The sequence below is a fragment of the Mustelus asterias genome, chromosome 31 (genome assembly GCF_964213995.1).
Source record: "Mustelus asterias chromosome 31, sMusAst1.hap1.1, whole genome shotgun sequence".
Lineage (NCBI taxonomy): Eukaryota > Metazoa > Chordata > Chondrichthyes > Carcharhiniformes > Triakidae > Mustelus > Mustelus asterias.
This window is the reverse complement of record NC_135831.1, coordinates 4,474,192-4,608,071: the sequence shown is the minus strand read 5'-3', so window position 1 is coordinate 4,608,071 and position 133,880 is coordinate 4,474,192. Positions and strand designations below refer to the sequence as shown.

At 50.7% G+C, this 133,880-nt stretch overlaps 4 protein-coding genes across 6 annotated transcripts in view; 3 read left to right on the top strand and 1 right to left on the bottom strand.

Annotated features, from left to right (window-relative positions):
- Positions 1-14,931: 14,931 nt before the first annotated feature.
- Positions 14,932-63,113, bottom strand: taf6 (TAF6 RNA polymerase II, TATA box binding protein (TBP)-associated factor). 2 transcript variants are annotated; one of them, XM_078200907.1, is made up of 16 exons: positions 62,939-63,113; positions 58,454-58,630; positions 56,999-57,085; positions 55,644-55,797; positions 51,747-51,803; positions 49,381-49,500; positions 33,138-33,280; positions 32,957-33,034; positions 31,675-31,776; positions 28,773-28,955; positions 26,635-26,709; positions 25,814-25,939; positions 24,220-24,393; positions 21,500-21,694; positions 17,123-17,323; positions 14,932-15,694 (listed from the first exon to the last, which is right to left on the bottom strand). In XM_078200907.1, exons 2-16 carry the CDS (start codon positions 58,607-58,609, stop codon positions 15,467-15,469), a joined length of 2,079 nt encoding a protein of 692 aa, XP_078057033.1. In that variant the 5' UTR covers positions 58,610-58,630; positions 62,939-63,113; the 3' UTR covers positions 14,932-15,466. The 2 variants fall into 2 exon arrangements, with proteins under 2 accessions (XP_078057033.1, XP_078057034.1); XM_078200908.1 differs by having other exon boundaries at positions 58,454-58,868; positions 62,939-63,059.
- A 9,251-nt stretch (positions 63,114-72,364) lies between these two features.
- On the top strand, positions 72,365-89,065 carry cnpy4 (canopy FGF signaling regulator 4). 2 transcript variants are annotated; one of them, XR_013495759.1, is made up of 7 exons: positions 72,365-72,508; positions 75,880-76,006; positions 78,529-78,625; positions 80,549-80,671; positions 82,143-82,260; positions 84,198-86,050; positions 86,148-89,065. XR_013495759.1 is itself a non-coding variant. In XM_078200859.1 (6 exons), exons 1-6 carry the CDS (start codon positions 72,409-72,411, stop codon positions 84,371-84,373), a joined length of 741 nt encoding a protein of 246 aa, XP_078056985.1. In that variant the 5' UTR covers positions 72,365-72,408; the 3' UTR covers positions 84,374-89,065. The 2 variants fall into 2 exon arrangements, 1 of the variants encoding a protein (XP_078056985.1); XM_078200859.1 differs by having other exon boundaries at positions 84,198-89,065.
- Positions 89,066-93,517: 4,452 nt separating this feature from the next.
- mblac1 (metallo-beta-lactamase domain containing 1) lies at positions 93,518-97,483 on the top strand. The gene is made up of 2 exons (XM_078200860.1): positions 93,518-93,607; positions 96,084-97,483. The coding sequence occupies exon 2, from the start codon at positions 96,138-96,140 to the stop codon at positions 96,792-96,794; it is 657 nt and encodes a 218-aa protein (XP_078056986.1). The 5' UTR covers positions 93,518-93,607; positions 96,084-96,137; the 3' UTR covers positions 96,795-97,483.
- A 21,833-nt stretch (positions 97,484-119,316) lies between these two features.
- Positions 119,317-133,880, top strand: part of tm4sf21b (transmembrane 4 L six family member 21b) — a 24,846-nt gene continuing 10,282 nt past the window's right edge. Inside the window, exon 1 of the mRNA XM_078200861.1 lies at positions 119,317-119,579. Coding sequence (XP_078056987.1) covers positions 119,400-119,579 — 180 coding nt within the window. The 5' untranslated portion in view covers positions 119,317-119,399. The remainder of the gene's footprint in view (positions 119,580-133,880) is intronic.

The window sequence follows — 133,880 nt, the reverse complement described above, 5'->3', positions numbered from 1 at the left end:
TACAGGGGGGTCCCCGGGGAGAGTGAGTCAGTATTTACAGGGGGGTCCCCGGGGGGAGAGTGTGTCAGTATTTACAGGGGGTCCCCGGGGAGTGTGTCAGTATTTACAGAGGGGTCCCCGGGGAGTGTGTCAGTATTTACACTCCCCAGTGTGTGTCAGGCTGTGTCTCCAGTGACAGGCTGTTTGTATTAGTGGAGTTATTTAACAGGCTCCAGCCTGTCATCCAGACACCAGTTGCTCTGCCTTTTGTTCAAAATAATCCCATGCCTGGTCCACATTCTCCTCAAGGAGAGGGAGCGAGAGAGAGAGAGAGTGTGATAGAGAGATGGAGGGTGCTGTGTGAGGGAGCGAGAGAAAGAGAGAGAGAGAGTGTGATAGAGAGATGGAGGGTGCTGTGTGAGGGAGCGAGAGAAAGAGAGAGAGAGAGTGTGATAGAGAGATGGAGGGGGCTGTGTGAGGGAGTGAGAGAGAGAGAGAGAGTGATAGAGAGATGGAGGGTGCTGTGTGAGGGAGCGAGAGGGAGAGAGAGAGTGAATGTGTGATAGAGTGAAGGAGGGGGCTGTGTGAGGGAGTGAGAGAGAGAGAGAGAGTGATAGAGAGAAGGAGGGGGCTGTGTGAGGGAGTGAGAGAGAGAGTGATAGAGAGAAGGAGGGGGCTGTGTGAGGGAGTGTGAGAGAGAGAGAGAGAGAGTGTGATAGAGAGAAGGAGGGAGCTGTGTGAGGGAGTGAGAGAGAGAGAGAGAGAGAGAGTGATAGAGAGAAGGAGGGAGCTGTGTGAGGGAGCGAGAGAGAGAGTGATAGAGAGAAGGAGGGGGCTGTGTGAGGGAGAGAGAGAGAGAGTGTGTGTGAGAGAGAGAAGGAGGGAGCTGGGTGAGGGATCGAAAGAGAGAGAGTGATAGAGAGAAGGAGGGGGCTGTGTGAGGGAGAGAGAGAGAGAGTGTGTGTGAGAGAGAGAAGGAGGGAGCTGGGTGAGGGATCGAAAGAGAGAGAGTGATAGAGAGAAGGAGGGGGCTGTGTGAGGGAGAGAGAGAGTGTGTGATGGAGAGAAGGAGGGGGCTGTGTGAGAGAGCGAGAGAGAGAGAGAGAGTGTGTGATAGAGAGAAGGAGGGGGCTGTGTGAGGGAGCGAGAGAGAGTGTGATAGAGAGAAGGAGGGGGCTGTGTGAGGGAGAGAGAGAGAGAGAGTGTGATAGAGAGAAGGAGGGGGCTGTGTGAGCGAGAGAGAGAGAGAGTGATAGAGAGAAGGAGGGGGCTGTGTGAGCGAGAGAGAGAGAGAGAGAGTGTGATAGAGAGAAGGAGGGGGCTGTGTGAGGGAGAGAGAGAGAGTGTGATAGAGAGAAGGAGGGGGCTGTGTGAGGGAGAGAGAGAGAGAGAGTGTGATAGAGAGAAGGAGGGGGCTGTGTGAGCGAGAGAGAGAGAGAGAGAGTGTGATAGAGAGAAGGAGGGGGCTGTGTGAGGGAGAGAGAGAGTGTGATAGAGAGAATGAGGGGGCTGTGTGAGGGAGAGAGAGAGTGTGATAGAGAGAAGGAGGGGGCTGTGTGAGAGAGAGAGAGTGTGTGATAGAGGGAAGGAGGGGGCTGTGTGAGGGAGAGAGATGTGGGGATGCTGGCGTTGGACTGGGGTAAACACAGTAAGAAGTCTCACAAACACCAGGTTAAAGTCCAACAGGTTTATTTGTAGCAAAGGCCACCAGCTTTCGGAACAGGCTGTTTCTTCGTCAGGTGAGTGGGAGTTCTGATCACAAACAGGGCACAAAGACACAAACTCAATTTACAGAATAATGGTTGGAATGCGAGTCTTTACAGCTAATCAAGTCTTAAAGATACAGACAATGTGAGTGGAGGGAGCATTAGGCACAGGTTGAAGAGATGTGTATTGTTTCCTACGGACAAGCCCTCCGTAAACACAGGATCTGCTCGGATGAGGAGGATCACAACAGACACCTCCAGACGCTGAAAGATGTCCTCATAAGAACAGGATATGGCGCTCGACTCATCGATCAACAGTTCCAACGCGGCACAGCGAAAAACCGCACCGACCTCCTCAGAAGACAAACACGGGACACAGTGGACAGAGTACCCTTCGTCGTCCAGTACTTCCCCGGAGCGGAGAAGCTACGGCATCTCCTCCGGAGCCTTCAACATGTCATCGATGATGACGAACATCTCGCCAAGGCCATCCCCACACCCCCACTTCTTGCCTTCAAACAACCGCACAACCTCAAACAGACCATTGTCCGCAGCAAACTACCCAGCCTTCAGGAGAACAGTGACCATGACACCACACAACCCTGCCACAGCAACCTCTGCAAGACGTGCCGGATCATCGACACGGATGCCATCATCTCACGTGAGAACACCATCCACCAGGTACACGGTACATACTCTTGCAACTCGGCCAACGTTGTCTACCTGATACGCTGCAGGAAAGGATGTCCCGAGGCATGGTACATTGGGGAAACCATGCAGACGCTACGACAACGGATGAATGAACACCGCTCGACAATCACCAGGCAAGACTGTTCTCTTCCTGTTGGAGAGCACTACAGCGGTCACGGGTATTTGGCCTCTGATCTTCGGGTAAGCGTTCTCCAAGGCGGCCTTCACGACACACGACAGCGCAGAGTCGCTGAGCAGAAACTGATAGCCAAGTTCCGCACACATGAGGACGGCCTAAACCGGGATCTTGGGTTCATGTCACACTATCTGTAACCCCCACGACTTGCCTGGACTTGCAAAATCTCACTAACTGTCCTGTCTGGAGACAATACACATCTCTTTAACCTGTGCTTAACCCTCTCTCCACTCACATTGTCTGTACCTTTAAGACTTGATTAGCTGTAAAGACTCACATTCCAATCATTATGCACGTAAATTGAGTTTGTGTCTTTGTGCCCTGTTTGTGATCAGAACTCCCACTCACCTGACCAAGGGACAGCCTGTTCCGAGAGCTAATGGTGTTTGCTACAAATAAACCTGTTGGACTTTAACCTGGTGTTTGTGAGACTTCTTACTGAGGGAGCGAGAGACAGAGAGAGAGAGAGAGAAGGAGAGAGTGTGATAGAGAGAAAGAGAGGGCTGTGTGAGGGAGTGAGAGAGAGAGTGTGTGATAGAGAGAAGGAGGGGGCTGTGTGAGGGAGTGAGAGAGAGAGCGAGAGAGAGAGAGTGTGTGATAGAGAGAAGGAGGGGGCTGTGTGAGGGAGCGAGACAGACAGAGAGAGAGAGAGAGAGAGAGTGTGTGATAGAGAGAAGGAGGGGGCTGTGTGAGGGAGCGAGAGAGAGAGAGAGAGAGAGTGTGATTGAGATTGAGAGAAGGAGGGGGCTGTGTGAGGGAGCGAGAGAGAGAGTGATAGAGATTAGGAGGGGGCTGTGTGAGGGAGTGAGGCAGTAAGAGTTTCAACAACACCAGGTTAAAGTCCAACAGGTTTATTTGGTAGCAAATACCATTAGCTTTCAGAGCGCTGCTCCTTCGTCAGATGGAGTGGAAATGTGCTCTCAAACATCAGCATCTGCACATCATGAGGGAGTGAGAGACAGAGAGAGAGAGTGTGTGATAGAGAGAAGGAGGGGGCTGTGTGAGGGAGTGAGAGAGTGTGTGATAGAGAGAAGGAGGGGGCTGTGTGAGGGAACGAGAGAGAGAGTGATAGAGAGAAGGAGGTGCTGTGTGAGGGAACGAGAGAGAGAGTGTGTGATAGAGAGAAGGAGGGGGCTGTGTGAGGGAGTGAGAGAGAGAGTGATAGAGAGAAGGAGGTGCTGTGTGAGGGAACGAGAGAGAGAGTGTGTGATAGAGAGAAGGAGGGGGCTGTGTGTGAGAGAGAGTGTGTGATAGAGAGAAGGAGGGGGCTGTGTGTGAGAGAGAGAGAGTGTGTGATAGAGAGAAGGAGGTGCTGTGTGAGGGAGTGTCTGGCTGAGAGAGGGAGAGAAAGTCAGTGTGAGCAAGAACGTGTGTGTAAGAGAGAGTGTGAGAGAGGGAGAATGGAGTTTGTGTGGCAGAGCAAGGGGCTGTGCGATAGAATGTGTGTCTGTGTGTGTGTGTGAGAGTGTGTCAGTGTGTGTATCAGTGTGTGTGTCAGTGTGAGTATGTGTGTGTGTATGAGTGTGTGTCAGCGTGTGTTGGTGTCAGTGTCTGTGTGTATGTCTGTGTGTCTATGTGTCAGCATGTGAATGTGTCAGTGTGTGTGTGTCTGTCAGTGTGCGTGTGAGTGTGTATCTGCGTGTGTGTGTATCTGCGTGTGTGTGTATCTGCGCGTGTGTGTATCTGCGTGTGAGTGTGTATCTGTGTGTGCGTGTGTGTCAGCGTGTGTGTCTGTGAGCATGTATGTCTGTGTCAGTGTGTGTGTGAGTGTGTCTGTGTCAGTGTGTGTGTGTGTCTGTGTCAATGTGTGTGTCAGTGTGTGTCAGCGTGTATCTGTGTGAATGTGTGTGTGTCAGTGTGTGTCAGCGTGTATCTGTGTGTGTCAGTGTGTGTCAGTGTGTGTCAGTGTGTATCTGTGTGAATGTGTGTCAGTGTGTGTCAGCGTGTATCTGTGTGTGTCAGTGTGTGTCAGCGTGTATCTGTGTGAATGTGTGTGTGTCAGTGTGTATCTGTGTGAGTGTGTGTCAGTGTGTGTCAGCGTGTATCTGTGTGAATGTGTGTGTGTCAGTGTGTGTCAGCGTGTATCTGTGTGTGTCAGTGTGTGTCAGCGTGTATCTGTGTGTGTCAGTGTGTGTCAGCGTGTATCTGTGTGAATGTGTGTGTGTCAGTGTGTGTCAGCGTGTATCTGTGTGTGTCAGTGTGTGTCAGCGTGTATCTGTGTGAATGTGTGTGTGTCAGTGTGTGTCAGCGTGTATCTGTGTGAGTGTGTGTCAGCGTGTATCTGTGTGAGTGTGTGTCAGTGTGTGTCAGTGTGTATGTGTGAATGTGTGTGTGTCAGTGTGTGTCAGTGTGTATCTGTGTGAGTGTGTGTCAGTGTGTGTCAGCGTGTATCTGTGTGAATGTGTGTGTGTCAGTGTGTATCTGTGTGAGTGTGTGTCAGTGTGTGTCAGCGTGTATCTGTGTGAATGTGTGTGTGTCAGTGTGTGTCAGTGTGTATCTGTGTGTGTCAGTGTGTGTGTGTCAGTGTGTATCTGTGTGAGTGTGTGTCAGTGTGTGTCAGTGTGTGTGTGTCAGTGTGTGTGTGTCAGTGTGTGTGTGTGAGTGTGTGTCTGTGTGAGTGTGTGTCTGTGTGAGTGTGTGTCTGTGTGAGTGTGTGTCAGTGTGTATCTGTGTGAGTGTGTGTCAGTGTGTGTCAGTGTGTGTCTGTGTGAGTGTGTGTCTGTGTGAGTGTGTGTCTGTGTGAGTGTGTCAGTGTGTATCTGTGTGAGTGTGTGTCAGTGTGTGTCTGTGTGAGTGTGTGTCTGTGTGAGTGTGTCTGTGTGAGTGTGTCTGTGTGAGTGTGTGTCTGTGTGTGTGTGTCAGTGTGTGTGTGTCAGTGTGTATCTGTGTGAGTGTGTGTCTGTGTGAGTGTGTGTCTGTGTGAGTGTGTGTGTGTCAGTGTGTGTGTGTCAGTGTGTATCTGTGTGAGTGTGTGTCAGTGTGTGTCTGTGTGAGTGTGTGTCTGTGTGAGTGTGTGTGTGTCAGTGTGTGTGTGTCAGTGTGTGTCAGTGTGTGTGTGTCAGTGTGTGTCAGTGTGTGTGTGTCAGTGTGTGTCTGTGTGAGTGTGAGCTTTTATTCATTCTTTTTCAGGACAAGGGCGTCGCTGGCGAGGCCCAGCGATCATTGCCCGTCCCTAGTTGCCCCTTGAGCAGGTGGTGGGTGAGCCGCCATCTTCAACCCGACGCTGTCCCGTGTGGTGTAGGTACACCCACAGTGCTGTTAGGGAGGGATTTTGACCCAGCGACAGTGAAGGAGCGGCCGGTATATTTCCAAGTCAGGATGGTGAGTGGCTCGGAGGGGAACCTCCAGGTGGGGGTGTTTCCATGTGTCTGCTGCCCCTTGTCCCTCTAGATGGTAGAGGTGGTGGGTTTGGAAGGTGCTGTCTAAGGAGCCTTGGTGAGTCGCTGCGGTGCATCTTGTAGACGGTACACAGGCTGCCACTGTGCGTGGGTGGTGGAGGGAGTGAGTGTTTGTGGATGGGGGGCCAATCAAGCGGGGCTGCTTTGTCCCAGATGGTTTAAAGTTTATTTTATTAGTGTTACAAGTAGGCTTACATTAACACTGCAATGAAGGGGTATAGAGGAATCGGGGGAAACTCAGGGGGCGCAGGGGGAAACTCAGGGGGCGCAGGGGGAAACTCAGGGGGCACAGGGGGAAACTCAGGGGGCGCAGGGAGAAACATGGGGGGAATCGCAGGGAGGCGGAGAGTTCGAGGAAGGGGGAGGGATACGGAGGGATTGAGGGAGGGATACGAAGGGATTGAGGGAGGGATACGGAGGGATTGAGGGAGGGATACGGAGGGATTGAGGGGGGATTGAGGGAGGGATTGAGGGGGGATTGAGGGAGGGATTGAGGGAGGGATACGGAGGGATTGAGGGAGGGATACGGAGGGATTGAGGGAGGGATACGGAGGGATTGAGGGAGGGATACGGAGGGATTGAGGGAGGGATACGGAGGGATTGAGGGAGGGATACGGAGGGATTGAGGGAGGGATACGGAGGGATTGAGGGAGGGATACGGAGGGATTGAGGGAGGGATACGGAGGGATTGAGGGAGGGATACGAAGGGATTGAGGGAGGGATACAGAGGGATTGAGGGAGGGATACGGAGGGATTGAGGGGGGATTGAGGGATTGAGGGGGGATTGAGGGGGGATTGAGGGAGGGATTGAGGGAGGGACACAGAGGGACTGAGGCATCACCTTGTTGGATCGAATGGCCCTTTTCTGAAAGCAATCACATTGGGTTGGGCTTGAAGCAATCCCGCAGTGTGAAGAATTTGGTCTGCAAAGGCTGTGCCTGCATTCCAGGAACACCCACTGCTCCCCAAACCGGCTTCAGCCCTCTTCCACCAAACCGGCTTCAAACCTTTCACAAAGCTCGGGTGGTGACATTTCCCTTCCACATTCTTGTGACATTTTTTTTTTAAGTGACAAAACAAATTGCGTAGTCGGTGTGGTAACACGGAAAACGCACCAGACAATACACTACACAGCAAGATCCCACCAACAGTGACGAGATAAAGATCAGGCGAATCTGTGTTTGTGATGTTGACGGAGGGATAAACCTTGGCCAGGACACTGGGGAACTCCCTTACTTTGAAACTGCACTTGGCGATTTCTTCTTCCAACTCAGAGGGGCCGAATCGTCAAAAACACCGTGTCGACAACAGTGCAGCACTCCTCCCTCAGTGCGGCACTGGGTGTGACGCCAGGTTTTGTGCTCAAGTCGCTGGAGTGGGATTTGAACCATAGAATCCCTACAGAGCAGAAGGAGGCCATTCAGCCCATCGAGTCTGCACCGACCACAATCCCACCCAGCCCCTGTCCCCATAACCCCATGCATTTACCCTGCTAATGCCCCTGACACTAAGGGGCAATTTAGCATGGCCAATCCCAATTAACCTGCACATCTTTGGACACTAAGGGGCAATTTAGCATGGCCAATCCACCTAACCTGCACATCTTTGGACACTAAGGGACAATTTAGCATGGCCAACCCACCTAACCAGCACATCCTTTGACACTAAGGGGCAATTTAGCATGGCCAATCCACCGAACCTGCACATCTTTGGACACTAAGGGGCAATTTAGCATGGCCAATCCACCTAACCTGCACAACCTTGGACACTAAGGGGCAATTTAGCCTGGCCAATCCACCTAACCTGCACAACCTTGGACACTAAGGGGCAATTTAGCATGGCCAATCCACCTAACCCGCACATCTTTGGACTGTGGGAGGAAACCGGAGCACCCGGAGGAAACCCACGCAGACACGGGGTGGGAGAACATGCAGACTCCGCACAGAGTGATGGGAGTCGGGAATCGAACCCGGGTCCCTGGCGCTGTGAGGCAGCAGTGCTATCCACTGTGCCATCGTGCCGCCCAGATCTTACGATCTCTTGTAGAGGGATGTTCTTTCTCTCTCTCTCTCTCTCTCCGAATGCTTCAATCGATCGCACTGTCCGTCCCGACAGGGGTGAAACCTTAGCAACGAGCAACCTGTCTGTCGGAGTAGCTGCGTTGCTGCAAGCTAGAATATAATTATATCAGAATCTCCTCACCTCCTCTTTGCTGTCCTTGTGGCCGAATGCTCACTCCCTCTGCCACCTTTCTGACACTCCCTTTGAAAACTTTTTTAAAAACTTTTGTAAAACTTTTGAAAAGACAGTATAATAGTGGGGAGAGGAGGGGTGTGGGGGGAGAGGAGGGGGGTGGGGGGATAGGGGGTGGAGAAGACATCAATTCATTGCAAAAATGACTACCTCAATAATAATAGATAAATAGTTTGGTAAAGTTTAACTAACTTTAATTTTAACTACCTGTCACTCCTGCAAACGTGATTCCCTCGCTGGATGTTTCTTCGATATCGAATTTGCTGAATATAAACCCAGGCTGGGCGATTACAGACTGAGCTGGCAGGGACACCCCCCACACCCACCCTCCCTCTCGGATCAGGGGGACGGTGACCTGCTGTGTGTAGCCCCCGGCCGCGCTGAGGGAGCTGCGCTTGTGAAACGGAGAGTCGGTGCAGAATGAATCGCTGCCAAGCTGGCCTTTGAACCAATTGGCTCAGACTTCCTGGGTTATCGCAAACAGCTGAGGTTGAATTCTAGCCAAAACACACACACACACACACTCGAAAAACGTTTAACCCTTTATCATCGCAGCTCAAGATGCCGGTGCCCAAGAGGAACCGTATTGCGAATGGGCAACGATGGCACAGTGGTTAGCACTGCTGCCTCACAGCGCCAGGGACCCGGGTTCGATTCCCGACTCCATCACTCTGTGCGGAGTCTGCACGTTCTCCCCGTGTCTGCGTGGGTTTCCTCCGGGTGCTCCGGTTTCCTCCCACACTCCAAAGATGTGCGGGTGAGGTGTATTGGCCGTGCTATGTTCTCCCTCACTATACAAACAGGCAGCGGAGTGTGGCGACTCGGGGATTTTCACAGTAACATCATTGCAGTATTAATGTAAGCATACTTGTGACACTAATAAATAAACTTTAAATTGCCCCTTATTGTCCAAAGATGTGCAGGTTAGGTGGATTGGCCGTGCTAAATTCGCCCTTAGTGTCCAAAGATGTGTAGGTTAGGGGTGATTGGCCATGCTAAATTGCCCCTTACTGTCAGGAGGATTAGCAGGGTAGATTTGTGGGGTTATGGGGATAGGGCCTGGGTGGGACTGTTGTCGGTGCAGACTCGATGGGCCGAATGGCCTCCTTCCGCACTGTAGGGATTCAGTGTGTTGGTATGTAGGAGCTCCTCTTTAAGGAGGGGGGTAAGGGTAGCCCAGAAGGATGTGTATATGACACTCAAGAGTTTTCCTAACCTGCAACTCAATGGAGGCCATGAAATCCCGCGGTTAGGCGGGGGAGCAGGTTGCTTGACGACACTTCGACTGGCACGCGACAAACGAGGGCACCCAGTGCCCGCCTGACCGGGTTTCACCTTCTTCCATGAATCGTTCCCGCCGCCCGCGTCATCAGACCCACCCCGAGATGGCCAGGGGGGGGGGTGTGACCTCTGGGTCTGGGTGAGGTGAAGCTGAGAGAGAGAGACACTTGAACAGGCGGACTCTCCCCTTGGTTCAGTCAAGGAGGTTGAAGCTGGGCAGATACGAGGTTCCAGTTTACAAGTTCAGAAGATATCGGAGCAGCACGAGGCCATTCGGCCCATCGAGTCCGCTCCGCCATCCGGTCATGGGCTGATCTGCTCCTCGTCCCCATTTTGCTGCCTTCTCCTCGTAACCCTTCAACCCCCATTACCAATTAAAAATCCGTCTAACTCCTCCTTAAATTGACTCACTGTTCCAGCATCCACCGCACTTTGCGGTAGCGTTGAGAGGCAGATTCGACCAGGGTCGTGACCAATCTCAGCAAGCGTGTACAATTTGTTGCGTAAAACTAAAGTCATTTCACAAACAATTTAAAAAAGACATCATCACTCAGTTACCGAACCGATCAGTTCCATATCGTTGGTCGGAATGATTTGAATTCCGTATTGCAAAGTGGGGTACAGTAGCATAGGGGCACGAACACACTAAGGGGCAGAAGGAGACCATTCGGCCCCTCCAGCCGACTGTGCCACTGAATAAGGTCGTGGTTTATCTGACAGTAATCTCAGAGCTGCACTCTGCCTATCCCCCGATAAGCTGTCACCCACCTGCCACTTCTGCCCCAAGAACCTCAGCCTTAAGAACATTCAAAGAACTCTGCGTTCACCCGCCAGCAGGGTGGCACAGCGGTTAGCACTGCTGCCTCGCAGCGCCCAGGGACCCGGGTTCGATTCCTGGCTTGGGTCACTGTCTGTACGGAGTTTGCACGTTCTCCCCGTGTCTGCGTGGGTTTCCTCCGGGTGCTCTGGTTTCCTCCCGCAGTCCAAAGACGTGCTGGTTAGGTGGATTGGCCGTGGTAAATTTCCCCTTAGTGTCCAAAGATGTGTAGGTTAGGTGGATTGGCCATGCTAAATTGTCCCTTAGTGTCCAAAGATGTGCAGGTTAGGTGGATTGGCTATGCTAAATTGCCCCTTAGTGTCCAAAGATGTGCAGGTTAGGTGGATTGGCCATGCTAAATTGCCCCTTAGTGTCCAAAGATGTGCAGGTTAGGGGATTGGCCGTGCTAAGTGTGCAGGGTATGATGCTCTTTCTGAGAATCCGTGCAGACTCGATGGGCCGAATGGCAGATTCTAACCCGAGGGGGTTTTTACGACAGGCTTTTAATTCCACATTTTTATTGAATTCAAAATTCGCCATCTGCCGTGGTGAGACCCCAGAGAACTGGGTCTCTGGATTAGTAACCCAGTGACGATACCACAATGTCACCGACCTTCCCCAAGGCTGAAGGAGATTAGATAATGGTCTCTCCCCATTGCCTCTCTGTGGCGGCTGCCCCAAGCTTTAGTGAATCCCTCAGCACGTAGTCCTGAGCTTTGGCACACTTTGGCTTTCAACACTTTAGTTGAGGCCAACCTTTTTGCACAGAAAGTCAGTCACCACTTGGGGTGAAAGGGGTCAAAGGTTATGGGGGGAAAGCAGGATGAGGCTATTGAGTTGGATGATCAGCTATGATGGTGATGAATGGCGGAGCAGGATCGAAGGGCCGAATGGCCTCCTCCTGCTCCTATCTTCTATGTTTCTCTGTCACCAGATTCTGAGTGCAGGTCTCTGGATTTTTCTAACCCAATAACATAATGATCGGAACATTAAGACCCTGCGGATTATTGACAGGGTGGGTGTGGAGAGGAATGTGGGAGAATTTAGAACCAGGAGTCACTGTTTAAAAATATGACGTTACTCATTTAGATCGGAAATGAGGCAGCACTTTCACCGAGGCTGATGGAACTCTCTCCCTGAAGACCCTGCAGTGCAGAAGGAGGCCATTCCGCCCATCGAGTCTGCACCAACTTTCTGACACATCATCTTCCCCCTATCCCTGTAACTCCACGCATTCACCCGCTAATCCACCTAACCTGCACATCTTTGGACACTAAGGGACAATTTAGCATGGCCAATCCACCTAACCCGTACATCTTTGGACACTAAGGGGCAATTTAACATGGCCAATCCACCTAACCTACACATCTTTGGACACTAAGGGGCAATTTAACATGGCCAATCCACCTAACCTACACATCTTTGGACACTAAGGGGCAATTTAACATGGCCAATCCACCTAACCTACACATCTTTGGACACTAAGGGACAATTTAGCATGGCCAATCCACCTAACCTACACATCTTTGGACACTAAGGGACAATTTAGCATGGCCAATCCACCTAACCTACATATCTTTGGACACTAAGGGGCAACTTAGCATGGCCAATCCACCTAACCTGTACATCTTTGGACATGATGTGGAGATGCCGGCGTTGGACTGGGGTAAACACAGTAAGAAGTTTAACAACACCAGGTTAAAGTCCAACAGGTTTATTTGGTAGCAAAAGGCTTTTGTGTGGCTTTTGCTACCAAATAAACCTGTTGGACTTTAACCTGGTGTTGTTAAACTTCTTACCATCTTTGGACACTAAGGGGCAATTTAGCGTGGCCAACCCACCTAACCAGCACATCCTTTGACACTAAGGGGCAATTTAGCATGGCCAATCCACCTAACCTGCACATCTTTGGAGTGTGGAAGGAAACCCACACAGACATGGGGGGAGAATGTGCAGACTCCGCAGTGAATCGAGGCCTGAATTGGACCCGGGTCCCTGGCGCTGTGAGGCAGCAGTGCTAACCACTGTGCCACCCTGTGTCTGTTTAACGTAAGGTTTCATGGCGGGCGTGCAGCAGTCTCTCGGTGCAGCAGACTGGGAGTGCGGATTTGTCTTGCTCTGGAGCCTGACTTGAATCCAGAATCTTCCAACTCAAGAGGCGAAGAGTGACGCTGGCACAAAAAAAAAAATCCTTTCAGTTCTCAGAGGGAGAAGATATGCGTCTAGTATATCTGGATTCTGCCCAAGCTGTGGGTGGTACACTCTTGTCTCCCAAGGTGTGTACAGGGCACTCCCCGATTCAGCATGATGCAACTATTACCTGGTTAAACATTTATACGGCTTGAACCAAGTGTAAACGGACACACCCATTGAATATTGGGCCAGAGCAGGAAACAAAGTTGCAACAGACAACAGATAACAACTCAGGTGGTTTCCAGAGGGGCTCCAATCCGACAAGAGGGGGGGAGGCGATGGCCCAGTGGTATTATCGCTAGGCTATTAATCCTGAAACTCCAGCTAATGTTCTGGGGGGACCCGGGTTCGAATCCCGCCACGGCAGATGGTGGAATTTGAATTCAATACAAAATATCTGGAATTAAGAATCTACTGATGACCCATTGTCGGAAAAACCCATCTGGTTTTCTGTAGGGAAGGAAATCTGCCGTCCTTACCCGGTCTGGCCTACATGTGACTCCAGAGCCCACAGCCAATGTGGTTGACTCTCAACTGCCCTCCAAGGACAACTAGGGATGGGAAATAAATGCCGACCCAGCCAGCGACGCCCGTGTCCCAGGAATGAATTTTTTAAAAAGATGGCTTGACAACACCCAGCTGATCAAAGCATCATTAATGAATAAAACTGTCACATCGATGGGGACATTTGGCTGTTAAGGGAAACCAGTCCATGGTTTGTTTGCTGAGCAACCAAAGCCCTTGTCCAGTTACCAGAGATTCAGATTTATTTCAGAGTGCAGTTACTGGAATGAATCTATAACTTTTTTAAAAATTCATTCATGGGACATGGGCATCATTGGCTGTCCAGCATTTATTGCCCATCCCTAGTTGCCCCTTGGAGGGCAGTTGAGAGTCAACCACATTGGCTGTGTCTCTGGAGTCACATGTAGGCCAGACCGGGTAAGGACGGTCGATTTCCTTCCCTCAAGGAACCAGATGGGTTTTCCCGACAATGGGTCATCAGTAGATTCTTAATTCCAGATATTCTTTAATCGAATTCAAATTCCACCATCGGCCCCGTGGCGGGATTCGAACCCGGGTCCCCCAGAACATGAGCGACAATACCTTGGGCACTGCTGCCTCACAGCGCCAGAGACCTGCGTTCGATTCCCTGCTCGGGGTCACTGTCTGTGTGGAGTTTGCACGCCCTCCCCGTGTCTGCGTGGGTTTCCTCCGGGTGCTCCGGTTTCCTCCCAAAGGCGTGTTGGTTAGGGTGCATTGGCCGTGCTAAGTTGTCCCTCAGTGTGACCCGAACGGTCGCGGAGTGCGGCGACCAGGGAATTTTCACAGTGGCTTCATTGCAGCCGACTTGTGGCCTTCATAAATAAACTTTAACTTAACTTTAACTAGGCCATCTCCTCTCCAGCATACCACGGATTTAATGCCTGCGTATATTTAATAGAACTGTTTCCACGTCCTTTAGAATGTTCCCAACTCCTTCATCGCTCACCTACATTCTCTTCTGTTGAAACGCAAGGCTATTTTTGAAGGCAAATGCGACTGTCTATTAAAGCCCAAAACCTGCGTCGCAGTGGGAATCATTATTCAGCTAGTTCCAGAGGCTTCTTCTCATGGGTGCAAGGATCGACTACAAGAGGGTACAGGTGAGAGGGGGTAAGTTTAGAGAGGCGCAGGGAAAGTTTTTCACCTAGAGGGTGGTGGATGCCTGGAACGCGCTGCCAGAGGAGGTGGTGGAAGCAGGCACATTTGCAACATTCAAGGCGTATCTTGATAAGACACGGGGAACGGGAAGCAGAGGGATAGAAACCTCGTATCGGGGCAGGCTTGGTGGGCCAAAGGACCTGTTCCTGTGCTGTACGGTTCACTGCAAATCTCATTGCTCCTTTCCTGGGCAGGCGCTCTCGCCAGCAGGTTCTATTAACCAGCCTCCCATCCATTGGCTCTGTCTACACTTCCCGCTGCCTCGGGGAAAAGCAGCCAGCCTAATCAAGGACCCCACGCACCCCAGACATTCTCTCTTCCACCTTCTCCCTTCGGGAAAAAGATACAAAAGTCCGAGGTCACGTACCAACCGACTCAAGAACAGCTTCTTCCCTGCTGCTGTCAGACTTTTGAATGGACTTACCTTGCATTGAGTTGATCTTTCTCTACACCCTAGCTGTGACTACATTCTGCACCCTCTCCTTCCCTTCTCCCCTATGTACTCTATGAACGGTATGCTTTGTCTGCATAGCATGCAAGAAACAATACTTTTCACTGTATGTTAATACATGTGACAATAATAAATCAAATCAAATCCTACCCTGCCGGTACCACATTCAAGGATGCATGATGCCCATTTTTCTTACTGAAGTTGTAGAGACTGGTTTCAGAGGGGGGGCGGGGAGGCGTATTAACATTTCAATAAAGAGTGACTTAATCAAATGAGCTTTATTCTAAAAAAAACATTTGTGTAAACGTTACGCGTTGACTCAGTTGTGGGAAGTTCTGCCCGACGCTCTAGTTGCAGGGTCCCCTGCTGTGTCAATATTTACATAGGTTGCGTGTCCCTTCTGGCAGGTGGCACTGCCAATGAGTTGCTTCCCCCCGCATCAGCTCCCCCTCCCCCCACCCCCAGTTTGCCCCAAAGAGGCAGGTGGCACTTGAGTCTCTCTCCGTCCAGGCTTCTTGAATCACAGACGCCGTCGTTTTGCCGGTGGCCATAACAGAAACCCTCACTCATCCCCGCACCCCCCCGCTCCCGCCCCTGGAGGGGGAGGCGGCTGGGGAACGGGGATCCATGTCCAGGTTTGTCGCTCTCTCACCTCCACGGGCTCGTGCCGGACCCGAGTAACCCTCGCTCGCTGCACCCGGCCGAGTTTGACGCCTCCCCGCCAGGTAACGAAGGGGCAGGAGGAGCAGGCCAGCGAGAGAGGAGAGAGAGAGAGTCAACAAGAAAAAAAAAGAGGTCTCATTTCGGTGAGTGCTGCTGTAAGGAGTTGTTACCGGACTGGGCTTTGCTCTCCGACGCAGAGGGAAGAGACACCACGATGTACTTCTGGGTGCTGCCGGTTACTGTGCTGCTCGGCGCAGTCTGAGAGGTAGACACCAGCTTGACGATCGGTTGAATACTGGCGACGGTCGTGGTGACTGGAGACGTACTGCCGGTTCCGCAAGGAGTGGTCCTCAGTGTTATCACCTGGGGAGGGGAGAGAGGGGGGTGGGGGGGGGGGAAGAAAGAAACGTTGAACCACTTCCTCACCCCTTTCCTTTGCAGCAATTCAATGCCATTTCAGTTTTGATTGTTTTGCATCCACCCGAGTGAGCCCCAGTTCAATGTCTCATCCGAAAGACAGCACCGCTGACAGTGCAGCAACCCCTCACCCCAGCACCGGCCTTGAGTGGCGCATGATGGGCGGCACAATGGCTAGCACGGCTGCCTCTCAGCGCCAGGGACCCGGGTTCCATTCCTGGCTTGGGGTCACTGTCTGTGTGGAGTCTGCATGTTCTCCCCGTGTCTGCGTGGGTTTCCTCCAGGTGCTCCGGTTTCCTCCCACTGTCCAAAGCAGTGCGGGTTAGGTGGATTGGCCGTGCTAAATTGCCCCTTAGCGTCAAAAGATGTGCGGGTTAGGTGGATTGGCCGTGCTAAATTGCCCCTTAGCGTCAAAAGATGTGCGGGTTAGGTGGATTGGCCGTGCTAAATTGCCCCTTAGCGTCAAAAGATGTGCAGGTTAGGTGGATTGGCCATGCTAAATTGCCCCTTAGTGTCCAAAGATATGCAGGTTAGGAGGATTGGCCATGCTAAATTAGCCCTTAGTGTCCAAAGATGTGTAGGTTAGGTGGATTGGCCGTGCTAAATTGCCCTTTAGGGTCGAAAGATGTGTGGGTTAGGTGGATTGGCCGTGCTAAATTGCTCATTAGTGTCCAAAGATGTGTAGGTTAGGTGGATTGGCCGTGCTAAATTGCCCCTTAGGGTCGAAAGATGTGTGGGTTAGGTGGATTGGCCATGCTAAATTAGCCCTTAGTGTCCAAAGATGTGTAGGTTAGGTGGATTGGCCATGTTAAATTAGCCCTTAGTGTCCCAAGATGTGTAGGTTAAGTGGATTGGCCGTGCTAAATTGCCCTTTAGGGTCGAAAGATGTGTGGGTTAGGTGGATTGGCCGTGCTAAATTGCTCATTAGTGTCCAAAGATGTACCGGTTAGGTGGATTGGCCATGCTAAATTGCCCCTTAGTGTCCAACGATGTGTGGGTTAGGTGGATTTGTCATGGCAAATTGCTCCTTTTAGTCATGGGGGATTAGCAGGGTAAATATGTGGGGTTACGGAGATGGGGCCTGGGTGGGATTGTTGTCGCTGCTGGCTCAATGGGGCCGAATGGCCTCCTTCTGCACTGTCGGGGATTATACGATGTGGGATCTGTTGCGGATTTGGTACAACGGAGTGGCTTTCCAGGGCCACTTCAGACAGCAGGCGGATCCAGCAGGAACTGCCGCGTGTCTGGGGCAGACCAGGGGGAGGGAGGCAGATTTCCTTCCCGACAGGGCGTCAGACGAGCTCCGTCGACAGTCGGAGGGGAGGGTAACCGTTACGGAGGCTGGCTTTCCCTTGCACGTTCCCGCTGGCTCACCTGCTGAGTGCTGGAGGAGCCGGAGCTCGAGGACATCACGATGTAGTTGGCCGGCGACGGAGAGGACTGGGTCGGGGTAGACGGGCGGGTGAGCAGGGTTTGCATTGGCAGCGTAATGGTGCTGGGCACCTTGAAGATGCTGGGGCTGGTCGAGGACTGTGACGACTGTGGGCTTTGGGAGATCGTCAGGCTTGGTCTGGGCTGCAACACACACAAAAAACAAACAGAACAGACGGACGTGAGGTCAAGTGAATTCAGGGGAGCGTCGCAGGAATTGTACATCATCAGATGGGACCAATCGTCCCGGCAGCCACCACGCCGTCTGCAGTTTTGGCGTCACTCCATCATCCCACCGCAGCACTGAGGGAGGGCTGCATTGTCAGAATAGACGTGACGTGGAGTTGCCGACGTTGGACTGGGGTACTTGGGACTACCCCAGATCAGACATTAAACCAAGGCCCTGCCTGCTCCCTTGGGTGGATATTAAGTGGCGAAGGAAATTCAACATGTCCGCTATGACTCTCGCCAACTTCTAGACGCACCATAGAAAGCATCCTTTCGAGATGTGTCACAGCTTGGTATGGGGCTCCTGCTCTGCCCAAGACCGCAAGGAACTACAAAGGGTTGTGAATGTAGCCCAATCCATCACGCAAACCAGCCTCCCATCCATCGACTCCGTCTACACTTCCCGCTGCCTCGGCAAAGCAGCCAACATAATCAAGGACCCCACGCACCCCGGACATTCTCTCTTCCATCTTCTTCCGTCGGGAAAAAGATACAAAAGTCTGAGGTCACGTACCAACCGACTCAAGAACAGCTTCTTCCCTGCTGCCGTCAGACTTTTGAATGGACCTACCTCGCATTAAGTTGATCTTTCTCTACACCCTAGCTATGACTGTAACACTACATTCTGCACTCTCTCCTTTCCTTCTCCCCTATGTACTCTATGAACGGTATGCTTTGTCTGTATAGCGCGCAAGAAACAATACCTTTCACTGTATCCCAATACATGTGACAATAATAAATCAAATCAAAAAGTGAACCAAATGGGGTTTTTTTTTATAGATCTGTTTCCCAGGTTAATGAATCGATTTTGCGCCAAAGGCCATTGGACAATAATAAATCAAATCAAATATAAAAGATCCATTTCAGGAGAGAATTCTACTGAGCAATTTGGCCAATATTTATCCCTCGACCTAGGCCAGAAACAGATGACCTAGTAACCGCTACATTGCTGTTTGAGGGGGCTGTGCACTTTCCGATCCCATGGCGACAGGGCCCCTGGGATGGATATGGTTGTGGATGAGGGGTTGGGGGATGTCCGGGGCAGAGGGCATCTTCTACAAGGCAGCCTGGGGGGCTTGGGGCTGCCACAGCCGATGTCGGGAAGACTAAAGGTTTCCGAGATGGGCTGACGGGTTACGATCGGCCATGATAAATAAAGGAGCGGGTGGAGGGGCTGAACGGCCTCCTCCCGACACCCGTGTCCGGAACACAAGAGAGGCCATTCGGCCCTACCTGTCCATGCTGGTGTTTAAACACCCCAGGAGCCTCCTCCAATCCTACATTATCTTAGTAGAAGCAGGTGGTAGCGCCCCTACAAATGGGCCAGAAGCGCCGGGTTCGAGTCCAACGCCAGGACTTGTTGGCGAAGGAATGAGCGTTTAACATGCTGGGAATCCTTCCCCCACTGGCCCCCGAATGGTAAAAAATAAATAGTATGGGTGTGAGGATTCGCTAAACAATCATCATCTTAGCCCATCAGCATCTCCTTCCCTCAACTCTAAATGCAGCTCTGCTATCCACTTCAACCACTCCCCGAGGCAGAGAGTCCCACATTCTCCCCCACTCCCCATGGGAGCGACTCCCACATTCTCCCCCACTCCCCGTGGCAGCGAGTCCCACATTCTCCCCCCCTCCCCGTGGGAGCGAGTCCCACACTCTCCCCGTGGGAGCGAGTCCCACACTCTCCCCCACGGGAGCGACTCCCACATTCTCCCCCACTCCCCGTGGGAGTGAGTCCCACATTCTCCCCCACTCCCCGTGGGAGCGAGTCCCATATTCTCCTCCACTCCCCGTGGGAGCGAGTCCCACATTCTCCCCCACTCCCCGTGGGAGTGAGTCCCACACTCTCCCCGTGGGAGTGAGTCCCACATTCTCCCCCACTCCCCGTGGCAGCGAGTCCCACATTCTCCCCCACTCCCCGTGGGAGTGAGTCCCACACTCTCCCCGTGGGAGTGAGTCCCACATTCTCCCCCACTCCCCGTGGCAGCGAGTCCCACATTCTCCCCCACTCCCCGTGGGAGTGAGTCCCACACTCTCCCCGTGGGAGTGAGTCCCACATTCTCCCCCACTCCCCGTGGCAGCGAGTCCCACATTCTCCCCCACTCCCCGTGGCAGCGAGTCCCACATTCTCCCCCACTCCCCGTGGCAGCGAGTCCCACATTCTCCCCCACTCCCCGTGGGAGCGAGTCCCACATTCTCCCCCACTCCCCGTGGCAGCGAGTCCCACATTCTCCCCCACTCCCCGTGGTAGCGAGTCCCACATTCTCCCCCACTCCCCATGGGAGCGAGCCCCACATTCTCCCCCACTCCCCATGGGAGTGAGTCCCACATTTTCCCCCACTCCCCGTGGCAGCGAGTCCCACATTCTCTCCCACATCACGTGGGAGCGAATCCCACATTCCCCCCACTCCCCCGTGGGAGCGAGTCCCACATTCTCCCACTCCCCATGGGAGCGAGTCCCACATTCTCCCCCACTCCCCGTCGGAGCGAGTCCCACATTCTCCCCCACTCCCTGTGGGAGCGAGTCCCATCATTCTCTGGGTAAAGAAATCTCTCCTGAATTCCCGATTGGATTCACTGATGCCCATCTTATATTTATGGTCCCCCTAATTCTGGCCTCCCAGGACTGGGGAAAGGAGGGTGGGGGGAGGGGGTGTGGCGGGGAACATCTTCGCTACACACCTCTACTCAAACTTCCCCCGTTAACTCACCCCCACAGCTGCCTGTTTTTCTGGAGAAGGGAGTTCCAGAGACCAATCAGATTTCTGGGATGTGTACTGTATGCACAGTGGGTTAGCGCTGCTGCTTCACAGCGCCAGGGACCCGGGTTCCATTCCCGGCTTGGGTCACTGTCTGTGCGGAGTCTGCACGTTCTCCCCGTGTCTGCGTGGGTTTCTTCCGGGTGCTCCGGTTTCCTCCCACAGTCCGAAAGACGTGCTGGTTAGGGTGCATTGGACATAAGAACATAAGAAATAGGAGCAGGAGTAGGCCATCTAGCCCCTCGAGCCTGCCCCGCCATTCAATAAGATCATGGCTGATCTGACGTGGATCAGTACCACTTACCCGCCTGATCCCCATAACCCTTAATTCCCTTACCGATCAGGAATCCATCCATCCGCGCTTTAAACATATTCAGTGAGGTAGCCTCCACCACCTCAGTGGGCAGAGAATTCCAGAGATTCACCACCCTCTGGGAGAAGAAGTTCCTCCTCAACTCTGTCTTAAACCGACCCCCCTTTATTTTGAGGCTGTGTCCTCTAGTTTTAACTTCCTTACTAAGTGGAAAGAATCTCTCCGCCTCCACCCTATCCAGCCCCCGCATTATCTTATAAGTCTCCATAAGATCCCCCCTCATCCTTCTAAACTCCAACGAGTACAAACCCAATCTCCTCAGCCTCTCCTCATAATCCAAACCCCTCATCTCCGGTATCAACCTGGTGAACCTTCTCTGCACTCCCTCCAATGCCAATATATCCTTCCTCATATAAGGGGACCAATACTGCACACAGTATTCCAGCTGCGGCCTCACCAATGCCCTGTACAGGTGCATCATGATGTGGAGATGCCGGCGTTGGACTGGGGTAAACACAGTAAGAAGTTTAACAACACCAGGTTAAAGTCCAACAGGTTTATTAACAGGTGCATCAAGACATCCCTGCTTTTATATTCTATCCCCCTCGCAATATAGGCCAACATCCCATTTGCCTTCTTGATCATGTTAAATTCTCCCTCAGTGTGACCCGAACAGGCACCGGAGTGTGGCGACCGGGGGATTTTCACAGTCACTTAATTGCGGTGTTAATGTAAGCCTTACTTGTGACTAATAAATAAACTTTACTTGAACTTTTTCCAGTAAATCTTTTTTCTGAGCCTTCCGCAATGCCTCTATAAAACTTGACAGAAGGTGGGGACCAGAACTGTGCACCGGAACGTTCTGACCAAGATTCTTTTATACAAGTTCAACATAACTTTCAATCATTATCACTTTACGGCAAGGATTTTTAACCCTGGGACGAAACTCTCGCAAACAGATGCCCCTGCGGTGGGGGCGAGGGGGGGGGGGGGGGGGGGGGGGAGGGGGCTGCCGCTTACCTGCTGAGTGCTGGAAGTGCCGGATGCTGAAGACATCATGATGAACTTGGTTGCGGGTGACGAGGGCTGGGTAGGGGTCGACGGGCGGGCAGAGACCAGGGTCTGCATTGGCAGCGTGATGGAGCTGGGTACTTTGATGATACTGGGGGCCCGCGACGTCTGCGGAGACTGCGATATTGTTAACGTAGGACGGGGCTGCAAATAAAAAACAAAATCAACAACAGCGAGGGGTTACTGAGTGAAACCAGCAGGGTCTGCCCTCCCCTCCTCAGCGTTGACGCGCAAAACGCGCCCCCCCCCCAAAGTATCGGCCTTTTTCCCCCCCTTTTCATGGCTGCCTTAGCTAGACAGGTAAGATATCAGAGCACAATTAGGCCATTCGGCCCATCGAGTCGAGGACGAGAGGTCATAGTCTTAGGATAAGGGGCAGCAAATTTAAAACAGAGTTGAGGAGAAACTCCTTCTCCCAAAGGGTTTGTGAATCTGTGGAATTCGCTGCCCCAAAAGTGCGGTGGATGTTGGGACAGTGAGTACATTTAAGGAGGAGTTAGATTTTTAATTGGGAATGGGTTGAAAGGGGAGAAGGCAGGAAAATGGGGATGAGGAGCATATCAGCCATGATCGAATGGCGGAGCGGATTCAATGGGCCGAATGGCCTAATTCTGCTCCTATGTCTTATGAACTTATGAGTCAACTCCGCCATGGCTGATATTTTTCTCATCCCCATTCTCCCGCCTTTTCCCGATCACCCCTGATCCTCTCATTAATCAAGAATGTATCTATCTCTGTCTTAAAGACACTCAATGACCCGGCCTCCACAGCCTTCTGCGGCAAAGAGTTCCACAGATTCACCACCCTCTGGCTGAAGAAATCCCTCCTCATCTCGGTTCTAAAGGGTCGTCCCTTTAGTCTGAGGCTGTGCCCTCGAATCCAAGTCTCTCCCACTCGTGGAAACATCCTCTCCATGTCCACTCTATCCAGGCCTCTCAGCATTCTGTAAGTTTCAATGAGATCCTCCTCCCATCCTTCTAAACTCCAACGAGTACAGACCCAGAGTCCTCAACTGTTCCTCATACGACAAGCTCTTCATTCCTGGGATCATTCTTGTGAACCTCCTCTGGACCCTTTCCAAGGCCAGCACATCCTTCCTTAGATACGGGGCCCAAAACTGCTCCCAATACTCCAAATAGGGTCTGACCAGAGCCTTATACAGCCTCAGAAGTACATCCCTGCTCTTGTATTCTAGCCCTCTCAACATGAATGCTAACATTGCATTTACTTTCCAAACTACCAATTCATCCTGCAAATTAACCCCAAGATAATCCACAGCAATAATGTGTGGCATGCATGCCCCACCCACTGGGCTACGGTGGGCACTGAGTGCACTTCAATAAGCAGCAAGGTGGCACAGTAGGTTAGCACTGCTGCCTCACAGCGCCAGGGTCCCGAGTGCGATTCCCGGCTCGGGTCACTGTCTGTGTGGAGTCGGCACGTTCTCCCCGTGTCTGCGTGGGTTTCCTCCGGTTTCCTCCCACAGTCCGAAAGACGTGCTGGTTAGGGTGCATTGGCCGTGCTAAATCCTCCCTCAGTGTTACCCGTACAGGCGCCGGAGTGTGGCGACGAGGGGGATTTTCACAATAACTTCATTGCAGTGTTAATGTAAGCCGACTTGTGGCTAATAAATACACTTTAAACTTCAAGGTTAGGTGGATAGGTCACGATAAAGCTGGGGGAACAGAGATTAGCAGGGTAAATACGTGGGATTATGGGTATAGGGCCTGGGGGGGGATTGTTGCCAGGACGGGCTTGATGGTCCGAAAGGCCTCCTATTGCGCTGTAGGGATTCTATGATTCTAATAATCATTTCATTTGCTCCAAAGCACTTACGGGTGGCACAGTGGTTAACACTGCTGCCTCACAACGCCAGGGACCTGGGTTCAATTCTAGCCTCGGGTCACTGTCTGTGTGGAGTTTGCACATCCTCCCCGTGTCTGTGTGGGTTTCCTCCGGGTGCTCCGGTTTCCTCCCACAGTCCAAAGACGTGTAGGTTAGATGGATTGGCCATGCTAAATTGCCTCTTAGTGTCCAAAGATGTGCGGGTTAGGTGGATTGGCCATGCTAAATTGCCCCTTAGTGTCCAAAGATGTGCAGGTTAGGTGGATTGGCCATGCTAAATTGCCCCTTAGTGTCCAAAGATGTGCGGGTTAGGTGGATTGGCCATGTTAAATTGCCCCTTAGTGTCCAAAGATGTGCAGGTTAGGTGGATTGGCCATGCTAAATTGCCCCTTAGTGTCCAAAGATGTGCAGGTTAGGTGGATTGGCCATGCTAAATTGCCCCTTAGTGTCCAAAGATGTGCAGGTTAGGTGGATTGGCCATGCTAAATTGCCCCTTAGTGTCCAAAGATGTGCAGGTTAGGTGGATTGGCCATGCTAAATTGCCCCTTAGTGTCAGGGGGACTAGCTAGGGTAAATGCATGGGGTTACGGGGATAGGGCCTGGGTGGGATTGTGTTCGGTGCAGACGTGATGGGCCGAATGGCCTCTTTCTGCACTGTAGGGATTCTATGAAAAGGTGCCAAGGTGACGAAAAGAGGCAAAAAAAGTAAAAGCTATCCTCTTTCTAAGGCCAACCAGCCTGCCCAACGTCCCCTGCTGCGGCTCAGCAAGCACTCACTCCCGGGCGCTAGGTAAATGCAAAGCGTGGGCGCTGCGGTTTCTCACCTGCGTGATGGTCAGCGTGGTCCTGTTGACCTGCTGGGCCTGCAGGGCAGCCTGGGCCCGGGCCTTCACCACGTGGGTGCACAGCATGGGGCCCAGGTAGCCGTAGTCTGTCTTGTAGGACTCCTGATTGTCCGGAGGGGAGCGGATCTTCGCCACCACCGGCGCACAATGTTTCTGGAGGAACAAAAAGAGAGCACGCACACAATTGGAGGAAGAGTAAAATCTAACGGGTGAAACAGGAGCAGCCGCAGGAGAACATTTCAAACTGTGCGCGCAAGGAAATGTCCCGTTCATAGAGTACATCGGGGAGAAGGATTAGATTTATTATTGTCACATGTATCGGGATACAATGAAAAGTATTGTTTCTTGCGCTCTATACAAAGCATACCGTTCATAGAGTACATCGGGGAGAAGGATTAGATTTATTATTGTCACATGTATCGGGATACAATGAAAAGTATTGTTTCTTGCGCACTATACAAAGCATACTGTTCATAGAGTACATAGGGGAGAAGGGTTTGATTTATTATTGTCACATGTATTGGGATACAGTGAAAAGTATTGTTTCTTGCGCGCTATACAGACAAAGCATACTGTTCATAGAGTACATAGGGGAGAAGGATTTGATTTGATTTATTGTTGTCACGTGTATCGGGATGCAGTGAGGGACTTCAGCCATGTCAAGAGACCAGGAGAAGTTGGGATCGTTCTCCTTGGAGGCCTATAATCTCTGGAATTATATACGATCCTATATAGGCCGATACTCTCTGGAATTTAGAAGAATGAGGGGAGATCAAATTGAGGTACACAAGATGATAAAAGATATGGATAAAACAGACGTGGAGCGGATGCTTCCTCTGGTGGGACATTCGAGGACGAGGGGTCACAGTCTTAGGATAAGGGGCAACAAATTTAAAACAGAGTTGAAGAGAAACTATCTCTCCCAAAGGGTTGTGAATCTGTGGAATTCACTCTCCCAAAGTGCGGTGGATGCTGGGACAGAGAGTACATTTAAGGAGGAGTTGGACAGATTTTTAATTGGGAATGGGGGTTGAAGGGTTATGGGGGAGAAGGCAGGAAAATGGGGATGAGGAGCATATCAGCCATGATCGAATGGCGGAGCGGACTCGATGGGCCGAATGGCCTAATTCTGCTGCTCTATCCTATGAACCTATGGAGCAGAGAAGGTTAAGGGGGGGCTGGTTTCCATTCAGAAGCACGAGGGGTTTAGAGTGGGAGACATGGTTCCCAGGGAGGGGGGGATCCCTCCCCGTAGCCAGAGCGACACAGATCGTGAAGAAAACTAGGAGAAGAACCAGGGAGAGGAGGTTCATCTCCGTCAGTGGCTTGTGATGATCTGGAAGGTGCTGCCTGAAAGGGCCGTGGAAGCAGATTCAATCGGAAAAATGCATCAAAAAGGAAGAAATCCAGGGCTGCGAGGGAGCTGTCGATGGGTCAAATGGCCTCCTCCAGCACCTCAAGGTTTGAAGAACGTGAAGTATTTGCACATTCTACGCGAGACCCCACACCACAGCCTGCCACATGCAGCCCACCCTGGCCCCCTGGTTCAAAGGCAAGCCCGGAAGTTACCTACCAGCAGTAAACTCTGCACGTGGTCTGCTCCAATCTTGTCGATGTTACTGACGACAGGGCCCTCCAGCACAGTCCGGATTCGTTCCCCTTCGATCTGGAGTCGCTGGATTATCAGAGTCTTGATCACCTGTTAATCAACGAGACTCGGTCAACGAGAGTGCTGCGTCCACACAGACTCCCCGCGATTTATACAGCGCGTACCCACTACAACATGCAACTCGTCACGGCTCTTGGAGAGGGTCGAGAGGGGGTTCACGAGAAGTATTTTGAACAACTCTGGACCCCCGTAGCTGAGGAAGGGTGTGCCGGCCTTGGAGAGGGTCCAGAGGAGGTCCACAGGAATGATCCCGGGAATGGAGAGCTTGCCGTAGGAGTATCTGAGGACTCTGGGTCTGTACTCGATGGAGTTAGGAAGGACGAGGGGGGGGGGGGAATCTTATTGAAACTTACAGAATACTGAAAGGCCTGGATAGAGCGGACGTGGGGAAGATGTTTCCATTAGTGGGAGAGACTGGGATCCGAGAGCGCAGCCTCAGAATAAAGAACTGAGATGAGGAGGCATTTCTTCAGCCAGGGGGTGGTGAATCTGTGGAATTCATTGCCATAGAGGAGGCCGGGTCATTGAGTGTCTTTAAGACAGAGATAGATCGGTTCTTGATTGGTAAGGGGATCAAAGGTTACGGGGAAAAGGCAGGAGAATGGGTTTGGGAAACTTGGTTATTGCCTTCGAGTCAGGGTTTTGCCGTAATAAGAATTACGCTCCCCAGGCTCGAGGCCAGCAGCGCTCCGGGAAGGCACGTTAAATACTTAAGATATACTCACATCGTGGCCCAACTCCGCCAATCCTGCGATGCAGCCGTACCTCGTTGTCCAGGGAGTCTTGTCATCCAACCAACTCTGAAATCGTAACAAAGAGCGAGGCTCAGTTATACACAAGAGGGCACCGAGGCTTCTGAAGTATCCCGGGAGATCTTCATAGAAACCCTACAGTGTAGAAAGAGGCCATTCGGCCCATCGAGTCTACACCGATCACAATCCCACCCAGGCACTACCCCCATATCCCTACATATTTACCCACTAATCCCTCTAACCTACCCATCTCAAGACACTAAGGGGCAATTTTTAGCACGGCCAATCAACCTAACCCGCACGTCTTTGGACTGTGGGAGGAAACCGGAGCTCCCGGAGGAAACCCACGCAGACACGAGGAGAACGTGCAAACTCCACACAGACAGTGACCCGAGCCGGGAATTGAACCCGGGTCCCTGGAGCTGTGAAGCAGCAGTGCTAACCACTGTGCCACCCCTTATCTGGTCGATAATAATCCAACACTGGATCAGCCAAGGACAGTACGGTACAAAGCCGGTCAAAATCAGGCCACATTAAGGGTCTGAGCTGTGCCGATCCTAACCAGGCCTGGGGTGGGATATTAAAATAAACCTCAAGACTCAAGATAGGGTCCAAACGTGCGCAGATGATAAACCAGCTCGAACACACCACTGCTACCTCTGGCATGCTGACCCCACATCTTAAAGTTTATTTATTCGCGTCACAAGTCGGCTTACATTAACACTGCAATGAAGTTACTGTGAAAATCCCCCAGTCGCCACACTCCGGCGCCTGTTCGTGTAACACTGAGGGAGAATTTAGCATGGCCAATCCATCTAACCTACACATCTTTGGACACTAAGGGGCAATTTAGCATGGCCAATCCACCTAACCTGCATATCTTTGGACACTAAGGGGAATTTAGCATGGCCAATGCATTTAACTTGCACATCTTTGGACACTAAGGGGAATTTAGCACGGCCAATCCACCTAACTTGCACATCTTTGGACACTAAGGGACAATTTAGCATGACCAATCCACCTAACCTGCACATCTTTGGACACTAAGGGTCAATTTAGCATGGCCAATCCACCTAACTTGCACATCTTTGGACACTAAGGGACAATTTAGCATGGCCAATCCCCCTAACCTGCACATCTTTGGACACTATGGGACAATTTAGCATGGCCAATCCACCTAACCTACACATCATTGGGCACTAAGGGACAATTTAGCATGGCCAATCCACCTAACCTACACATCATTGGGCACTAAGGGACAATTTAGCATGGCCAATCCACCTAACTTACACGTCTTTGGACACTAAGGGGCAATTTAGCATGGCCAATCCACCTAACCTGCACATCTTTGGACTGTGGGAGGAAACCGGAGCACCCGGAGGAAACCCACGCAGACACGGTGGAGAACGTGCAGACTCCACACAGACAGTGACCCAAGCCGGGAATTGAACCCGGGTCCCTGGCGCTGAGAGGCAGAATGCTAAACACTGTGCCCACCCATGCCGCCCAGTACTGAGGTTTTCTCCATTTAGATACCTGGAGAAGGGAGGACATTCGCTGGAATTCCACTGCCCTGCCCGACACGGAATCGGAGCGGGCGAGGGGCGGGCAACGGAAATATCCGTTGACCTCGGGCGGGAGAATTTCCGGTCTCACTCGAGCGTGGCTGTAAAATCCCACCCTTTATCTTCAGTACCTGTCACAAGCTCTGTCACCCTCGCCTGACTCTCTCCTTCCATCGCCTCAGGCAGAGGCCGAATCGGACTGTTTGCAAGCCCAGCGTCCTCGGTGACCCTGAGCTGAGCTATCGAGCCCGTACCCTCGATAACTAAGACTGCCTTTTGCACCACCCGAATATCGGCTGCCTAGCCCCACCAACGCCTCTACTTTCTCAGGAGGCTAAGGAAATTTGGCATGTCCGCTACGACTCTCACCAACTTTTACAGACGCCCCATAGAAAGCATTCTTTCTGGTTGTATCACTGCTTGGTCTGGGACTCCTGCTCTGCCCAAGACCGCAAGGAACTACAAAAGGGTGATGAACGCAGCCCAGTCCGTCACGCAAGCCAGAGAATGAAGGCAGCAACAGTCACAGGGCCGCGATGCCCTTACCTTGGTGAAGGTTTTGGTGATGCGGGACTGGATGTTGTTGGTGGTGGTGCTGAAATTCTTGCAGATCTGCGCCATGAGGCGGGCGGCAAAATCACGCAGCGCCCAGTGATTGTCCACATCCGGCCGAAGGCAAAGCTGCCGACTCACGATGCACGTCACCACCGCGGGGATCAGTTCGTGCAGCTGAGGGGAAGGGAGCAGAAAGATTACTGGGCGACCCTTCCGAGGCAGCGCTGAGCGGGAACAGAAAGATTCACGTTTACCCCACAACTTATCCCACGGTCTCATTCCCTTCCACATCTCTGTGACCTCCTCCAGATCAAACCCTGCAAGATCTCTGCGCTCTTCCATCGAGGTTTGGAAACAGGCCCTTCGGCCCAACTTGTCCATACTGCCCTTTTTATTAAGCATTAAACTAGCTCCAAATGCCCACATTTGGCCCATATCCCTCTATACCCATTGTACCCATGTAACTATCTAAATGCTTTTTAAAAGATCAAATTGTACCCGCCTCTACTACTGCCTCTGGCAGCTCGTTCCAGACACTCACCACCCTCTGTCTGAATAAATTGCCCCTCTGGACCCTTTTGTATCTCTCCCCTCTCACCTTAAACCGATGCCCTCTAGTTTTAGACTCCCCTACCTTTGGGAAAAGATATTGACTATCTAGCTGATCTGTGCCCCTCATTATTTTATAGACCTTTATAAGGTCACCCCTCAGCCTCCTGCGCTCCAGGGAAAAAAGTCCCAGTCTATCCAATTCTGGCCTCTTGCATGTACACGATTTTTATCACTCCACGGACGGCCGTCTCTTTAGTTGACTGGACTCTAAAGTTTAAATCCTTTAGTGTCACAAGTCGGCTTACATTAACACTGCAATGAAGTTACTGTGAAAATCCCCCACACTCCAGCGCCTGTTCGGGTAACACTGAGGGAGAATTTAGCACGGCCAATAGCACGGACTGTGGGAGGAAACCGGAGCACCCGGAGGAAACCCACGCAGACACGGGGAGAACGTGCAGACTCCACACAGACAGTGACCCAAGCTGGGAATCGAACCCAGGTCCCTGGCGCTGTGAGGCAGCAGTGCTAACCCACTGTGCTACCCTGGGTCCCTGGCGCTGTGAGGCAGCAGTGCTAACCCACTGTGCTACCCTGGGTCCCTGGCGCTGTGAGGCAGCAGTGCTAACCCACTGTGCTACCCTGGGTCCCTGGCGCTGTGAGGCAGCACTGCTAACCCACTGTGCTACCGTGCCGCCCCAAGCTCTGAGATTCCCCCCCCCACCTAATCCTCCTCACTGTTTGAACGGCCCTTCTTAAACCTTCCCACGTGGAGGGAGCTTCTGGTCACCTGTCCCTAACATCTCCTCATGTCCCTCTGTGTTAAATCTTTCTTGCTAATCGTTCCTGCAAAATACACGGGGACATTTTGCTTTGTGAAAGGGGTATATAAATGCAAGTTGCCCAGACAGAGTCGCACAGCAACAGGTTCCACTCCAGACACTAAGGATTCGACACCATTTGTTGTGGTTTAGCAGCAGGCTGCACTGTCTATCACTTGTCTCCCAGTCAGAGGGTCATTCATTCGAGTCTCACTCGCGAGACCCCAACAGAGAATCCAGGTCAGCACTATCAGGGGAGGACATGTCCCTGTCTACATCAACGGGGAAGAAGTGGAAAGGTTCGAGAGGGTCAGGTTTCAAGGGTCAAGTTTCTAGGTGTCCAAATCACCAACCTGTCCTGGTCCCTCCACGCCGACACTATAGTTAAGAAAGCCCCACCAACACCTCTACTTTCTCAGAAGACTAAGGAAATTTGGCATGTCAGCTACGACTCTCACCAACCTTTACAGATGCACCATAGAAAGCATCCTTTCCAGATGTATCACAGCTTGGTCTGGGCTCCTACTCTGCCCAAGACTGCAAGGAACTACAAAGTGTTGTGAACAAAGCCCAATCCATCACGCAAACCAGCCTCCCATCCATTGACTCTGTCTACACTTCCCGCTGCCTCGGGGAAAAGCAGCCAGCATAATCAAGGGCCCCCACGCACTCCGGACATTCTCTCTTCCACCTTCTTCCGTCGAGAAAAAGATACAAAAGTCTGAGGTCACGTACCAACCGACTCAAGAACAGCTTCTTTCCTGCTGCTGTCAGACTTTTGAATGGACCTACCTCGCATTAAGTTGATCTTTCTCTGCACCCTAGCTATGACTGTAACCCTACATTCGGCACTCTCTCCTTTCCTTCTCCCCTATGTACTCTATGAGCGGTATGCTTTTGTCTGTATAGCGCGCAAGAAACAATACTTTTCACTGTATCCCAGTACATGTGACAATAATAAATCAAATCCTTCTCCCCGATGTACTCTATGAACGGTATGCTTTGTCTGTATAGCGCGCAAGAAACAATACTTTTCACTGTATCCCAATACACGTGACAAAAATAAATCAAATCAAATCCTTCTCCCCGATGTACTCTATGAACGGTATGCTTTGTCTGTATAGCGCGCAAGGAACAATACTTTTCACTGTCTCCCAGTACATGTGACAATAATAAATTAAATCAAATCAGTACCGCAGCGCTCCCGAGACTCCAACACAGAATCCAGGTCGACACTCCCAGTACCGCCCTGAGGGAGTGCAGCACTGTTGAAGGTTCCCTCTTTCGGATAGGATGTTAAGACTATGCCCCCCTCGGGTATGTAAAAGATCCCAAGGTGCTATCTCAAGGGAGTCCTCCCTGGTACCTTGGCCAACATTCTTCCCTCAATTAATATCTCAATAACAGATTATGGGATCATTATTACGGCCTATGCGGTGCGCAAATTGGCTGCTGTACTCCCCGAGGGCGCTATAGAAATGTAAGTCTTCCTTTCCTCTCAGGATGGGGGCGACACTCACGTATTTTTCCAGGTAGAGTGTCGGGTTGTCCATCAATGCTTTCACCATCCGCATCAGGTAGATGAGCAGGGCCAAGTTATTCTGCACCACGTTCACACGCACCTGAGGAACACACACCAAAACACTCAGCGCCGTTCCAATCAGCACCTTCACTGCACCGCAGCTCCCCGGGACAACACGGTCCACATTCCCATCACTCTCGGGGTGATTCATTAATGACCATCTTATACCGATGGCCCCACACACAATCTTCTCCACACCTACCCTCTCAAGCCAGAGCATATTAAAGACCCCCATTCGGTCACCCTTCTCAGGGTAGAATCCTTCCAATACAGGTGGCCATTCGGCCCGTCGAGTCTGCACCGACTCTGATAGAGTAATTTACCCAGGCCCTATCCCCGTAACCCCAAACAATTACCCCCGAATCTGCACACCCTGGGACACAAAGGGGCAATTTAGCATGGCCAATCCATCTAACCTACACATCTTTGGACACTAAGGGACAATTTAGCATGGCCAATCCACCTAACCTGCACATCTTTGGACACTAAGGGGCAATTTAGCATGGCCAATCCCCCTAACCTGCACATCTTTGGACACGAAGGGGCAATTTAGCATAGCCAATCCACCTAACCTGCACATCTTTGGACACGAAGGGGCAATTTAGCATGGCCAATCCACCTAACCTGCACATCTTTGGACACGAAGGGGCAATTTAGCATGGCCAATCCCCCTAACCTGCACATCTTTGGACACGAAGGGGCAATTTAGCATGGCCAATCCCCCTAACCTGCACATCTTTGGACACGAAGGGGCAATTTAGCATGGCCAATCCACCTAACCTGCACATCTTTGGACACGAAGGGGCAATTTAGCGTGGCCAATCCGTCTAACCAGCGCGTCTTGTGGACTATGGGAGGAAACCGGAGCACCCGGAGGAAACCCATGCAGACACGCGGAGAACGTGCAGACTCTGCACAGACAGTGACCCAAGCCGGGAATCGAACCCGCGTCCCTGGCCCCGCGAGGCAGCAGTGCTAACCCACTGTGCCACCCAATTCTGGGTTACAAGTTGTACTGGGCAATACGGCGGGGGCAGGTGCGCGAGCGCCGGACGGGTGCAAGGAGGGGACGCAATGAGGGGACGCAAGGAGGGGATGCAAGGAGGGGGCGCAGCGAGGGGACGCAATGAGGGGACGCAAGGAGGGGGCGCAGCGAGGGGCAGATAGACAAGTGAACGTGCACATGCAAGACCGAGAGAATGCAATGTTACGAGTCTTACCCCTTCAGATATAAAGGTGCTGAATCTGGGCAGCATCTGGTACAAGCCCGGGTCAGTGGCTATGCTCTGCAGTGCCTCCTGTGAGAGGTAATGAGGAAAGCGGTCACCCTGAGATCATGGCAAACAGAAGAGACTTCTCTGTAAGACAGGACAGAACTGCTTCTCTTTGAGAAGATCTTACTGCTCTCTTGGCCTCACAGGATCCGACGCACGCCTCGGTTATCTCCTTGTAGTACAGCTGCTGCTCCACCGAGAGTTCGTGTGTGGTCCTCGGTTTCAGTTTCAGCACACCCCCATCGAGCAGAGACTTCTTCTTGTCTTTACCTGGAGGGGAGGAGTGACGGGGGAAACTTTATTACACATCAGAGAGCGAGAGACAGAGAGAGAGCAAGCAAACGAGAATATTACAGAACCGAGTGTGACAGAGAGCGAACACGCGAAAATATTACAGAACAGAGTGCGAGAGAGAGCGAGCACGCGAGAATATTACAGAACAGAGTGCGAGAGAGAGCGAGCACGCGAGAATATTACAGAACAGAGAGTGCGAGAGAGAGCGAGCACGCGAGAATATTACAGAACAGAGAGAGAGAGAGAGAGAGAGCACGCGAGAATATTACAGAACAGAGAGTGTGAGAGAGAGCGAGCACGCGAGAATATTACAGAACAGAGAGTGCGAGAGAGAGCGAACACGTGAGAATATTACAGAACAGAGTGTGAGAGAGAGAGCGAGCACGCGAGAATATTACAGAACAGAGAGTGTGAGAGAGAGCGAGCACGCGAGAATATTACAGAACAGAGAGTGAGAGAGCGAGCACGTGAGAATATTACAGAACAGAGAGTGTGAGAGAGAGCACGCGAGAATATTACAGAACAGAGAGTGAGAGAGAGAGCGAGCACGTGAGAATATTACAGAATAGAGAGTGAGAGAGCGAGCACGTGAGAATATTACAGAACAGAGAGTGAGAGAGCGAGCACGCGAGAATATTACAGAACAGAGAGTGAGAGAGAGAGCGAGCACGTGAGAATATTACAGAATAGAGAGTGTGAGAGAGAGCGAGCACGTGAGAATATTACAGAACAGAGAGTGAGAGACAGAGCGAACACGCGAGAATATTACAGAACAGAGAGTGAGAGAGCGAGCACGTGAGAATATTACAGAACAGAGAGTGTGAGAGAGAGCACGCGAGAATATTACAGAACAGGGAGTGTGAGAGAGAGCGAGCACGTGAGAATATTACAGAACAGAGAGTGAGAGAGCGAGCACGCGAGAATATTACAGAACAGAGAGTGAGAGAGAGAGCGAGCACGTGAGAATATTACAGAATAGAGAGTGTGAGAGAGAGCGAGCACGTGAGAATATTACAGAATAGAGAGTGAGAGAGAGAGAGCACGTGAGAATATTACAGAACAGAGAGTGTGAGAGAGAGAGCGAACACGTGAGAATATTACAGAACAGAGAGTGAGAGAGAGAGCGAGCACGTGAGAATATTACAGAACAAGAGTGTGAGAGAGAGCGAGCACGCGAGAATATTACAGAACAGAGAGTGTGAGAGAGAGCACGCGAGAATATTACAGAACAGAGAGTGTGAGAGAGAGCACGCGAGAATATTACAGAACAGAGAGTGTGAGAGAGAGCACGCGAGAATATTACAGAACAGAGAGTGAGAGAGAGAGCGAGCACGCGAGAATATTACAGAACAGAGAGTGTGAGAGAGAGAGCGAACACGCGAGAATATTACAGAACAGAGAGTGAGAGAGAGAGCGAGCACGCGAGAATATTACAGAACAGAGAGTGAGAGAGAGAGCGAGCACGTGAGAATATTACAGAACAGAGAGTGAGAGAGAGAGCGAGCACACGAGAATATTACAGAACAGAGAGTGAGAGAGAGAGCGAGCACACGAGAATATTACAGAACAGAGAGTGAGAGAGAGAGCGAGCACGTGAGAATATTACAGAACAGAGAGTGAGAGAGAGAGCGAGCACACGAGAATATTACAGAACAGAGAGTGAGAGAGAGAGCGAGCACGTGAGAATATTACAGAACAGAGAGTGAGAGAGCGAGCACGCGAGAATATTACAGAACAGAGAGTGTGAGAGCGCGAGCACGCGAGAATATTACAGAACAGAGACTGAGAGAGAGAGCGAGCACGTGAGAATATTACAGAACAGAGAGAGAGAGCGAGCACGCGAGAATATTACAGAACAGAGAGTGCGAGCACGCGAGAATATTACAGAACAGAGAGTGAGAGAGAGAGCGAGCACGCGAGAATATTACAGAACAGAGAGTGTGAGAGAGAGCGAGCACGCAAGAATATTACAGAACAGAGAGTGTGAGAGAGAGCACGCGAGAATATTACAGAACAGAGAGTGTGAGAGAGAGCGAGCACGCGAGAATATTACAGAACAGAGAGTGAGAGAGAGCGAGCACGCGAGAATATTACAGAACAGAGAGTGAGAGCGAGCACGCGAGAATATTACAGAACAGAGAGTGAGAGAGAGAGCGAGCACGTGAGAATATTACAGAACAGAGAGTGAGAGAGAGAGCGAGCACACGAGAATATTACAGAACAGAGAGTGCGAGAGAGAGCGAGCACGCGAGAATATTACAGAACAGAGAGTGCGAGAGAGAGCGAGCACGCGAGAATATTACAGAACAGAGAGTGCGAGAGAGAGCGAGCACGCGAGAATATTACAGAACAGAGAGTGTGAGAGAGAGAGCGAACACGCGAGAATATTACAGAACAGAGAGTGAGAGAGAGAGCGAGCACGCGAGAATATTACAGAACAGAGAGTGAGAGAGAGAGCGAGCACGCGAGAATATTACAGAACAGAGAGTGAGAGAGAGAGCGGGCACGTGAGAATATTACAGAACGGGGAGTGAGAGAGAGAGCGAGCACACGAGAATATTACAGAACAGAGAGTGAGAGAGAGAGCGAGCACACGAGAATATTACAGAACAGAGAGTGAGAGAGAGAGCGAGCACGTGAGAATATTACAGAACAGAGAGTGAGAGAGAGAGCGAGCACACGAGAATATTACAGAACAGAGAGTGAGAGAGAGAGCGAGCACGTGAGAATATTACAGAACAGAGAGTGAGAGAGAGCGAGCACGCGAGAATATTACAGAACAGAGAGTGTGAGAGCGCGAGCACGCGAGAATATTACAGAACAGAGACTGAGAGAGAGAGAGCGAGCACGTGAGAATATTACAGAACAGAGAGTGAGAGAGAGAGCGAGCACGCGAGAATATTACAGAACAGAGAGTGCGAGAGAGTGCGAGCACGCGAGAATATTACAGAACAGAGAGTGAGAGAGAGAGCGTGCACGCGAGAATATTACAGAACAGAGAGTGTGAGAGAGAGCGAGCACGCAAGAATATTACAGAACAGAGAGTGTGAGAGAGAGCACGCGAGAATATTACAGAACAGAGAGTGTGAGAGAGAGCGAGCACGCGAGAATATTACAGAACAGAGAGTGAGAGAGAGCGAGCACGCGAGAATATTACAGAACAGAGAGTGAGAGCGAGCACGCGAGAATATTACAGAACAGAGAGTGAGAGAGAGAGCGAGCACGTGAGAATATTACAGAACAGAGAGTGAGAGAGAGAGCGAGCACACGAGAATATTACAGAACAGAGAGTGCGAGAGAGAGCGAGCACGCGAGAATATTACAGAACAGAGAGTGCGAGAGAGAGCGAGCACGCGAGAATATTACAGAACAGAGAGTGAGAGAGAGAGCGAGCACGCGAGAATATTACAGAACAGAGAGTGCGAGAGAGAGCGAGCACGCGAGAATATTACAGAACAGAGAGTGTGAGAGAGAGCGAGCACGCGAGAATATTACAGAACAGAGAGTGCGAGAGAGAGCGAGCACGCGAGAATATTACAGAACAGAGAGTGCGAGAGAGAGCGAGCACGCGAGAATATTACAGAACAGAGAGTGCGAGAGAGAGCACGCGGGAATATTACAGAACAGAGAGCGAGAGAGAGAGCGTGCACGCGAGAATATTACAGAACAGAGAGTGCGAGAGAGAGCGTGCACGCGAGAATATTACAGAACAGAGAGTGCGAGAGAGAGCACGCGAGAATATTACAGAACAGAGAGTGTGAGAGAGAGCACGCGTGAATATTACAGAACAGAGTGTGGGAGAGAGCACGCAAGAATATTACAGAACAGAGAGTGTGAGAGAGAGCGAGCACGCGAGAATATTACGGAACAGAGAGTGAGAGACAGAGCAAGCACGCGAGAATATTACAGAACAGAGAGTGTGGGAGAGAGCACGTGAGAATATTACAGAACAGAGAGTGTGAGAGAGAGCACGTGAGAATATTACAGAACAGAGAGTGTGAGAGAGAGCACGTGAGAATATTACAGAACAGAGAGTGTGAGAGAGAGAGCGAGCACGCGAGAATATTACAGAACAGAGTGTGAGAGAGAGAGCACGCGAGAATATTACAGAACAGAGAGTGAGAGAGAGAGCACGCGAGAATATTACAGAACAGAGTGTGAGAGAGAGAGCACGTGAGAATATTACAGAACAGAGAGTGTGAGAGAGAGCGAGCACGTGAGAATATTACAGAACAGAGAGTGAGAGAGAGAGAGCACGTGAGAATATTATAGAACAGAGAGTGTGAGAGAGAGCGAACACGTGAGAATATTACAGAACAGAGAGTGAGAGAGAGAGCACGCGAGAATATTACAGAACAGAGAGTGAGAGAGAGAGAGCGAGCACGCGAGAATATTACAGAACAGAGAGTGTGAGAGAGAGAGCGAGCACGCGAGAATATTACAGAACAGAGTGTGAGAGAGAGAGCGAGCACGCGAGAATATTACAGAACAGAGTGTGAGAGAGAGAGCGAGCACGCGAGAATATTACAGAACAGAGAGTGTGAGAGAGAGAGCGAGCACGGGAGAATATTACAGAACAGAGTGTGAGAGAGAGAGCGAGCACGCGAGAATATTACAGAACAGAGTGCGAGAGAGAGAGCGAGCACGCGAGAATATTACAGAACAGAGAGTGTGAGAGAGAGAGCGAGCACGTGAGAATATTACAGAACAGAGTGTGAGAGAGGGAGCGAGCACGCGAGAATATTACAGAACAGAGTGCGAGAGAGAGAGAGCGAGCACGCGAGAATATTACAGAACAGAGAGTGTGAGAGAGAGAGCGAGCACGTGAGAATATTACAGAACAGAGTGTGAGAGAGGGAGCGAGCACGCGAGAATATTACAGAACAGAGAGTGTGAGAGGGAGCGAGCACGCGAGAATATTACAGAACAGAGTGTGAGAGAGGGAGCGAGCACGCGAGAATATTATAGAACAGAGAGTGTGAGAGAGAGAGCACGCGAGAATATTACAGAACAGAGAGTGCGAGAGAGAGCGAGCACGCGAGAATATTACAGAACAGAGAGTGTGAGAGAGAGTGAGCACGCGAGAATATTACAGAACAGAGAGTGAGAGAGAGAGAGAGCACGCGAGAATATTACAGAACAGAGAGTGTGAGAGCGCGAGCACGCGAGAATATTACAGAACAGAGACTGAGAGAGAGAGAGCGAGCACGTGAGAATATTACAGAACAGAGAGTGAGAGAGAGAGCGAGCACGCGAGAATATTACAGAACAGAGAGTGTGAGAGAGAGCGAGCACGCAAGAATATTACAGAACAGAGAGTGTGAGAGAGAGCACGCGAGAATATTACAGAACAGAGAGTGTGAGAGAGAGCGAGCACGCGAGAATATTACAGAACAGAGAGTGAGAGAGAGCGAGCACGCGAGAATATTACAGAACAGAGAGTGAGAGCGAGCACGCGAGAATATTACAGAACAGAGAGTGAGAGAGAGAGCGAGCACGTGAGAATATTACAGAACAGAGAGTGAGAGAGAGAGCGAGCACACGAGAATATTACAGAACAGAGAGTGCGAGAGAGAGCGAGCACGCGAGAATATTACAGAACAGAGAGTGCGAGAGAGAGCGAGCACGCGAGAATATTACAGAACAGAGAGTGCGAGAGAGAGCGAGCACGCGAGAATATTACAGAACAGAGAGTGTGAGAGAGAGAGCGAACACGCGAGAATATTACAGAACAGAGAGTGAGAGAGAGAGCGAGCACGCGAGAATATTACAGAACAGAGAGTGAGAGAGAGAGCGAGCACGCGAGAATATTACAGAACAGAGAGTGAGAGAGAGAGCGGGCACGTGAGAATATTACAGAACGGGGAGTGAGAGAGAGAGCGAGCACACGAGAATATTACAGAACAGAGAGTGAGAGAGAGAGCGAGCACACGAGAATATTACAGAACAGAGAGTGAGAGAGAGAGCGAGCACGTGAGAATATTACAGAACAGAGAGTGAGAGAGAGAGCGAGCACACGAGAATATTACAGAACAGAGAGTGAGAGAGAGAGCGAGCACGTGAGAATATTACAGAACAGAGAGAGAGAGCGAGCACGCGAGAATATTACAGAACAGAGAGTGTGAGAGCGCGAGCACGCGAGAATATTACAGAACAGAGACTGAGAGAGAGAGAGCGAGCACGTGAGAATATTACAGAACAGAGAGTGAGAGAGAGAGCGAGCACGCGAGAATATTACAGAACAGAGAGTGCGAGAGAGAGCGAGCACGCGAGAATATTACAGAACAGAGAGTGAGAGAGAGAGCGTGCACGCGAGAATATTACAGAACAGAGAGTGTGAGAGAGAGCGAGCACGCAAGAATATTACAGAACAGAGAGTGTGAGAGAGAGCACGCGAGAATATTACAGAACAGAGAGTGTGAGAGAGAGCGAGCACGCGAGAATATTACAGAACAGAGAGTGAGAGAGAGCGAGCACGCGAGAATATTACAGAACAGAGAGTGAGAGCGAGCACGCGAGAATATTACAGAACAGAGAGTGAGAGAGAGAGCGAGCACGTGAGAATATTACAGAACAGAGAGTGAGAGAGAGAGCGAGCACACGAGAATATTACAGAACAGAGAGTGCGAGAGAGAGCGAGCACGCGAGAATATTACAGAACAGAGAGTGCGAGAGAGAGCGAGCACGCGAGAATATTACAGAACAGAGAGTGCGAGAGAGAGCGAGCACGCGAGAATATTACAGAACAGAGAGTGCGAGAGAGAGCGAGCACGCGAGAATATTACAGAACAGAGAGTGTGAGAGAGAGCGAGCACGCGAGAATATTACAGAACAGAGAGTGCGAGAGAGAGCGAGCACGCGAGAATATTACAGAACAGAGAGTGCGAGAGAGAGCGAGCACGCGAGAATATTACAGAACAGAGAGTGCGAGAGAGAGCACGCGGGAATATTACAGAACAGAGAGCGAGAGAGAGAGCGTGCACGCGAGAATATTACAGAACAGAGAGTGCGAGAGAGAGCGTGCACGCGAGAATATTACAGAACAGAGAGTGCGAGAGAGAGCACGCGAGAATATTACAGAACAGAGAGTGTGAGAGAGAGCACGCGTGAATATTACAGAACAGAGTGTGGGAGAGAGCACGCAAGAATATTACAGAACAGAGAGTGTGAGAGAGAGCGAGCACGCGAGAATATTACGGAACAGAGAGTGAGAGACAGAGCAAGCACGCGAGAATATGACAGAACAGAGAGTGTGGGAGAGAGCACGTGAGAATATTACAGAACAGAGAGTGTGAGAGAGAGCACGTGAGAATATTACAGAACAGAGAGTGTGAGAGAGAGCACGTGAGAATATTACAGAACAGAGAGTGTGAGAGAGAGAGCGAGCACGCGAGAATATTACAGAACAGAGTGTGAGAGAGAGAGCACGCGAGAATATTACAGAACAGAGAGTGAGAGAGAGAGCACGCGAGAATATTACAGAACAGAGTGTGAGAGAGAGAGCACGTGAGAATATTACAGAACAGAGAGTGTGAGAGAGAGCGAGCACGTGAGAATATTACAGAACAGAGAGTGAGAGAGAGAGAGCACGTGAGAATATTATAGAACAGAGAGTGTGAGAGAGAGCGAACACGTGAGAATATTACAGAACAGAGAGTGAGAGAGAGAGCACGCGAGAATATTACAGAACAGAGAGTGAGAGAGAGAGAGCGAGCACGCGAGAATATTACAGAACAGAGAGTGTGAGAGAGAGAGCGAGCACGCGAGAATATTACAGAACAGAGTGTGAGAGAGAGAGCGAGCACGCGAGAATATTACAGAACAGAGTGTGAGAGAGAGAGCGAGCACGCGAGAATATTACAGAACAGAGAGTGTGAGAGAGAGAGCGAGCACGGGAGAATATTACAGAACAGAGTGTGAGAGAGAGAGCGAGCACGCGAGAATATTACAGAACAGAGTGCGAGAGAGAGAGAGCGAGCACGCGAGAATATTACAGAACAGAGAGTGTGAGAGAGAGAGCGAGCACGTGAGAATATTACAGAACAGAGTGTGAGAGAGGGAGCGAGCACGCGAGAATATTACAGAACAGAGTGCGAGAGAGAGAGAGCGAGCACGCGAGAATATTACAGAACAGAGAGTGTGAGAGAGAGAGCGAGCACGTGAGAATATTACAGAACAGAGTGTGAGAGAGGGAGCGAGCACGCGAGAATATTACAGAACAGAGAGTGTGAGAGGGAGCGAGCACGCGAGAATATTACAGAACAGAGTGTGAGAGAGGGAGCGAGCACGCGAGAATATTATAGAACAGAGAGTGTGAGAGAGAGAGCACGCGAGAATATTACAGAACAGAGAGTGCGAGAGAGAGCGAGCACGCGAGAATATTACAGAACAGAGAGTGTGAGAGAGAGTGAGCACGCGAGAATATTACAGAACAGAGAGTGAGAGAGAGAGAGAGCACGCGAGAATATTACAGAACAGAGAGTGCGAGAGAGAGCACGCGAGAATATTACAGAATAGAGAGTGCGAGAGAGAGCACGCGAGAATATTACAGAACAGAGAGTGTGAGAGAGAGAGCGAGCACGTGAGAATATTACAGAACAGAGAGTGTGAGAGAGGGAGAGCACGCCAGAATATTATAGAACAGAGAGTGTGAGAGAGAGCAAGCACGCGAGAATATTATAGAACAGAGAGTGTGAGAGAGAGCAAGCACGCGAGAATATTACAGAACAGAGAGTGTGAGAGAGAGCGAGCACGCGAGAATATTACAGAACAGAGAGTGTGAGAGAGAGCGAACACGCGAGAATATTACAGAACAGAGAGTGTGAGAGGGAGCGAGCACGTGAGAATATTACAGAACAGAGAGTGCGAGAGAGAGCGAACACGCGAGAATATTACAGAACAGAGAGTGTGAGAGGGAGCGAGCACGTGAGAATATTACAGAACAGAGAGTGCGAGAGAGAGCGAACACGCGAGAATATTACAGGACAGAGAGTGCGAGAGAGAGCGAACACGCGAGAATATTACAGAACAGAGAGTGCGAGAGAGAGCGAACACGCGAGAATATTACAGAACAGAGAGTGTGAGAGAGAGCGAACACGCGAGAATATTACAGAACAGAGAGTGTGAGAGGGAGCGAGCACGCGAGAATATTACAGAACAGAGAGTGTGAGAGGGAGCGAGCACGCGAGAATATTACAGAACAGAGAGTGTGAGAGAGAGCGAGCACGTGAGAATATTACAGAACAGAGAGTGTGAGAGAGAGCGAACACGCGAGAATATTACAGAACAGAGAGTGTGAGAGGGAGCGAGCACGCGAGAATATTACAGAACAGAGAGTGAGAGACAGAGTGAGCACGCGGGAATATTACAGAACAGAGAGTGCGAGAGAGAGCGAACACGCGAGAATATTACAGAACAGAGAGTGTGAGAGGGAGCGAGCACGCGAGAATATTACAGAACAGAGAGTGTGAGAGAGAGCGAGCACGTGAGAATATTACAGAACAGAGAGTGTGAGAGAGAGCGAACACGCGAGAATATTACAGAACAGAGAGTGTGAGAGGGAGCGAGCACGCGAGAATATTACAGAACAGAGAGTGAGAGACAGAGTGAGCACGCGGGAATATTACAGAACAGAGAGTGTGAGAGAGAGCGAACACGTGAGAATATTACAGAACAGAGAGTGTGAGAGAGAGCGAGCACGCGGGAATATTACAGAACAGAGAGTGTGAGAGGGAGCGAGCACGTGAGAATATTACAGAACAGAGAGTGTGAGAGAGAGCGAACACGCGAGAATATTACAGAACAGAGAGTGTGAGAGGGAGCGAGCACGCGAGAATATTACAGAACAGAGAGTGAGAGACAGAGTGAGCATGTGAGAATATTACAGAACAGAGAGTGTGAGAGAGAGCGAACACGCGAGAATATTACAGAACAGAGAGTGAGAGAGAGCGAGCACGCGAGAATATTACAGAGCAGAGAGTGAGAGAGAGCGAGCACGCGAGAATATTACAGAGCAGAGAGTGAGAGAGAGCGAGCACGCGAGAATATTACAGAACAGAGAGTGAGAGAGAGAGTGAGCACGTGTGAATATTACAGAACAGAGAGTGAGAGAGAGAGCGAGCACGCGAGAATATTACAGAACAGAGTGTGTGAGAGAGAGCGAGCACGCGAGAATATTACAGAACAGAGAGTGAGAGAGAGAGCAAGCACGCGAGAATATTACAGAACAGAGAGTGAGAGAGAGAGCGAGCACGCGAGAATATTACAGAACAGAGAGTGAGAGAGAGCACGTGAGAATATTACAGAGCAGAGAGTGAGAGAGAGAGCGAGCACGCGAGAATATTACAGAACAGAGAGTGAGAGAGAGCACGTGAGAATATTACAGAGCAGAGAGTGAGAGAGAGAGCGAGCACGCGAGAATATTACAGAACAGAGAGTGCGAGAGAGAGCGAACACGCGAGAATATTACAGAACAGAGAGTGCGAGAAAGAGCACGCGAGAATATTACAGAACAGAGAGTGAGAGGGAGAGAGCACGCGAGAATATTACAGAACAGAGAGTGCGAGAGAGAGCGAGCACGCGAGAATATTACAGAACAGAGAGTGCGAGAGAGAGCGAGCACGCGAGAATATTACAGAACAGAGAGTGAGAGGGAGAGAGCACGCGAGAATATTACAGAACAGAGAGTGCGAGAGAGAGCGAGCACGCGAGAATATTACAGAACAGAGAGTGCGAGAGAGAGCGAGCACGCGAGAATATTACAGAACAGAGAGTGCGAGAGAGAGCGAGCACGCGAGAATATTACAGAACAGAGAGTGAGAGAGAGAGCGAGCACGCGAGAATATTACAGAACAGAGAGTGCGAGAGAGAGCGAGCACGCGAGAATATTACAGAACAGAGAGTGTGAGAGAGAGCGAGCACGCGAGAATATTACAGAACAGAGAGTGCGAGAGAGAGCACGCGAGAATATTACAGAACAGAGAGTGCGAGAGAGAGCGTGCACGCGAGAATATTACAGAACAGAGAGTGCGAGAGAGAGCACGCGAGAATATTACAGAACAGAGAGTGTGGGAGCGAGCACGCGAGAATATTACAGAACAGAGAGTGTGAGAGAGAGCACGTGAGAATATTACAGAACAGAGAGTGTGAGAGGGAGCGAGCACGCGAGAATATTACAGAACAGAGTGTGAGAGAGCGCGAGCACGCGAGAATATTACAGAACAGAGAGTGAGAGAGAGAGCGAGCACGCGAGAATATTACAGAACAGAGTGTGAGAGAGAGCGAGCACGCGAGAATATTACAGAACAGAGAGTGAGAGAGAGCGCGAGCATGCGAGAATATTACAGAACAGAGTGTGAGAGAGAGCGAGCACGCAAGAATATTACAGAACAGAGAGTGAGAGAGAGCGAGCACGCGAGAATATTACGGAACAGAGAGTGAGAGACAGAGCGAACACGCGAGAATATTACAGAACAGAGAGTGTGGGAGAGAGCACGTGAGAATATTACAGAACAGAGAGTGTGAGAGAGAGCGAGCACGCGAGAATATTACGGAACAGAGAGTGAGAGACAGAGCGAACACGCGAGAATATTACAGAACAGAGAGTGTGGGAGAGAGCACGCGAGAATATTACAGAACAGAGAGTGTGAGAGAGAGAGCGAGCACGCGAGAATATTACAGAACAGAGTGCGAGAGAGAGCACGCGAGAATATTACAGAACAGAGAGTGTGGGAGAGAGCACGCGAGAATATTACAGAACAGAGAGTGTGGGAGAGAGCACGCGAGAATATTACAGAACAGAGAGTGCGAGAGAGAGCACGTGAGAATATTACAGAACAGAGAGTGAGAGAGAGAGCGAGCACGCGAGAATATTACAGAACAGAGAGTGTGAGAGAGAGCGAGCACGCGAGAATATTACAGAACAGAGAGAGAGAGAGCGAGCACGCGAGAATATTACAGAACAGAGAGTGTGCGAGAGAGCGAACACGTGAGAATATTACAGAACAGAGAGTGCGAGAGAGAGCGAGCACGCGAGAATATTACAGAACAGAGAGTGTGAGAGAGAGCGAGCACGCGAGAATATTACAGAACAGAGAGTGTGAGAGAGAGCGAACACGTGAGAATATTACAGAACAGAGAGTGTGGGAGAGAGCGAGCACGCGAGAATATTACAGAACAGAGAGTGTGAGAGAGAGCACGTGAGAATATTACAGAACAGAGAGTGTGGGAGAGCGAGCACGCGAGAATATTACAGAACAGAGAGTGTGAGAAAGAGCAAGCACGCGAGAATATTAGAGAACAGAGAGTGCGAGAGAGAGCGAACACGCGAGAATATTACAGAACAGAGAGTGAGAGAGAGAGCGAGCACGCGAGAATATTACAGAACAGAGAGTGTGAGAGAGAGCGAACACGTGAGAATATTACAGAACAGAGTGTGTGGGAGAGAGCGAGCACGTGAGAATATTACAGAACAGAGAGTGAGAGAGAGAGCGAGCACGCGAGAATATTACAGAACAGAGAGTGTGAGAGAGAGCGAACACGTGAGAATATTACAGAACAGAGAGTGTGGGAGAGAGCGAGCACACGAGAATATTACAGAACAGAGAGTGTGAGAGAGAGCGAGCACGTGAGAATATTACAGAACAGAGAGTGAGAGAGAGAGCGAGCACGTGAGAATATTACAGAACAGAGAGTGTGGGAGAGAGCGAGCACGTGAGAATATTACAGAACTGCGAGTGAGAGAGAGAGCGAGCACGTGAGAATATTACAGAACAGAGAGTGAGAGAGAGAGCGAGCACGCGAGAATATTACAGAACAGAGAGTGCGAGAGAGAACGAGCACGCGAGAATATTACAGAACAGAGAGTGTGAGAGAGAGCGAGCACGCGAGAATATTACAGAACAGAGAGTGCGAGAGAGAACGAGCATGCGAGAATATTACAGAACAGAGAGTGTGAGAGAGAGCGAGCACGTGAGAATATTACAGAACAGAGAGTGAGAGAGAGAGCGAGCACGTGAGAATATTACAGAACAGAGAGTGTGAGAGAGTGAGCGAGCACGCGAGAATATTACAGAACAGAGAGTGAGAGAGAGAGCGAGCACGTGAGAATATTACAGAACAGAGAGTGTGGGAGAGAGCGAGCACGCGAGAATATTACAGAACAGAGAGTGAGAGAGAGAGCGAGCACGTGAGAATATTACAGAACAGAGAGTGAGAGAGAGAGCGAGCACGTGAGAATATTACAGAACAGAGAGTGAGAGAGAGAGCGAGCACGTGAGAATATTACAGAACAGAGAGTGTGAGAGAGAGCGAACACGTGAGAATATTACAGAACAGAGAGTGTGAGAGAGAGCGAGCACGCGAGAATATTGCAGAACAGAGAGTGTGAGAGAGAGCGAACACGTGAGAATATTACAGAACAGAGAGTGTGGGAGAGAGCGAGCACACGAGAATATTACAGAACAGAGAGTGTGAGACAGAGCGAGCACGCGAGAATATTACAGAACAGAGAGTGCGAGAGAGAGCGAGCACACGAGAATATTACAGAACAGAGAGTGAGAGAGAGAGCGAGCACGTGAGAATATTACAGAACAGAGAGTGAGAGAGAGAGCGAACACGCGAGAATATTACAGAACAGAGAGTGAGAGAGAGAGCGAGCACGTGAGAATATTACAGAACAGAGAGTGAGAGAGAGAGCGAGCACGTGAGAATATTACAGAACAGAGAGTGTGAGAGAGAGCGAACACGTGAGAATATTACAGAACAGAGAGTGTGGGAGAGAGCGAGCACACGAGAATATTACAGAACAGAGAGTGTGAGACAGAGCGAGCACCCGAGAATATTACAGAACAGAGAGTGCGAGAGAGAGCGAGCACGCGAGAATATTACAGAATAGAGAGTGTGAGAGAGAGCGAACACGCGAGAATATTACAGAACAGAGTGAGAGAGAGCGAGCACGCGAGAATATTACAGAACAGAGAGTGTGAGAGAGAGAGCGAGCACGCGAGAATATTACAGAACAGAGAGTGCGAGAGAGAGCGAGCACGCGAGAATATTACAGAACAGAGAGTGCGAGAGAGAGCGAGCACGCGAGAATATTACAGAACAGAGAGTGCGAGAGAGAGCGAGCACGCGAGAATATTACAGAACAGAGAGTGAGAGAGAGAGAGAGAGCACGTGAGAATATTACAGAACAGAGAGTGAGAGAGAGAGAGAGAGCACGCGAGAATATTACAGAACAGAGTGAGAGAGAGAGCGAGCACGCGAGAATATTACAGAACAGAGAGTGTGAGAGAGAGAGCGAGCACGCGAGAATATTACAGAACAGAGAGTGTGAGAGAGAGCACGCGAGAATATTACAGAACAGAGTGTGCGAGAGAGAGCACGTGAGAATATTACAGAACAGAGAGTGAGAGAGAGAGCACGTGAGAATATTACAGAACAGAGAGTGAGAGGGAGAGAGCACGCAAGATTACAGAGCAAACACACCAGGAACTTCGAGGGATGTAGACGGAGAGGCGGGACTGGGAAGAGAGGCCGAGAGAGAGGAGGAGCGGGGCAGTGGAGAGAAGGGAAAGGAAAGAGAAGGGACAGAGGACAAGAGGAAGGGGGCGGGGCAGAGAGATATGCAATACATAGCTGGCAACTATGAATTTCTTTTCAGTTTAATTGCTCCCTGCAACGAGATGTTAAGTTCCACTGCAGCCTTTCCAACACGCACGAGAGAATGTCTGTAAGTGGCTGGAGGGCAGCAAATGATAGACAAACAGAGGCTGCAAGACATCAAGGTGCGATAATGGGACAAGCGTAGGGACAGGTAACCGGGCCCAGAGGGAGTGGAAATAGTTGCAGATCACCTGTGACAAAAGTGAGGGGAAGGCGTTAGGATCGAAAGGTGTTAAAACTCCATGAAACGAGAGTTCAAATCCCCCCAGGGGACTCTGAAAACCTGTCATCTGTTTAAAGAGGAAACGGGGTGTAAATAACCACCATCCAAAAGGAGAGAGAGAGAGACAGGAATGTCAGAAAATCCTGACTGCCTTTTCAAAGAGGAAAGCTGCCTTAAAAAACCCGTGTAAAAGCAGCAAAGGCAAGGTTAAAAATAACTGGAGAAGGAAAACTTTGGGGCCAGTATTATTTGGATAAAAATTAATAATTTATAGATTCCTTACCCCCGCTCTCGCCCAAAGTTAATTTTCGGACTTTATTAAACACTTAAATAAATAATTATTTAAAATCACGAGGGGCACAGATAAGGAGAATAGCCGAGGTATTTTCCCCAGGGTAGGGGGGAGCCCAAAACTAGAGGGCAGAGGTTAAAGGTGAGAGGGGAAAGGGACCCGAGGGGCAACCTTTTCACACAGAGGGGGGGTGCGGGTATGGAATGAGTTGCCAGGGGAGGTGGTAGAGGCGGGTACATTGGAAAGACACTTGGACCCGGGACACGGATAGGGAAAGGTTTAGAGGGATACGGGCCAGGCGCAGCCAAATGGGACGAGTTGGCGGCACAGTGGGTTAGCGCTGCTGCCTCACAGCGCCAGGGTTCCAGGTTCGATTCTGGCCTTGGGGGTCACTGTCTGTGCGGAGTCTGCACGTTCTTCCCCTGTCTGTGTGGGTTTCCTCCAGGTGCTCCGGTTTCCCTCCCACAGTCCAAAGATGTGCGGAGTGGATTGGCCATGTTAAATTGACCCTACTTCGGGGGATTAGCGGGGTAAATATATGGGGTTACGGGAGTTGGGCCTGGGTGGGACGGCGGCCGGTACAGACTCGATGGGCCAAATGGCCTCCTTCTGCACTGTAGGGATTCTATGAATTCAGTTGTGGAAACCTGGTCAACATGGGCAAGTTGGGCCAAAGGGCCTGTTTCCGTGCTGTATGACTGTGCATTATGACTAGTTAGACCACAGCTAGAGTACTGCGTACAGTTCTGATCATTTTGTTTCTTGACCAGCTTGGGCACAACGGGCCGAATGGCCTCCTTCGACTTTGTACTTTTCCCCCAGATCAAATCGCAACACCCAGACTGCGACAGACCCATATCGCTCTTTTGTCTTGACGCCCCGGCCCTTGTTCCTGACCTTTGCCATCCGTGGCTGCAGCCCCTTGACCTTTGCCCTTCGCTTGACCCTCTTCCTCTTGGCCTGGTTTGATGACCTTCAGCGGCTCGGTGGACTCGACCTTCTGCTGCTCCTTGGGCGCTGCGGGGAGAGAGAGAGAGAGGAGCGCGGAAAATACAACACGGTTAGAAGCCCGCAGGGCGGAGATCAGGAATATTAGTTCACAAGGAGGCGGGTGTGGAAACTGGGCTACTTTTGAGGGCATTCAAGAAACGTAAATAATGGAGGAGCCATCACGCACCGAGTTAGCAATTCCAGGACCAGTATCAACACAACAACTATTAAACGACAGCTGTCGAGGGGTTCTGGTCGTCGAAACATAGAAAATAGGAGCAGGAAATAGGAGCGGCACGGTGGCACAGTGGGTTGGCACTGCTGCCTCACAGCTCCGGGGACACAGGTTCGATTCCCAGCCTTGCGTCCCTGTCTGTGTGGAATCTGCACGTTCTCCCCGTGTCTGCGTGGGTTTCCCCCGGGTGTTCCGGTTTCCTCCCATAGTGCGAAAGACGTGCTGGTTACGTGCTAAATTCTCCCTCAGTGTTACCCGAACAGGCGCCGGAGTGTGGCGACTCGGGGATTTTCACATAACTTTGTTGCAGAGTTAACGCCAGCTTGCTTGCGACTAATAAATAAACTTCAAGGCGGCCATTCAGCCCTTTGAGTCTTTTCCAGCATTCATTACAACCATCCAAATCAATACCCCATTCCACCCCCCATATTTGTATCTTTTCCCGATGGAAGGAAGTGGAAGAGAGTGTATATATTAAGGGGTGATCTAATTGAGGGGGTTAAGACGATTAAAGGATTTGATAAGGTAGATGGAGAAATTATTTCCACGACTACAAGCCTGAAATTCAAAGCCAGGCCCTTTATGCCCTCAGTGTCATCGACTTCAGGAAGCGTGGAGGAGAACATGCCCCTGTCTCCATCAACGGGGACGAAATGGAAATGGTCGAGAGCTTCAGGTTTTTAGGTGTCCAGATCACCAACAACCTGTCCTGGTCCCCCCCATGCCGACACTATAGTTAAGAAAGCCCCACCAACGCCTCTACTTTCTCAGAAGACTAAGGAAATTTGGCATGTCAGCTACGACTCTCACCAACTTTTACAGATGCACCATAGAAAGCATTCTTTCTGGTTGTATCACAGCTTGGTCTGGGCTCCTGCTCTGCCCAAGACCGCAAGGAACTACAAACGGTCGTGAATGTAGCCCAGTCCCATCACGCAAACCAGCCTCCCATCCATTGACTCTGTCTACACTTCCCACTGCCTCGGGGAAAAGCAGCCAGCATAATCAAGGACCCCACGCACCCCGGACATTCTCTCTTCCACCTTCTTCCGTCGGGAAAAAGATACAAAAGTCTGAGGTCATAAATCAACTGACTCAAGAACAGCTTCTTCCCTGCTGCTGTTAGACTTTTGAATGGACCTACCTTGCATTAAGTTGATCTTTCTCTACACCCTAACTGTGACTGTAACACTACATTCTGCACTCTCTCCTTTCCTTCTCCCCGATGTACTCTATGAACGGTATGTTTTGTCTGTGTAGCGCGCAAGAAACAATACTTTTCACTGCGTCCTAAAACATGTGACAATAATAAATCAAATCAAATCCTTCTCCCCTATGTACTCTATGAATGGTATGCTTTGTTCTGTGTAGCGCGCAAGAAACAACTTTTCACTGTATCCCGATATATGTGACAGTAATAAATCAAATCCTTCTCCCCTATGTACTCTATGAATGGTATGCTTTGTTCTGTGTAGCGCGCAAGAAACAACTTTTCACTGTATCCCAATACACGTGACAATAATAAATCAAATCCTTCTCCCCATGTACTCTATGAACGGTATGCTCTGTATAGCGCGCAAGAAACAATACTTTTCACTGTATCCCAATACATGTGACAATAATAAATCAAATTTCTGCAGTTGTATTAAACACATCCTTACACAGAATTTGACACGGTGGATAGGAGACGAATTTCCCTGGCTCGAGAGTTCAGAACACGCGGTCACGGTCTCAGGATTAAGGGGTCGGACATTTCGGACTGCGATGAGGAGGAATTTAATCAGTCAGTTCCGATTTCTGTGGAATTCTCTGCCCTCGAGAGCTGTGGTTGCTCAGTTGTTAAGTACACTTCAGGTTGAGATCCCAAGACTTTTTTTTGGGGGGAGAATACAGGAACAGAGGGATAGGACAGGAAAGCGGACTGGAGGAAGATGACCAGCCTTCAATGCAGGTTCGATGGGCCGAATGGACACCCACCCTCCCCTTCCTGCTGGTTTTACGTACAGATAGAAGGGACATCATCGCTCTGTAACCTTACCTGGAGGAGGATTCTCCGGAATCGCAGGCTGCACTCCTTCAATACTGAGCCAGTGGGCTGGAAAGCAAGAGAGAGACGGTTATAGCTGGTTCAATTTGTCCTATTCACATTGGGGCTTGGGATGCAAGCGTCGCTGGGAGGGGCAGTATTTGTTGTCCATTCCTAATTGCCCCTGGGCAAGTGGCAATGAGCTGCCTGCAACTGAGTGTCTCACTCGACCATTTCAGGGTCAACCACATCGCTGTGGTTCTGGAGTCCATATCGGCCAGGCAATCATAGAATTCTCGACAGTACAGGAGGCCTTTCAGCCCATCGAGTCTGTACCGATCACAATCCCACCCAGGCCCGATTCCCGTAACGCCACACATTTACCCCTGTTAATCCCCTGACACTAAGGGGCAATTTAGCATGGCCAATCCACCTAATCCGCACATCTTTGGACTGTGGGAGGAAACGGGAGAACCCAAAGAAGAAAGAACAGTACAGCACAGGAAACAGGCCCTTCGGCCCTCCAAGTCCGTGCCGCTCCGTGGTCCAACTAGATCAATCGTTTGTATCCCTCCATTCCCAGGCTGCTTATGTGACTATCCAGCTAAGTCTTAAACGATGTCAGCGTGCCTGCCTCCACCACCCTACTTGGCAGCGCATTCCAGGCCCCCACCACCCTCTGTGTAAAAAACATCCCTCTGATATCTGAGTTATACCTCGCCCCTCTCACCTTGAGCCCGTGACCCCTCGTGAACGTCACTTCTGATCTGGGAAAAAGTTTCCCACCGTTCACCCTATCTATCCCCTTCATAATCTTGTACACCTATCTTCATAATCTTGTCACCCGGAGGAAACCCACGCAGACACGGGGAGAACATGCAAACTCCACACAGTGATCTGAGGCCGGAATTGAACCCAGGTCCCTGACGCTTGAGGCAGCAGTGCTAACCACTGTGCCACCGTACCGAACTTAAAGGACAGATTTCCTTCCCTAAAGCACAGATGCACCATAGAAAGTATCCTTTCTGGATGTATCACAGCTTGGTGTCACAGTGGCTAGCACTGCTGCCTCACAGTGACAGGGGCCCAGGTTCGACTCCCGGCTTGGGTCACTGTCTGTGTAGAGTTTGCACATTCTCCCTGTGTCTGCGTGGGTTTCCTCCGGGTGCTGCGGTTTCCTCCCACAGTCCGAAAGACGTGCTGGTTAGGGTGCATTGGCCGTGCTAAATTCTCCCTCAGTGTTACCCGAACAGGTGCCGGAGTGTGGCGACGAGGGGATTTTCACAGTAACTTCATTACAGTGTTAATGTAAGCCCACTTTTAACTAATAAATAAAACTTGGTCTGGGCCTCCTGCTCTGACCAAGACCGCAAGAACCTACAAAGGGTTGTGAACGTAGCCCAATCCATCACGCAAACCAGCCTCCCATCCATTGACTCTGTCTACACTTCCCGCTGCCTCGGGAAAAGCAGCCAGCATAATCAAGGACCCCCACTCACCCCGGACATTCTCTCTTCCACCTTCTTCCGTCGGGAAAAAGATACAAAAGTCTGAGATCACGTACCAACCGACTCAAGAACAGCTTCTTCCCTGCTGCTGTCAGACTTTTGAATGGACCTACCTTGCATTAAGTTGATCTTTCTCTACACTCTAGCTATGACTGTAACGTTACATTCTGCACTCTCTCCTTTCCTTCTCCCCTATGTACTCTATGAACGGTATGCTTTTGTCTGTATAGCGCGCAAGAAACAATACTTTTCACTGTATCCCAATACATGTGACAATAATAAATCAAATCCTTCTCCCCTATGTACTCTATGAACAGTATGCTTTGTCTGTATAGCGCGCAAGAAACAATACTTTTCACTGTATCCCAATACATGTGACAATAATAAATCAAATCCTTCTCCCCTATGTACTCTATGAACAGTATGCTTTGTCTGTATAGCGCGCAAGAAACAATACTTTTCACTGCATCCCAATACATGCGACAATAATAAATCAAATCAAATCAGTACCGCAGCGCTCCCGAGACTCCAACACAGAATCCAGGTCGACACTCCCAGTACCGCCCTGAGGGAGTGCAGCACTGTTGAAGGTTCCCTCTTTCGGATAAGATGTTAAAACCATGCCCCCCTCGGGTATGTAAAAGATCCCAAGGCGCTATCTCAAGGGAGTCCTCAAGAACAGCTTCTTCCCTGCTGCCAACAGACATTTGAATGGACCTACATCGCATTAAGTTGATCTTTCTCTACACCCTAGCTATGACTGTAACACTACATTCTGCACTCTCTCCTTTCCTTCTCTATGAACGGTATGCTTTGTCTGTATAGCTTGCAAGAAACAATACTTTTCACTGTATCCCAATACATGTGACAACAATAAATCAATAAGTGAACCAAATGGCTTTTCAATAGCTTCATATCCCAGGTTTATTAATCAACTATTGCTGCAAAGCCACGTTGTCGAAGCTTTTCATCATGCACTTTTCCGGACAGATACAAGAATGCCAAATGTCAAAGGGAGCTGTAATTAACACTGCGTGAGAGGGTGCTGAATGGTTGGCAAATCGACTGGTTGGTCCAGGTGTCGCCATGGGGAATACACCAGCGAATTATCATCGCGACAGATGCTCACTGCTGCAGTCTCCATGGCAACACCTCAACTAGAATTGAATTGCCAACCAATCAGCACCCTTTTCTCATGTGGCACAAATTGTTTCTTCCTTTGGAATTTGGCATTCTTGCATTTGTCCTGTTGAGTAAAAAGTGAAAAACTTCGACAGCATGTCTAGTTTTTCAGCAATACTCAAGTTCGGTGACTAATGACTGATGTATTGGGCAGCACGGTGGCACAGTGGTTAGCCCTGCTGCCTCTCAGTTTCAGGGACGCAGGTTCGATTCCCGGCTCGGGTCACTGTCTGTGTGGAGTTTGCACATTCTCCCCGTGTCTGCGTGGGTTTCCTCCGGGTGCCCCGGTTTCCTCCCACACTCCAAAGATGTGCGGGTTAGGTTGATTGGCCGTGCTAAATTGCTCCTTAGTGTTGCAGGATGTGCAGGTTAGAGGGATTAGCAGGGTAAATATTTGGGGATGTGGGGCTAGGACCGGGATGGGATTGTGGTCGATGCAGACTCGATGGGCCGAATGGCCTCCTTCTGCACTGTAGGATTCTATGAAATCTACCTCCCCCCCACCCTCCACCTCCCCCCCACCCTCCTCCAACCCCCCCACCCTCCGCCTCCAACCTCCCCCATCCCACCCTCCTCCCCAACCCCACCCTCCTCCACCCCCCTCACCCTCCCCAACCCCACCCCCCCTCACCCTCCCCAACCCCCCTCACCCTCACCCCCACCCTCCCTCCTCCACTCCCCTCACCCCCTCCCTCACCCTCCCCCCCACCCTCCCGAACCCCCCTCACCCTCCCCCCCACCCTCCCTCCTCCACTCCCCTCACCCTCCCCCCCCTCCCCCTCCCCAACCCTCCTCCACTCCCCTCACCCTCCCCCCTCACCCTCCCCAACCCCCTCACCCTTCCCCTCACCCTCCCCCCTCACCCTCCCCAACCCCCTCACCCTTCCCCCCACCCTCCCTCCTCCACTCCCCTCACCCTCCCCCACCCTCCCTAACCCCACCCTCCTCCACCCCCCTCACCCTCCCCCCCACCCTCCCCAACCCCACCCTCCTCCACCCCCCTCACCCTCCCCCAACCTCCACCCCACCCCCGCCCCCCTCCCCGTGTCACTGCAGCATTAGTCTGACCCTCTGGATGAAGGGGTGCAGTAACATGACCACTATGTTACCATGTCTCTACCCCCTTGACCCTCTGTCACCTCTCGCTTGTAGCAGGGGGGGTGACGACAAGAAAGGGTGCGGGGGGGGTGGGAGGTTCGACTCGCAGCCTCGCGTTTACCTTTGAGACAGACGTCCAGGGGAACTCGAGGGAGTGGGGTGTTGATGATGTCGCTGAGGTCGACCTCCTTCTCCTCGTAGAAGTGAAGCTCGCGCCCTCCTCCGCTGGCGTAGCGGAAGGGAATGAACTCCTGAGCGTGGAACCCGTACAGCGGCTGCAGAGAGGAGCGAGAGGGCAGCGGGTTACAAACAGACCCCCAAAGCCCTCGCCGTTCACCCAGACGCTCCACCCCCACCCATCCATGACTTCATAGAATCCCTCCAGTGCAGAATGTGGACATTCGGCCCATCAAGCCTGCACCGACAACAATCCCACCCAGGCCCTATCCCCATAACCCCACAAATTTACCCTACTAATCCCCCTGATCACTAATGGGCAATTTAGCACGGCCAATCCACCTAACCTACACATCTTTGGACACTAAGGGGCAATTTAGCATGGCCAATCCACCTAACCTACACATCTTTGGACACTAAGGGGCAATTTCGCACGGCCAATCCACCTAACCTGCACATCTTTGGACACTAAGGGGCAATTTCGCACGGCCAATCCACCTAACCTACACATCTTTGGACACTAAGGGGCAATTTCGCACGGCCAATCCACCTAACCTGCACATCTTTGGACACTAAGGGGCAATTTTTAGCACGGCCAATGCACCTAACCAGCACACCTCTGGACTGTGGGAGGAAACCGGAGCACCCGGAGGAAACCCACGCAGACACGAGGAGAACGTGCAAACTCCACACAGACAGTGGCACAAGCCAGGAATCAAACCCGGGTCCCTGGCGCTGTGAGGCAGCAGTGCTAACCACTGGGCCACCGTGCCGCCCAGTAAGTGCCGTCCTTCAGTAAGTCTCTCTTGCTTTGCCAGCGCCAACTACAAACTCCGCTAACGAGGGTGAAAGTCGACAGCCCATGTGGAGAGAGAGCAGAGAAGCTGAGATGTTTCTTCTTAGCGCAGAGGGGATCACGGCGGGATCAGCACAGTGGTTAGCGCTGCTCCCTCACAGCGCCAAGGGCCCGGGTTCGATTCCCAGCTTGGGGTCACTGTCTGTGTGGAGTCTGCACATTCTCCCCGTGTCTACGTGGGTTTCCTCCAGATGCTCCGGTTTCCTCCCACAGTCCGAAAGACGTGCTGGTTAGGGTGCATTGGCCGTGCTAAATTCTCCCTCAGTGTTACCCAAACAGGAGTGTGGCGACTGGGGGAACTTCATTGCAGTGTTAATGTAAGCCTTACTTGTGGCACTGATAAATAAACTTTACACTGGGCAACTTGTTCACATTCTCCCTCTCAGCGGATTGAACAGTAAGAGGTAAGCAGGGGGAAAGGATTCAGAGGGAGGCGGGCGCACCTCAACATTTTTCAGCTTCAGGGCACAATCGATGTCGACGGTGGTCAGCTTCTTCCGTTTTCCGTGGTGCATGTATTTCAGAGCATCCTGCGGGGAGAGAGAGAGAGAGACACAAGCCGCGCTTGTTTAAAACGATCGGTTCACGGAGCTAAGAAGGATCTTCAGTGTCACTGAACTCACCCTTCCTGAGCACTGGCCCCACTTCCTCCCCAGTGCAGCTTAAACATCCCGAGGCAGGCATGTTTCCCCTATCGGAGACACATCAATATCCGACTGGAGGATCAGTCTCCCACTGTATAGTCAATGAGTGGCCTCCTGTCCAAAGCAAAGCTAGAACAATAAGAACTAGGAGCAGGAGTAGGCCATCTGGTTCCTCGAGCCTGCTGCTTAAGATCATGGCTGATCTTTTTGTGGACTCAGCTCCACTTACCCGCCCGCTCACCATAACCCTTAATTCCTTCACTGTTCAAAAAATGTATCTATCTCTGCCTTAAAAAACATTCAACGAGACAGCCTCAACTGCTTCACAGAACATACAGCAGACAGTGGGACGCGCGCACACACGCAGGACGGGCCACGCGCGCACACTCGCAGGACGGGCCACGCGCGCGCACACGCAGGACGGGCCACGCGCGCACACACGCAGGACGGGCCACGCGCGCACACACGCAGGACGGGCCATGCCGCCCACACGCAGGACGGGCCACGCGCACACACACGCAGGACGGGCCACGTGCGCACACACGCAGGACGGGCCATGCCGCCCACACGCAGGACGGGCCACGCGCGCACACACGCAGGACGGGCCACGCGCGCACACACGCAGGACGGGCCACGCGCGCACACACGCAGGACGGGCCACGCGCGCACACACGCAGGACGGGCCACGCACGCACACACGCAGGACGGGCCAAGCACGCACACACGCAGGACGGGCCATCGCGCCTACACGCAGGACAGGCCACGCGCGCGCACACACGCAGGACGAGCCATGCCGCCCACACGCAGGACGGGCCACGCGCGCACACACGCAGGACGGGCCACGCGTGCACACACGCAGGACGGGCCATGCCGCACACACGCAGGACGGGCCATGCCGCACACACGCAGGACGGGCCACGCGCGCACACACGCAGGACGGGCCACACGCGCACACACGCAGGACGGGCCATGCGTGCACACACGCAGGACGGGCCACGCGCGCACACACGCAGGACAGGCACACGGCCACACAAAAATACAAATGATACAGGACTCTGCTTAAGCACAGGAGGCAGAACAGAACTACACAATGTTCCAACAACTTACACACACACAAACGCACGCACGCACACACACACATGCACACACACAACTACACATGGCACAGACACACTTCTATTCAAAACAGACACAGGGTTGCGTGCAAATACAGCAGAGCGAGGGTACAGGACTCTGCTTACGAGGCAGGTTTACCTGCGCCAGCTCCTTGATCCGGTAGCTCACTTCCTCGGTCAGGCTTTGGCACGTTTCCTCGGAAAGCTGGGAGATTCCTATGGATTCAGCGATCACTTTCATGGACTCGGTGGGCAGCAGCGTGTTGCTAATCTTCAGTTTCTTCTCCTCAGCCATGTTTCGCTCCCATCATAGACCCTGCGGGAAACCGAAACCAAGCCCAGAGCTTAAAACAAAAAAAAAAAAACCCCTTTTCAGTCCGTTCATTCAAACTGTCCAGCGTACAGTCCCGGGAAATCTTTCCTGCAATCTCCCCGGAGCCGTCACACACTCCCTGAAATACACCTGCCAAGAATCGAAAGGAATACGCTCCAGTTCAGGTGAAAGCCGTGTTTCTGGACAAACTTCGACCAATGCTGGAAAAGGCTCAGCAGGTCTGTGGAGAGAGAAGGAGAATTAAATGTCGCCTTGACCCAGAAACATGCGTCTCTTCCCTGCAGAGGCTTTCAGATCTTCCGAGCATTTCCAGCTGCCTTTCTCTCTGTTTTTATTTCAGATTTTTTTTTAAGTGTTAAAATTTATTTATTAGTGTCACAAGTAGCCTTACATTAACACTGATGCGGAGTTGCCGGCGTTGGACTGGGGTGGGCAACGGTAAGAAGTCTCACACCACCAGGTTAAAGTCCAACAGGTTTATTTGGTAGCACGAGCTTTCGGAGCGCCGCTCCTCTACTCACCTGACGAAGGAGCGGCGCTCTGAAAGCTCGTGCTACCCAGTAAACCTGTTGGACTTTAACCTGGTGTTGTGAGACTTCTTACTGTACATTAACACTGAACAAAGAGCAAAGAACAGTACAGCACAGGAACAGGCCCTTCGGCCCTCCAAGCCTGCGCCGATCATGATGCCCTGCCTGAACTCAAACCGTATGCACTTACAGAGTCCGTATCCCTCCATTCCCATCCTATTCATGTATCCTCCTAGTTACCCCTTAAATGCCGCTATCATTCCCACAGCAAGTAGTTGATGCCAAAACATTGAATGTATTGAAGAGGCGGCTGGATATAGCACTTGGGGGCGAACGGGGTCAAAGGTTATGGGGGGAAAGCAGGATGAGGCTATTGAGTTGGATGATCAGCCATAATGGTGATGAATGGCGGAGCAGGCTCGAAGGGCCGAATGGCCTCCTCCTGCTCCTATCTTCTATTCTGACCATCGAGTCTGCACTGACTGTCCAAAAGAGCATTTTCCCCAGCCCGCCATATCACTCTCTCCCCGTAATCCCACACATTCACCATGACTAAGTCACCTAATCTGCACATCTTTGGACACTAAGGGGCAATTTAGTATGGCCAATCCCCCTAACCTGTACATCTTTGGACACTAAGGGGCAACTTAGCATGGCCAATCCCCCTAACCTGCACCTCTTTGGACACGAAGGGGCAGTTTAGCATGGCCAATCCACCTAACCTGCACATCTTTGGACACTAAGGGGCAATTTAGTATGGCCAATCCCCCTAACCTGCACATCTTTGGACACTAAGGGGCAATTTAGCATGGCCAATCCACCTAACCTGCACATCTTTGGACAGTAAGGGGCAATTTAGCATGGCCAATCCACCTAACCTGCACATCTTTGGACACTAAAGGGCAATTTAGCATGGCCAATCCACCTAACCTGCACATCTTTGGGCACTAAGGGGCAATTTAGCATGGCCAATCCACCTAACCTACACATCTTTGGACACTAAGGGACAATTTAGCATGGCCAATCCACCTAACCTGCACATCTTTGGACACTAAGGGGCAATTTAGCATGGCCAATCCACCTAACCTGCACATCTTTGGACACTAAGGGACAGTTTAGCATGGCCAATCCACCTAACCTGCACATCTTTGGACACTAAGGGACAGTTTAGCATGGCCAATCCACCTAACCTGCACATCTTTGGACACGAAGGGGCAATTTAGCATGGCCAATTCCGACAAGCTGCACATCTTTCGGACTGTGGGAGGAAACCGGAGCACCCGGAGGAAACTCATGCAGACACGGGGAGAACGTGCAGACTTCACACAGACAGCCGAGGCCGGAACTGAACCCGGGTCCCTGGTGCATCGGACAAACAGTTTCCACAATTTATGTATTTAGAGTCATGGAGTTTGACAGCACAGAAAAAAGGCCCTTCAGCCCATCATGACTTTGCCAGCCATTAAGCCCCTATCTATTCTAATGCCATTTTCCAGCACTTGGTCTACAGCCCTGTGTGCTCGGGTGTTTCAAGAGCTCATCTAAAAGCTTCTTCAATGTTGTGAGGGTTCATCGCCTCTCCCATCCCTTCAGGCAGCGAGTCCCAGATTCCCACCACCCTCTGGTGACTTCAGATTTTTATATCTTTTTCCCAACGGAAGAAGGTGGAAGAGCGAATGTCCGGGGTGAGTGGGATCCTTGATTATGTTGGCTGGTTTTCCCGAGGCAGCGGGAAGTGTAGACGGAGTCAATGGATGGGAGGCTGGTTTGCGTGATGGATTGGGCTACAAATTTCTCCTCAAATCCCCCCTAAACCTCCTACCCCCTTACCTTAAATCTCTGCCCCCTAGTTACTGCCCCCTCTAACAAGGGGAAACAATGGTGCCCCACAAGGCTGTGTTCTCAGCCCCCTACTATACTCCTTATACACCTCTGACTGTGCGGCCAAATTCCCCTCCAATTCGATTTTCAAGTTTGCTGACGACACCACCGTAGTGGGTCGGATCTCAAACAATGACGAGACAGAGTACAGGAATGAGATAGAAAATCTGGTGAACTGGTGTGGCAACAATAATCTCTCCCTCAATGTCAACAAAACGAAGGGGATTGTCATCGACTTCAGGAAGCGTAAAGGAGAACATGCCCCTGTCTACATCAATGGGGATGAAGTGGGAATGGTCGAGAACTTCAAGTTTCGCCGTGTCCGGATCACCAACAACCTGTCCTGGTCCCCCCATGCCGGCACTATAGTAAAGAAAGGCCATCAACGCCTCTACTTTCTCAGGAGACTAAGGAAATTTGGCATGTCCGCTACGGCTCTCACCAACTTTTACAGCTGCACCATAGAAAGCATTCTTTCCGGATGTGTCACAGCTTGGTCTGGGCTCCTGCTCTGCCCAAGACCGCAAGGAACTACAAAGGGTCGTGAATGTAGCCCAATCCATCACGCAAACCAGCCTCCCATCCATTGACTCCGTCTACACTTCCCGCTGCCTCGGGAAAACCAGCCAACATAATCAAGGATCCCACTCACCCCGGACATTCGCTCTTCCACCTTCTTCCGTTGGGAAAAAGATATAAAAGTCTGAAGTCACTCAAGAACAGCTTCTTCCCTGCTGCCATCAGACTTTTGAATGGACCGACCTTATATTAAGTTGATCTTTCTCTGCACCCTAGCTATGACTGCAACATTATATTCTGCACTCTCTCCTTTCCTTCTCTATGAACGGTATGCTTTGTCTGTATAGCGCGCAAGAAACAATACTTTTCACTGTCTCCCGATATATGTGAAAAAAATAAATCAAATCCTTCTCCCCTGTGTACTCTATGAACGGTATGCTTTGTCTGTATAGCACGCAAGAAACAATACTTTTCACTGTCTCCCGATATATGTGAAAAAAATTAATCAAATCCTTCTCCCGTGTGTACTCTATGAACGGTATGCTTTGTCTGTATAGCGCGCAAGAAACAATACTTTTCACTGTATCCCAATACATGTGACAATAATAAATCAAATCAAATCCTTCTCCCCTATGTACTCTATGAATGGTATGCTTTGTCTGTATAGCGCGCAAGAAACAATACTTTTCACTGTATCCCGATATATGTGACAAAAATAAACCAAATCCTTCTCCCCTGTGTACTCTATGAATGGTATACTTTATATAGCGCTCAAGAAACAATACTTTTCACTGTATCCCAATACATGTGGCAATAATAAATCAAGTCCTTTTCCCCTATGTACTCTATGAACAGTATGCTTTGTCTGTATAGCGCGCAAGAAACAATACTTTTCACTGTATCCCGATATATGTGACAATAATGAATCAAATTAAAAGTTTCTTCCTATCGACCCTTTCTGTAACTCAATCAGGTTCCCCCCTCAGCCTTCACGGCTCGAAGGAAAACAATGCCAGGAAGGCAACGATTAGGTTAGGGTGGATTGGCCGTGCTAAATTGCCCCTTAGTGTCAGGGGGACTAGCTGGGGTAAATACATGGGGTTATGGGGTCAGGGCCTGGGTGGGATTGTTGTCAGTACAGAATCGATGGACCGAATGGCCTCGTTCTGCACAGTATGGATTCTGTGAGAGTGGGGGATCGGGGGGAGGGGGGGGGGGATAAACTCTGTATGGAGCCTGTATGGAGAGGGGACAGTGGCTAGTACAGGCTTGATGGGCCGAAGGGTCTCTCTCTCTCTCTCTCTCTGTGCTGTGAATGTAAGTCCAATCCCTGATGTTTGTTACCCGCTCACTCACTCACCCAGTGGGGAGCCGGGGGTGGTGGGGATCTCTCTCTGTCTGGGTCTCTGTCACCCCCAGGCCCCAAGCGCCTTCAGTCCGGCACAATCCGCCATCTTGTCCCCGCTCCGCGCCTCACCGCCCATTGGCTGAAGCAGCCACTCCGCCCATTGGCTGCGGACCACCCCCCTTCGCCCATTGGCTGAAGCACCCACTCCGCCCATTGGCTGAAGCACCCACTCCGCCCATTGGCTGAGGCCATCCCCTCGGCACCGTCCATTGGCTGCGGTTATCCCCGCCGCCCATTGGATGCGGCTATTCCTCCTCCGCGCCGCCTGATTGGCTGCATCTCTTCCGCCCCGCCCCCCCAGCAACGCATCCCACGCCTTTGTCTCCGCCCACCCCACGTGATGTTTCCCCGATCCGCCGCCCTGTTGGCCGCAGCCGCGCGCCCAACGGTTTTTTTTAAACGCCTCGCGCGCCGGCTCCGCCCCCCTGCCCCTCGCCGATTGGCTCAGCCTCCCCGCCCCCATGCTCCAGGATTGGCCGCCTTCTCTCCCACGTGACAGACGGCGCTGGAATATAAAGCCGATGGCGGGGCTGTGAGCGGCCAGTCGCTGTTTGTCAGCGACGTAGTAGGGCTGTGTGGACTATGTGTTTGCAATGCTTTCCCTGTTTTGAGACAGAGCTCGGTAGATTCTTGCTTAATGCTATTAGGTGTTGGCAGGAATGTGGAGCCATGACTTTATTGAATGGCAGAGCAGCTTCATAGACACCATACAGAGCAGAATCATACCATCCCCTACAGTGCAGAAGGCCATTCGGTCCATCAAGTCTGCTACCCAGGGTGCTACCCTGTTCCTGGCATGAAGGGGATAGATAGAGTGAACGTTCAAAGACTATTTCCTCGGGTGGATGGAGCTATTACAAGGGGGCATAACTATAGGGTTCGTGGTGGGAGATATAGGAAGGATATCAGAGGTAGGTTCTTTACGCAGAGAGTGGTTGGGGTGTGGAATGGACTGCCTGCAGTGATAGTGGAGTCAGACACTTTAGGAACATTTAAGCGGTTATTGGATAGGCACATGGAGCACACCAGGATGATAGGGAGTGGGATAGCTTGATCTTGGTTTCAGATAAAGCTCGGCACAACATCGTGGGCCGAAGGGCCTGTTCTGTGCTGTACTGTTCTATGTTCTATGTTCCTGTTAACCTCCCTCACCCCCCAAACGTTTATCATAGCCAATCCACCTAACCTACACATCTTAAAGTTTATTTATTATGAGTCACAAGTAACCCTTACATTAACACTGCAATGAAGTTACTGCGGCACGGTGGCACAGTGCTTAGCACTGCTGCTTCACAGCTCCAGGGACCCGGGTTCGATTCCTGGCTCGGGTCACTGTCTGTGTGGAGTCTGCACATTCTCCTCGTGTCTGCGTGGGTTTCCTCCGGGTGCTCCGGTTTCCTCCCACAGTCCAATGATGTGTGGGTTAGGTTGATTGGCCAGGCTCAAAATTGCCCCTTAGTGTCCTGAGATGCGTAGGTTAGAGGGATTAGTGGGTAAATACGTAGGGATATGGGGGTAGGGCCTGGGTGGGATTGTGGTCGGTGCAGACTTGATGGGCCGAATGGCCTCTTTCTGTACTGCAGGGTTTCGATGATATGAAAATCCCCAGGTCACCAAGGAGTAAATGGCCAATCCACCTAACCTGCACATCTTTGGACTGTGGGTGGAAACCGGGGCACCTGGAGAAAACCCACGCGGACACTTGCTGCCCTACGTTTTGGGTTTGGGTGGCGACATGCTCAGGGATTGAGCCAGATAAAAACTTTCTAATGAGGTGGCACAGTGGTTAAGAACATAAGAAATAGGAGCAGAAGTAGGCCATCGAGCCCCTCGAGCCTGCCCCGCCATTCAATAAGATCATGGCTGATCTGAAGTGGATCAGTTCCACTTACCCGCCTGATCCCTATAACCCCTAATTCCCTTACCGATCAGGAATCCATCTATCCGTGATTTAAACATGTTTAACGAGGTAGCCTCCACCACTTCAGTGGGCAGAGAATTCCAGAGATTCACCACCCTCAGAGAAGAAGTTCCTCCTCAACTCTGTCCTAAACTGACCCCCTTTTATTTTGTGGCTCTGCCCTCTAGTTCTAGTTTCCTTTCTAAGTGGAAAGAATCTCTCCATCTCGACCCTATCCAGCCCCTTCATTATCTTATAGGTCTCCATAAGATCCCCCCTCAGCCTTCTAAACTCCAACGAGTACAAACCCAATCTGCTCAGTCTTTCCTCATAATCAACACCCCTCATCTCTGGTATCAACCTGGTGAACCTTCTCTGCACTCCCTCCAAGGCCAATATATCCTTCCGCAAATAGGTCAGTACGGCTGCTTCACAGCGCCAGGGACCCGGTTTGATTCCCAGCTTGGTTCACTGTCTGTGTGGAGTCTGCACATTCTTCCCGTGTCTGCATGGGTTTCCTCTGGGTGTCGGGTTTTCTCAGGGTGTTCTGGTTTGCTCCCACAACTCCAAAGATGTGCGGGTTAGGGGGTTTAGCCATGTTAAATTGCCCCTCACTGTCCAAAGATGTGCAGGTTAGGTGGATTGGCCATGCTAAATTGCCCTTTAGTGTCCAAAGATGTGCGGGTTAGGTGGATTGGCCATGCTAAATTGCCCCTTAGTGTCCAAAGATGTGCAGGTTAGGTGGATTGGCCATGCTAAATTGCCCTTTAGTGTTCAAAGATGTGCAGGTTAGGTGGATTGGCCATGCTAAATTGCCCTTTAGTGTCCAAAGATGTGCAGGTTAGGTGGATTGGCCGTGCTAAATTGCCCTTTAGTGTTCAAAGATGTGCAGGTTAGGTGGATTGGCCATGCTAAATTGCCCCTTAGTGTCCAAAGATGTGCAGGTTAGGTGGATTGGCCATGCTAAATTGCCCCTTAGAGTCCCATTAGCCATGGGAAATGTGTGGGGCTCCAGAGATCGGGCATGGGAAAGGGCCTAGGAAAGATACTTGGAAAGAGCGTCGGGTGCAGACTCGATGGACCAAATGGCCTCTTCTGCACTGTATTTTGTTGCGTTCGCTGCTCCCAACACAGTCTTATTCTACATCGGAGAGACCCGGTACAGACTGGGTGACCGCTTTGCTGAACACCTTCAGCCCATCCGCGAGCAGGACCCAGACCTTCCTGTCGTTTGCCATTTCAACACACCATCCCGCCCCACCTGTCCACGTTGTCCGTCCCTGGCCTTTTGCAATGTTCCAGTGAAACCCAGCACTAACTGGAGGAACAACATCGCGCCTTCCAACTGGACACTTTACAGCATTCCGGCCGGAACGTTGAGTTCAACAACTTCAGAGCGTGAACTCTCCCCTCCACCGTCACCGCATTTCATTCCGTTTCATCCGATTCATCCATTTTTATCACTTTATATTATTTTTACTATTCTGAAATCTCACTCTCCATCTTGACCTCCCACCCCGCCCCACTGGGGCCCATCTGCCACATGCCTCAGGTTGTCCTTTGGCAATCTGCATCTTTGTTCTGCCATTCACACATTCCGGTCTCTTAATGGACGTCCTTAGCACCATTCCTAGCCTTTATTGTCATTTCCATTCCCTTTGTCCATGCCATTCCCATCGATTACAGCCCTCCCCCCAACCTCTTCCTCGCTGTATAAATCTCATCCTATTCTTCTTTTGGGCGGCACGGTAGCACAGTGGGTTAGCACTGCTGCTTCACAGCTCCAGGGTCCCGGGTTCGATTCCCGGCTCGGGTCACTGTCTGTGTGGAACATAGAAACCCTACAGTACAGAAAGAGGCCATTCGGCCCATCGAGTCTGCACCGACCACAATCCCACCCCCAGGCCCTACCCCCATATCCCTACATATTTTACCCACGAATCCCTCTAATCTACGCATCCCAGGACACTAAGGGGCAATTTTAGCATGGCCAATCAACCTAACCCGCACATCTTTGGACTTTGGAGTTTGCACATTCTCCTCGTGTCTGCGTGGGTTTCCTCCGGGTGCTCCGGTTTCCTCCCACAGTCCAAAGATGTGCGGGTTAGGTTGATTGGCCAGGTTAAAACAAATTGCCCCTTAGAGTCCTGGGATGCGTAGGTTAGAGGGATTAGCGGGTAAAATATGTGGGGGTAGGGCCTGGGTGGGATTGTGGTCGGTGCAGACTCGATGGGCCGAATGGCCTCCTTCTGCACTGTAGGGTTTCTCTGATTTTCTATGATTATTAGCTCTAACGGTTAGCTAATTTGGCTGTGCCAGCAGTGCTGTGGCACAGTGGCTACCACAGGCGACTCAGCACCAGGGACCCGGGTTCAGTTGGGTCACTGTCTGTGCAGAGTCTGCACGTTCTCCCCATGTCTGCGTGGGCTTCCTCCGGGTGCTCCAGTTTCCTCCCGCAGTCCGAAAGACGTGCTGGTTAGGGTGCATCGGCCGTGCTAAATTCTCCCTCAGTGTTACCCGAACAGGCACCGGAGTGTGGGCGACTAGGGGATTTCCACAGTAACTTCATTGCAGTGTTAATGTAGTAGGTTTATTTGGAATCATGAGCTTTCGGAGCACTGCTCCTTCTTCAGGTGAGTGATGAAGGGGCAACACTCCAAAAGCTTGTGATTCCAAATAAACCTGTTGGACTTTAACCTGGTGTTGTGAGACTTCTTACCGTGCCCACCCCAGTCCAACGCCGGCATCTCCACATCAGTGTTAATGTAAGCCTACTTGTGACACTAAACTGACGAAAGATCACCCAGACTCGAAACATTAACTCTATTCCATTGGTTCCATTTTACAGATGCACCATAGAAAGCATCCTTTCTGGTTGTATCACAGCTTGGTCTGGGCTCCTGCTCTGCCCAAGACCGCAAGGAACTACAAACGGTCGTGAACATAGCCCAATCCATCGCGCAAACCAGCCTCCCATCCATTGACTCCGTCTACACTTCCTGCTGCCTCATGTCGAAATCTCAACTTCTATGTTTGACTTTAACACAAACACACATTAACACAAGATACGTAACTGACAGATTGTCTTTATTTACTTGCTAGCAAGGGGGTAGGTTCTCGACACAATGGCTCGAGACACCACTCCACCGGACAAAGAAAATCATCCTGGTTTATACAATTCTGCAGCTCAGAATTGGACACAATCCAATCAAAAGTGTTACAAATGACATACTCTGCATATTGATCCAGAGAAAAAAATACTGAACCACCCTGATCGATGAGAGCACAATACCTCATGGGATACCCCAATATATCACCCCTAAGCCTGTTCTCTAGTCTCTTAGTCAGACATCATGTGTCTATTTTTGATGATGTGGAGATGCCGGCGTTGGACTGGGGTAAACACAGTAAGAAGTTTAACAACACCAGGTTAAAGTCCAACAGGTTTATTTGGTAGCAAAAGCCACACAAGCTTTTGGAGCTCCAAGCCCCTTCCTCAGGTGAGTGGGAATTCTGTTCACACACAGGGCATATAAAGACACAAACTCAATTTACAGAATAATGGATGGAATGCGAATACTTACAGCTAATCAAGTCTTTAAGATACAAACAAGGTGAGTGGAGAGAGCATCAAGACAGGCTAAAGAGATGTGTATTGTCTCCAGACAGGACAGACAGTGAGACTCTGCAGGTCCAGGCAAGCTGTGGGGGTTACAGATAGTGTGACATGAACCCAAGATCCCGGTTGAGGCCGTCCTCATGTGTGCGGAACCTGGCTATCAGTCTCTGCTCAGCGACTCTGCGCCGTCGTGTGTCGTGAAGGCCGCCTTGGAGAACGCTTATAAGCATGAGGACGGCCTCAACCAGGATATTGGGTTCATGTCACACTATCTGTAATCCCCACAGCTTGCCTGGACCTGCAGAGTCTCACTGGCTGTCCTGTCTGGAGACAATGCACATCTCTTTAACCTGTCTTAATGCTCCCTCCACTCACATTGTTTGTATCTTAAAGACTTGATTAGCTGTAAGTATTTGCATTCCAACCATTATTCTGTAAATTGAGTTTGTGTCTTTATATGCCCTGTTTGTGAACAGAATTCCCACTCACCTGAGGAAGGGGCTTAAGGCTCCGAAAGCTTGTGGTTTTTGCTACCAAATAAACCTGTTGGACTTTAACCTGGTGTTGTTAAATTTCTTACTCTACTTTTGATAACAGCCTCACAAAGTAGCTTCACGAAAACAGCCTCACATGGGCATCCTTTAATTGATAAAGGGGTTCTACAAAAGCCATTAGTATTTTATGGCCTTGTCAGTGAAGTTAACTGAATCTCTAAGGGATGTGGTCAACTCATCTTGCCTTCAGGATATTCCCCGATTATAGGCCTGATAAATTTTGTTTATTGCCAACATAATGAAACACATGTATATATTGCTGATCAATTCAATGACTGAGTTTTTTATCACTACCTACAGTTTCAAGGGGTATCATCATAGAAACATAGAAAAACTACAGCACAAACAGGCCCTTTGGCCCACAAGTTGTGCCGAACACATCCCTACCTTCGAGACCTACCTCTAACCCTCCATCCTATTAAGCTCCATGTACTCATCCAGGAGTCTCTTAAAAGACCCTATTGAGTTCGCCTCCACCACCACTGACAGCAGCAGATTCCACTCGCCCACCACCCTCTGTGTGAAAAACTTACCCCTAACATCTCCCCTGTACCTACCCCCCCCAGCACCTTAAACCTGTGTCCTCTCGTAGCAGCCATTTCCACCCTGGGAAAAAGCCTCTGAGAGTCCACCCGATCTATGCCTCTCAACATCTTATACACCTCTATTAGGTCTCCTCTCATCCTTCGTCTCTCCGAGGAGAAAAGACCGAGCTCCCTCAGCCTATCCTCATGAGGCATGCCACTCAATCCAGGCAACATCCTTGTAAATCTCCTCTGCACCCTTTCAATCTTTTCCACATCCTTCCTATAGTGAGGCGACCAGAACTGAGCACAGTACTCCAAGTCGAATCTGACGAGGGTCTTATATAGCTGCATCATTATCCCCGGACTCCTAAACTCAATCCCTCGATTGATAAAGGCCAGCACACCATATGCCTTCTTAACCACCTCCTCCACCTGCGGGGCCGATTTAAGAGTCCTATGGACCCGGTCCCCAAGGTCCTTCTGATCCTCTACAGTACTAAGAGTCTTTCCCTTTATATTGTACTCCTTCATCCCTTTTGACCTGCCAAAATGGACCACGACGCATTTATCTGGGTTGAAGTCCATCTGCCACTTCTCCGCCCAGTCTTGCATCCTATTTATGTCCCTCTGTAACTTCTGACATCCCTCCAGACTATCCACAACCCCACCAACCTTCGTGTCGTCGGCAAACTTACCAACCCATCCCTCTGCTTCCTCATCCAGGTCATTTATGAAAATGACAAACAGCAAGGGTCCCAGAACAGATCCCTGGGGCACACCACTGGTGACCGACCTCCATTTAGAAAAAGACCCATCTATACCCACTCTCTGCCTCCTTTGGGCAAGCCAGCTCTGGATCCACCGGGCAGCAGCCCCTTGGATCCCATGCCCTCTCACTTTTTCTCGAAGCCTTGCATGGGGGACCTTATCGAACGCCTTGCTAAAATCCATATAAACCACATCTACCGCCTTCCCTTTGTCAATGTGTTTAGCCACATTTTCGAAGAACTCCACCAGGCTTGTAAGGCTCGATCTGCCCTTGACAAAGCCGTGCTGAGTATTCTTGAGCATACTAAACCTCTCTAAATGCTCATATATCCTGTCCCTCAGGATCTTCTCCATCAGCTTACCGACCACTGAGGTTAGACTCACCGGTCGGTAATTTCCTGGGCTATCCCTATTCCCCTTCTTGTTACCATTAATTCTTGTCAGTTCCCACTAAGTCCCCGACCATAACTCTTTCGTTAGCGAAGACACTAGTATCTTTCTGACTCTGTTTTGATGAGAAACTATGAAGGCAGCTTCATTAAAACTCACTCTTGTATCAGTTGTTTCTGATAAGGTGTCTGGTGAGGCAGTTAAGTTTCCTTTATGGCCTTGTGATTCCAACAGTTGGGTGCTTTAAAGGAATGTATCCAACATGTGTTTGGTATCAAAGGGGCACTCTGTAACTGCATCAAAGTTTCTTTGTTTAATTTCTAAAAATGTATAGAAGATATATTTATATGTATGGACTAATTAAAGGTATTACACGTACCTTTAAAATTACGAAGTATTTAAAACACCTCATTACAATTATCAACAAACTTGCTGCCCATTGATAAAGTGAATTCTGCATCGAAGTTGATTAAACAAAAGCCCCAGCAGAGTCTGCCAATCTCATAGTAGCCCTTTTCTTTTCTCTTTCTACACTCGGAAAAGCAGCCAGCATAATCAAGGACCCCACGCACCGTGAACATTCTCTATTCCATCTTCTTCCGTCGGGAAAAAGATACAAAAGTCTGAGGTCATGTACCAACCAACTCAAGAACAGCTTCTTCCCTGCTGCATCAGACTTTTGAATGGATCTACCTTGCCTTAAGTTGATCTTTCTCTGCACCCTAGCTATGACTGTAACACTACATTCTGCACCCTCTCCTTTCCTTCTCTATGAACGGTGTGCTTTGTCTGTATAGTGCGCAAGAAACGATACTTTTCACTGTATCCCAATACATGTGACAATAATAAATCAAATCAAATCTTTCTCCCCTATGTACTCTATGAACGGTATGTTTTGTCTGTATAGCGCGCAAGAAACAATACTTTTCACTGTATCCCAATACATGTGACAATAATAAATCAAATCAAATCCTTCTCCCCTATGTACTCTATGAACGGTATGTTTTGTCTGTATAGCGCGCAGGAAACAATACTTTTCACTGTATCCCAATACATGTGACAATAATAAATCAAATCAAATCAAATTCTCTCTCCACAGATGCTGTCAGACCAGCTGAGATTTTCCAGCATTTTCTGATTTTGTTTTATGTGCACTGGATTACTTATCAACTAAAGTTTCAAAATAAAGTAGAAAATAATGAAGGGAATAGAAGAAAATATATATAGTGCATTTACACGGCATGTGTCAAGATATTACTGTTTATAACACGTGAGTGTTACAATTGCAGCACTTCCGGGTTTGCAAGGTGAAAAGGGCGGGAGATTCCAATTGAAGTCGCAAAAAAGTGGGCAGGGCCGAGGGGTGGGTGGGATTGGAACGTGTTGACGCAATGACGTAGACGGGCGGCGTGGGCCACGTGGGGGCGGGTGCAGAGTGGCGCTGCGCTCGCCGATTGGCAGGGGCTCCGTGGGTCACGTGGCGGCGGCGGCGGGCTCGCCCTGCCTGATTGGCTGGGGCGCCTTGGGTCACGTGGCGGTGGCGGCGGGCTCGCCCTGGCTGATTGGCTGGGGCGCGGTGCCCCACGTGGGGGCGGGGTTGCCCCTTCGCTGATTGGCTGCCGTCTGCCAGCTCGAGCCTGGGTCTCGCGGGTCGCCGGGGGGGGATGGTGCGACCGTTGGTGCTGGCGCTTCTTATCCCGCTGCTCGCCGGCGGGGCGGCAGCGGAGGATGAGGAGGGGGACCGTCTGCCTACCAAATGCGAAGGTGATTTGGGGAGGCGGCTCCAGGCTCTGGAGGCAGCCCCCTGCATGTGGAGGCGGCTCCTGGGGTCCCATTAAGGGTGGCTGGGGGGAGGGGAGAAGGTTGGAGCTGGTGGCACTTAGCATCCAAAATGGTGGTGCGGGCCACTAGGTCCCATTGAGGGTCAGTACTGAGGGAGTGCCGCACTGTCAGAGGGTCAGTGCTGAGGGAGTGCCGCACTGTCAGAGGGTCAGTGCTGAGGGAGTGCCGCACTGTCAGAGGGTCAGTGCTGAGGGAGTGCCGCACTGTTAGGGGGTCAGTGCTGAGGGAGTGCCGCACTGTCAGAGGGTCAGTGCTGAGGGAGTGCCGCACTGTCAGAGGGTCAGTGCTGAGGGAGTGCCGCACTGTCAGAGGGTCAGTGCTGAGGGAGCGCCGCACTGTCAGAGGGTCAGTGCTGAGGGAGTGTCAGGATCAGTGCTGAGGGAGTGCAGCACTGTCAGAGGATCAGTGCTGAGGGAGTGCCGCACTGTCAGAGGGTCAGTGCTGAGGGAGTGCCGCACTGTCAGAGGGTCAGTGCTGAGGGAGTGTCAGAGGGTCAGTGCTGAGGGAGTGCAGCACTGTCAGAGGATCAGTGCTGAGGGAGTGCCGCACTGTCAGAGGGTCAGTGCTGAGGGAGTGCCACACTGTCAGAGGGTCAGTGCTGAGGGAGTGCCGCACTGTCAGAGGGTCAGTGCTGAGGGAGTGCCACACTGTCAGAGGGTCAGTGCTGAGGGAGTGCCGCACTGTTAGGGGGTCAGTGCTGAGGGAGTGCCGCACTGTCAGAGGGTCAGTGCTGAGGGAGTGCCGCACTGTCAGAGGGTCAGTGCTGAGGGAGTGCCGCACTGTCAGAGGGTCAGTGCTGAGGGAGCGCCGCACTGTCAGAGGGTCAGTGCTGAGGGAGTGCCGCACTGTCAGAGGGTCAGGACTGAGGGAGTGCCGCACTGTCAGAGGGTCAGTGCTGAGGGAGTGTCAGAGGGTCAGTGCTGAGGGAGTGCAGCACTGTCAGAGGATCAGTGCTGAGGGAGTGTCGCACTGTCAGAGGGTCAGTGCTGAGGGAGTGCCGCACTGTCAGAGGATCAGTGCTGAGGGAGTGCCGCACTGTCAGAGGGTCAGTGCTGAGGGAGTGCCACACTGTCAGAGGGTCAGTGCTGAGGGAGTGCCGCACTGTCAGAGGGTCAGTGCTGAGGGAGTGTCAGAGGGTCAGTGCTGAGGGAGTGTCAGAGGGTCAGTGCTGAGGGAGTGCAGCACTGTCAGAGGATCAGTGCTGAGGGAGTGCCGCACTGTCAGAGGGTCAATGCTGAGGGAGTGCCACACTGTCAGAGGGTCAGTGCTGAGGGAGTGCCGCACTGTCAGAGGATCAGTGCTGAGGGAGTGCCGCACTGTCAGAGGATCAGTGCTGAGGGAGTGCCGCACTGTCAGAGGGTCAGTACTGAGGGAGTGCCGCACTGTCAGTGGGTCAGTGCTGAGGGAGTGCCGCACTGTCAGGGGATCAGTGCTGAGGGAGTGCCGCACTGTCAGAGGGTCAGTGCTGAGGGAGTGCCGCACTGTCAGAGGGTCAGTACTTAGGGAGTGCCGCACTGTCAGAGGGTCAGTACTGAGGGAGTGCCGCATTGTCAGAGGGTCAGTGCTGAGGAAGTGCTGCACTGTCGGAAGTGCCATATTTCAGATGTAAGCAATGCCCTCCCTCGCTCTCAGGAAGATGTGAAATATCTCGCAGCCAATGTGTCGAAGCCCAAAGGGGAGGAAATTCTCCCAATTATCCTGGGCCAATATTTATCCCTCAATTCACATCACTAAACTGGATTACCTGGTAAATGTTTGTGACACTTGCTTTACGTAAATTGGCTGGTTGTGTGGAGTACTGGCACCGATCTGGAGCAGTTGGGCTGAATGGCCTGTTGGTACTGTAAATAGTACAGATGTGAAGAGTTTATTTATCGATAAGATTCAATGTCTTGGGTACAGCAAACCTCTTCTCGGAGAGACTTGATGGGGTGGCACAGTGGTTAGCACTGCTGCCTCACAGCACCAAGGACCCAGGTTCGATTCCCGGCTTGGGTCACTGTCTGTGCGGAGTCTGCACGTTCTCCCCCCGTGTCTGCATGTGTTTCCTCCGGGTGCTCCGGTTTCCTCCCACAGTCCAAAGATGTGCAGGTTAGGTGGATTGGCCATGCTAAATTGCCCCTTAATGTCCAAATATTTGCAGGTTAGGTGGATTGGCTGTGTTAAATTGCCCCTTAGTGTCCAAATATTTGCAGGTTAGGTGGATTTGGCTGTGCTAAATTGCCCCTTAGTGCAGGGGGATTATAACTGTAAATATGTGGGGTTGCGGGGTTGGGACCTGGCTGGGATTGTGTTGGTGCAGACTTGATGGGCCAAATGGCCTCCTTCTGCACTGTAGATTCTATGATGGGTCCATTCAAAAGTCTGATGGCAGCAGGGAAGAAGCTGTTCTTGAGTCGGTTGGTACGTGACCTCAGACCTTTGTATCTTTTTCCCGACGGAGGAAGGTGGAAGAGAGAATGTCCGGGGTGCGTGGGGTCCTTGATTATGCTGGCTGCTTTTCCCCGAGGCAGCGGGAAGTGTAGACAGAGTCAATGGATGGGAGGCTGGTTTGCGTGATGGATTGGGCTACATTCATGACCTTTTGTAGTTCCTTGCGGTCTTGGGCAGAGCAGGAGCCCATACCAAGCTGTGATACAACCAGAAAGAATGCTTTCTATGGTGCATCTGTAAAAGTTGGTGAGAGTCGTGGCGGACACGCAGAATTGAGTGAGGGACCCATGTTTATTCCGTGCTTTAGTTTTGGAAGATGATTCTGTTGGGAATGTGTTGGACACAACCTGCGGAACTCCGTGTGGGTTTTAATAGCAGGGGACTCGCACCTTTTCAATTTTAGGTTTTGTTTTAAGTTAATTTATTAGTGTCACAAGTAGGCTTACATTAACACTGCAATGAAGTCACTGTGAAAATCCCCTAGTCGCCACACTCCGGCGTCTGTTTGGAGAATTTAGCATCTGACCAGCACGTCTTTCGGACTGTGGGAGGAAACCGGAGCACCCGGAGGAAACCCACGCGGACGCAGGGAGAATGTGCAGACTCCGCACAGACAGTGACCCAAGCCGGGAATCTAAGCTGGGTCCCTGGCGCGGTGAGGCAGCAGCGCTAACCACTGTGCCGCCCACCTCTTGTGCAGTTAGCGGTGGTGGACCACCAGCTGTGTGAGCACAGCAGGCGGGCGTTTCTAAACCGTGAGCAGGATGGTGGGAAGGGAAGGGGGTGCCAAGCAGCGTGAGAGACCTCCATTGCCTGGTTCCTAACTCCTTTCTCTGCCTCGTGTGTGTGTGTGTGTGAAGTGTGCAAGTTCCTGACGGTGGAGTTACAGACTGCACTGGACAAGACGAAACGTTCCAAGGAGGTGCTGGAGCTCGGGGAAGTACTGGACAGTGGGAAACGGAAAAGAAAGATAAAGTACAACACCTCGTAAGTACGGTGCAGTCATCTCTGGGGCCCACGAGCCCACTCCTGTTGCTGTATGTTGCGTTTCAATTTTCCAGAAGATTCCCCGATAGTTCGAATAATTTAAGTTTATTAGTCGCAAGTAAGGCTTACATTAACACCGCAATGAAGTTACTATGAAAATCCCCCTAGTCGCCACACTCCGCCGCCTGTTCGGGTAACACTGAGGGAGAATTTAGCACGGCCAATGCACCCTAACCAGCACATCGTTTGGACTGTGGGAGGAAACCGGAGCACCCGGAGGAAACCCACACAAACACGGGGAGAACGTGCAGACTCTGCACAGACAGTGACCCAAGCCGGGAATCGAACCCGGATCCCTGGCGCTGTGAAACAGCAGTGCTAACCACTGTGCCACCCACCATGTCTCCCCGCACACCAATTCTCCCTCCGTGTACCCGAACCGGTGCCGGAGTGTGGCGACCAGGGGATATTCGCGGTAACTTCCTGGTTTGCGGCTTCGCTGGAGTTGAGGAATCGGTGCTCACGGGCTCCGAAGACTGCCCTTTCTGCGGCCTTGTGAAGTCCGTGGACCATGTCTATGTTGTGTGTCTTAGGCTGCACTCCCTTTATGTTTTCCTAAAGAACCTTTCATTGATGTTTTGTTTGCACTTCAGTCCCACGCTCCTGATCTACGGACACCCGGTGCGGAGAGGGGTGGATCGGGATGGCGACCTCCTCGTGAACCTGCTCCTGGGCCTGGCGAAACGCGCCATTTACCGGTCCAGGCAGCGGGCGATCGAGGGGGCCGTCCATCCTGACTGTCTTCCCCTCTACCGCGGCTACGTTCGCGGCCGGGTGTCCCTGGAGAGGGAGCATGCGGTGTCCACGGGCGAGGTTGACGCCTTCCACGCCCGTTGGGCACCGCAGGGGTTGGGGTGCGTTATAGACCCTAATAATCACATTATAATTTGATGTTTTTAAGTTTCCTTTGTACTTTGATTTCTGTTCGGGCTGTTCCCCCTCCTTTTTGGGGAGCTGCCCCTTTTACTTTGTCCTGACTTAATCTGAGTTTGTTTATTTGGTTTGACCTAAGAAGAGGGCACCTCAGCCTGGGCCTGATTCCCAGCCAGCTTTAGGGATTGAGAGAGGAGAGCCAGCCCCCGGGTTGTTTGCACTGGTTGGGGAACCTAGGACCCCGGGGTGTAGTGTCAGGGTAAAGGACTGAGATGAGGAGTTTCTACACTCGAAGGGTTGTGAATCATTGGCATTCCCTCCCCCGGGGGAATGTGGGTGCTCCGTCGTTGCAAACATTGAAGGCTGGATCAATGGATTTTTGTTAACTCAGCGAATGGGGAAGTGGGGTCAAAGCCCAGGATCAGCCATGAAGGTATTGGATAGTGGAGCTGGTTCCACAGGTTAAAACATCTGCTCCTGTTTCTCATGGAGACAGTCCCAATAAATCACCAACAGATGGGGCACCAGGACATTGGTTGGCATTTGGCAGAGAAATTAGTGACCCTTTGTGTCCAAAGATGTGCAGGTTAGGGGAATTAGCGGGGTAAATACATGGGGTTACGGGGGTAGAGCCTGGGTAAATTGTCTGTGGGAGAGTTGGTGCAGACTCGATGGGCTGAATGGCCTCCTTCTGCACTGTCGGATTCTACGGTGCTACGGCTGCCAGTAAAGGCTATTTCTGGTCGGTTGTGGAATATTGCACAGACAGGTCCGGCAAAGTGGGGATCGCAGGGAGGAATCCAGGAAAGCGGGGGGAGCGCCGCGCGGACAGGGGTCGGGGGAAGCGGGGGCGGTGGGGGGGGGGTCACCGCGTGGACAGGGGTCGGGGGAAGCGGGGGAGCGCCGTGCGGACAGGGGTCGGGGGAAGCGGGGGGAGGGGGGTTGCCGCGCGGGGACAGGAGCAGCTGTGTTAGTGCTTGTTGTTTACTGCCCTGGTGTCCACTGTGATGCTGCCCAGATCCTGTGGCAGCGACAGGCCACTTACCCCATTGCTCCGCACTGGTGTTTCTGCTGCACACGAACCTCCTCCCTCCCCTCCCACCCCCCACCCCCCCCCCCCCCCCCCCCCCCCTCCCGCCGCTTGTCCACCTTCCCCCCTCCGCCGCTTGTCCAGCTTCCTCTGAAACGCATTCATCTGATTAGTCTCGACTTTTCCCTCTGGTAACGACTTCCACGTTCTCACCACTCTCTTCAATAAGATAGTGGAGAATCCATATCACTCTCAAAATTGGACCCCAGGTATAGTCAGCACCTTCAGCAGAGGGAGCAAGGCAAGGGGAGCTGGGGACAAAGAGGAGAGAGACAATTTGAGAACAAGTTTGTTTCGCTGTGGACAGAGTGAACCAATAATGCTTTTTTGGTCACAGCTTCATGACACTGTGGACTCTGGGGTTAGATTGTAATGGTGATGACTTTTCACGCCAAATGATTCTCTCTCTCTCTCTCTCTTTCTCTTTCACCCCCCGCCCCCCAACCTCTCTCTCCCCGCGCCCCCCCCCCCCCCTCCCCTCTCTCTCCTGACCTGATAGGGAGACCCGCCTCGCTGATGCCATGGATAACATCTGTGAAGGGATTCTGCAGTACAATGTACACGCTGAGAGACCGGGAAGTTTGCGCTATGCAAAGGTAGGAACGTGATAACTTTGGGTGAGGGACACCAGCGAGTGTGTGAGAGGGTGAATGGTTCATCCAATTTGATCTATTATTGTCACATGTATTGGGATACAGTGAAAAGTATTGTTTCTTGCACGCTATACAGACAAAGCATACTGTTCATAGAGAAGGAAAGGAGAGAGTGCAGAATGTAGTGTTACAGTCATAGCTAGGGTGCAGAGAAAGATCAACTTAATGCGAGGTAGGTCCATTCAAAAGTCTGATGGCAGCAGGGAAGAAGCTGTTCTTGAGTCGGTCGGTCCGTGACCTCAGACTTTTGTGTCTTTTTCCCGACGGAAGAAGGTGGAAGAGAGACTGTCCGGGGTGCGTGGGGTCCTGGATTATGCTGGCTGCTTTTCCCCGAGGCAGCGGGAAATGTAGACAGAATCAATGGGTGGGAGGCTGGTTTGCGAGATGGGACTGGGCTACATTCATGACCTTTTGTAGTTCCTTGCGGTCTTGGGCAGAGCAGGAGCCCAGACCAAGCTGTGATACAACCAGAAAGAATGCTTTCTATGGTGCATCTGTAAAAGTTGGTACAATCGAGAGAGAGCCTCATCGCGTGTTGGCTTCCGATGTTGCTGTTCTGTTTCGCTGGGAAAGGTGGAAGGCCGGTGTCTCTGTTAAAGGAATATTTCCGTGCGTCCCGGCTTTAACTCGCTGTGAAAAGCTAGGTCAAAGGGACAGGGTCCATCAGGAAGGATAGAAACGGGAGGAGGTTGAGGGCAAGGTGCTGCTTTCACCCGGTTAGCGACCATTCAGACAGCAGCTTCAGGATAACCCCCTGTCTGAAGTTGCTGTATGGTTTTAGTGTGAACGCCTTTAGCCTTGTCGTCATGTTGACTGAAAGCTCTGGCCCAGCATACGGATTGGCCAGGGAGAATCGCAGCGTCTGGCTGCTGGGAGAAGCTGCTACAATTCCTGAGCACTGGAGTATTTATTCCACTGCTCATCATCACTGCCCTGTGATCTGAGCCACAATGTTAACCAGGACTGCACTGCACTCCTTTACACCAAGAACACTGGTTTCTACATTTCCTCCGTAAAGCTCTGCACCTCTCTCTCTCCCTCAATCGCTTTCTGCCCCTCTCTCCCTCAATCTCTCTGTTTCTCTCTCTCTCTCTCTCCCTCAATCTCTCTGTTTCTCTCTCTCTCCCTCAATCTCTCTGTTTCTCTCTCTCTCTCTCTCCCTCAATCTCTCTGTTTCTCTCTCTCTCCCTCAATCTCTCTGTTTCTCTCTCTCTCTCTCTCCCTCAATCTCTCTGTTTCTCTCTCTCTCTCTCTCCCTCAATCTCTCTGTTTCTCTCTCTCTTCCTCAATCTCTGTTTCTCTCTCTCTCTCCCCCTCAATCTCTCTGTCTCTCTCTCTCTCTCTCTGCCTCAATCTCTCTGTTTCTCTCTCTCTCTCTCTCCCTCAATCTCTCTGTTTCTCTCTCTCTCTCTCTCCCTCAATCTCTCTGTTTCTCTCTCTCTCTCCCTCAATCTCTCTGTTTCTCTCTCTCTCTCCCTCAATCTCTCTGTTTCTCTCTCTCCCTCAATCTCTCTGTTTCTCTCTCTCTCTCCCTCAATCTCTCTGTTTCTCTCTCCCTCTCCCTCAATCTCTCTGTTTCTCTCTCTCTCTCTCTGCCTCTCTCTCTCCCTCCCCCTGTGAGAGGCTGTGTAAAACTCACCGGTCTAAGCTGTGGGCCGCTGGTCCCTAATATCGACGTCTTGTGGCTTGGTGGCAGATTTGATTTGCTGATAACATGGGGCGTTTTACTGCGTTGAAAGGTGCTGTGTAAATGCAAGTAGTTTTATTATCTGGTCACTCCTGTTAGGAGCCGGAAAGGCTTCCTGTTGGAGAGCCGGTGGCCCCGCTGTGCTGTGTGGCTTCAGCGTTCTGTCCTGTTGTTGCCAGGGGACCAGTGAGACAATGATGACTCTGAAGAATCTGGTAAACAAGGGTGTGAAGGTGGAGCTGGGAATTCCCTTCGAAATGTGGGACGAACCCTCAGCCGAGGTGACGGATTTGAAAAAGCAGGTGAGAGGCTGTGGCGCAGTTTCGTGTGGGATCGGTGGTGGGCGTCCCACCCCCCCCCCCCCCCCCCCCTTCTCCCCTATTTGCTGATGGTGTTGTCAGGTCCTCAGGTACAGACCTGCGCCCAGGCGGCCAAACCCACCCCCACCCTGACAACAGATGCGGTAAGACTATTCCACTACAGTGGCAGCACGGTGGCTCAGTGGGTTAGCACTGCTGCCTCGCAGCGCCAGGGATCCGGGTTTGATTCCTGGCTCGGGTCACTGTCTGTGCGGAGTCTGCACGTTCTCCCCCGTGTCTGCGTGGGTTTCCTCCCACAGTCACAGAATCGTAGAATCCTACAGTGCGGAAGGGGTCATCGAGTCTGCACCGACCACAATCCCACCCAGGCCCTATCCCCGTAACCCCATGCATTCACCCTGCCAGTCTCCCTGACACTAGGGGGCAATTTAGCACGGCCAATCCACCTAACCCGCAATCTCTCGGACTGTGGGAGGAAACCGGAGCGCCCAGAGGAAACCCATGCAGACACGGGGAGAATGTGCAAACTCTGCACATACCCGGGTTCGATTCCCGTCTTGGGTCACTGTTTATGTGGAGTTCGCACATTCTCCCCATGGCTGTGTGGGTTTCCTCCGGGCGCTCTGGTTTCCTCCCACAGTCCAAAGATGTGCGGGTTAGGTGGATTGGCCGTGCTAAATTGCCTCTTAGTGTCCAAAGATGTGCAGGTTAGGTTGATTGGCCGTGCTAAATTGCCCCTTAGTGTCCAAAGATGAGCAGGTTAGGTGGATTGGCCATGCTAAATTGCCTCTTGGTGTCCAAAGATGAGCAGGTTAGGTGGATTGGCCATGCTAAATTGCCTCTTAGTGTCCAAAGATGAGCAGGTTAGGTGGATTGGCCATGCTAAATTGCCTCTTGGTGTCCAAAGATGAGCAGGTTAGGTTGATTGGCCATGCTAAATTGCCTCTTAGTGTCACAGGGAATAGCAGGGTAAATATGTGGGGTTGCGGGGATAGGGCCTGGGTGGGATTGTTGTCGGTGCAGACTCGATGGGCCGCATGGCCTCCTTCTGCCGTGTAGGCAATCTGATTCCAATCACCCAAGGCCGGAATTGAACCTGGGTCCCTGGCGCTGTGAGGCAGCAGTGCCACCATTCAAATTGGAGAGGCACGGGAAGTCTGTGATGGAGATTAAATTCTGGAACGGTTCGTGGCGCGAGAGGGAACGAGGGAAGGAAACAAAAGATGTGGCTCGCGGAGGGTGTGAATGGCAGAATCGCTGCTGTGCGAACGCAAAGATCAGGGTGACGCAAGTGTGAAGGCCAATCGAGCGAAGAGGGGGGAAACGCAATGTGGGGGGGGGCGGCGGGGAGGGGGGAGTTGCAATGTAAAGTTAAACTGCGTGTTGAATCGGGAGATCACATTCTGACCGAGCGCCGTCCCACACAACACATCCTGACGTTTATCCCCCTCAGTGTGAGAACATGTTGGAGCAGTACGAGGAGGTCGTGGAGGATTGGTACTTCCGCCATCAGGACCGGAATCTGGAGAAATTTCTGTGCATGTCCCATGTGCTGTCCGAGGACGATCAAGGTCAGTCTGGGGGGGCGCGGGGGGGTAGAGTTCAGGGTTGTGGGGGCTGTTTTTGTTCTGTCCCCACATTCTCGTTTTGTGTACTGAGGGCGGGCGCGGCGGCACAGTGGGTCAGCACCGCTGCCTCACAGCGCCAGGGACCCGGGTTCCATTCCCGGCTTGGAGTCACTGACTGTGTGGGATTTGCACGTTCTCCCCATGTCTGCGTGGGTTTCCTCCGGGTGCTCCGGTTTCCCCCCACACTTCAAAGATGTGCAGGTTAGGTGGATTGGCCATGCTAAATTGCCCCTTAGTGTCAGGGGGACTAGCAGGGTAAAATGTGGGGTTACGGGGATGGGACCTGGGTGGGATTGTTGTCAGTGCAGACTCGATGGGCCGAATGGCCTCTTCCTGCACTGTGAGGATTCTATAATCTCCAGTCCCGCACCATCCCACCCAGTCAAACAGCCTTTGGTTACACCTGAACATTTATTTAAAAGAAACAATAAAAATAAAAATGAAGGAATGAAAAACACACAATTCTTTTGTTTCCTCCGTTTATTCTCATAGAATCCCTGCAGTACAGAAGGAGGCCATTCATAGAACATAGAACATTACAGCGCAGTACAGGCCCTTCGGCCCTCGATGTTGCGCCGACCAGTGGAACCAATCTAAAGCCCCTCTAACCTACACTATTCCAATATCATCCATATGTTTATCCAATAACCATTTGAATGCTCTTAATGTTGACGAGTCCACTACTGCTGCAGGCAGGGCATTCCACGCCCTTACTACTCTCTGAGTAAAGAACCTACCTCTAACATCTGTCCTATATCTCTCACCCCTCAATTTAAAGCTATGTCCCCTCGTGCTAGCCATCACCATCCGAGGAAAAAGGCTCTCACTATCCACCCTATCTAATCCTCTGATCATCTTGTATGCCTCTATTAAGTCACCGCTTAACCTTCTTCTCTCTAACGAAAACAACCTCAAGCCCCTCAGCCTTTCCTCATACGATTTTCCCACCATACCAGGCAACATCCTGGTAAATCTCCTCTGCACCCTTTCCAACACTTCCACATCTTTCCTATAATACGGCGACCAGAACTGTACGCAATACTCCAAATGCGGCCGCACCAGAGTTTTGTACAGTTGCAGCATGACCTCCTGGCTCCGAAACTCAATCCCTCTACCAATAAAAGCTAACACACCGTACGCCTTCTTAACAACCCTATCAACCTGGGTGCCAACTTTCAGGGATCTATGCACATGGACACCCAGATCTCTCTGTTCATCCACACTACTAAGCATCTTACCATTAGCCCAGTACTCTGTATTCCTGTTACTCCTTCCAAAGTGAATCACCTCACATTTTTCCGCATTAAACTCCATTTGCCACCTCTCAGCCCAGCTCTGCATCTTATCTATGTCCCTCTGTAACCTACCACTTCCCTCCGCACTGTCTACAACTCCACCGACTTTAGTGTCATCCGCAAATTTACTAATCCATCCTTCCACGCCCTCATCCAGGCCCATCGAGTCTGTACCGACCACAATCCCACCCAGGCCCTATCCCCACAACCCCATGTATTTACCCTAGTTAGTCCTCCTGACGCTAAGGTGCAATTTAGCATGGCCAATCCACATAACCCGCACATCTTTGGTTCACTAAGGGGCAATTTAGCATGGCCAATCCCCCTAACCTGCACATCTTTGGACACTAAGGGACAATTTAGCATGGCCAATCCACATAACCTGCACATCTTTGGACACTAAGGGGCAATTTAGCACGGCCAATCCACCTAACCTGCACATCTTTGGACACTAAGGGGCAATTTAGCACGGCCAATCCACCTAACCAGCACATCTGATGAAACCTCCAGACGTCCATCCCCTTGTAGCGTGAATCCCTGACTGCCGAGTTAACTGTCTCCCGCCCACCTTTTCCCCGTCTGCAGATTGCCTGAATGAAGTGTGGGCCGGGAGGAAGGGAGACCCGGCTGAGAGCCAGGAGAAGAGGAGACAGGCGCCAGACGAGGAGGAGAAGCCACGGACAGACGGCCAACCCGGCGAAGGAAACGGGCCGCAGAGCGAGGAGGGGGCAGCGGCGCGTCACGACGCTGGCGAACTCTGACCCCGTGCCTCGCCACGCTGCTGAACCCTGATCCCGACTCGCGAACCTGGAACTGGAAAAGCTCTGGCTGTGCCTGTCATTGACAGAGGCTGGCTACCCTCATCAGTACAGTTAATACAGACCATTTTATCCTCCGCATTATATCCCTCAATCCAAGGCTGTCCAAATACAATGCAGCCTTGAGCCCCGACACTCCAGCCTGCAAGGCCTCATCTGTAACTCGCCATCATATACTCAGTGACACGGAAGTATTAGGGAATGAAATTATGATTTTAAACTTGCGACGTGATCCAAAGAGCTTTTAAGATTAAAAATCATGGATACTTTAGCACGTCAAGCTAAACCGCGAACTCACTGGAGAGACTTCCACCCTCACCCCAGGCTACAATGTGGTATTCGTTAACCTCCCCTGACTCCACCACACCGAGACGGGAGAGACAGGGCCCCAGGACTTCACAGCAGCCACACTGACTATTTTAACCCAAAGAGAAACTGCACAGAAACCGGCTGGGATTTCCCAGGGAATCCACTCGATCCCAGAATCCTGTGAAATAGGCGACCGCCTCGGCTTCACTCAAACTCCACATTGAACCCTTTCTGATTTATTATTGTCACATGTATCAGGATGCAGTGAAAAGTATTGTTTCTTGCGCGCTATACAGACAAAGCATACCGTTCATAGAGTACATAGGGGAGAAGGATTTGATTTATTATTGTCACATGTATCAGGATGCAGTGAAAAGTATTGTTTCTTGCGCACTATACAAAGCATACCGTTCATAGAGTACACGGGGAGAAGGATTTGATTTATTATTGTCACGTACTGGGATACGGTGAAAAGTATTGTTTCTTGCGCGCTGTACAAAGCATACCGTTCATAGAGTACACAGGGGTGAAGGAAAGGAGAGGGTGCAGAATGTAATGTTGCAGTTACAGGTTAAACTCCTGGAGAAGCAGAAGACCTTTTTGTTTCCCTTTTCTCCCACATCCCACTGACTTCCACACCAATTACGACAAGTATAAAAAGCTCCCTGAAAGAGTTGAGCCTTTCGGAGGGTTACGATGCAGTGATGGTGATGATTTTTATACGTTCACGGGATGTGGGTGTCGCTGGCTGGGCCAGCATTTATTGCCCATCCCTAATTACCCTTGAACTAAGTCCCTCACGCAGCCATTTCATAACCCGGTCACGTGTTAACCACATTCTATGGGTCTGGAGTCACGTGTCGGCCGAACCAGGCCAGGACGGCAGATTTCCTTCCCTGAAGGGGACCTTGGTGAACCAGTACGTTCTTCCCCAACAATCGACTCGCGGTTATCATCATAAAACTTATAATTCCAGATTTTTAAAATTGAATTCAAATTTCACCATCTGCCGTGGTGGGATTCGAACCCGGGTCCCCCAGAACATCGCCCTGGCTTCTCTGGATTACTAATCCGCCAGGTGTCTGTGGCGAAGCACAGTTTAAGTACTCGAAGCTTCATCGTGCCAGTGAGGAGAGATGCATTAAGAATCAACCTTATTCACCTTGCAGTCATAGCAGTTGGACAAGGAACAGCACAGGAACAGGCCCTTCGGCCCACCAAGCCTGTGCTGATACATGACGCCTTTCTAAACCTTTTGCCTCTCTGCGGTCCGTATCCCTCTATTCCCCGCCAATAACAGCCATAGCTAGGGTGTAGAGAAAGATCAACTTAATGCGAGGTAGGTCCATTCAAAAGTCTGACGGCAGCAGGGAAGAAGCTGTTCTTGAGTTGGTTGGTATCCGTCAAGATGTGCCTTGAACATTGCTCTTGTATCTGCTCCCCCACCTCCTCTGGCAGTGCATTCCAGGCACGTACCACCCTCTGTGTCAAAAAAAACACTTGCCTCTCCTTTAAACTTTTACGTTCAACCTATGTTCCCCAGTAATTGACATTTCTACTCTGGGGAAAGAGATTCTCACTGCCTGTTCTATCCATGCCTCTCATAATTTTGTAAACTTCTATCAGATCCCCCTTCCCCCGATGTTCAAGTGAAATCCCTCCTCATAGCTAACACCCGCCAAACCAGGCAACCTCCACGTTAAGACTTGTTCCGAATGATTGTATTCACACTACTCTTTTTATATCGGACACTTAATAGAATCCTTACAGTGCAGAAGAAAGCCATTCGGCCCATCGAGTCTGCACCATCCACAATCCCACCCAGACCCTATCCCCATAACTCCATGTATTTACCCTCGCTAGTCCCCTTGACACTAAGAGGCAATTTAGCATGGCCAATCCACCTAACCTGCACATCTTTGGACACTAAGGGGCAATTTAGCACGGCCAATCCACCTAACCCGCACATCTTTGGACACTCGGGGGCAATTTAGCATGGCCAATCCACCTAACCGACACATCTTTGGACACTAAGGGGCAATTTAGCATAGCCAATCCACCTAATCTGCACAGCTTTGATCATGCTATATTGGCCCTTAGTGTCCAATCTGCCTAACCTGCACGTCTTTCGGACTGTGGGAAGAAACCGGAGCACCCGGAGGAAACCCACGCAGACACGGGGAGAACGTGCAGACTCCACACAGACAGTGACCCAAGCCGGGAATCGAACCCAGGTCCCTGGCGCGGTGAGGCAGCGGTGCTAACCACTGTGCCGCCCATTAATGAGCAAATGAATGAAGTTGAGATCTATATCTCGACCCGCACTTCCTTGGCTTTGTCTGATTTTTATGCTTGGATGGGCCCCATGTGTGCTGCCGAGGGTCTGAGTGACGGCAGCATTGGAGTAGGTACTTTGTGTAACTCGCAGAATCAATCATCCTCTAACAAGTTGGCTGTTTCGACAATGATTTCTCTCTAATTTGTTGTGTCCACGCTGCTCAGGATGAGGGAACGGGCGTGGAAAACCCATTTGGAAACACGCTCCTTTATCAGGCGGCTTAAGAAATGGGCCATTCAGCCCCTCGAGTCTGTTCTGCCATTCAGTAAGATCATGGCTGATCTGATTGTGGCTTCAACCCCACTTTCCTGCCCCTCCCCCAAAAGCCTCGACTCCCTTGTGGATCAGAGCTCTCTTTAACTTGGCCTTGAATTCGCTCTCTCAGTGATCCAGCCCCTGGCGGAGAGAATTCCAAAGATTAATGAAAGAGAAATTCCTCCTCGTCTCCAATGGGAAATCCTCATTTACAAAAGTTTCCCCCAGTTCTTGATCTCCCCTCTTACCAACACCACCCCCTTCCCCCCCACCGAAAGGGAACATTTTCTGGGTATCCACCTATCAAGTACCCCCAGGAACTTGTATTTTTACCTCTTGGTCCTCTGAACTGATTTGATTTATTATTGTCACATGTATTGGGATACAGTGAAAAGTATTGTTTCTTGCGCGCTATACAGACAAAGCATACCGTTCATCGAGAAGGAAAGGGGACGGTGTGGAAATACAGCCACAGCTAGGGTGTAGAGAAAGATCAACTTAATGCGAGGTAGGTCCATTCAAAAGTCTGACGGCAGCAGGGAAGAAGCTGTTCTTGAGTTGGCTGGTACGTGACCTCAGACTTTTGTATCTTTTTCCCGGTGGGAGAGAATGTCCGGGGTGCGTGGGGTCCTTGATTACGCTGACTGCTTTTCCCGAGGCAGCGGGAAGTGTAGACAGAGTCAATGGATGGGAGGCTGGTTTGCGCGATGGACTGGGCTTCGTTCACGACCCTTTGTAGTTCCTTGCGGTCTTGGTCAGAGTAGGAGCCCAGACCAAGCTGTGATACACCCAGAAAGAATGCTGGTGGTCGTGAATCTCTGGAATTCTCTGCCCACTGAGGTGGTGGAGGCTACCTCGCTGAATATGTTTAAAGCGCGGATGGATGGATTCCTGATCGGTAAGGGAATTAAGTGTTATGGGGATCAGGCGGGTAAGTGGTACTGATCCACATCAGATCAGCCATGATCTTATTGAATGGCGGGGCAGGCTCGAGGGGCTAGATGGCCTACTCCTGCTCCTATTTCTTATGTTCTTGTGTTTCTATGGTGCATCTGTAAAAGTTGGTGAGAGTCGTAGCTGACATGCCAAATTTCCTTAGTCTTCTGAGAAAGTAGAGGCGTTGGTGGGGCTTTCTTAATTATAGTGTCGGTATGGGGGGGACCAGGACAGGTTGTTGGCAATCTGGACATCTAAAAATGTGAAGCTCTCGACCCTTTCTACTTCGTCCCCGTTGATGTAGACAGGGGCATGTTCTCCACTACGCTTCCTGAAGTCGATGACAATCTCCTTTGTTTTGTTGACACTGAGGGAGAGATTATTGTTGCCGCACTACAATGAGTAGAGGCCCAATCTGTTTTCTCGTAAGACCAACCCCCTTCACCCCAAGAATCAGCCCAATCAACCTCTGAATGGCTTCCAAATATGCCAGACTAACTGATGATGTTTTTCGATCCCCTTCTGTCTGAGTATTCATTGAACTGGATGTAGGACTTGGGAGGGGGGAGTAGGCCGTTCTGCCCTTGGAGCCAACTCTGCTAGCCCATAAGATCATGGCTGCTCTGTGGTCTCAACTCCAGAAAGAAGAGATTACTGTGTGAGAGTGGAAAGGCAGATATCATGCGGGTGGACCTTTAATAGACATCACTGCCCTGGGCCTTAGCAGTGTTGAGTCCATTCATTAATTTGAAGAGACAAGAGGACAGCACTGGTCTGAGTTTTCAAATGGTTTTCTTTTATTGAAAAGAAGTTAAAAAAATTAACATGACAATAGTGAACTTGGAGACTGGCTTCTAAACCAGTCCCTCTAATCCAAGAACTGAACTTGATGAATTGGGCCAGTGGGCTGACGAATGGCAGATGGAGTTTAATTTAGACAAATGCGAGGTGATGCATTTTGGTAGATTGAACCAGGGCAGGACTTACTCAGTTAACGGTAGGGCGTTGGGGAGAGTTACAGAACAAAGAGATCTAGGGGTACATGTTCATAGCTCTTTGAAAGTGGAGTCACAGGTGGACAGAGTGGTGAAGATGGCATTCGGCATGCTTGGTTTCGTCGGTTAAAACTTTGAATACAGGAGTTGGAATGTCTTGTTGAAGTTGTACAAGACATTGGGACGGCTGCACTTGGAATACTGTGTACAGTTCTGGTCACCCTATTATAGAAAGGATATTATTAAACTAGAAAGAGTGCAGAAAAGATTTACTAGGATGCTACCGGGACTTGATAGATTGAGGTATAAGGAGAGGCTGGATAGACTGGGACTTTTTTCTCTGGAGCATGGAAGGCTGAGGGGTGATCTTATGGAGGTCTATAAAATAATGAGGGGCACAGATCAGCTAGATAGTCAATATCTTTTCCCAAATGTAGGGAAGTCTAAAACTAGAGGATATAGGTTTAAGGTGAGAGGGGAGAGATACAAAAGTGTCCAGAGGGGCAATTGTTTCACACACACGGTGGTGAGTGTCTGGAACAAGCTGCCAGAGGTAGTAGTAGAGGCGGGTACAATTTTGCCTTTTAAAAAGCATTTAGATAGTTACATGGGTACGATGGGTATAGAGGGATATGGGCCAAATGTGGGCAATTGGGATTAGCTTAGGGGGTTTAAAAAAGAAAGGGCGGCATGGACAAGTTGGGCCGAAGGGCCTGTTTCCATGCTGTAAACCTCTATGACTATAACTGAAACTGAACCCACACACACACACACTACAGTCAAAAATATATTTCAACCCTTATCTCGTTATTGGAAGTGTTTTTCGCAGGCTGTCTCCATCTAGAATAACAACCCTTGCAGCTGCTGCTGTTTGCCTGTATTGTGTACCCTTCAGGAATGCAGTTAATTTTTAGCGAACCCATCATGCCCCCTGATTGTACGTGCAGTCAAGGCAGCTACAATTGGTTAGCTTAGCGGAGTTAGTTAACCCCCACAGTCCAGCATTTAAATGTAATTGTGGATAGGAAGAAACATCTTAAAATGAAGTCTTTGCATAAACTGAAACAAACGGGGCTAAGCAGACACAGGATCCCTCAACCAGTAAGGGGTCCATACGGGACTGCTCCTGGCTCACCCAACACAAGGTTTAGGACATCACTGAGGTAGCGAAGGAACGCGTGCTCCAAACTAATACCAGCGCCCAACAGAAGCAAAGGGAACCATCCCAATTTAATCGTCGCGTTATCAATGTCTACAAGGTGCTCTGTGCACTGCGATGGGTGAATCAGAGACGGCATCGAGTAATCCCTGCTGGGAACAGAGCTCACTGGCTTGGGGACTTGGAAAGTGAGCACACAGCTACCGCCTTTTTTAATATTTTTTTTGTCTTTAAGTTCTGAAGCTCTCATTTGAATGGATCTCACTCAGTACACAACCTGTGAAAGGAACTACCAGGTATCGGGGGAGAGAGGAAGAGGGGGTGCGGGGCGGGGAGGAATGTCTTGAGAGGATCCATTCGTAACTATGTCCTCTGTGAGCCTTGATCTGCTCTCATGACTAATGTCTGTCCTGCAAACACTCCAAGAGCACTCAACAATATCTGCTTCATTCCGGAGCCGTGTGCTCCCGGTGCAACATTTTCCATCCACTTGGCGCCACGTCACAGTTTTATCACAACTTCCCTTATACCTACCGGAATTTTATATTTTGTATTTGTTACGCGTTCAGTATTTTTTAGATATGTTTATACTTAAATATATAAAACAATAAAGAGTCTCTTTCAGAATATATTAAGCCTTTTGCGTATACTTTGGCTGAAATTTCCCAGTCTTCCTGCCAGTGGGATTTTCCAGTCCTGCCGATGGCGACTTACAAAATACATCCGAAATGAAAGCCACTCCTACCAGGATCATAAAACAGTGTAGTACCAAAGGCCATTCAGCCCATTGAGTTGGTGCTAGCTCATCAATCCAGTCAGTCTCTCAAGTATTTATCCTAATTCCCCCATGAAGACAATTATTGAATCTGCTTCCACTGCCTTATCTGAGTCTAATGATTATTTGGTATATGACCTCAGTGTATGAATAGGAACTATTTATACAAGGATGTGGCATGGTGGCACAGTGGTTAGCACTGCTGCTTCACAGCTCCAGGGACCTGGGTTCGATTCCCGACTTGGGTCACTGTCTGTGTGGAGTTTGCACATTCTCCTCGTGTCTGCGTGGGTTTCCTCCGGGTGCTCCGGTTTCCTCCCACAGTCCAATGATGTGCGGGTTAGGTGGATTGGCCATGCTAAAAATTGCCCCTTAGAGTCCTGAGATGCGTAGGTTAGAGGGATTAGCGGGTAAATGTGTAGGGCTATGGGAGTAGGGCCTGGGTGGGATTGTGGTCGGTGCAGACGCAATGGGCCGAATGGCCTGTTTATGCACTGTAGGGTTTCTATGATGTAACAAAACAGTTTATACAGGGATCCAACAAAGATGATTTGGAAATATTGTATGAAGTAGGAGTAGGCCATTCAGCCCTTCGATCCTGCTCCACCATTCATTTTGATCATCAAATTTAATATCCTGATTTCCATCCCACCCCCCCCCCCCCATATCCCTCGATCCCTTGAGCCCCAAGAGCGATATCTAATTCCTTCTTGAAATCACACATTGTTTTGGCCTCAACAACTTTCTGTGGGAGTGAATTCCACACATTCACCACCCTCTGAGTGAAGAAATTTCTCCTCACCTCAGTTCTGAAAGGTTTACCCCTTATCCTCAAACTATGACCCCCTAGTTCTGGACTCCCCCACCATCTGGAACATTCTTTCTGAATCTACCCTGTTAGAATTCTATCAGTTTCTATGAGATCCCCTCTCACTCTTCTAAACTCCAATGAATAATAATCCTAACCGACTTAGTCTCTTCTCATATGACGGACCTGCCATCCCAGGAATCAGCCTGGTAAATCTTCGCTGCGCTCCCTCTATAGCAAGGACATCCTTCCTCGGATAAGGACACCAAAACCGCACACAATACTCCAGGTGTGGCCTCACCAACGCCCTATACAGTTGCAGCAAAGCATTTTGATTTGATTTATTATTGTCACATGTATTAACATACAGTGAAAAGTATTGTTTCTTGCGCACTATACAGACAAACGAGAGAGTGCAGAACGTAGTGTTAATGAAGTTTTGGAAGCATAGAATGAGAATGAAAGATAGAATTAGAAGGTACGCTGGGCACAGCTTGCAAGAAGTCGCCTTGCTCCAGTGCCATCTTGGAATGGATCCCTATTCCTATACTCAAATCCCCTCACTATGAAGGCCAACATACCATTTGCCGCCTTTACTGCCTGTTCTACCTGGCGTTAAGGTATTAAAATTCTGTATACTGTCTCCATGCACTCCGTAGCTTCCAATGTTGGTACACTGCCCTATGAGGAACTGCATCATACATGTGTGGGTGTATTTGTGCCCCGAGACCCCTTGTTCCTCTGCCCAACCTCGACTCGCACCTTCTGAGTAACAAGTGACCGGTCTGTTCTTCCAACTCCCTTGAGCCTACGACACGATTCTTTCCTGTAAACTGCGTCTTAAATCGAAACTTGTACAAATGTTTCAATTTGCTCGCTGGCGAGGCGTCGTATCGGAGCGAGCTTCGTCAAGTCGAAACTGACATTGGAAAGTCGAAACGGTGCCTGCTGCCTCACAGCGCCAGGGACCCGGGTTCGATTCCCGGCTCGGGTCCACTGTCTGTGTGGAGTCTGCACGTTCTCCCCGTGTCTGCGTGGGTTTCCTCCGGGTGCTCTGGTTCCTTCCCACAGTCCGAAAGACGTGCTGGTTGGGTGCTAAATTCTCCCTCGGTGTTACCCAGAACAGGAGTGTGGCGACGAGGGGATTTTCACGGTAACTTCATTGCAGTGTTAATGTAAACCTACTTGTGACACTAATAAATTAGCTTTAAATTTGCAAAGTCATTGATCTGAAACATTTTAACACCACAGATGTTGCCAGACATGCTGAGTATTTCCAACATTCACAGTATTTTGCCCTCCTCCTGTGTCCTGGTGTTAAATTTTGTCTCATTAACCCCCTTTTTCTAAGATGCTTCACTGTGTTAAAGTGGGGTTAAATAATGCCAGTGCTTCTTACTGGAGTCCCATTATCTGACATGATTAGCGGGAGGGCGCCGCAACCTGATTATTTATGTGCAGGTTTTTATTTCTAGGTTCACGCTGGGAATCCCAGAGTGAGTGAGTGAGGCGGGCGGGCAGATTGATTTTCCTCAGGCCGCCGCTGGATTTCGGGCAGAAAGAGGCGGCCGTTTCCAGGCGGGGGGCGGGAGCCGGGCTCGGGTAAGTACGGGTTGGATTGGAATACACTGGGGTTAAAGTCTGGCCTCCGGCCTGACCGAGCCCCGGCCTCAATTCGCCCCCAACCCCGCCTGGAGGAGCCGCTCCCCGGGGGCGCGGGGAGGGAGAACCGGCCCGGGCTCGGAGGACAGGAAATAACCCAGAATAACCCATAAAACACCCAGAATAATCCATAAAACACCCAGAATAATCCATAAAACACCCAGAATAATCCATAAAACACCCAGAATAATCCATAAAACACCCAGAATAATCCATAAAACACCCAGAATAATCCACAAAACACCCAGAATAATCCATAAAACACCCAGAATAATCCATAAAACACCCAGAATAATCCACAAAACACCCAGAATAATCCATAAAACACCCAGAATAATCCATAAAACACCCAGAATAATCCATAAAACACCCAGAATAATCCATAAAACCCCAGAATAACGCATAAAACACCCAGAATAATCCATAAAACACCCAGAATAATCCATAAAACACCCAGAATAATCCATAAAGCACCCAGAATAATCCATAAAACACCCAGAATAATCCATAAAACACCCAGAATAATCCATAAAACACACAGAATAATCCATAAAACACACAGAATAACCCATAGAACACCCAGAATAATCCATAAAACACCCAGAATAATCCATAAAACCCCAGAATAATGCATAAAACACCCAGAATAATCCATAAAACACCCAGAATAATCCATAAAACACCCAGAATAATCCATAAAACACACAGAATAACCCATAGAACACCCAGAATAATCCACAAAACACCCAGAATAATCCATAAAACCCCAGAATAATGCATAAAACACCCAGAATAATCCATAAAACACCCAGAATAATCCATAAAACACCCAGAATAATCCATAAAGCACCCAGAATAATCCATAAAACACCCAGAATAATCCATAAAACACCCAGAATAATCCATAAAACACCCAGAATAATCCATAAAACACCCAGAATAATCCATAAAACCCCAGAATAATGCATAAAACACCCAGAATAATCCATAAAACACCCAGAATAATCCATAAAACACCCAGAATAACCCACAAAACACCCAGAATAATCCACAAAACACCCAGAATAATCCATAAAACACCCAGAATAATCCATAAAACACCCAGAATAATCCATAAAACACCCAGAATAACCCATAAAACACCCAGAGTAACCCATAAAACACCCAGAATAATCCATAAAAACACCCAGAATAATCCATAAAACACCCAGAATAACCCACAAAACACCCAGAATAATCCACAAAACATCCAGAATAATCCACAAAACACCCAGAATAATCCACAAAACACCCAGAATAACCCACAAAACACCCAGAATAACCCATAAAATACCCAGAATAACCCATAAAACACCCAGAATAACCCATAAAACACCCAGAATAACCCATAAAACACCCAGAATAACCCATAAAACACCCAGAATAACCCCAAATAATCTATAAAACACCACAAATAACCCAAAAATAAACCCAAAAACACCAGAATAATCCAAAAACCACTCAAATTAATCCAAAATAACCCCAAATGATCTATAAAACACTCAGAATAAACAAAAAATAACCCAAATAATCCATAGACCACTCAGAATAATCCATAAAACACCCCAAATAATCTGTAAAACACCACAAATAACCCAAAATAATCTATAAAACCCTACAAATAACCCCAAAATCATTCAAAATAACCCAAAGTAACCCCAAAACCACCAGAATAATCCAAAAACCACTCAAAATAATCCAAAATAACCCAAAATCACCCAAAATAACCCAAACTACCCCTAAATCACCCAGAATAATCCATAAAACATCCCAAATAGCCCAAAATGACCCCAAATAACCCCCAAACCACCCGAATAACCCAAAACCACCCAAGAGGCCGAATTTTGAGTCGGTTGTTACGTGACCTCAGACTTTTGTACCTTTTCCCCGACGGAAGAAGGTGGAAGAGAGAATGTCCGGGGTGCGTGAGACATGTAGGTCAAGAGGAAATGGGGCTGGACAACAAGTCCTGGCCTTTCCCAATGACGCCCACATCCCAGGAAAGAATCAAACTGGTTTGGTTGATTGGCCGTGCTAAATTGCCCCTTAGTGTCCCGCGATGGGTAGGTTAGCGGTTTTAGTGGGGCAAATATGTGGGGTTGCGGGGATAGGGCCTGGGTGGGATTGTTGCCGGTGCAGGCTTGATGGGCCGAATGGACTGTAGGGATTCTATGATTCTATACTGCTCTCTGAAAGGGAGCCACTCAGTTCAAGGGGCAATGAGGGATGGGCAATAAATGCTGGCCCAGCCAGCGACGCCCACAGCCCATGGATAACAAAAATTGGTCCGTGTATGTTAGATTTAAGTTACATTCAAATGTATGTTCATCTTCGAGCAGCAAATCTATTTGTTTTTTGTTCGCTTTGTGTCTTCAAGAGAGAACGGGAGATTGTTTCGAGATTTGCCTTCTTCACTGGCTATTGTTTGAGAATGAACGCCGCTTCCAAAATACGGACGCAGCCTTTAGGCTCATCGACCATCCAAGGAAACCCGTACTCGGTCTTTGTGATCCAGGAGGGCTACGCGTACACGGATAGAGAGGGCCGCACGAGAGCAGATGGCACAGTGACGCTGCTGAAGGGGCCACAGGTGGTCCTGGTGGACACGGGCAGCCCCTGGGACAAGGGGGTTATCCTGCAGGGGCTGGGGGCCCACGGGCTGGAGGCGGGGGACGTCTCGTTTGTGGTGTGCACGCACGGCCACTCCGACCACGTCGGCAACCTCAACCTCTTCCCCGAGGCCACCGTCGTGGTGTCGCAGGACATCTGCCGGCGGGACGTCTACCTGGAGCACGACTTCGGCGCCGGCCTGCCGTTCCGGATCGACGACTCGGTGGAGGTGTTCGCCACCCCCGGGCACTGCGGCAGCGACGTGAGCGTCCTGGTGAGGGGCACGGAGGAGGGCACCGTGGTGGCGGCCGGAGACCTATTCGAGAGAGAGGAGGACGATGGGAGTTGGCAGCTGCTGAGCGAAAATCCTGAACTACAGGCCAAGCACCGGGATAAAGTCCGGAAGCTGGCCGATGTGATCATTCCTGGGCATGGGGCGCCCTTCCGCATAATAAAGGAAAGCGATCCGGCCTTATGAAGCCATCCGCCTTCTCATTCTTTATCTCACTGCCGGTTTTACTGTTTCTCCCAAAGGTGCTGACGCACACTTCACTGCAGCCGTCTAAACGATGGTGGCCCTCGTTTAGAATACAATCCCTACAGTGCCATGTTGGTGCAGGCTCGATGGGCCAAATGGCCTCCTCCTGCACTGGAGGAATTCTATGATTGGCCATGCTAAATTGCCCCTCAGTGTCCAAAGATTTGTAGGTTAGGTGGATTGGCCATGCTAAATTGCCCCTTAGTGTCCAAAGATGTGCGGCTGAGTTGTATTGGCCATGCTAAATTGCCCCTTAGTGTCCAAAGATGTGCAGGTTAGGTGGATTGGCCATGCTAAATTGCCCCTCAGTGTCCAAAGATGTGTAGGTTAGGTGGATTGGCCATGCTAAATTGCCCCTTGATGTCCCAAAGATGTCTAGGTTAGGTGGATTGGCCATGCTAAATTGCCCCTTGATGTCCCAAAGATGTCTAGGTTAGGTGGATTGGCCATGCTAAATTGCCCCTTGATGTCCCAAAGATGTGCAGGTTAGGTGGATTGGCCATGCTAAATTGCCCCTTAGTGACCAAAGATGTGCAGGTTAGGGGATTGGCCATGCTAAATTGCCCCTTAGTGTCCAAAGATGTGCAGGTTAGGGGATTGGCCATGTTAAATGGCTAAGCCTGCACTGCCTCTCTCACAGAGCATTGCCTGCTGTACCCCCATGACCTTGTCCCACTAATCCCCCCTAACCCGTACATCTTTGGACACCAAGGGGCAATTTAGCATGGCCAATCCACCTAACCTGCACATCTTTGGAGTGTGGGAGGAAACTGGAGCACCCGGAGGAAACCCACACAGATACGGGGAGAACGTGCAAACTCCACACACACAGTGACCCGAAGCTGGAATCGAATCCGGGTCCCTGGCACTGAGAGGCAGCAGAGCTAACCCACCGTGCCACCCAGTTTACCCGGCAACTGTCAGCTGTGACTCTGTCACCTCTTGAGTCGGAAGATCGTGGGCTTGCGTCCCTGAGCACAGACTGACTGTCGCGCTGCGGTGCTGAGGGAGTGCCGCCCTGTTGCAGGCGCATCTTTTTCAGATGAGCTGTCGGGAGAGTGTAAAACCTCCGATCGCCGCGAATTGAACAATGGGTGCAGGAGTTGGGGGGCCCATTCCTCGCTGTGACCCCGCCAGAGGGGGTACGGAGGGGATTTACCGAGCGTGCTGCCGGGACTGGAGGGTTTCAGCGATGCGGAACGATTGGACAGGCTGGGATTGCTTTCCTCGGAACAGAGGAGATTGAGGAGAGATTTAATTGAGGTCCGGATAACACGAGGTGTCTGGGTAGAGTGGACAGGAGGACCCATTTCCATTCGCAGAGAGGTGAATAAACTATTGTGGCAGAGACTTAAAATGCTTGTTAGAAGCAGAGGGAAGTTGAAGGGGGCAATCTTTCGCCCAGAGTGTGGCGTCAGTCTGGAACTGGCTGCATGAGAAGAGTGACAGAGTTTTACAGCACAGAAAGAGGCCCTTCAGCCCATCAAGCACCTATCCATTCTAATCCCATTTTTCCAGCACTCGGTCCGTAGCCTTGGAGCGGCACAATGGTTAGCATTGCTGCCTCACAGCACCAGGATCCCGGGTTCGATTCCCGGCTCGGGACACTGTCTGTGTGGAGTCTGCACATTCTCCCCGTGTCTGCATGGGTTTCCTCCGGGTGCTCCGGTTTCCTCCCACAGTCCGAAAGACGTGCTGGTTAGGGCGCATTGACCCGAACAGGCGCCGGACTGTGGAGAGTTGGGTAATTTTCACAGTAACTTCATTGCAGTGTTAATGTAAGCCTACTTGTGACCAATAAATAAACTCTTAAAAAAAAAACTTTCTGTATGTTAGGGCGTTTCAAGTGCTTATCTCAATGCTTCTTCAATGTTGTGAGGATTCACCCTCTAGAAACCACAGAATCCCCTACAGTGCAGAAGGAGGCCATTCGGCCCATCGAGTCTGCACCAACAACAATCCCACCCAGGCCCTATCCCCATAACCCCACATATTTACCCCGCTAATCCATCTAACCTATGCATCCTGGGACACTGAGGGGCAATTTAGCACGGCTAATGCACCTAACCTATACATCTTTGGACTGTGGGAGGAAACCGGAGCATCCGGAGTCAAGACGGTAAAAATACCTCTGAGGCTGGTCTGAGTCAAAATAGAGTAGGCTTTATTCTCACAAACTTGCGGGAGAACCTGACCCCTTGAAAGCAGAAGCCAGAGTTCTCCCTGAACACAGAAAAGTGGGGATATATATACATTATGGCTCCCAGCACCAGTCTCGACACAAACACTGGTCTGGTCATGAATACGGCGGCACGGTAGCACAGTGGTTAGCACTGCTGCTTCACAGCTCCAGGGACCCGGGTTCGATTCCCGGCTTGGGTCACTGTCTGTGTGGAGTTTGCACATTCTCCTCGTGTCTGCGTGGGTTTCCTCCGGGTGCTCCGGTTTCCTCCCACAATCCAAAGATGTGCGGGTTAGGTCGATTGGCCATGCTAAAAAAAAAATTGCCCTTAGTGTCCTGAGATGTGTAGGTTAGAGGGATTCGTGGGTAAATATGTCGCGATATGGGGGTAGGGCCTGGGTGGGATTGTGGTCGGTGCAGACTCGATGGGCCGAATGGCCTCTTTCTGCACTGTAGGGTTTCTATGATTCTATGAATCAAAGTCCATACAACAGTCCTTGATCATGAAGCATCAGTTCTCTGGCAGCTGTCGTCACGATACAGTCTGAGGTTTCCTGCTGTTCCACGGCCCTTCCTTTGAAGTTACCGGCACAATTGCAGCTGGCCCAGCGGGAGTCCTCCTTTAAACGGCCGTTATCGTGCCCCACATCTTGTAATGCTTTCTTCCGTTTAGATTTACCACGCAAGCCTGTAGAAAAGGTAAGACTTGCATGTCTGCAAACACATTCACATTGACATTTGACGATCTATTGTTATAAGAATAAAAGTTAACTGGTATTAATGTCAGAAGCAGTACAAACAAGAATAACTTTATTCATGTCAAAGGCAGTATAAACCTGAGGGAAAGCAGCATAAACCTGAGGAGATTCGCCACAATGAATGTGGGCGGCACGGTAGCACAGTGGTTAGCACTGCTGCTTCACAGCTCCAGGGTCCTGGGTTCGATTCCCAGCTCGGGTCACTGTCTGTGTGGAGTTTGCACATTCTCCTCGTGTCTGCGTGGGTTTCCTCCGGGTGCTCCGGTTTCCTCCCACAGTCCAAAGATGTGCGGGTTAGGTTGATTGGCCAGGTTAAAAATTGCCCCTTGGAGTCCTGGGATGCGTAGGTTGGAGGGATTGGTGGGTAAATATGTGGGGTGGGGCCTGGGTGGGATTGTGGTCGGTGCAGACTCGATGGGCCGAATGGCCTCCTTCTGCACTGTAGGGTTTCTATGATTTCTATGAATGAAGGGTTACGCTTGTGATACATTCTAAGTACAAAGTTCAACCTTTGAGGTACAAAATACATTGAGTACAAAAAACATTAACTCTTTCCCTTCTTCACGGAGGAAACCCACGCAGGCATTGGAAGGAAACCGGAGCACCCGGAGGAAACCCACGCAGATACGGAGGGGGAGAATGTGCAAACTCCACACAGACAGTGACCCCAAGCCAGGAATCGAACCCAGGTCTCTGGAGCTGTGAGGCAGCCGCGCTAACCCACTGTCCTCAGGCACCGCCCTCTGGGTGAAACAGTTTCTCCTCAAATCCCCCCTAAATCTCCTGCCCCCTGGTTACTGACCCTTCTCCTAAGGGGAAAGGTTCCTTCCTATCCACCCCATCTGTGTGTCCCTCATAATTGTGTACACCTCAATCAGGTCCCCCTCCCGCCTCGGCCTTCTCTGTTTTGGGTGGCACGGTGGCACAGTGGTTAGCGCTGCTGCCTCACCGCGCCAGGGACCCGGGTTCGATTCCTGGCCTCGGGTCACTGTCTGTGTGGAGTTTGCACGTTCTCCCCGTGTCCGCGTGGGTTTCCTCCGGGTGCTCCGGTTTACTCCCACAGTCCGGAAGACCTACTGGTTAGGTCGTGCTAAATTCTCCCTCAGTGTTACCCAAGCAGGCGCCAGAGTGTGGCGACTAGGGGCTTTTCACAGTAACTTCATTGCAGTGTTAAGTCTACTTCTGACAATAATAATAAACTTATAAATTTAAGAATCATAGAATGCTACAGTCCAGAAGGAGGCCTTTCGGCCCATCGAGTCTGCACCAACCACACTCCCACCCAGGCCCGAGCCCCATAACCCCATGAATTTACCCTAGCTAGTCCCCCTGACACTAAGGGGCAATTTAGCACGGCCAATGCACCTAACCAGCACGTCTTTCAGACTGTGGGAGGAAACCGGAGCACCCGGAGGAAACCCACGCAGACACGGGGAGAACGTGCAGACTCCGCGCGGACAGTGACCCGAGCCGGGAATCGAACCCGAGTCCCTGGCGCTGTGAGGCAGCAGTGCTAACCCACTGTGCCACCATACCACTCTAAGGAAAACGGCCCCACACCCTAACCATCCTCTCTTCATAGCTGAAACGGTGCAGACCAGGCAGCATCCGGGTGAATCTCCTCCACACCCTCTCCAGTGAAATCACAGTGGAGCCAGAAACCTTATCGCATTTAAAAAAAAATAGTTTGGATATGCACTTGAAGTGCCTGCAAACTAATGGACCAAAATGGGACAGGCCTGGATAGTTTTGCTTTCCCCAGCACAGGCAATGCGGGCCAAATGGCCTCTTTAATTTGTACCGATTCTTTTTAGGATCAGAGAGATCGAGTAGCGCAGGTACGTATTCGTTGAAAGCGGCGTCACAGGTAGACAGAGCGGTGAAGAATGCGTTTAGTCTCCATCAGGCAGGGCATTGTGGGTAGGAGTTGGGACGGTATGGTGCAGTTGTATAAGTCATTGGTGAGGCCGCAGTTGGAGCACTGTGTACAGTTTTGGTCACCCTGTTGTTGGAAAGACATTGATGAACTGGAAAGAGTGCAGAGAGGTGCTCGGGCGCAAATAGTTAGAACTGCTGCCTCACGGTGCCCAGGTTCGATTCCCGGCTCGGGTCACTGCCTCACAGCGCCAGGGACCCGGGTTCGATTCCCGGCCTCAGGTCACTATCTGTGTGGAATTTCCACGTTCTCCCCGTGTCTGCGTGGGTTTCCTCCGGGTGTCATAGAGGTTTACAGCATAGAAACAGACCCTTCGGCCCAACTTGTCCATGCCGCCCTTTTTCTTTAAACCCCTAAGCTAATCCCAGTTGCCCGCATTTGGCCCCTATCCCTCTATACCCATCGTACCCATGTAACGATCTAAATGCTTTTTAAAAGACAAAATTGTACCCGCCTCTACTACTGCCTCTGGCAGCTCGTTCCAGACACTCACCATCCTCTGTGTGAAAAAATTGCCCCTCTGGACCTTTTTGTATCTCTCCCCTCTCACCTTAAACCTATCTAGTTTTAGACTCCCCTACCTTTGGGAAAAGATATTGACTATCTAGCTGATCTGTGCCCCTCATTATTTTATAGACTTCAATAAGATCACCCCTCAGCCTCCTCCGCTCCAGAGAAAAAAGTCCCAGTCTATCCAGCCTCTCCTTATAACTCAATCCATCAAGTCCCGGTAGCATCCTAGTAAATCTTTTCTGCACTCTTTCTAGTTTAATAATATCCTTTTATGATAGGGTGACCAGAACTGTACACAGTATTCCAAGTGTGGCCTTACCAATTTCTTGTACAACTTCAACAAGACGTCCCAACTCCTGTATTCAATGTTCTGACCGATGAAACCAAGCATGCCGAATGCCCTCTTCACCACTCTGTCCACCTGTGACTCCACTTTCAAGGAGCTATGAACATGTACCCCTAGATGCTAGAGGGTGCTCCCGTTTCCTCCCACACTCCAAAGATGTGCGGGTTAGGTGGATTGTCCATGCTAAATTGACCCTAGTGTCGGGGGATTAGCAGGGTAAATGAGGGCTATGGGACTGGGTCCTGGGTGGGATTGTGGTCAGTACAGACTCAAATGGGCTGAATGGCCTCCTTCTGTACTGTAGAGATTCTATGAGTTGGAGGGAGCGGTTGGCCAGGCTGGGGCTTTATTCGTTGGAATGTAGGAGAATGAGGGGTGACCTTACTGAGGTGTATAAAATCATAGATAGGATGAACGCACGTAGTTTTTTACCCAGCGGAGGGGAATTGAAGTCTAGAGGGCAGAGGTTAAAGGTGAGAGGGGAAAGGGACCTGAGGGGTAACTTCTTCACGCAGAGGGTGGTGCGGGTATGGAATGAGCTGCCAGAGAAAGTGGTCGAGGCAGCAGTGCTAACTATTGCGCCCCCGCACTTCTCTGCACTCTTACCAGTTTATCAATGTCTTTCCAACAACAGGGCGACCAAAACTGTACACATTACTCCAAGTGCGGACTCACCAACGACTTATACAACTTGACAATAGCAACATTTAAAAAGCATTCGGGTAAGTACATGGATGTGGGAGGGTGAGAGGGAGATGGGCCAAACGTGACTAGCTGGGAAAGCACCATGATCGGCATGGAACGGATGGGCCACAGGGCCTGTTTCCGTGCTGTATTGCTCTATGACTCTGATTGTTTAATTAAAAATCTTTGGATATGGATGGCATTTTTTTGCACCCGTGTTAGCTTGTACCTAGCACGCATCACAGGGAATGCTGTTAAACTTTAATATTTAACTTGTTACGGTGAGATCATCTGAACTGCAGACTTTAAACTGGAGATTAATGCGTAAATATGGATACAACGCCATCTCATAGAATCCTACAGTGCAGAAGGAGGCCATTCAGCCCATCGATTCTGCACCGACCACAATCCCACCCCAGGGCCTATCCCCACAACGCTACATATTTACCCCACTAACCTACGCATCCCCGGACACTAAGGGGCAATTTAGCCTGGCCAATCAACCTAATCGGCACATCATTGGAAGGAAACCGGAGCACCCGGAGGAAACCCACGCAGATACGGAGGGGGAGAATGTGCAAACTCCACACACACAGTGTCCCAAGCCGGGAATCGAACCCGGGTCCCTGGCGCTGTGAGGCAGCAGTGCTAAGCACTGTGCCACCCGTGCCGTCCTTCGAACTTGTTAAATTCTCTTCTAAAAGAAAAAGAATTTAACAAGTTCGAAGCACAAAACCAGATGTGGAAATCTCTGGGCACCGAACGATCAAGATTCAGTGAGTAATATACAGATTGCGGGAACATAATAAAGCCCTATCAGTCCTGGAACATGCAGATGACGAATTATGACACTTTCAATATTCCTTTGCGTATTTACACGCATCTTCCCACATTTTCTTACCAGTTCGACACTTCCTCTTGCACTCCCGAAACTGCTGAAACTGACTCATTGCGGCCCTGGGTTGGAGTATACTGTGTGTACACTGAGTAAAAATTAAACACTAAGTTTCATTCAATCATTGGTCTTCCTTAACCTGCACCTCCACGCTGACAGGAAGGGAATCAACACCCTCTAATTCCGCAAGGACCAGACTCAAGTTTCTTTGTTGACCAATTTTATTCATAGAATCCCTACAGTGCAGAAGGAGGCCATTTAGCCCATCGAGTCTGTACCAACCACAATCCCACCCAGGCCCTATCCCCGTAACCCCACATATTTACCTTGCTAATCCCCCTGACACTAAGGGGCAATTTATCATGGCCAATCCACCTAACCCACACACCTTTGGACACTAAGGGGCAATTATCACGGCCAATCAACCTAACCCGCACATAGAACATAGAAAACCTACAGCACAAACAGGCCCTTCGGCCCACAAGTTGCTCCGAACATGTCCCTACTTACTCGGCTTACCTATAACCCTCTATCTTACTAACTTCCATGACCTTATCCAAAAGTCTCTTAAAAGACCCTATCGAATCCACCTCCACCACCACTACCGGCAGCCGATTCCACGCACCCACCACCCTCGGAGTGAAAAACGTACGATGTGGAGATGCCGGCGTTGGACTGGGGTAAACACAGTAAGAGTTTTAACAACACCAGGTTAAAGTCCAACAGGTTTACTTGGTAGCAAATGCCATTAGCTTTCGGAGCGCTGCTCCTTCGTCAGATGGAGTGGAAATCTGCTCACAAACAGCGCACAGAGACACAAAATCAAGTTACAGAATACTGATTAGAATGCGAATCTCTACAGCCAACCAGGTCTTCCTTAACCTGCACCTTCACGCTGACAGGAAGGGAATCTTCTTCAAGACCTGTTTGGCTGTAGAGATTCGCATTCTAATCAGTATTCTGTAACTTGATTTTGTGTCTCTGTGCCCTGTTTGAGAGCAGATTTCCACTCCATCTGACGAAGGAGCAGCGCTCCGAAAGCTAATGGCATTTGCTACCAAATAAACCTGTTGGACTTTAACGGGGTGTTGTTAAAACTCTTACTGTGAAAAACTTACCCCTAACATCTCCTCTGTACCTACTCCCCAGCACCCTAAACCTGTGACCTCTTGTGGCAACCATTTCAGCCCTGGGTAAAAGCCTCTGAGAATCCACTCAATCAATACCCCTCAACATCTTATACACCTCTATCAGGTTACCTCTCATCCTTCGCCTCTCCAAGGAGAAAAGACCTAGCTCTCTCAACCTATCCTCATAAGGCATGCCACCTAATCCAGGCAACATCCATGTAAATCTCCTCTGCACCCTTTCTATGGCTTCCACATCCTTTCTGTAATGAGGCGACCAGAACTGGACACAGTACTCCAGGCGGGGTCTGACCAGGGTCCTATACAGCTGCAGCATTATCTCCCAATTTCTAAACTCAGTTCCTCTATTGATGAAGGCCAGTATTCCATACGCCTTCTTAACCACAGCCTCTACCTGCGACGCTGCTTTGAGCGTCCTATGAACCCGGACCCCAAGATCCTTCTGATCTTCCACCCTGCCAAGCGTCTTACCCTTAATATTATATTCTTTCATCCTATTCGACCTGCCAAAATGAACCACCACACACTTATCTGGGTTGAAGTCCATCTGCCATTTCTCTGCCCAGTCTTGCATCATATCTATGTCTTGTTGTAACTGCTGACATCCCTCTACACTATCCACAACCCCACCAACCTTTGTGTCATCAGCAAACTTGCCAACCCATCCTTCCACTTCCTCATCCAGGTCATTTATAAAAATCACAAAGAGCAAGGGTCCCAGAACAGATCCCTGGGGCACTCCACTGGTGACCGACCTCCATGCTGAAAAAGACCCATCTACAACCACTCTTCGCCTTCTGTGGGCAAGCCAGTTCTGAATCCACAACCCATGCCCCTTCACTTTCTCAATGAGCCTTGCATGGGGCACCTTATCAAACGCCTTGCTGAAATCCATATAAACTCCATCTACCGCTCTTCCCTCATCTATGTGTCTAGTTACATCTTTTAAAAATTCAATTAGGCTCGTAAGGCATGATCTGCCTTGGACAAAGCCATGCTGGCTATTTCTGATCATACTATTCCTCTCCAGATGTTCATAAATCCTGCCTCTCAGGATCTTCTCCATCAACTTACCAACTACTGGGCTATCTCTTCTCCCTTTCTTGAATAATGGAACCACATCCGCAATTCTCCAATCCTCCCGAACGTCTCCTGTCTCCATTGATGACGCAAAGATCATCGCCAGAGGCTCAGCAATCTCTTCCCTCGCCTCCCACAGTAACCTGGGGAACATCCCATCCGGTCCCGGCGATTTATCTAACTTGATGCTTTTCAAAAGCTCCAACGCATCCTCTTTCCTAATGTCCACATGCTCAATCTCTCAGTCCACTGCAAGTCTTTGGACACAAAGGGGCAATTTAGCATGGCCAATCCACCTAACCCGCACATCTTTGGACACTAAGGGCCTGATTTTATCATTTTCATTCTAAGCGGCGAATCTGGGCGTAATGCAGATCCGATTTGGAAATCTGCTTTCATACACTCTCAGCCATCTCCAGTCCCATTCGCGCTGTGGGCGGGGCTTAGCACGGCCGAAACGATCGGAGTTCTGAACTGCGCATGCGCAGTTTGAAAAAAATTTGACAAAGCGCGTCCGTGTCAGATCGTTCCCGGGTCGCTGAAAGCAAAGAAAGTGGCCCGGGAGCGGCAAGCGGGAGCGATGGTCCCCACACACATCACTGTCCCCCTTAACAAACCCCCACTACCCACACACATCACTGTCCCCCTTATCCACCCGCCCCAACTACCCACACACATCACTGCCCCCTTATCCACCCCCCCAACTACCCACACACATCACTGTCCCCCTTATCCACCCCCCCCAACTACCCATACACATCACTGTCCCCCTTATCCACCCCCCAACTACCCACACACATCACTGTCCCCCTTATCCACCCCCCAACTACCCACACACATCACTGTCCCCCTTATCCACCCCCCCACTACCCACACACATCACTGTCCCCCTTATCCACCCCCCCACTACCCACACACATCACTGTCCCCCTTATCCACCCCCCCACTACCCACACACATCACTGTCCCCCATATCTACCCCCCCACGACCCACACACATCACTGTCCCCCTTATCAACCCCCCACTACCCACACACATCACTGTCCCCCTTATCCAACCCCCCACTACCCACACACATCACTGTCCCCCTTATCCATCCCCCCGCTACCCACACACATCACTGTCCCCCTTATCCACCCCCCCCAACTACCCACACACATCACTGTCCCCCTTATCCACCCCCACCCACTACCCACACACATCACTGTCCCCCTTATCCACCCACCCACTACCCACACACATCACTGTCCCCCTTATCCAACCCCCCAACTACCCACACACATCACTGTCCCCCTAATCCAACCCCCCCACTACCCACACAAATCACTGTCCCCCTTATCCACCTCCCACTACCCATACACATCACTGTCCCCCTTATCCACCCCCCAACTACCCACACACATCACTGTCCCCCTTATCCAATCCCCCACTACCCACACACATCACTGTCCCCCTTATCCACCCCCCCAACTACCCACACACATCACTGTCCCCCTTATCCACCCCCCCCAACTACCCACTCACATCACTGTCCCCCTTATCCAACCCCCCAACTACCCACACACATCACTGTCCCCCTTATCCACCCACCACTACCCACACACATTACTGTCCCCCTTATCCATCCACCACTACCCACACACATCACTGTCCCCCTTATCAACCCCCACCACTACCCACACACATCACTGTCCCCCTTATCCACCCCCCCCCCACTACCCACACACATCACTGTCTCCCTTATCCATCCCCCCAACTACCCACACCACATCACTGTCCCCCTTATCCACCCTCCCACTACCCACACACATCACTGTCCCCCTTATCCAACCCCCCAACTACCCACACACATCACTGTCCCCCTAATCCAACCCCCCCACTACCCACACACGTCACTGTCCCCCTTATCCACCCCCCCACTACCCACACACATCACTGTCCTCCTTATCCACCCCCCACTACCCACACACATCACTGTCCCCCTTATCCACCCCCCCCAACTACCCACACACATCACTGTTCCCCTTATCCACCCCCCCCAACTACCCACACACATCACTGTCCCCCTTATCCACCCCCCACTACCCACACACATCACTGTCCCCCTTATCCACCCCCCACTACCCACACACATCACTGTCCCCCTTATCCACCCCCCACTACCCACACACATCACTGTCCCCCTTATCCACCCCCCCAACTACCCACACACATCACTGTCCCCCTTATCCACCCCCCCCAACTACCCACACACATCACTGTCCCCCTTATCCACCCCCCACTACCCACACACATCACTGTCCCCCTTATCCACCCCCCCAACTACCCACACACATCACTGCCCCGCTTATCCACCCCCCCCAACTACCCACACACATCACTGCCCCCCTTATCCACCCCTCCCACTACCCACATACATCACTATCCCCCTTATCCACCCCCCACTACCCACACACATCACTGTCCCCCTTATCCACCCCCCCCACTACCCACACACATCACTGTCCCCCTTATCCATCCCCCCACTACCCACACACATCACTGTCCCCCTTATCCACCCACCACTACCCACACACATTACTGTCCCCCTTATCCACCCCCCCAACTACCCACACACATCACTGTCCCCCTTATCCACCCCCCCAACTACCCACACACATCACTGTCCCCCTTATCCACCCACCACTACCCACACACATTACTGTCCCCCTTATCCATCCCCCCACTACCCACACACATCACTGTCCCCCTTATCCACCCCCCCACTACCCACACACATCACTGTCCCCCTTATCCACCCACCACTACCCACACACATCACTGTCCCCCTTATCAACCCCCACCACTACCCACACACATCACTGTCCCCCTTATCCACCCCCCACTACCCACACACATCACTGTCCCCCTTATCCACCCCCCCAACTAACCACACACATCACTGTCCCCCTTATCCACCCCCCCACGACCCACACACATCACTGTCCCCCTTGTCCACCCCCCACTACCCACACACATCACTGTCCCCCTTATCCACCCACCACTACCCACACACATCACTGTCCCCCTTATCCACCCCCCCCACTACCCACACACATCACTGTCCCCCTTATCCACCCCCCCACGACCCACACACATCACTGTCCCCCTTATCCACCCCCCCACTACCCACACACATCACTGTCCCCCTTATCCAACCCCCCAACTACCCACACACATCACTGTCCCCCTTATCCACCCCCCCACTACCCACACACATCACTGTCCCCCTTATCCACCCCCCACTACCCACACACATCACTGTCCCCCTTATACACCCCCCACTACCCACACACATCACTGTGCCCCTTATCCACCCCCCCACTACCCACACACATCACTGTCCCCCTTATCCACCCCCCCACTACCCACACACATCACTGTCCCCCTTATCCACCCCCCCAACTACCCACACACATCACTGCCCCCCTTATCCACCCCCCCCAACTACCCACACACATCACTGTCCCCCTTATCCACCCCCCCCCAACTACCCACACACATCACTGTCCCCCTTATCCACCCCCCCACTACCCACACACATCACTGTCCCCCTTATCCACCCCCCACTACCCACACACATCACTGTCCCCCTTATCCACCCCCCCCACTACCCACACACATCACTGTCCCCCTTATCCAACCGCCCAACTACCCACACACATCACTGTCCCCCTTATCCAACCCCCCAACTACCCACACACATCACTGTCCCCCTTATCCACCCCCCCCCCCACTACCCACACACATCACTTCCCCCCTTATCCACCCCCCCACTACCCACACACATCACTGTCCCCCTTATCCACCCCCCCACTACCCACACACATCACTGTCCCCCTTATCCACCCCCCACTACCCACACACATCACTGTCCCCCTTATCCAACCCCCCAACTACCCACACACATCACTGTCCCCCTTATCCACCCCCGCCCAACTACCCACACACATCACTGTCCCCCTTATCCACCCCCCAACTACCCACACACATCACTGTCCCCCTTACATACCCCCCACTTCCCACACACATCACTGTCCCCCTTATCCACCCCCCACTTCCCACACACATCACTGTCCCCCTTATCCACCCCCCACACTACCCACACACATCACTGTCCCTCTTATCCACCTCCCCCACTACCCACACACATCACTGTCCTCCTTATCCACCCCCCAACTACCCACGTACAGCACTGTCCCCCTTATCCACCCCCCCCACTACCCACACACATCGCTGTCCCCCTTATCCACCTCCCCCACTACCCACACACATCACTGTCCCCCTTATCCACCCCCCAACTACCCACACACAGCACTGTCCCCCTTATCCACCCCCCACTACCCACACACATCACTGTCCCTCTTATCCACCACCCCCACTACCCACACACATCACTGTCCCCCTTATCCACCCTCCCCACTACCCACATACATCACTGTCCCCCTTATCCACCCTCCCACTACCCAGACCGATCGCCACCTCTGCACCCCTCCCCACCAATCGCCCGCAGTGTGGCAGTGGACCCCCCTGTCCCCCCATCAGAGATCCATCTGCCCCCCCCCCCCACTCCCCCCCCCCCCCCCCACCAGAGATCCATCTGCCCCCCCCTTCACCAGTGAGCGATCGGGCCTCCCCCGCCCCCTGAGATACATCTTACCTGCCTCTCTCCCCCCCCCAGACAACAATCTGGCCTCACTCCCCCTCCCCTCCAGAGATACATCTGACCCGCCTCCTCCTCCCCCACCACCAGACAACGGTCGGCCCTCTTGTGCACACCCCCCCTCCCGCCACTCCCGCCCAGAGATACATCTGACCCGCCACCTCCTCCTACCCCCACCCCCCCCCCCCCCCCCCCCCCACCCCAACCAGACAACGATCTGGCCTCCTCCTCCTTCTCCTCCCCCCCCCCACAACCAGAGAATGATCTGATCCTCCTCCCCCTCCCCCCCTCCCCTCCAACCAGACAACGATCTGGCCTCCTCCTCCTTCTCCTCCCCCCCCACAACCAGAGAATGATCTGATCCGCCTCCCTCCTCCACCCCCACCACTGATCTGAGTCAGAGAGCCGTTGGAAACACTGAACGCGCTCTTCAGAGGCTGGAGCGCCCGACTCAGACTTTTATTCAGCAGGTCCCTAAAAGCGCGGTTCCGGATCGGCAAACGCGGTGGTAAAGGGGGAAATGCTGATAGAGTTGGGCGGGCAGTTCATTAATTCAATTTAAATGCATGCAAATGCATTTAAATCGTCGTTGCGCCCGTTTTGGGCGCGAATCAATTCGCCGCCATTCCCGGGTTTCGGTCAAGTGGCCATCTGCATGAGGGCGGATTGCGTGAATGGCCTCACACCCGACTTTACCACGTTTTCGCGCCTGTTGACGCAATGGTAAAATCGGGCCCTAAGGGCCAATTTAGCATGGCCAATCCACCTAACCCACACATCTTTGGACACTAAGGGGCAATTTAGCATGGCCAATCCACCTAACCTGCACATCTTTGGACACTAAGGGGCAATTTAGCATGGCCAATCCACCTAACCTGCACATCTTTGGACACTAAGGGGCAATTTAGCATGGCCAATCCACCTAACCTGCACATCTTTGGACACTAAGGGGCAATTTAGCATGGCCAATCCACCTAACCTGCACATCTTTGGACACTAAGGGGCAATTTAGCATGGCCAATCCACCTAACCTGCACATCTTTGGACACTAAGGGGCAATTTAGCATGGCCAATCCACCAAACCTGCACATCTTTGGACACTAAGGGGCAATTTAGCATGGCCAATCCACCTAACCTGAACATCTTTGGACACTAAGGGGTAATTTAGCATGGCCAATCCACCTAACCTGCACATCTTTGGACACTAAGGGGCAATTTAGCACGGCCAATCCACCTAACCCGCACATCTTTGGACACTAAGGGGCAATTTAGCATGGCCAAACCACCTAACCCACACATCTTTGGACACTAAGGGGCAATTTAGCATGGCCAATCCACCTAACCCGCACATCTTTGGGCACTAAGGGGGCAATTTAGCATGGCTATTCCACTTAACCTGCTCGGAATGTGGGAGGAAACCGGAGCACCCGGAGGAAACCCATGCAGACACGGGAGGAGAACGTGCAGACTCCGCACAGACAGTGACCCCAAGCTGGGAATTGAACCTGGGTCCCTGGCGCTGTGAGGCAGCAGTGCTAACCACTGTGCTACCGTGCTATATTCAAGCATATTCAGAGAGAGACTACGCCCATACGAGAAGGAACATAAGCTTCTCGATCGATTGCTATCCACCATACTTGTAATGTTTTACAGATAATAGTAATTTGCATTGAGCAATCATAGATTAACATGAATACGGTTATCCAATTGATACTCATGCAGTGATTATACTGTGATTTACACTCTGGCAAGGACACTCAGCACTGAGTTACAATGGATAAAGCAGCATCTTGTGCCTTCGTCGGGAAACTCCCACTCGCCTCAATTCCCATACAGTCTCGCAGCAGCATCTTTAGTCCTTGTAATCCAATTATACTTCAATGCTGTCACTAACTCTTTCCCCTTTCAACGTGCTTACCTTAGATGACCTGTTGTGACGCCAGCTCAGGTTTCTTTCTCTCTGGTATTCTCTTGCATCCTGTGGCAGAGAAACCCATATTAAGACGATGCGGGTTAAAGCGATGCGGGTTAAGACAGAGAGAGAGAGAGACTTCAGCTTGTTTCTTGCTTGATGCCCCTTCTAAAACTAAAAACTAAACCACGGCCTCAGAACACAAAACTGAAACCTTAAACTCACTGGAAAGCAAAATAAAACTGCCCAAAAACACATGACCTTTTTTCTCCCAGCAATGCAGGATCGTAAAACTAATCCCAGAGTAAACGCAAACAGCTCCATTTAAGCCACTTAAGAAGCAATAAAAGGACATTTCCAATCAAGTCGGCAACAGTGACATCAGCGGCAACAATAATCTCTCCCTCAATGTCAACAAAACGAAGGAGATTGTCACCGACTTCAGGGAGCGTAAAGGAGAACATGCCCCTGTCTACATCAACGGGGATGAAGTAGAAAGGGTCGAGAGCTTCAGGTTTTTAGGTGTCCAGATCACCAACAACCTGTCCTGGTTCCCCCCCCATGCCGACATTATAGTTACAAAAGCCCCACCAACGCCTCTACTCAGCAGCCTAAGGAAATTTGGCATGTCCGCTACGACTCCCACCAACTTTTACAGATGCACCAGAGAAAGCATTCTTTCTGGTTGTATCACAGCTTGGTATGGCTCCTGCTCTGCCCAAGATCGCAAGGAACTACAAAAGGTTGTGAATGTAGCCCAATCCATCAGGCAAACCAGCCTCCCATCCATTGACTCTGTCCATACTTCCCGCTGCCTCGGGAAAAGCAGCCGGCATAATTAAGGACCCCACTCACCCGGACATTCTCTCTTCCACCTTCTTACTTCGGGAAAAAGATACAAAAGCTTGAGGTCACGTACCAACTGACTCAAGAACAGCTTCTTCCCTGCTGCCATCAGACTTTTGAATGGGCCTACCTCGCATTAAGTTGATCTTTCTCTACACCCTAGCTATGACTGTAACACTACATTCTGCACTCTCTCCTTTCCTTCTCTATGAACGGTATGCTTTGTCTGTATAGCGCGCAAGAAACAATACTTTTCACTGTATGTTTAATACATGTGACAATAATAGATCAAATCACTGAAACTGAACTGCAGAAATAATGTTTTTAAAAAACCTTTCTTAAAGGCATACTAATGTCACAGAACGCGGTTAAACTATAACAAAAAGAGTTATCTAACTTCTACCAATTGCAAGACTTCAACACGACACAGTATAACAGCTAGCTATCTCTGTTGTTCCAATGTAAAGCAACATCCCACAGGTATACACCCTTTGTCAAACTTAGCACAAACAAGCCTGTTCACATGATGCTGGGTTTTCAGATTTGTATCACCAATAGAAATCCAAGCCAGCAGTTTTCAGACTCCAGAGAAAGGGGGGGTGGCGGATGGTGGGGGGTGCGGGGGGAACATTATTGTTTCTCTCAGCCTCAAGCAACTGCCGAAAGCAAAACTCTCCTGCAACAGAATCCCCAAAAATAAAGACTTATTTCCTGACAAATTCCAGTCTCCAACTTCTGAGAGGGGTAAAGAGAGAGACTTCTCTCTCTCTCTTTCTCACAACTAGTCCAAAGATGTGCGGGTTAGGTTGATTGGCCATGCTAAAATTGCCCCTTAGTGTCCTGAGATAGGTAGGAAATTAGGGATTAGTGGGTAAATATGTAGGGATATGGGGGTACGGCCTGGTTGGGATTGTGGTCGGTGCAGACTCGATGGGCCAAATGGCCTCTTTCTGCACTGTAGGGTTTCTATTCTTCTATGAAACTCAAAAGCACGCTCGAAGCTTGAATATTCTGTGAAAAAGCCCAGCTTCCCCATCACGTGACCATATCTGCCAATCATCCCAATGAAACCCCACTCTGCAAAATCCCAGGGGAAAACAGCAGGACAGCATTCGTTCAGATCAAAACCAACCTTCTAGCCATTGGAAGCAATTATGCTGCTGCAGCAACATTCCAGGATGCTGGGAGACAGAAGTGCTCTGAGTGCATAGAACTGCGACAACAGACCCTGCAGAGGAATATGGCTCAAATACATTTCTTAAAGGTACAGTACCACCACAGAATACAGCGCAGCAGTGTTTTGGATAGGCGTCCCAAGTTTGCAGAGGTAGAGATGGCATCCACAAACATCCACTCCCTCCATCACTGGCGCACAGTAGCAGCCGTGTATATCGTCGACAAGTGGGGCGGCACGGTGGCACAGTGGTTAGCACTGCTGCCTCACAGCACCAGGGACCAGGGTTCGGTTCCCGGCTTGGGTCATTGTCAGTGTGGAATTTGCATGTTCTCCCCGTGTCTGCATGGGTTTCCTCCGGGTGCTCTGGTTTCCTCCCACAGACCGAAAGATGTGCTGGTTTGATGGGTTGGCCGTGCTAAATTGCCCCGGGGAACTAGATAGGTTAAATGCATTGGGTTATGGGGATAGGGCCTGAGTGGGATTGTGCTTGGTGCAGACTCGATGGGCTGAATGGCCTTGTGCGCTGTAGGATTCTATGATTCTATAAGTTGCACTGCAGCCACTCACCAAAGATCCTTAGACAGCACCTTCCAAACCCAGACCACTTCCATCCAGAAGGACAAGGGCAGCAGATACCTGGGGAACACCACCACCTGGAGGTCCCCCTCCGAGCCACTCGCCATCCTGACTTTTAAAAAAAAGCTTATTGACTAGTGTCACAAGTAGGGTTTACATTAACACTGCAATGAAGTTACTGTGAAAATCCCCTAAGTCGCCACACTCCGACTGTTCGGGTAACATGGAGGGAGAATTTAGCACGGCCCAATGCACCTCACCAACACATCTTTGGACTGTGGGAGGAAACCGGAGCACCCGGAGGAAACCCACGCAGACACGGGGAGAACGTGCAGACTCCGCACAGACAGTGGGAATTAAGCCCTGGTCCCTGGCGCTGTGAGGCAGCAGTGCTAACCGCTGTGCCGCCTTGCCGCAGTAACTTAATCGCAGTGTTAATGTAAGCGTATTTGTGACGAAGAAGACCGGCAGTCTCAGTGGTGCAGAGATGCGGTCAGGTACCATTCAAGGTAGGACTCAGAGGTTGTGAAGGAAAGATTGTTAAACTTGAGCACTCGAACCATTCATTACCGCAGCCTCGCGCTGCGGATAAATCAGCAAAAGCACCTTCGAATATGCAATCTTCTCATTTACAGTGATCAGGCGCTGAGCAAGGCAATACAAAATGTATTTTGGAAAAACATTATTTTATAACCAGCTCATAACACACAGTTATCTGAAGCGACGCGTTTGGCCGTAGACCAGAACGGGCGGCGACAAGCTCTGAGGAAGATACTTTCACCTGTCAGTGTGACGCGGCTGATAAAACTTTGAATCATAGAATCCCTACAGTGCAGAAGGAGGCCATTCGGCCCATCGAGTCTGCACCGACCACAATCCCACCCTCTCCCCATAACCTCACGCATTTACCCGAGCTAGTCCCCCTGCCACTGAGGGGCAATTTACCCATGGCCAATCCACCTAACCTACACATCTTTGGACACTAAGGGGCAATTTAGCACGGCCAATCCACCTAACCTGTACATCTTTGGACCCTAAGGAGCAATTTAGCATGGCCAATCCAGCTAACCCGCACATTTTTGGACACTAAGAGGCAATTTAGCATGTCCAATCTACCTAACCTACATACCTTTGGACACTAAGGGGCAATTTAGTATGGCCAATCCACCTAACCTGCACATCTTTGGACACTAAGGGGCAATTTAGCATGGCCAATCCACCTAACCTACACATCTTTGGACACTAAGGGGCAATTTAGCACGGCCAATCCACCTAACCTACACATCTTTGGACACTAAGGGGCAATTTAGCACGGCCAATCCACCTAACCTACACATCTTTGGACACTAAGGGGCAATTTAGCATGGCCAATCCACCTAACCCGCACATTTTTGGACACTAAGAGGCAATTTAGCATGTCCAATCTACCTAACCTACATACCTTTGGACACTAAGGGGCAACTTAGTATGGCCAATCCACCTAACCTGCACATCTTTGGACACTAAGGGGCAATTTAGCATGGCCAACCCACCTAACCTACACATCTTTGGACACTAAGGTGCAATTTAGCACGGCCAATCCACCTAACCTGCACATCTTTGGACACTAAGGGGCAATTTAGCATGGCCAATACACCTAACCTGCACATCTTTCAAACTGAGGGAGGAAACAGGAGCACCCGGAGGAACCCACGCAGACACGGGGAGAACGTGCAGACTCCGCACAGACAGTGATCCGAGGCTGGGATTCGAACCCGGGTCCCTGGCGCTGTGAGGCCACTTGCGCCACTGTTTGGAATTTTACCATCCTACCCGCCACGGGAACTGGAGCAGGCAGTGGGGGGGGCGGGGGGGGGGGGGGGGAGAACTGTTGTTGACCTTGGGCGGGATTTTACGGTTTCGGGACGAGCGAGGCTGGAAAGTCCCACCCAACGTCTCGGGTCGAGAATGGGCTCCTTCAGAACAGGTTCGTGCAAGTCTTCAGGTATCCACCCAGTTGTCGCAATTGTTCTGTCACTGTTGTGTAACAGTTGCACCAATAAGTTGCAAACCAGAGCATCGACAGGGTTGATGACGGCATTTGCCGAGGGTGCATCATCACCCAATCACTGGAAGATTGAGCCTCTGCCTTATAGTCCAAAGGGAAGGTGAGTGTTTCTGGCTGACTCATTACTCAGGGAACTCCCCAAACTGGGTCATTAGCCCTTTGAATCATAGAATTCCTACAGTGCATTCGGCCCATCGAGTCTGCATCAACCACAATCCCACCCAGACCCTATTTCCATGACCCTACATATTCACCCTCCTAATCCCTCTGATACTTGGGTCAATTTAGTTTGGCCAATCCACATCTTTGCTCACTAAGGAGCAATTTAGCATGGCCAATCCACCTAACCCGCACATCTTTGGACACTGAGGGGCACTTTAGCATGGCCGATCCACCTAACCTACACATCTTTGGACACTAAGGGGGCAATTTAGCACGGCCAATCCACCTAACCTGCACATCTTTGGACACTAAGGGGGCAATTTAGCATGGCCAATCCACCTAACCCGCACATATTTGGACACTAAGGGGGCAATTTAGCATGGCCAATCCAGCTAACCTGCACATCTTTGGACACTAAGGGGGCAATTTAGCATGGCCAATCCACCTAACCTACACATCTTTGGACACTGAGGGGCACTTTAGCATGGCCGATCCACCTAACCTACACATCTTTGGACACTAAGGGGGCAATTTAGCATGGCCAATCCACCTAACCTGCACATCTTTGGACACTAAGGGGGCAATTTAGCATGGCCAATCCACCTAACCTACACATCTTTGGACACTAAGGGGGCAATTTAGCATGGCCAATCCACCTAACCTGCACATCTTTGGACACGAAGGGGCAATTTAGCATGGCCAATCCACCTAACTCGCACATTTTTGGATACTAAGGGGCAATTTAGCATGGCCAATCCACCTAACCTACACATCTTTGGACAGTAAGGGGGCAATTTAGCATGGCCAATCCACCTAACCTACACATCTTTGGACACTAAGGGGCAATTTAGCATGGCCAATCCACCTAACCTACACATCTTTGGACAGTAAGGGGGCAATTTAGCATGGCCAATCCCCCTAACCTACACATCTTTGGACAGTAAGGGGGCAATTTAGCATGGCCAATCCACCTAACCTACACATCTTTGGACACTAAGGGGCAATTTAGCATGGCCAATCCACCTAACCTACACATCTTTGGACAGTAAGGGGGCAATTTAGCATGGCCAATCCACCTAACCTGCACATCTTTGGACTGTGGGAGGAAACCGGAGCACCCGGAGGAAACCCATGCAGACACGGGGAGAACGTGCAGACTCCGCACAGACAGTGACCCAAGCCGGGAAGCTGTGAGGCAGCAGTGCTAACCACTGCCACCGCGCCGCTCGCTGCCCCATGAGCTCACTTTATTAGCATGCAAATCATCTCGGACCAAAAAAATCAATTGCTGTGTTCTGCAGTTCAAGGCTCTTAGCGCCCGGCCTTTGCTCCCTTGAACGCTGAACTTCTCCCCTGTCGACTTGCTTCGCCTCAGCATTGGTGGACATGTGAAGCAAAGCAAACAGAGATAAAGCCAGAGAGAGAGAGCAATTCAGGTCCGCTCATTGGGCCATCCTGCTACTTATTGACAGAAGTTGTAGCGATGAGCCTTATCGAGAGTTCCTCTCTGAACTGCTGTATAAAACCTGGCTGATTCCGAGTTGGGCCACTATCGAATCTGTCCCTGTTAGCTCCGGAGAATGTGCACGGGAAAATGCGCCAAGTTTATTGGCTCCGCTTTGTACCCCCTTGCCCTCTTCAGCATCATCGCCAACATCCTCCTGTTATTCCCCAACTTTGAAGTGGAATACCTCCAGGAGACGGGCAAATTGACCCCGGAGATCTTGTATCTCGGTGGGATTCTCGGAGGCGGAATCGCGGTGAGTATTCCCTCCCTCGCCCATTCCCTTTTGAAATGATGATGTTGACTGTAACCTTATCACAGTCAGTCAATGTGATTTTTGATTTGATTTATTATTGTTACATATTGGGATTCAGTGAAAAGTATTGTTTCTTGAACGCGATACAGAGAAAGCATACCGTTCATAGAGTACACAGGGGAGAAGGATTTGATTTGATTTATTATTGTTACATATTGGGATTCAGTGAAAAGTATTGTATTCATTGTATTCATTGGAGTTTAGGAGGTTGAGGGGAGATCTAATAGAAACTTACAAGATAATGAACGGCTTAGATAGGATGGACGTAGGGAAGTTGTTTCCATTGGCAGGGGAGACTAGGACGCGGGGGCACAGCCTTAGAATAAAAGGGAGTCACTTTCGAACAGAGATGAGGAGAAATTTCTTCAGCCAGAGAGTGGTGGGTCTGTGGAATTCATTGCCACAGAGGGCTGTGGAGGCCGAGACGTTGAGCGTCTTCAAGACAGAAATTGATAAATTCTTGATTTCTCGAGGAATTAAGGGCGATGGGGAGAGAGCGGGTAAATGGAGTTGAAATCAACCATGATTGAATGGTGGAGTGGACTCGATGGGCCGAATGGCCTTACTTCCGCTCCTATGTCTTATGGTCTTATTGTTTCTTGAACGCGATACAGAGAAAGCATACCGTTCATAGAGTACATAGGGGAGAAGGATTTGATTTGATTTATTATTGTTACATATTGGGATTCAGTGAAAAGTATTGTTTCTTGAACGCGATACAGAGAAAGCATACCATTCATAGAGTACACAGGGGAGAAGGATTTGATTTATTATTGTCATGTACTGGGACACAGAGAAAAGTATTGTTTCTTGCGCGCTGTACAGAACAAAGATCATAGAACAGTACAGCACAGAACAGGCCCTTCGGCCCACGATGTTGTGCCGAGCTTTATCTGAAACCAAGATCAAGCTATCCCACTCCCTATCATCCTGGTGTGCTCCATGTGCCTATCCAATAACCGCTTAAATGTTCCTAAAGTGTCTGACTCCACTATCACTGCAGGCAGTTCATTCCACACCCCAACCACTCTCTGCGTAAAGAACCTACCTCTGATATCCTTCCTATATCTCCCACCACGAACCCTATAGTTATGCCAGACAAAGCATACCGTTCATAGAGTACACAGGAGAGAAGGATTTGATTTATTATTGTCACATGTATTGGGATACAGTGAAAAGTATTGTTTCTTGAACGCGATACAGACAAAACATACCGTTCATAGAATACATAGGGGAGAAGGATTTGATTTATTATTGTCATGTATTGGGATACAGTGAAAAGTATTGTTTTTTGCGCACTGTACAGACAAGGCATACCATTCATAGAGTACATAGGGGAGAAGGATTTGATTTATTATTGTCATGTATTGGGATACAGTGAAAAGTATTGTTTTTGCGCGCTGTACAGACAAAGCATACCATTCATAGAGTACATAGGGGAGAAGGATTTGATTTATTATTGTCACATGTACTGAAAAGTATTGTTTCTGAGGGGCCTTTGACAGGGTGGGTGCCGAGAGGGTGTTCCCCTCCTGGGGGGAGTTGGGGGGCAGGGAGGGAGAGGTTGGAATCAGGAACTAAGGGGCACAATTTCAAAATGAAGGGTCTCCAATTAAGAGCAGAGAAGAGGAGGATTTTGTTTTTGGAGAATTGTTTGTGTTTGGAGGCTGGGTCTTTAAATATATTCAGGGCTGAAGTAGACAGATTTCTTTCATCTACAAGGGTTACAGGGAGGCAGTCAGGAAATTGGAGTTAAGGCCAGAAACAGATCTATAGTTGGCAACTCTGAATCATAGAAACCCTACAGTGCAGAAGGAGGCCATTCGGCCCATCGAGTCTGCACCGACCACAATCCCACCCAGGCCCTACCCCCACATATTTTACCCACTAATCCCTCTAACCTACGCATCTCAGGACTCTAAGGGGCAATTTCTAACCTGGCCAATCAACCTAACCCGCACATCTTTGGATTGTGGGAGGAAACCGGAGCACCCGGAGGAAACCCACGCAGACACGAGGAGAATGTGCAAACTCCACACAGACAGTGACCCGAGCCGGGAATCGAACTCGGGACCCTGGAGCTGTGAAGCAGCAGTGCTAACCACTGCGCTACCGTGCCAACGGTGCCAACTCTGGTTGGATGTATTCCTGGAGGTTCCATCACACGATCCCTTGTCACCAACCCTCTGCCCCACCTGGTCAAATTGCCTTTTCATGTCCTGTCTCCAATAAACACTTGGAATCCATACCATCCCTACAGTGCAGAAGGAGGCTATTCAGCCCATCGAGTCTGTACCAACAACAATCCCACCCAGGTCCTATCCCGTAGCCCCACGTATTTACCTGACTAATCCCCATGACACTAAGGGGCAATTTAGCATGGTCTACTGCCCTAATCCGCACATCTTTGGACTGTGGGAGGAAACCAGAGTACCCGGAGGAAACCCACACAGACACGAGGGGGGAGAACATGCAAACTGCACACAGACAGTCACCCGAGGCTGGATTGAACCCGGGTCCCTGGCGCTGTGAAGCAGCAGTGCTAACCAGTGTGCCACCATGCCCTTAGCACATTCCTATCCTTTAGAAAACTACCTTTGGTCTAAGTCTAACTCCCTGAATGTTGCATCAAAATAGCATCCAATTGATTCATCCTTAATTTAATTAATTTGGGCAATACGCTGGCACAGTGGGTTAGCACTGCTGCCTCACAGCGCCAGGGACCCCGGATTCGATTCCCGGCTTGGGTCACTGTCTGTGCGGAGTCTGCACGTTCTCCCCGTGTCTGCATGGGTTTCCTCCGGGTGCTCCGGTTTCCTCCCACAGTCCGAAAGACGTGCTGGTTAGGGTGCATTGGCCGTGCTAAATTCTCCCTCAGTGTTACCCGTACAGGCGCCGGAGTGTGGTGACTGGGGGATTTTCACAGTAACTTCATTGCAATGTTAATGTAAGCCTTACTTGTGAGACTAATGAATAAAACTTAAACTTAAAAACTAATTGCTGGGGTCTCTGGGGCCACCCTGGAGGGTTGGACATCAGACCAGCGCTGCCCCGATTTCAATGCAGGGAGGTTGCAGTTCGAAGGGGAAATGCGGTCGATTAGAAACATAGAAAAACTACAGCACAAACAGGCCCTTCGGCCCACAAGTTGTGCCGAACACATCCCTACCTTCTAGACCTACCTATAACCCTCCATCCTATTAAGCTCCATGTACTCATCCAGGAGTCTCTTAAAAGACCCTATTGAGTTCGCCTCCACCACCACTGACGGCAGCCGATTCCACTCGCCCACCACCCTCTGTGTGAAAAACTTACCCCTAACATCTCCCCCAGCACCTTAAACCCGTGTCCTCTCGTAGCAGACATTTCCACCCTGGGAAAAAGCCTCTGAGAGTCCACCCGATCTATGCCTCTCAACATCTTATACACCTCTATTAGGTCTCCTCTCATCCTTCGTCTCTCCAAGGAAAAAAGACCGAGCTCCCTCAGCCTATCCTCATGCACTGCTTTCTGCTGATCTTACCCTCACACTCTCCAGGTACCTTGCGCGGGGCTGAATAGACAGTGCGGGTGGTGTGAGAGCCAAGACTGTGGACATTGGCCTCCAGATGTGACTAGCCAGGATTATACGGATCAGACACGAAGGATCCATGACTAACCATTAGCCAGTGAGTACACAACCCTTTGGTGGCAACTACTCAGACTAGAACGAACACTCCCTTTGCTCCCTCCCCAGTGTGAGCTAAGCTGCATTGTCTTGAGAAACAAAGCTGGTTAGTTAACCTTATTAACCAACTGGAAACTCTTTGAAACAAAGAACAAAGAACAGTACAGCACAGGAACAGGCCCTCCAAGCTTGCGCTGATCATGTTGTCCTATCGAGACCAACCGCTTACATCCCTCCATTCCCCGTCTGTTCATGTGTCTATCCAGATAAGTCTTAAATGTTGCCAATGTAACTGCCTCAACCACCTCACTTGGCAGCGCATTCCAGGCCCCCACCACCCTCTGTGTAAAAAACTCCCCCCGCACATCTCCACTCAACCTTTCCCCCCTTATCTTGACCTTGTGCCCCCTTGTAATTGTCAGTTCTTGCCCTGGGAAAAAGCTTCCAACTGCTCACCCTATCGATACCAATCAACCCAATGGAAATGGCAAAGAATGGCTTTGGATTAACTTACGGTTACCCTTAGTTAGTTCGAACACAGAACAAAACAGCACAGGAACAGGCCCTTTGGCCCACAATGCTGTGCCCAACATGACGCCAATTTAAACTAATCCCTTCTGCCTGCCCTTTGGTCCAAATCCCTCTATTCTTTGCACGGCCTGGTGGCACTATAGGGTGGCGCGGTGGCACAGTGGGTTAGCACTGCTGCCTCACAGTGCCAGGGACCCCAGATTCGATTCCCGGCTTGGGTCACTGTCTGCGTGGAGTTCGCACATTCTCCCCCATGTCCGTGTGGGTTTCCTCCGGGTGCTCCGGTTTCCTCCCACACTCCAAAAGATGTGCGGGTTAGGTGGATTGGCCGTGCTAAGTTGACCTTAGTGTCAGAGGATTAGCAGGGTAAATATGTGGGGCGACGGGGATAGGGGCTGGGTGGGATTGTGGTCGGTGCAGACTCGATGGGCCAAATGGCCTCCTTCCGCGCTGTAGGGATTCTATTCTATTTAAATGCCCCTATCTTATCTGCCTCCGTCACCATCCCTGGCAGCGGATTCCAGACATCTACGGCTCCCTCTAAAAAAACTTGCTCCATTGAACAAAGAACAAAGAACAATACAGCACAGGAACAGGCCCTTCGGCCCTCCAAGCTCACGCCGCTCCCTGGTCCAAACTAGACCATTCTTTTGTGTCCCTCCATTCCCACTCCGTTCATATGGCTATCTAGATAAGTCTTAAACGTTCCCAGTGTGTCTGCCTCCACCACCTTGCCCGGCAGCGCATTCCAGGCCCCCACCACTCTCTGTGTAAAATATGTCCTTCTGATATCTGTGTTAAACTTCCCCCCCTTCACCTTGAACCTATGACCCCTCGTGAACGTCACCACCGACCTGGGGAAAAGCTTCCCACCGTTCACCCTATCTATGCCTTTCATAATTTTATACACCTCTAGTAAGTCTCCCCTCATCCTCCGTCTTTCCAGGGAGAACAACCCCAGTTTACCCAATCTCTCCTCATAACTAAGCCCCTCCATACCAGGCAACATCCTGGTAAACCTCCTCTGGACTCTCTCCAAAGCCTCCACGTCCTTCTGGTAGTGTGGCGACCAGAACTGGACGCAGTATTCCAAATGCGGCCGAACCAACGTTCTATACATCTGCAACATCAGACCCCAGCTTTTATACTCTATGCCCCGTCCTATAAAGGCAAGCATGCCATATGCCTTCTTCACCACCTTCTCCACCTGAGACGTCACCTTCAAGGATCTGTGGCCTTGCACACCCAGGTCCCTCTGCGTATCTACACCCTTTATGGTTCTGCCATTTATCGTATAGCTCCTCCCTACATTATTTCTACCAAAATGCATCACTTCGCATTTATCAGGATTGAACTCCATCTGCCATTTCTTTGCCCAAATTTCCAGCCTATCTATATCCTTCTGTAGCTTCTGACAATGCTCCTCACTATCTGCAAGTCCTGCCAATTTTGTGTCGTCCGCAAACTTACTGATCACCCCAGTTACACCTTCTTCCAGATCGTTTATATAAATCACAAACAGCAGAGGTCCCAATACAGAGCCCTGCGGAACACCACTAGTCACAGGCCTCCAGCCGGAAAAAGACCTTTCCACTACCACCCTCTGTCTTCTGTGACCAAGCCAGGTCTCCACCCATCTAGCCACCTCCCCCTTTATCCCATGAGATCCAACCTTTTTCACCAGCCTACCATGAGGGACTTTGTCAAACGCTTTACTAAAGTCCATATAGACGACATCCACGGCCCTTCCCTCGTCAACCATTCTGGTCACTTCTTCAAAAAACTCCACCAGGTTAGTGAGGCATGACCTCCCTCTCACAAAACCATGCTGACTATCGTTAATGAGTTTATTCCTTTCTAAATGCGCATACATCCTATCTCTAAGAATCTTCTCCAACAACTTCCCCACCACGGACGTCAAGCTCACCGGCCTATAATTACCCGGGTTATCCTTCTTACCCGTCTTAACTAACGGGACCACATTAGCTATCCTCCAATCCTCTGGGACCTCACCTGCGTCCAGTGACGAGACAAAGATTTGCGTCAGAGGCTCAGCGATTTCATCTCTCGTCTCCCTGAGCAGCCTTGGATAGATTCCATCAGGCCCTGGGGATCTGCCAGTCTTTATATTCTCTAACAAACCTAACACTTCCTCCCTTGTAATGGAGATTTTCTCCAACGGTTCGACACTCCCCTCCGAGACACTCCCAGTCAACACATCCCTCTCCTTTGTGAATACCGATGCAAAATATTCATTTAGGATCTCCCCTACTTCTTTGGGCTCCAAGCATAATTCCCCACTTTTGTCCCTGAGAGGTCTGATTTTTTCCCTGACAACCCTTTTGTTCCTAACGTATGAATAAAATGCCTTGGGATTCTCCTTAATCCTGTCTGCCAAGGACATTTCGTGGCCCCTTTTTGCCCTTCTAATTCCCCGTTTGAGTTCTTTCCTACTTTCTTTGTACTCCTCCAGAGCTCCCTCCGTTTTTAGCTGCCTGGACCTAACATACGCCTCTCTTTTCTTTTTGACCAGTCCCTCAATTTCCCTGGTTATCCACGGTTCTCGAATCCTACCCTTCCTATCCTTCTTTTTTACAGGTACATGCCTATCCTGCAGCCCTAACAACTGTTCCTTAAAAGACTCCCACATGCCAGATGTGGATTTACCCTCAAACAGCCTCTCCCAATCAAGAGCTGCCAATTTCTGCCTAATCCCACTAAAGTTAGCCTTCCCCCAATCCAACACCTTACCCTTGGGACACCACTCATCCTTTTCCATCACTATCCTAAAGCTAACAGAATTGTGGTCACTATTTGCCACATGTTCTCCTACCGAAACTTTGAAGACCTGACCGGGCTCATTCCCCAGTACTAGGTCCAGTATAGCCCCCTCTCTAGTCGGGCTATCTACATGTTGTTCCAAAGAACCTTCCTGTACGCATTTTACAAATTCCTCCCCATTCAGAGTCCCAGCTCTCAGCGAAGTTCCCCCCTCTCACCTTAAGTGCGTGCCCTCTAATATTAGATATTTCAACTCTGGGAAAAAGATTCTGGGGGCAATTCTCTAAAAAAGGTTTTAATTGCTGAATTGGTGGGAAAACTGTTCGAGATCACGGCTGTTTTCTCAGTGCAGCTTCAGGCCTGAATCTCCGCACTCTGTGCACTGCAGAGGTCCCAGTCGCGAATCTCATTACAAACCCAGGGGGGCGGGGCCTATTCCCATCGGAGTTCGACAGTTCCGAAACTCTGCGCATGCGCAGTGGTCCCGATCTGTCAGACTCCCCGTTTGCTGGCCAGCTCGATCGCTGGCCAGCCCGGGACCCCCGCAGTGCTGCCCCTCCAACCCCCCCTCCCCCCTCCCCCCTCCCCCACCACGGCCCGATCGTGGCCCCCACAACAATTCCCGGGCCAGCACCGACCCCCCCACCGACCTGGAGCACCGCAATCTCCACCCCCACCCGACAGTGACGATCCCCCCCACTCTCCAGCAGATCCTGCACGGGAGGCAGATTCCCCCCCCCCCCCTCATTAGACCCCCCCCTGCCCCCCGCCATCCCTGCCCCCCCCTCCCCCCACCACCCAGCAGAGCCCCCTCTCCACGGGGGGCAGAACCCTCCAGCAGACCATCACCCCCGCAGCCCGCCCTGATCACTGGCCTCTCTCCAGCTCTGAATGATCTCAATGGCAGAGTGGCAGCGGGACCCCCCACCCCCACCAATCGTCCCTAAGCCCTGCCCCCTGCAGACTCTTCCCCCTAGACCCTGCCCTTAGGCCCCCTTGGCACTGCTCCATGCCCGGTGGGCAGTGCCAAGATGCCCCCTGGACATGGCCACTTTGCCCCTTGGACAGTGCCGGGGACACAGGCTGGCACCGCCAGGGTGCTCATGCCCAGGTGGCACCACCCCCCCGCCACCCGACCCCCCTAGGGAGACCTGATTGCCCCCCCCACTTCACTCCAGCGGCGTCTCCCGCTAGTTCCCCGAATGTGGGAAGCTATTCTAAACTCCGTCGGAATGGAGTACTCCTGGCGGGATGGGAGACCCGAGCGAGCCTGGAGAATTCAGTCCCGGGCCCGATAATCGCATTTAAAATAAGATTAAAATAAGATTAAAATCACTGACCCTGGTCTTCCGGCTGGTTTCCTGCGTGGTCCCGACTGCGCCGGACATCCGGTGCTCGGGGATGCGCACGTGTCGGGAACACAGGCGGGAATCCCGCGAATCAGCTGACACGCGATTCTCCCGGCGAGATACGCTAAAAAGTAGCGGATCCGGTTGGGAGAATCGCCCCCCCCTCTGACTGTCAACCCTATCTACGCCTCTCATAATTTTATAATTTTCTATCAGGTCTCCCCTCAGCTCCAGAGGAAACAACCCTAGTTTGTCCAGCCTCCCCTCATGCCCTCTGATCCAGGCAGCATCCTGGTTGGTGCTTTGACTTGTTTCTACCCAGCTGGTTCAGTGTACGAGCAGAGGAAAGGCTTTGCCCACCTGAGGTAACAGGCCTGTCGCTGCCAATGCTCCACCCCAGTGTGAAGCCGCTCCAGATGCCCTCTCTGGGTGCAGACGGAGGTCGGAGAGGCGGAAGCGTCACCTTGTGCTGTCGGGACCTCTTGCAGTTTCAACTGAGCCACCATGACGATTGGCAGCGGGTGCCATCACTGTTCCGCAATTCGAGTGGACGACTGCGAGGAACGGGCAGTGCAGACCACAAGGAACTACAAAAGGGTCGTGAACGAAGCCCAGTCCATCACTCAAACCAGCCTCCCATCCATTGACTCCGTCTACACTTCCCGCTGCCTCGGGGAAAAGCAGTCAGCATAATCAAGGACCCCCCACGCACCCCGGACATTCTCTCTTCCACCTTCTTCCGTCGGGGAAAAGATACAAAAGTCTGAGGTCACGCACCAACCGACTCAAGAACAGCATCTTCCCTGCTGCTGTCAGACTTTTGAATGGACCGACATTATATTAAGTTGATCTTTCTCTACACCCCTAGCTATGACTGTAACACTACATTCTGCATTCTCCTTTCCTTCTCCTCTATGTACTCTATGAAGGGTATGCTTTGTCTGTATAGCGCGCAAGAAACAATACTTTTCATTGTAACCCGATACACGTGACAATAATAAATCAAATCCTTCTCCCCTATGTACTCTATGAACGGTATGCTTTGCCTGTATAGGGCGCAAGAAACAATACTTTTCACTGTATCCCAATACATGTGACAATAATAAATCAAATCAAATGTAGACACAGTTGTACAGTGCTGGAAATATGGCATCCATTATTATGGGATGTTAGGCACGGCGGCACAGTGGTTAGCACTGCTGCATCACCCGATTCCCGGCTTGGGTCATTGTCTGTGTGGAGTCTGCACGTTCACCCTCGTGTCTGCGTGAGTTTCCTCCGGGTGCTCCAGTTTCCTCTCACAGTCTGAAAGGCGTGCTGGTTAGGTGGATTGGCCATGCTAAATTGCCCCTTAGTGTACAAAGATGTGCAGGTTAGGTGGATTGGCCATGCTAAATTGCCCCTTAGTGTACAAAGATGTGCAGGTTAGGTGGATTGGCCATGCTAAATTGCCCCTTAGTGTACAAAGATGTGCAGGTTAGGTGGATTGGCCATGCTAAATTGTCCCTTAGTGTCCAAAGATGTGTAGGTTAGGTGGATTGGCCGTGCTAAATTGCCCCTTAGTGTCCAAAGATGTGCGGGTTAGGTGGATTGGCCATGCTAAATTGCCCCTTAGTGTCCAACGATGCGCGGGTTAGGTGGATTGTTGTGATCTGGAAGGCGCTGCCTGAAAGGGCGGTGGAAGCAGATTCAACAGGAAGTTTCAAACGGGGGGGAATTGGTTAAATAATTGAGAGGGAGGGATTGCTGGGGAAAACACTCAGGGGGAGTGGAATTATTTGGATAGCTCTTTCAAATAGGCAGCACAACCTTGATGGGCTGAATGGCCTGCTGTGCTGCACCTCTACATTGGAGGCAGTTCAGAGGAGGTTCACCAGATTGATTCCAGAGATGAGGGCTTTGCCGTATGAAGAGAGGTTGAACAGTTTGGGCCGACACTCTCTGGAATTTAGAAGAATGAGTGGGACATTGGTGGGACATTCTAGGACGAGGGGTCACAGTCTTAGGATAAGGGGCAGCAAATTTAAAACAGAGTTGAGGAGAAACTATTTCTCCCAAAGGGTTGTGAATCTGTGGAATTCGCTGCCCTAAAGTGCAGTGGATGTTGGGACAGTGAGTACATTTAAGGAGGAGTTAGATAGACTTTTAATTGGTAATGGGTTGAAGGGTTATGGGGAGAAGGCAGGAAAATGGGGACGAGGAGCAGATCAGCCATGATCGAATGGCGGAGCAGACTCGATGGGCCGAATGGCCTAATTCTGCTCTTATATCTTATGAACTTATGAACCTCTCCATGACACCGCTCGGGAAAAAAAGTTTCCGAAAACATTGGTCCAGGGTCTGCTTTTGACAAGGAAGTTTTTGTAGTTTGTCTGCGTTAAAAGATCGCAATCTTATCTCGAAAGCAAACTGGTTAGTGATTAACAGCAGCTGGTATGCAGGTTTGACCTGAGTAAGCCCAAAATAAATAAATGTGTTTCTTATCACAGTATCTTCTCACTCCACTGGGATTTTCCCCCAGGAAGAGAGAAATATTCCGACAAATCCGAATTTGCAACTGATTCCCAGTTCTCAGGGCAGATGATAAAAGGAAGACAGATTATTATTATTCGGGTGGCACGGTAGCATAGTGATCAGCACTGCTGCCTCACAGCGCCAGGGACCCGGGTTCGATACCCGGCCTCGGGTCACTGTCTGTGTGGAGTCTGCACATTCTCCCCGTGTCTGCGTGGGTTTCCTCCGGGTGCTCCGGTTTAGAAATCATAGAAATCATAGAAACGCTACTGTACAGAAAGAGGCCATTCGGCCCATCGAGTCTGCACCGACCACAATCCCACCCAGGCCCTACCCCCACATCCCTACATATTTTACCCGCTAATCCACGCATCCCAGGACACTAAGGGGTAATTTAGCATGGCCAATCAACCTAACCCGCACATCTTTGGACTGTGGGAGGAAACCGGAGCACCCGGAGGAAACCCACGCAGACACGAGGAGAACGTGCAAACTCCACACAGACAGTGACCCAAGCCGGGAATCGAACCCAGGTCCCTGTAGCTGTGAAGCAGCAGCGCTAACCACTATGCTACCGTGTTTCTTCCCACAGTCCAGAGATGTGCAGGTTCGGTGGATTGGCCATGCTAAATTGCCCCTTAGTGTCCAAAGATGTGCAGGTTAGGTGGATTGGCCATGCTAAATTACCCCTTAGCGTCAAGGGGATTAGTAGGGTAAATGTGTGGGGTTATGGGAATAGGGCTTGGGCGGGGATGTGGTCAGTACAGACTTGATGGGCCGAATGGTCTCCTTCTGTACTGTAGGGGTTCTATGAGTCTATGATTATTTGACTGGGTGTAAATTGAGAGAGGTGGATACTCAACGAGACCTTGGTGTCCTTGTGCATCAGTCTCTGAAAGTAAGCGCCCAGGTACAGCAGGCAGTAAAGAAGGCAAATGGTATGTCGGTCTTGATGGGCGGCACGGTGGCACAGTGGTTAGCACTGCTGCCTCACAGCACCAGGGACCCAGGTTCGATTCCTGGCTTGGGTCATTGTCTGTGCGGAGTCTATACGTTCTCCCGTGTCTGCGTGGGTTTCCTCCGGGTTCTCCGGTTTCCTCCCACAGTCCGAAAGACATGCTGGTTAGGGTACATTGGCCGCGCTAAACTCTCCCTCAGTGTTACCCGAACAGGCGCTGGAGTGTGGGGACTAGGGGATTTTCACGGTAACTTCATTGCAGTGTTAATGTAAGCCTACTTGTGACACTAATAAATAAACTTAAACTTTATAGCGAGAGGATTCGAGTACAGGAGTAGGGATGTTTTGCTGCAATTGTACAGGGTGTTGATGAGGCTACACCTGGAGTATTGTGTGCAGTTTTGGTCTCCTTATCTGAGGAAGGATGTCCTTGCTATAGAGGGAGCGCGGCGAGGGTTTACCAGGCTGATTCCTGGGATGGCAGGTCTGTCATATGAGGAGAGACTAAGTCGGTTAGGATTATATTCATTGGAGTTTAGAAGAGTGAGAGGGGATCTCATAGAAACTTATAAAATTCTAACAGGGTAGATTCAGAAAGAATGTTCCCGATGGTGGGGTAAATCCAGAACTAAGGGTCACAGTCTGAGGATAAGGGGCAAACCTTTTAGGACTGAGGTGAGGAGAAATTTCTTCACCCAGAGAGTGGTGAATGTTTGGAATTCACTCCCACAGAAAGTAGATGAGATCAAAATGTGTGATTTCAAGAAGAAATTAGATATCGCTCTTGGGGCTAAAGGGATCGAGGGATATGGGAGGGAAGGGGCGATCAGGATATTGAATTTGATGATCAGCCATGATTGTGATGAATGGCGGAGCAGGCTCGAAGGGCCGAATGGCCTCCTCCTGCTTCTAGTTTCTATGTTTCTATGATATTGTTGTAAAGATCATTATTGAAAAAATAGGGTCGGGAGTAGGCCTCAAGCCTGTTCCATAGCCCAGTGCGATCATGGCTGAATTTCTAGTCCAATTCCACTTTCCTTCAGCAGCCCACCATCTCCCCCATTCCCTCAGTGGCCAAAATAAAGGTCAACCTCTCAAAAATACCCAATGGTGGAGAATCTCTGGGATAGAGAATTCCAAAGATTGGCAACCCTCCGAGTGAAGCTAGCAATGAAGGAAGGCCTCTTGATAGCGAGACCCACCCTGCAGTGGGGGAGGTTACTGGGTGAAACATATAAGACTATGAAGGGAATAGATAAGATAGAAGCAGTGAAGTTGTTTCCACTGGCGGGTGAAACTAGAACTAGGGGGGTATGGCCTCAAAATAAGGGGGAGCAGATTTGGGACTGAGTTGAGGAGGAACTTCTTCACACGAAAAGGTTGTGAATCTGTGGGATTCCCTGCCCAGTTGAGGCTACCTCATTGAATGTTTTTAAGGCAAGGATGGATAGATTTTTGAACAGTAAAGGAATTAAGGGTTATGGTGAGCGGGCGGGTAAGTGGAGCTGAGTCCACAAAAAGATCAGCCATGATCTTATTGAATGGCGGAGCAGGCTCGAGGGGCCAGATGGCCTACTCCTGCTCCTAGTTCTTATGTTCTTATGAAACGTTTTATTTATGAGGTTGGAGCAGATGAGGTGAAGTCAGTGGAGATCCGATAGGAATGCGTGTAAGATTATCAAGGATTGTACCAGGGTAAACAGGACGCCACTGAGGGCCAGTTGGACGGAACCTCCGCTGTACATCCTAATATAAAACAACGAGAGGCTAGCAGATTTTTTTTTTTGGCCGAGGGTGGTTGGGAATGGTCCACAGAAACAGGAGAGAAGCAGAAAGTAAAAAGGGATTACGTTAGAAAGGAAAACATCATTGAAATGTTCAGAAAATGTCCATACCCAGGGACCCGTGCTCAAAAAAACAATACAGCACAGGAACAGGCCCTTCGGCCCACCAAACCAGCACCGATACGCGGGTTCTATCCCTCTGTTGGCCTCCCGTTCATGTGTCTATCTAGATACGCGGCGTGGTGGCACAGTGGTTAGCACTGCTGCCTCACAGCTCCAGGGACCTGGGTTCAATTCCCGGCTTGGGTCGGTGTGGCGTCAACACGTTCTCCCCCCGTGTCTGCGTGGGTTTCCTCCGGGTGCTCCGGTTTCCTCCCACAGTCCAAAGATGTGCAGGTTAGGTTGATTGGCCATGTTAAATTGCCCTTTAGTGTCCCAGGATGCATAGGTTAGAGGGATTAGCGGGGTAAATACATGGGGTTACGGGGATAGGGCATGGGTGGGACTGTTGTCGGCGCAGACTCAATGGGGCGAATGGCCTCCTTCTGCACTGTAGTGGATTCTATGGACTCTGCGCCCTAAATGTTGCTAACGTGCCCGCTTCCACCACCTCCACTGGCAGTGCGTTCCAGGCTCCCACCACACTCTGTGTAAAAA

Coding starts and splice junctions, on each gene's coding strand:
- taf6 (XM_078200907.1), bottom strand. CDS start 58,609: ATGGCTGAGGAGAAGAAACTGAAGATTAGCAACACGCTGCTGCCCACC. Junction 31,777..32,956: donor GCACCTTTATATCTGAAGGG/GTAAGACTCGTA, acceptor TGTGTTCCTCAG/GTGCGTGTGAACGTGGTGCA. Junction 21,695..24,219: donor CCACGCTGACCATCACGCAG/GTGAGAAACCGC, acceptor TTTTATTTGCAG/CCCCGTCCTACGTTAACAAT.
- cnpy4 (XM_078200859.1), top strand. CDS start 72,409: ATGGTGCGACCGTTGGTGCTGGCGCTTCTTATCCCGCTGCTCGCCGGC. Junction 72,509..75,879: donor TCTGCCTACCAAATGCGAAG/GTGATTTGGGGA, acceptor GTGTGTGTGAAG/TGTGCAAGTTCCTGACGGTG. Junction 80,672..82,142: donor TGACGGATTTGAAAAAGCAG/GTGAGAGGCTGT, acceptor TATCCCCCTCAG/TGTGAGAACATGTTGGAGCA.
- mblac1 (XM_078200860.1), top strand. CDS start 96,138: ATGAACGCCGCTTCCAAAATACGGACGCAGCCTTTAGGCTCATCGACC.